Genomic DNA, 144,179 nt, shown 5'->3' with positions numbered 1-144,179 from the left:
AACAACCAACAAATCATCCAAATATCCCATTCACTTCATTTTCCACCACAAAAACATTCAACAAAGCAAATACTCTTCCAAGAACACATAGCTCACGGATTTTTCATTTTTTCAAGGAGACAAATTCCAAAAATCAAGTTTCTAGCTTTGTTAATTTGTAAGGTAATTACCCAAGGTCCCTTATGATTAAATAAGCATATCCTAGGAGTTTAAGCTTCTATTTCTTCATGAATCTCTTCCAATAAATCAAGGAAGAAGATGATGAATAGTGTTTTCAAGATTACTAACTTTATTTTCTTTGATTTCCTTTAAGATCCAAGCATTCCTAAGCTATCTCAAGGCTTCTTAAGGCTTCTTAGCTACTCTAATCACTCCAAGGAAGGTATAACACCTTCAAACCCTAACTTTACTTTGAGTATTAAGATGGTTTTGATGGTTATAGTAAATGAGAAGCATGATGCTTGTGTGTTTAGATTTTGGATTGGATTTGTAGTGATTTGGATGTTGAAATCTTGTTTATAGTTAATGAAACTTAAGTATAGCTAGTAGTTCATGTGTGGGGTTGTATAAATTGGAAAATCTTGAGGTTTTGGGACTGATGTAATAAGGTTTGGATGAGGGTTGGTTGTATTGTTGGTTGTGACTTGAATGGTGGTTGTTTGGGGTGGTTTAAAACTTGGTAATCGCGTAAACATAGTTGTCGTAATGCCCGATTTACCTTAGACTGTTTTTGTTCTTAACATTAGTACCCGAGAACTCACTATTAGGTTTTGACCATTGCCATGATTAGATATTTCATGTTACAAGCTTCATTTTGATATGTGGTTCGCTTGAATCCGATGTACGGTTTAGGAGAAACGACCGTTTTAAGTAACGGTGTTTCGCGACCGAACCATTACCCCTCGCCTTACTTTGAAACCTTAGTTAAGGACTTTAAATGACTAATTAGGGTATGAAACAATTATTTTAAGTGTATTAGGCAGTTGGTAAGGTACTCGCGAAATAATCGCTTTAAAATTCTTAATGGTTAATTTATTAAAAATGGTGGAGCCGAGGGTACTCGAGCGACGTAAGTGAATCGTTAAGCGCAAAAGCAAGCGTTAGAGTCTAATTGGTTAAATCTAGATTCTTAAGCGACTTGGGTTTAATTCCAACTTATATGTTGCTTATAGGTTACGAGACTTGTCCCAGGCCTTTTACCACCCCCAGTCGCTCAAGCAAGTTTTCTACCCGTTATACTATTGTTGTGATGTATATATGTATATGCATTATCTTATGATAGATGCATGATGGTTAATTAGCAAATCTTGCGATATATTGGAGCATGCTGATATGGGATATATGCATGTCTGTTTCGTAATCTTGATATCTAATTGTTGATTCAAATGCTTATAGTTGCATAATACCTATGCTAGAGATAAGCAGTAGTTGCGTATACCCTTAGTATAGGGTACCCAAAGGTGAAAATTTTCTAAAACCGAGAGTCGATATTCCCGAGTATATTATATATATATATATATTTATATATATATATATATATATTGATATAGTTTTCAAAACTATTAATCGAATAAGTTTTATTCGATAACTTTATTTTATTTAATGAATATTAGTTGAATATTCATTCGAGGACTTATGACTCTGTTTTTTTACTAATTAATATTCTTTATTTTATTAAAGAATAATGTTTCGATACTCAAACTTATTTTTGATTATTCAAATAAAGATCATACTTTCGTATAAGTATATCTTTGGTTATTTAATATCCATTTCAAGTATGAGTTTTAAAACTTTTACTTCAATTATTTTTATAAGGATTATCCTTATGGGAATATTATTTACAAAATAATATTCAGATATTTTCTAATATATCGGGACTGATTTATTTCATTAAATCAGCATTACTCCAAACATTCTTAAAAATGTTTTCGAGTCTTCAAAATGATTTTAAAAGTTAGAGCGGATCCCAAAAACTCATTTTCAGATTTAAGATCTTCCTTTCGAAGGAGACTTGAATATTAGCTCAAAAATTTTAGGGATCCGGCTCTGTGGTGTATTTTATATTCGCAACGAGGTTTCTATTTTGAGAAAACAATTTGATTACTTGCCCAATGTTCGGGAAGTAAGTCCATCTAATTGAGTCGGCATAAGCGACAGGCCGGGGTACGGTCTATGAAGGTGTAAGAGGCTGGGTGACAGTCCATCCACGCGTGAGTGGCCGGGTAACGGTCTAGCGCGAGGTCCTAATGCGGCCAGGGTGATGACCGGCGAGGAATTAATTCATCTACAGTATATTGGAGTATCTTGTAACTTCATCTTTTCAACTTATACCTGGTTAATGATTATCTTATGCATGACAAAGATTTTCACAAAAACGCTGAGACAAGGTTAGATATATGAGATCACCTTGCAACAATATTTTCATACAGTTATAAACTGGAACTCTGTGTATATTATGCATGGAAGAGGGCTTCCAAGATTTTGAAAAGTATATATATACATATATACTGAATATTTTGCGACTTGGTCGCGTTAAGATATCAAACTTGGTTCATTTCTTCTTGACCAAGACTTTCATGAGTACTATGAGAATGCTCATATATTGTTAATTATTATACATATTATTTCAGTGGGCTTGTTGCTCACCCTTGCTTTCTTCTTTCATCACACAACAACAGATAGACAAGATGAACAGGATCAAGCTCCCAATTCGCGAGCAGATAGGAAACAATCTGCAGTTTCCTGTAGGCGTTGATGCCGTGTAGCTGAGGTAGGATCTACCAATAGGCTAGGCTTTCAACTTTTGATGTACCAGACTTATGTATATTTATGAATTATAATAATGGCAAAGAATATGTAAATTATTCATAAACCCTTTTTAAGGTGTAATGGCTTATAATTTTGGAATAAAATGACTTGTGTTATTTTTGGATGTTCATCTCTGAGACTATAACTTGTGGTGTGTGTGTGTATTGTGGGGTCACAGTACGCAGTAGTTGGTTGTTTATTAAGATTGGGTGTTATTAAGGGAAATGGAACTCGTGACAACCCGGATCCCCGACCCCGGATTTGGGGGTGTTACAAGAAGGCTGGCAAGGAAGGGAACTCTGGCATAAGTGACAATCTCCGGAAGCCTGCGTTTCGAGGAATTCGTGATAGAAGCAGGCTCAAGTGCTTCAATTGTGGTGCCTATGGGCATTTTACCATCGAATGTCGTAAACCGAAATGAGGAAAGGGAAAAGAACAAGAGTCTGAGGCAAACCCGAATCAGGAAGATGACGAGGAGCCTTCATTATTGATAGCCGAGTGCAGAGATGAGGAACGGAACATGGTGCTACTGAATGAGGAGAAAGTGGTGCCATCGAGATCAAGTGAACAAGGAGATGTGAGTATTTGGTATTTGGATAATGGAGCCAGCAATCATATGACTGGCATCTGATCTAAGTTCAAGAGTTTGGACGAAACCGTGAAATGACAAGTTAGATTTTGGGATAGTTCTACTGTTTGTATTGAAGGAAAGGGCACGATAGTTTTGAGATGCAAAACTGGTGAAGAACGGATATTAAGGGAGGTATACTTTATCCCTATCTTACGTAATAACATAATCAGCCTAGGACAATTGTCAGAAGTAGGAAACAAAGTGATTCTCGAAGGAGAGTTCTTGTGGGTTTTTGAAAAAAGTGGGAAGTTGCTAATTAAAGTGAAAAGATCCACAAATTGATTGTATAAACTGGTTGTAGCAGATTGGCATGCAGCATGCCTGTTGACAAGGGGTGTTGAAGCCACATGGCTATGGCATTCAAGATTGGGTCATGTAAATTTCCAAGCCATGAAGATGATGGAGAACAATGACATGGCCTATGGATTGCCAACTTTGAGTGTGCGAAAGGAAGCATGCAAAGGGTGTTTACTGTCAAAGCAAGCACGAAAACCATTCCCTTCAAAATCAAATTTTGTGGCTGTAACACCCCCAGATCCGGGGTCGGGGATTCGGGTTGTCACGAGTTTCATTTCCATTATCAATACTTAATCTTAACAGTTAACCAACTACTGCGTACTGTAACCCCACAATATACACACACACACCACAAGTTATAGTCTCAGAGATGAATTTCCAAAAATAACACAAGTCATTTTATTCCACAATTATAAGCCATTACACCTAAAAAGGGTTTCTGAATAAATTTTACATATTCTTTGCCATTATTACAATTCATAAATATACAAAAGTCTGGTACATCAGAAGTTGAAAGCCTAGCCTATTGGTAATTCCTACCTCAGCTACAGCGGCATCAACGCCTACAGGAAACTGCGGAACGTTTCCTATCCGCTCGCAAATTGGGAGCTTGGTCCTGTTCATCTTGTCTATCTGTTGTTGTGTGATGAAAGAAGAAAGCAAGGGTGAGCAACAAGCCCACCGAAATAATATGTATAATAATTTACAATATATGAGCATTCTCATAGTACTCATGAAAGTCTTGGTCAAGAAGAAATGAACCAAGTTTGATATCTTAACGCGACCAAGTCGCACAATAATTAGTATATATGTATAATACTTTTCAAAATCTTGGAAATCCTCTCCCATGCATAATATACATAGGGTTCCAATTTATAACTGTATAAAAATATCGTTGCAAGGTGATCTCATATATCTAGCCTTGTCTCAATGTTTTTCTGAAAATCTTTGTCATGCATAAGATAATCATTAACTAGATATAAGTTGAAAAGATGAAGTTACAAGATACTCCAATATACTTATATCTTTTCCGAATACTACTTGAACTACCACCGTTGAAGGTATAAATAGTTCATCATATAGATGAAGCTACAAGACATAACTTGTATAAAATTAATCTTTGAAATATCATCAAAATGAAATGAAGTTACGAGATACTTCATTTGATGGAAACATCATTTTGAAAACTCGACCCTACCAATACTCAACAATCGCCCAGCCGTATCCTTTCTATCAAAGTGCTTTGGGTAGTGTGGCAGAAATATCCAACTGGATGATGAACTCATTACGGGAGTTTGCCGCGCCAGGAAGACCACTTACGATGATCAGTCGCAGTAGTGCAACCTCACCATTTTCTACATGTAGAGGAGAACAGTCGGATTTACTTGTCAACCGAACCCTGGACTCCTAAGAAATGGACCGTCTTAGCGGAACTTCCAGGCCATTTGGGCCAATATAATAAGGCTGGGCCGGCGCCACTCAACCACTTACGCCACTCCTAGTTCAGATGAAATCCATGACTCTGAAACGTAAAGCTCGTCCCCCCTTTCCCCAAGTAGAAACTTGTTGATACGGCTCCACCAAGAAGTCGTATCTAGTTGGAAAGGAAAACTCACCGATATTTCCCAGGCGATGCCTGTTAATGGATTAACTTGTTCCAAGAATTTTACTTCCCGAGTGTTGGGTAAGTAATCAAAAACTCTTTTATCAAAACAGCAACCTTGTCGCGAATATAAAATACACCACAGAGTCGGATCCCTCAGGTTTTGAGCGAGTATTTAAATCCTCTTCAAAAGGAAGATCTTAAATATAAAAATGAGTTTTGGGATCCGCCCTAACTTTTAAAAATCATTTTGAAGACTCGAAAACATTTTTAAGAATATTTGGAGTAATGCTGATTTAATGAAATAAATCAGTCCCAATATATTAGAAAATACTGAATATTATTATTTAAATAATATTCCTATGAAGGGTAATTCTTATTAAAATAATTGAAGTAGAAGTTTTAAAACTTATACTTGAAATGAATAATAAATAACCAAAGATATACTTATACGAAAGTACGATCTTTATTTGAATAATCGAAAATAAGTTTGATTTTCAAAACATTATTCTTTAATAAAATAAAGAATATTATTTAGTAAATAAGCGGAGTCATAAGTCCTCAAATGAATATTCAAAATAATATTCATTAAAAATAAACAAAGTCATAAATCCTCGAATGAATATTCAAAATAATATTCATTAAATAAAATAAAGTTATCGAATAAAACTTATTCGGTTAATAGTTTTGAAAACTATAACTATATATATAATATACTCGGGAACATCGACTCCCGGTTTAGAAAATATCCACCTTTGGGTCCCCTATACTAAGGTTATACGCAACTACTGCATATCTCTAGCATAGGTATTATGCAGTTTATAAGCAATTGAATCAACAATTAGATATCAAGATTACAAAACAAGCATGCATATATACCATATCAACATGCTCCAATATATCGCTAGATTTGTTAATAACAATCATGCATTTATCACAAGACAATGCATATACATATATACATCACAACAACAGTATAGCGGGTAGAAAACTTGCCTGAGTGTTCCCGGATAGACTTAAGCTTAGAGTCGGTCCGATAACCTATGAACAACAACATAAGTCGGAATTAAACCCCGGGGTCGCTTAAGAAACTAGACTTTAACCAATTGAACCCTAACGTTTGCTTATTGTCCCTTCTACGCTTAACGAATCACGTAAGTCGTTCGAGTACCCTAGGCTCCACCATTTTTAATAAATTAATCATTAAGAATTTTAAGGCGATTCTTTTGCGAGTACCCTACCAACTTCCTAATCCACTTTAAATAATTGTTTCATACTCCAATTAGTCATTTAAGGACCTTAACCAAGGTTTCAAAGTAAGGCGAGGGGTAATGGTTCGTTCGCGAAACGCCGTTACTTAAAACGGTCGTTTCTCCTAAACCATACATCGGATTCAAGCGTACCACATATCAAAACGAAGCTCGTAACATGAACTATCTAATCATGGCAATGGTCAAAACCTAACAGTGAGTTCACGGGTCCTGATGTTAAGAACAAAAGCAGTCTAAGGTAAATCGGGCATTACGACGGCTATGTTTATGCGATTACCAATATTTATACCACTCCAATTCCTTACCAATTCACTACAAACCACCCAACCATCAACAATACATCAAACAAAACTTAGATAAAGGCAAAGTCAGTCCATAATCTCAAGGTTTTCCAACTCATTCAACCACAAACATGATCTACTAACCATAACTTAAGATTCATTAACCATTAACCAAGATTCATATCCAAAATCACCACAAATCCAACCAAACTATCTAACATACATGGATCTTGCTATACATACATGGATATTTCTATATATACATTAATCCATCCATAAACTCATCAAAACTCAAAGTTCAAACTATAAGTTAAAGGTGAAAGTTGTTTATACATCCTTGAAGCTTCCTAACACAACCCAAGAGCTTTGAATGCCTAAAAGAACCTTGATCCTTGCTTGTATAACCTTAACATTTCATAAAAATGAAGAAAACTAACATTAGTTCTTGAAAGTTACTATTCATCATCACTTTTGATGATTTTTTTGCCTAGGTTAAGAATGGAATTTGGCTTCCAAACTTCTACCATGCATTCACTAGTAGGTAAGGAAGCTATGGTAATTACCCTGTGATTTTAGAGCAAGAGAAGCTAAGATTTAGTTTTTGAAGAAAACCAACTGAGAGTTTAGGTGGGGAGAAGAAGAAAGCTTGCTTGATTCTTGAATTCTAAAGTTTGTGAAATGATTTGCTTGGCTAGGATTAATCCTTGGTAAATATCTTCCTTTAACTTTAATAAAGTGATGACATCACCTCCATTACATCATCACAAGGACACTTGTCCAAACCTTATGGTTGGATGTTGTCACAACCCACTAATCCCATCTGATTAGTGTTTAATTACTTGGCTAATGGTCGTTATCTGTTTTACGGTTCGCTTAGCTTTCGTTCTCGTTTATCGTTTGAGAGATCATACCCGGGATCTTATTACTTGGGTTCCCCTAAAACTTTCTCAATATTTTATATTCCTTTTATGATCCTCTCTTATAATCCTTGAATTTAAATCCTTTTAATCATGTTACCTTATACTCAATTCTTTCGGTACCTGGTGGATTTTCGGGAAAAAAATCAAAGTGTTCGAATTTGGATTCTGACAATCTTTACACACACTTATTTACTTTATGGAATACTAATACGATCTTAGAATTTCCATAACAGTACTCCTATATAGTGTGGTCTGATAATTTTCCTTAATCAACATCATCAGCAAAAGTTACTATTCATCAGGGTTTCAAAAATTCCAAAAATTGGGGTTATTACAGTCTCCCCTCTTAAAAGGATTCCATCCCGGAATCAGATAGAAAATGAATAGGGATACTCTCTTACCATTGCACTTTCTAACTCTCAAATAAATTTTCCCATATTGTGGTTCTACCACCAAACTCTGCCTAGTTTGATAACCCTTCTTCTAAGCACTTGTTCCTTTTTGATCTATAACCCTTCCTGGTTGCTCCATATAGGTTACGTCTGGTTGCATGTCTATGCGCTCATATGCCCTATTTGTCTGGCATCCGAATTACACTTCCTTAACATTGATATGTGGAACACGTTATGAACTTGCTACATGTTCGGGGGTAGGGCTAGCTCATATGCTAACTTCCCAATACGTCTTAAGATATCCAAGGGTCCAACAATTCGTGGGCTTAGCTTCCCTTTCTTTCCGAACCTCATCCATCCTTTCCAAGGGAATACCTATAACAGCACTAGGTCCCCTACTTCCTATTCTTTGTCTTTTCGTGTAAAATCAACATACTTCTTATGTCCATCTTGGGCTACTACCAGCCATCCTCTGATTAGATCTATTATATCCTTGGTATTTGGACCACTGCTGGTCCGAGCATCTTGCGCTCTGCAATATCATCCTATCATAAGGAAGATCGAAATTGTCTTCCCTCAAGGATCTCGTAAGGCGACATCTCGATACTGACATACGATCTATTGTCATAAGAAAACTCAATCCGCATTAAGTGATCATTCCAAATTCTTTCAAGTCTATTGCACGGACTCTCATTATAGCTTCTAGCATTATAGCTTTTGCTTCTCAATACCCATTCTTTTCCAGTTCGTAATCGCTACTATCTTCCGTTCCTAATATTATACTGGTTATACTTTTGCTCGTTAGCGTTCTATAACCTTTCAATAATTGCGTCAACCTTGGTATCACGAACGCGTTAGAATCGGAATACCACCATACTTGGCACCACTTCATCTCTAGTTGCCTCCATCTTCGAAAGCTTGGTCTTTCATATAGAAGTAAAAGAATTCATTGAGAGATCACTATGATCATGAACACTTGTTATATTGTATAGTTAGTACAGAAGGTGGCCAGCCTTTAGTACTTGACAAGCAATTAAACAACATGTGGTATCGTACTAGGCTTCTATCACAAAGATAGATAGTCATTCGGCAATACCTCCCCTTCTGGAAGGGTTGTTCTTCTCAGCTTACATTCAGTGAAAAGAAGAGAAAAGAACGAATTGAAGAGAATTATATATATGAAAAAAAAAATACTGCCACAAAATATCTGGCTTGGAATCTACCTCTGAACTATAGAGGTTTGTCATAGGAGAACAAAACATATACGTATATATATCAACATCAAGTATTATAGCATCACATTTCACATGCCTAAATATTTTTGCTATTCCATCCATCATTCTATGGACCCATGCTCTTACTCGAGCTTATACACAATCACCTTTGAAACTCCCTCGACATCAAAAATCGAATCTGGGATTTCATTCTAGACATCATCATTATTAGAATTCTATGCTTGCATCGCAACCTTCCTCGTATTGTAATACGACCCTCTATTGATAAGAAGGAATAAATATTTAATAGGTAGATAATTGACTTAAATAGTCTACCAATAATAACTTATACATCACCACAACCCGATTAGTGGTACCCAATCTCAACATCTATTACAATACAACTCTCACGGTTGTTATTGGCTCATTATTCAAAGAATCGTTGATGCATTACTATAGTCCACCACGGACCTACTATAGTCATTCATTTTCCTTGGATCTTAATAGCTAACCATACGAAGTCCATAAATATCGTATCGAATTCTTCTAAGGAGGCAACATGATCACCGTTCATGATTCATGAAGAACACTCCTGAACTTGACATACATATGACATGAAGCAGATAAAATTGCAGAAGAGTTTCAATAAAAGCAACGATAGCAGGTTAATACCATTCTTAATCATATATTTATATTAGGAGACATGCATCTCAAAGGTTCATTTAGTCATTTCGTAACATGGTCCTGGATTATCTCAAGATAGTACCTTCTAAGATAGATAGCCCGCTCATGGCGATTACACGAATTAAACCTTTACCAAACTACTATTACGGTTGGGTATTGCACAGTCATCAGAAGGAATGTCAATCTTCCAAACCATAATACAACCTTCACGGCTTCAACCATCATCACTGTATTCCTCTGGCACGAGCGCCTATAATTATCCTCTTACATTTAAAGTGTCGACCACCTCTTTGGCCTTTCCTGATAGTAATATATCCTTACAATCAATGTCATTTTAACCACCTCCAAATAAATTTTCTACCTCATTTCCAATCACTACTTGTGTGAAAATGCTCTTCCTTATGCTTTGATAAAAAAATATATCACCATTTTTCCATAATTTATTGCCTCGGTCTTTTAGAGGTTAACATTGTCACGACTAACTCTCGATCATACTTCAGACATCTCTTATCTTGGGTCCTACTTGTTTTCACCAATCTCGACCTTCATTGGGTCAATCTATACTTTCTTATGGTTCAACATGTGCCCACCTGGCATTATTATAATTCACATTTCCTTTATCAAAATTTCTATTCTTGAGAACTTTGAATATTTCCTTTTTCCTTGTAAAACCTCTAAGGTTATCCTTGAATCGTTCCTCATGTATTCCCTAGATACAGGGCATGTCAAAATACCATTTACTTATACTAGAACCATTGTCTATGTACTTCTGAAAAATTTCTCTACTGATCTTTAAATGTTATTGTTACCTTAGTCCTTCGTTCCATACTACCCAAACTCATAATGTCCCTATTAAGGGTGAAATGCCATCCTTTATGCATCCCCCATGGTTCATCTCATGCTATTGAGGTTATGTCCTTAATTCCACCTTTTAAAGGTATTTGCATCCTTACATGGATAAATCAAGTCATATATCCCTGATAGGGGTATCTTATTCAATCATTCCCATCTCGATAGTATATGCCTAATTTCACAATAACATCCGTATTCAAAATAAGGTCAATCAATATGGCCCCCAAAAGATAACAACGGTTATCTACTTTTCTTTCCTGATTTGGTAATGATAACAGGGATGTTCTGGAAGATATTGGTCGTGTTCAACGTGAACTTCTTCTTAATACCTCCTTATTTACTTTTGTTGTTTATCTCAACAGTCATCTCAATGTTAGGATATCTTTCATACCTGGCGTGTCCTTTTCTAGGTATCATGCCTCCGGTCTTACACTTCACGTTCTTGAAGGTCACTTCCTTCATCCAATTTTCCTAATTACTTACTTTTTTGTCTCCTCAATCTATCCGCGTCTCATTGTTTATCCTTCGAACTATCTCAAGGTTTCCTCGAATCCTCCCAACTTAAAGGGGGTACAATATATATATCTCTTATGCCTTCAACCATCAACTTTAACTCATGGTGAATCACCCTCATCCTGATGATTACATACTTTTCTATTTCTATTGCTACGAGTCTTTAGGGTTTCCTCATACCCAACTCCCTTATCATTCCTCAAACTCTATTGCCTTTATATTCCTTTCCACTTCAGTTTCTTTTTATTTACCTCTCTCTTACAATCATTTCACGAACCCACTAATCATTGACTTCAAACATCACGTCGTTCTGGGATTCTTGTCCTTCAGACGAATCTTGACAACTTTTACGATCTTAGATTCATAATTTATCATACTCGTTCACCTTTGTTCTGGCTCTAAAGCTTTTACACTATTTCCATAACCTTGGGAATTACTTTCTCGAAAACAATTGACTGAACTTTAATCAGTTTATCATAACCTCTGGCTCCGTGCCTTTCTTGGTCTTTCACCAGCGGGTGGCCTCTCTCTTAGGAAGGTAAGTGGAAAAATAGTCTTTTGCACTTCGTCAATCATTTAGAATCTCAATTGATTCCTCTATTTCCTTTAGCCAGGCTCTTGCCTTGACTGGGTCAACTTGTTCCTTGGAACTCTGAGAGCTTAGCGACTTAAAGGTCCGAAAGATTTTCTCACCACATTGTTTCCTCAGGGTGGTGGTTGGGGATAATAGTATAAGTTTTGTTTTGGCAGATCCATGGATTGCCCAATAGGAGTATCGTCCTGGTTCTCTCTGTCTTGCTCGACTTTTGTTTCCTCAGTATGAAATGTTTCATCCTTCTCCCAAAATCAAGGTTATCTTATACGTTAAAATCCTTGTTTTTCATTTCATTATATTATGGGTTCTTTTTTCTTGATGGCGACCTCCCTGACAATCACATTCAGGGTCTGCCCTAAATCTTATTCCTCGAACTATGACTTTCATCTAAGATCCCGTGCTTAAGCTCTTGAACGTTTGGAACCAAAATTCTATAAGAACACCTCATTATTCCCTTATCATCTTTCTCGGTATTAATCTCTTCTCTATTTGTTGGCTCTCTGCCTTCATTCATCACTTTTTCTTGGCACAATATGATCTTTTCCAATAATTCGGGCTGTATTGCAATCTCAAACAGCTTTTCGGTACCGGCTCCGGTTACCTTCACTTCTATTTCCATTTTCTCAAAATCTCTTATTAACTCTCCCAAAGACATTTTCATCTTGAGTCTCTCTTTTATACTAAGGGCGTTAGCCACCATTTTGGCTTTCCCTGTATGATAAAGAATCTCATAATCGTAATCTTTGATTAGCTCTAACCACCTCCTCTGGCGCATGTTGAGCTCTTTCTGCGTGAAAATGTACTAGACACTCACGGCTTATGTAAATCTCGCACTTCTCTCCATACAAGTAGTGCCTCAAATCTTTAGGGCAAAACTATTACCACGAGCCCAAGCTCATGGGTGGGGATATCGAATTTTATATTCCCTTAGTTGTCTTGACGCGTACGCGATTACCTTGCTGTGCTGTATAAGAAGCACCCTAATTCCTTATGCGAAGCGTCACTACAAATCAAAAAAAAAATCTCCTTTTCCATCCGGCAACGCCAACATAGGGGCCGTCACCAACCTTTGCTTCAGTCCTTAAGAGTTGTTCTCGCATTTCTCTGTCCATTCGAACTTCTCAGTCTTACGAGTAAGCCGTGTTAAAGTGGCTACTATCTTTGCAAACTTGAACGAACCTCCGGTAGTAACCAGCCAATCCTACCTCTGGTAGTCGCCCTGACCATGGTCATTTATTCCTTAGCGATCATCTCTTCATTCTTGTTAGGATCCTTCACGAGATCCTCCTCAGCAACAATCCCTTCTGGGATAACATCCTTAATTGTTACATCCTTAATATGAACATCATCTAGTCCCTCGTTAGGGTGCTCCATTGGATCCAAAATCTGATCCCCAATATGTAGTAAAACATCATCATATTATTACTCTTGAACTTCAGGGTTCGGAGTCCCACTACCATATACGATAACGAACTACGCTTCTATCACGATATTTATAAGGGTTCCCTTAAGGGTTTTAACTGTCAGTACTACGTTAGGTAGTCTGACTATGAACTTGGCAAGAGTTCTAATTATCTTAGTGAACTTATTATTTTAACGTCACTTCATCTCTGAGGTTTATAACGCTTAGCTCTGATACCATTTCTGTAACACCCCCAGATCCGGGGTCGGGGATTCGGGTTGTCACGAGTTCCATTTCCCTTATCAATACTTAATCTTAACAGTTAACCAACTACTGCGTAGTGTGACCCCATAATATACACACACACACACCATAAGTTATAGTCTCAGAGATGAATTTCCAAAAATAACACAAGTCATTTTATTCCACAATTATAAGCCATTACACCTAAAAAGGGTTTCTGAATAAATTTTACATATTCTTTGCCATTATTACAATTCATAAATATACAAAAGTCTGGTACATCAGAAGTTGAAAGCCTAGCCTATTGGTAATTCCTACCTCAGCTACAGCGGCATCAACGCCTACAGGAAACTGCAGAACGTTTCCTATCCGCTCGTAAATTGGGAGCTTGGTCCTGTTCATCTTGTCTATCTGTTGTTGTATGATGAAAGAAGAAAGCAAGGGTGAGCAACAAGCCCACCGAAATAATATGTATAATAATTTACAATATATGAGCATTCTCATAGTACTCATGAAAGTCTTGGTCAAGAAGAAATGAACCAAGTTTGATATCTTAACGCGACCAAGTCGTACAATAATTAGTATATATGTATAATACTTTTCAAAATCTTGGAAATCCTCTTCCATGCATAATATACATAGGGTTCCAATTTATAACTGTATAAAAATATCGTTGCAAGGTGATCTCATATATCTAGCCTTGTCTCAACGTTTTTCTGAAAATCTTTGTCATGCATAAGATAATCATTAACTAGATATAAGTTGAAAAGATGAAGTTACAAGATACTCCAATATACTTATATCTTTTCCGAATACTACTTGAACTACCACCGTTCAAGGTATAAATAGTTCATCACATAGATGAAGCTACAAGACATAACTTGTATAAAATTAATCTTTGAAATATCATCAAAATGAAATGAAGTTATGAGATACTTCATTTGATGGAAACATCATTTTGAAAACTCAACCCTACCAACACTCAACAATCGCCCAACCATATCCTTTCTATCGAAGTGCTTTGGGTAGTGTGGCAGAAATATCCAACTGGATGATGAACTCATTACGGGAGTTTGCCGCGCCAGGAAGACCACTTACGATGATCAGTCACAGTAGTGCAACCCCACCATTTTCTACATGTAGAGGAGAACAGTCGGATTTACTTGTCAACCGAACCCTGGACTCCTAAGGAATGGACCGTCTTAGCGGAACTTCCAGGCCATTTGGGCCAATATAATAAGGCTGGGCCGGCGCCACTCAACCACTTACGCCACTCCTAGTTCAGATGAAATCCATGACTCTGAAACGTAAAGCTCGTCCCCCCTTTCCCCAAGTAGAAACTTGTTGATATGGCTCCACCAAGAAGTCGTATCTAGTTGGAAAGGAAAACTCACCAATATTTCCCAGGCGATGCCTGTTAATGGATTAAGTTGTTCCAAGAATTTTACTTCCCGAGTGTTGGGTAAGTAATCAAAAACTCTTTTATCAAAACAGCAACCTTGTCGCGAATATAAAATACACCACAGAGCCGGATCCCTCAGGTTTTGAGCGAGTATTTAAATCCCCTTAGAAAGGAAGATCTTAAATATAAAAATGAGTTTTGGGATCCGCCCCAACTTTTAAAAATCATTTTGAAGACTCGAAAACATTTTTAAGAATGTTTGGAGTAATGCTGATTTAATAAAATAAATCAGTCCCGATATATTAGAAAATACTGAATATTATTATTTAAATAATATTCCTATGAAGGGTAATCCTTATTAAAATAATTGAAGTAGAAGTTTTAAAACTTATACTTGAAATGAATAATAAATAACCAAAGATATACTTATACGAAAGTACGATCTTTATTTGAATAATCGAAAATAAGTTTGATTATTAAAACATTATTCTTTAATAAAATAAAGAATATTATTTAGTAAATAAGCGGAGTCATAAATCCTCAAATGAATATTCAAAATAATATTCATTAAAAATAAACGGAGTCATAAATCCTCGAATGAATATTCAAAATAATATTCATTAAATAAAATAAAGTTATCGAATAAAACTTATTCGATTAATAGTTTTGAAAACTATAACTATATATATATAATATACTCGGGAACATCGACTCCCGGTTTAGAAAATATCCACCTTTGGGTCCCCTATACTAAGAGTATACGCAACTACTGCTTATCTCTAGCATAGGTATTATGCAGTTTATAAGCAATTGAATCAAAAATTAGATATCAAGATTACAAAACAAGCATGCATATATACCATATCAACATGCTTCAATATATCGCAAGATTTGCTAATAACAATCATGCATTTATCACAAGACAATGCATATACATATATACATCATAACAACAGTATAGCGGGTAGAAAACTTGCCTGAGTGTTCCCGGATAGACTTAAGCTTAGAGTCGGTCCGATAACCTATGAACAACAACATAAGTCGGAATTAAACCCCGGTCGCTTAAGAAACTAGACTTTAACCAATTGAACCCTAACGTTTGCTTATGGTCCATTCTACGCTTAACGAATCACGTAAGTCGTTCGAGTACCCTAGGCTCCACCATTTTTAATAAATTAATCATTAAGAATTTTAAGGCGATTCTTTTGCGAGTTCCCTACCAACTTCCTAATCCACTTTAAATAATTGTTTCATACTTCAATTAGTCATTTAAGGACCTTAACCAAGGTTCCAAAGTAAGGCGAGGGGTATTGGTTCGTTCGCGAAACGCCATTACTTAAAATGGTCGTTTCTCCTAAACCATACATCGGATTCAAGCGTACCACATATCAAAACGAAGCTCGTAACATGAACTATCTAATAATGGCAATGGTCAAAACCTAACAGTGAGTTCACGGGTCCTGATGTTAAGAACAAAAGCAGTCTAAGGTAAATCGGGCATTACGACGACTATGTTTACGCGATTACCAATATTTATACCACTCCAATTCCTTACCAATTCACTACAAACCACCCAACCATCAACAATACATCAAACAAAACTTAGATCAAGGCAAAGTCAGTCTATAATCTCAAGGTTTTCCAACTCATTCAACCACAAACATGATCTACTAACCATAACTTAAGATTCATTAACCATTAACCAAGATTCATATCCAAAATCACCACAAATCCAACCAAAGTATCTAACATACATGGATCTTGCTATACATACATGGATATTTCTATATATACATTAATCCATCTATAAACTCATCAAAACTCAAAGTTCAAACTATAAGTTAAAGGTGAAAGTTGTTTATACATCCTTGAAGCTTCCTAACACAATCCAAGAGCTTTGAATGCCTAAAAGAACCTTGATCCTTGCTTGTATAACCTTAAAATTTCATAAAAATGAAGAAAACTAACATTAGTTCTTGAAAGTTACTATTCGTCATCACTTTTGATGATTTTTTTTGCCTAGGTTAAGAATGGAATTTGGCTTCCAAACTTCTACCATGCATTCACTAGTAGGTAAGGAAGCTATGGTAATTACCTTGTGATTTTAGAGCAAGAGAAGCTAAGATTTGGTTTTTGAAGAAAACCAACCGAGAGTTTAGGTGGGGAGAAGAAGAAAGCTTTCTTGATTCTTGAATTCTAAAGTTTGTGAAATGATTTGCTTGGCTAGGATTAATCCTCGGTAAATATCTTCCTTTAACTTTAATAAAGTGATGACATCACCTCCATTACATCATCACAAGGACACTTGTCCAAACCTTATGGTTGGATGTTGTCACAACCCACTAATCCCATCTGATTAGTGCTTAATTACTTGGCTAATGGTCGTTATCTGTTTTACGGTTCGCTTAGCTTTCATTCTCGTTTATCGTTTGAGAGATCATACCCGGGATCTTATTACTTGGGTTTCCCTAAAACTTTCTCAATATTTTATATTCGTTTTACGATCCTCTCTTATAATCCTTGAATTTAAATCCTTTTAATCATGTTACCTTATACTCAATTCTTTCGGTACCTGGTGGATTTTCGGGAAAAATATCAAAGTGTTCGAATTTGGATTCTGACAATCTTTACACACACTTATTTACTTTATGGAATACTAATACGATCTTAGGATTTCCATAACAGTACTCCTATATAGTGTGGCCTGATAATTTTCCTTAATCAACATCATCAGCAAAAGTTACTATTCATCAGGGTTTCAAAAATTCCAAAAATTGGGGTTATTACAGTGGCCAAGGAAAAACTGGAATTACTGCATGGAGATTTATGTGGGCCTATCACACATGTGACACCAGCAGACAATAAGTATTTTATGCTCCTTGTAGATGATTTCAGCCGTATGATGTGGGTGTTTATGATCAAGACAAAGGATGAGGCGCTGAATGTGTTCAAGAAATTCAAGGTTTTGGCTGAAAAAGAGTCGAGACAAGAGATCAAGACGTTCAAAACTGATCAGAGGGGCGAGTTTTGCTCGAAAGAGTGCGTGAATTTTTGTGAAATTGCAGGCATTGAAAGACACTATAGTACAATATTCACCTCAGCAGAATGGAATTGTGGAGAGGCGAAATAGAATCGTGGTAGCTTTGGCACGAAGCATGTTGAAAGAAAGGAATATACCACCTGCGTTTTGGGAGAGTCAATTCGACATGTTGTGCATGTTTTAAATAAACTCCCTACACGTGCACTGTCCAAGATGACGCCATATGAAACCTGGTATGACAAAAAACCTCATCTTGAATATTTAAAAGTTTTTGGTTGTATGGGTTATATGAAGATTCATGCGGTACATGTCAGCAAGCTTGATGACATGAGCAAGCCCATAATTTATCTTGGTAAAGAACCAGGTACCAAAGGATTTCGTGTTTATAATCCAGTAGAATGTAAGGTTCAAGTGAGTCGTGAAGTGTATTTTGATGAAAATAACAGTTGGGCATGGAGTGAAAACAAAGCTGAGAGTGTGCAAATTACATCCACATTAACCATTATTGGAAGTCAGTTAAATGTTCAAGGGGAGATCGAAGATGAAAGCACAAGAGGTGAAGAAGAGAATGACACTGGTAGTGCACATATTGGTTCGAACAACAGTTTCAGTCTTTCTGGTGATAGTAGCAGCGGAAGTAATTCAGAAGAAACAAGTGACTTGAGTGATACTAGCAGCGAACCCAAGCGTTTCAGACTGGTGAGTATCTACGATGAAACAGAAGAAGTAGAAGCTGACAGTGAACTTATGTTGTCAGAAATCATTGAACCTGTGAATTATGAGCAAGCAGCAAAAGAACAGGCGTGAAAGAAGGCGATGCAGAGTGAAATTGTGTCAATTGAAAGCAATAACACATGGCAGTTAACAGAGCTGCCAGTAGGCCATAAAGCAATAGATCTAAAATGGGTATACAAGCTGAAAAAGGACACAGAAGGGAAGGTGGTCAAGCACAAGGCCAGGCTTGTGGCGAAGCGATACGTTCAGAAATATGGGGTGGATTACGAAGAAGTATTCGCACATGTCACAAGAATGGAAATAGTGCGTTTGCTTTTGGCCATGGCAGCAAAGAACAAGCGGGAGGTTCATCATCTAGATGTAAAGTCTGCGTTTTTGAATGGCGAGCTATTAGAAGAGGTGTATGTGACTCAACCGAAGGGATTTGAAAAGGAGGGAGAAGAACACAAGGTCTACAGGTTATTCAAGGCTCTCTATGGCCTTCGCCAAGCTCCTCGTGCCTGGTACACTCATTTAAGTAAGTGTTTAAATGAACTTGGTTTTGTTAAATGTCCATTTAAACATGCAGTATATGTTAGAAAAGATGGAAATGAAGCACTGGTAATTAGTGTCTATGTAGATGACCTGCTCGTTACTGGCACTTCAACTGCAAATATTGAGAAATTCAAACAGCAAATGGGCATACAAATTGAGATGAGCAACCTAGGGTGTCTAACATACTACATCGGTATAGAAGTTGACCAGAGAAGTGATTGTACCGAGCTCAAACAAACAGCGTATGTGAGAAAATTGCTTGAAAGGGCTGGCATGACAGATTGTAATTCAGTAAAATATTCAATGGAGCTAAAAAGTGCAATTGCACAAGGATGAGGATGGAAAATTGGTGAACCCCACAACATTCAAGAGCATGATCAGTGGGTTGAGGTATTTAGTTCACACTCGCCCAGATATTTCTTACTCGGTTGGGGTGGTTAGCCGTTTCATGGAGAAGTCCACTACATTACATGTGAATGCAGCAAAGAGAATACTATGGTATGTAAAGGGCACGTTAAATTATGGACTGATTTACAAGAAGGGACGAGGAGATTATTTGTTGGCTAGATATTCGGATAGTGACCTTGCAGGTAACATAGATGACAGGAGGTCCACAGGAGGCATGGCATTCTATTTGGATGAAAGTTTAATCACTTGGGTGTCACAAAAACAACTCTGTGTTGCTTTGTCCTCATGTGAGGCAGAATTCATGGCTGCTACGGCAGCGGCATGTCAAGGTATATGGCTGCAGAAAGTTTTAAGCTACATCTCAGAAGTGAAGGCAGTGACTTTATACATCGATAATAATTCAGCTATTGATCTCACCAAGAACCCTGTTTTTCATGGTCCTAGTAAGCACATAGACGTCCGTTATCACTTCATATATGAGTGTATTGAGCAGGGAATTATCATTGTCAAGCATGTGAAAAGCATTGAGCAAAAGGCATACATTCTAACGAAGGCGTTGCATACAACAAAGTTTGAGAATATGCGAAAGTTGCTGGGAGTCAGAAACCTGCAAAATGTTTAGATTAAAGGGGAGTATGTTGGGAATTAATCCAAACATATAGTCAGTTTATTTGTTTTATTTAAATAAGTCAACTAGTGTGACAAGAATTTGTAGGAAGTTGATTTAGTCCTCAATGATGGAGAATTAGTAGGAGTTTAGTTATGATAGAGTCGTTTGTGTTGCTGGTTTTTAGGAGAGTAATTAGTCGTGCCATATACACTTATATATGTAATCTTTTCTTTCTGTTACAGAATCCGTAAGTTGAACCTTCACATTATTAGTTTTCCAGCAATAAACATCGAGTTAATCTCATTCATTTGTTCTGTTTTCAACAATGACACTGGTCACATGGAAACTAAAACATACTTAAATATCAATATTTAAACTTAAAAGTTTACAGCAAGACTACTTTGAAACTAGTTCCATGTTATCTTCATACTGGCATATCCCTTCTTTATATTAAAGTTATCATTTTCCTAATTAGCTTCTTACCTGTTTTTGGTAGTCTCCTTCGTAATAAGATCTATTACTTCAATCATTTTGGAAGATTTTATAACATAGAGGCCCTATGGCTATAGGACTATCCGAACCTTTATGTATTATTGGCTCCTTATCCTTGATAACATATAAAAAATTAGATGGAGGGCAAGGACATAGCGTAAAACATTATCGATTCAACCCCAAGGCTAACTTATAAATAAGAGATAAGTTTAATAATTTGAAAGGGCAACATCGATTTTTTATTTCTTGCCCCTCTTCACATGTTTCATCTAGTACGGCATTATATTTGAGTCAGTCTATGAATTTGGTTCTACCTCTAATAACAATGCTGAAGAAAAAGCTGAACCTAGAGTCCCTACTAAGAAGAAAGAAGATCCTAAAATGCAAGACAAGTAAGGTAAAAACATAGGAATTCTCTCTAAGAGTCAGTTAGACAAGAAGATATGTGAGGTAACGTCTAAGGCTCCCAAACCTAGGTCTAAGAGAGGTAGAAATGGGAAACAAGGTATAAACAAGGTAAACAACTATAAGTACATTCCTAATGCACTTATTTTAATTGTGGTAATACTAATCATATTGCGATTGATTGCAGGAAGCCTAAAAAGAAAGTTTCTAAAATTCCTGAATCTGACATTAGTGGTAGATCAGTATTATACATACCACAAAATCCTTGTTCTCACTGTGGAAGTAGTTGGCATTCTATTTATACTTGTAAAGATTATCATAGTTTATATCACAACAATTATGATCCTTTGCCAAAATTTAATAAAATTATTGTTTTAAATAGAACTGCTAAATTGAATGTGCATACATCTTATAGAGTCAAAAATGCCAAGACAAATCCTGATGGACCAAATCCTGACAAGAGGTCTGCTAATGTAAAAATACATAAGATGTTAAAAAGAACCCAACAAATGTGGGTTCTCAAAAATTCTGACTAATTTCCATATTTCTGATTACAAGGAAACAAGAAGAATGTGCTTGTCTTGGATAGTGGCTGTTCAGCACATATGAATGGAACTAAATCCCTATTGTCAAAATATGAGAAGGCTGGCCCAATGGTTTCCTATGGAGATGGCAATGTAGGAAAAATACGGGGATATAGCAATATTATTATTGGAAATATCATCATCTCAAACGTAGCTCTGGTAGATGGACTGAAGCACAATTTGTTGAGCATTAGTCAAATCACTGACAGAGGTTTCTATGTCGTGTTCTCTGATATGCACTGTGAAGTAGTTTATAAGATCACAAGGAAAACTGTATTCAAAGATTACAAACATGGAAACATTTACGAAGCCAAACTTTATGCAAATATTGATGGTCTAGAAACTTGTTTGGTAACCAAGGCATTAGTAGATAAAAGTTGGAATTGGCACAAGAAGCTTTCTCATCTCAACTTCAATAATCTCAATGAACTGGTGAAAAAAGATTTGGTAAAAGGTCTACTCGTGGAAAAAAGTCTCAAATCAGGAAAGAAGGCAAATCCTGATGACAATGCACATGTTGAGGGGGAGAAACGTAAAACTATTAGGAACTGACAACACAGTTACAGGGGGAGTTTTGCATGGAACTAATTCTGTAATTTTTATTGCTGATGATTTGTCAATTTTTGACAGAGTGATCAGTGGAGAAGAGATTCTTGATTTTGCTAATAAATTCAACAATGAAAATGCTGAGGGGGAGAAATCATGATTAAATTTCTGATTTTGGATTACAAAGTTTATCTCAACAAGTGATGGACAAGACATGCCTTTTCTTGAAAAGGACGGTAACATTATTTCTTTCGTGATTTTTAAGTGTTACAAATTTGTTTTATTCTATTTTGAATAATCATGTTATACTTGTTATCATTATTTGTTTTATTTTGGGAATAGGTGCATGAAAAGAGATCTATGTTTTATTTACCTAGATACGTGTAATATTATGCATGCAGTATTCATTATTACACGGTTAATCAAAGTGTCTTTTTAGATTCCTAGTAGGTTTTGGTTATAAAATCACGTATCCTACTTCTCATAAACCTCAATCACTACTCAATCGTCTCTCTTTCATAACATCAAAGCTCTAAATCTTCATTTAAACTTTCAAATTTCTCTTCTTTCAATGGCAACCATTTTTTCTCTCGAACATGGAGTGTATCGACCTGTAGCAAATCCTGAACAAGGAAGGCTATACTTTGACCCCTTCCGCCTAAGGGTCATTTTTGATGGACAAACTTACCAACCGACTGGATTTCCCTGGTCAATTTTCGATCGTCTCTGCTGGGATGATCAGCTCTCATTGCATCTTTTCGGAATGGATGTTCACTTTGAAGAGCCGCGGCGAGCTGAGGAGGCTGAACAACGTCACCTCACACAATTGGAGCTTCAAGAGAATATTATTTCTCTTGTGTCATCCATCTCTTGCATATACCGTAGGCGGAGATGAAGAACAAGGAGGACAACAAGAAGACTAAGGAAGAGTAGTTCTAGTTCTTAGGAATTAGGATTAAAATCTTTTATGGTCTATCTTGTAATGATATTAATATTATTAATGAAAGTTCTCTTCTTGTTTACTCCATGATAACTGTTCATTATCTTGATATTTGTATGTGTGAATATGTGTGATTTTGAATTCATATATTTCGAATTTCATATTTTACATTCGCATAACTAATCGTTCTCGAGATATCTTCATATTAATGATATTGGAACAGATCAAGAAAACAGGTCGTTCGGCAAGAATCAGACAATTTTATAAAGTGTATTCTGATAAAGAAAAATGGTATTGCATACACAATGTTTAATTTTCAGTTGATCACAAATTGTGTTTTCTCAAGAATTGTGGGTATTTTTTCTAATAAAATGCCTAACAAATATAACTTTCCAAATTCTGACGTTGTGGGACAGGGCACAACCAACCCTATTCCTGACCAAAGTGTCCATTTTTCTTCACTTAAATTGAAACACAATATCACCTCTGATTATTCTCAAAAAGAATCAGTTGCAAAATCAAAGACAGTAGCTAAGTCTGATTTGTCTCAGAGAAAATCAGGTCTAAAGGATGTTTCACTCTCACCTATATCTTTGGAGCAACAAAGTGGAGTAAGGAAGAAAAGTGTTTCATCAATAACACACATCAAGGGAATTGAAGAAAGAAAGAAAAGGAAAATTTGAGCTGATATGAAGTTGGTTGATGAATCATCAAACACTGGAAGTGACAGTGATGGTCAAATTATATTCAAGAAGCCTGCTAGACCAGTGGAGGTTACTGGTGCTAGTGCAGGAGAAGACCAAAATTTGGTTGTAGCTGCTAAACCTAAGAAAAGAAAACTAATGAAGTTAGAAGAAAAGGTTCACAAGAAAGCAGATGGTCTTAAAGTGTTGGCTGATATTGCTCTGGATCAGGAATCTACAAATCCTGACAAATCATTGTCAAATCCTGACAGGTCTCAAGCAATTCTTGACAAGATTGTGACAATTCCTGATCAGACAATTTCTACATCTCACACAACCAAGATAGTTGAAATTGTGCTAAGGAAGTTGATCTGCAGATGTCTATCAAGAGGAAAGCAAAGACTTCATCTATTTCTCAAAGTAAGAAGATCAAACTTCAATCACCACAGAAATGGTACAGTACACAAGAACCATCTTCTCAAAGTGAAAATGCACCTGTTCAAGCCCCAGTTACACAATAACCACCTGCTCAAAGTGGAGGTGCAAGCTTATTATCACATCTGACTATTCCTGACATGGCTCAAGGAAGTCAAATTTTTGTGGTTAATAACATTTTGAAGATAGTACAAGACAGGGAAGCTCATCAAAAGAACATTTCTGAATTGGATGTTGTTATCAATGATCCTATCTTTGAGGAAAGCACACAAGAACCTTCAGTTCAAAGGGTTGAAGAAGATTCTACACCTCAAGTCACACAAGAACCAACAGTTCAAAGTACTGTTGCAAAATTAATATCAAATTCTACTATGGGGTCGACTCTTGACAAGAAGCTCATTCCTGATACAAGGATAAATCCCTGATGAAGCTATTCCTGATTCTATTGTTGTACTGATTACTTCTCAAGATAATCTTGGTACAACCACGCAAGGCTATACCAATGGTTGACATTCCTCAAGGTACAAATCCTCTAAACTCTATTTTATCTGCTGATATGACTATGATTAGACCTTTACAAAGGAATACCTCTAGTCATATGATCACAGACAACTCTTCTCAGCCACCTCTTATTTCTGTAGGACAAACTTATCTGAACTTTTCATGTGAGACCAAGAGAAAAGATTTAGTGAAAAATAGAATTCAAAAGAGGCAGGATCCTTACCTGGAAAAAAGAGAGTTAGATGAGAGACATGATTTAGTTAATCCTTGTGAGGAAGCTCTGACTATTAAAAGTCATGAGATGAGTGGAGTGAGAATTGATGACATCACTTTAAAAGAACAGAGAAATTTAGGTACTCATGATTCTTTTCTTACAGGATCTACACAGGTAATTAAGCCTTCTAAGTCAAATCTTGATTTAAAGCTCAAAGGCATAGTTCCTGATTCTGATATTGATTTTGATATTCCTAAGAGATATTCTGGTAATCAAGATGATTCTGATGACTCTGATGATGATAATCATGATGATGCTGTTTTGAAAGCTGGTATTGAAGCATCTAAATTCTCTAATTTTGGTTCATCATCTGGTCATGTTGCTATTCTACAACCTCATAGGGCTTATAAATGGAATCATTCTTGGAAATTACCTAGTGAAAAGATATCTATGGAATCTTCTCAAACTTTAGATGATCATGTTGTTCAATTGGTTTCAAATATTGATATGAAAGCATATATCAAATCCACTACTGTTTTAGTCAAAGGACTGCATTCTTCTGTCTCTGCATTCTGTTAAAATCAAAGAAGAGCTTGTTGATCTTTCTGTGACTATTAAAGGTACAAATAAACAAAATGGTTTGCTAAAGAGAATGTTTAGCTTGGAAGCAAGACAAGATCGAATGTCTGAAAAACTAACAGCTTTGGAGGATGGTGAGATTGCTACAAATTCCAAGTTGGATGTTATTTTCTCTTTTCTACAAAGTCTAGATTCCAAAAAGGGGGAGATAGTATCAAAGACAAAATGTCAACCTGAATCGGTTTTGAGGAGAAATACCAATTTTGATGATGATGGTGATGAAGAAGAAAAGGAGACATCTTATGCTGTGAAAGTTGATACTGTGAAAGTTCAATCTGGAACTGGAATTCAAAGTTAAAAGAAGACACAGTCAAATCAAGTCTCTAAGGATAGATTACATAGATCTAACATGGAAGCTGCTCTTGTTACTCCTAGTTCAATTCCTGATGACAAAGTTACAAGTTCTGATGATTTTCTAGACACTGAAAGAGTGATAGTGATTCCTGATTCTGTGAAGACTAAAGAAGAAGAAATTTTATTTCGAATGGACTTGCAGATTCTCTCTGCTTATGTTGAAACTGTTAATGCTAAAAACTTTAAGGAAGAAGAAATGGTTTTTGACAGAGAATAAAGGGCTTAGGAAGGAAAAATCAGAATAGCTATTGATAAAGCAGATCAAGAATACAATAATATGCTTAAAAGATCTGAGAGGAATAGATGGAGGAGTACAAATAAGAAGATGTTGCAGGAAAAAGCAGAAAGGAGAGCTCAAGTATTTCCAAAGATCAAGAACAAATACAAATGGAGAAAGGTTGTCGATCTTAATTATAATGATAAACTGAGTTTTACTCCTGAAGGAATAAGGATGGATGGTTTACTTAGTTCTAATATCATGTGAGATGAGAAATCTTGGTTAGAACAAGCTAAGAAGCTTATGTTGATTAAACCATTCACAAGAGCTGGAATAGGACATCATGAAGCTAAACTTATCAACTTAAAGTTGTTGAACTTCATACTTGCTGATAGTCCTGATCAGGAAATAACTGTTGATCATCTGGATAGACTTGACAAACATGATGGTTCTGAATCTAAACAGAAAATCTTACTCTTATTACAAAATGATCAAGTTCAAGTTCTTTCACTTGATGAACTGATGATCATGTCTACAAAAGAATTGAAGTACATTCACTATTTGCTAAGAGTTGAAAATGAAACTTCTAGGTTATGGTCAAACATGATTCTTGCCAATATCAAAAGAAGGATACTGGATGATGGTCGATATTATTTCGGAGTATATGTTCCTAAATACATAACTTTTAGAGGGCAAGAAGTCAACATGAAGAAAGGTGAAGCTATCATTGAAAATGTTCTTACTCAGGGATATATAACTATGAATCCCGAAGGAAGAAAAACTTGCTATATTTCACTGGAAGACATGATGACAGAAAGAGCACAAATCAGAAGTCTGAGGGTTGCAATCTATCAATTATCTGACAAAACAGAGTATGAGAAGAATTTGTAGATCAAGTTAGAAGATATTCTGTTGAAAAAGATTGATGACAGAGTTAAAAATTTTGTTCAGAGATACTGTAGAGTTTATCAAGAAATATGAAGATCTACACCTGAAACAAAGTAAGCTTTACACTACTTATTTTGTTTATCTGGTTTTTGGCACTAGAAAATTCTATTGGAATCCATGCTTATTCTGCAAAGCATAAATTGGGGGAGATTGTTGAGAATTGGCTAAGTCGAAGATCAGGATCTATGTCACAATCAGGATATGATCAACTGCTATAATATGATTATCCGTTGAAAGCTTCGATATTATCTGTTGATGATCGTTAGTCATCCGTTGATATATATAAATGATTATCCGTTGAAGCTAAAGCATTTATCCGTTGATCAAAGCTATCTGTTGAGAATGACTTGGATGATAAGTCATGACTGCGAGATAAATTAGAAGGTGCTGATTTATAGGATCGTAGTTGATTTAGATATGTAAAGTGTTAGAGTTATATATTGTACAATATCTTGTAATTGATAGAGGACTGATTTGTAGTTGTGTAGTATATAAACAAAGAATAGGTTATCACAATGTGTGGTGCACAACTCGAGTATTCGTATAACCTAGAAACTCTTAAGAATATTGTTCTTGAGAGAGTTTTGTAACAGTTTATTAAAGATGAATATAAACTATTATTTGATTCATCTGTTCTTACTTTACTTTCATAAACATCAATTTGTTTAGTAATTATATCCAACCCCCCTTAAAAAATTACTTTACTGGGCAATAAGTGGTATTAGAGCTGGTCACGGGTTCGATTTCCCACTGTCGCGCATATTTATGAGATTTATGCCAAAGGCATGCTGCGCAACCATGGTCTCAGACGGGACAACCATTTCTCAGACGGGGACTTGGTAGTGCTGGCAGATGCTGGGGGGATTGTTGGGGTGTCCAGCATCTCCTTATATCGAAATGTGGCGCTGGATGTTACACTATAAAGGTTATAGTTGCGCCTTCTCCACAAGTAGCTGCTTTTAGCGTAGTGGTAAGCGCTAGGATCCTAAAAACAAAATTGATCTACCATGGGATTCTTTTCAGTTTTAGGAGTTGGAGTTGTCTCTGTGCATTTCTTCTCATTGTCCTCATCTGCAAGCTCTTGCTTGATAACCAACTCAACTTCACTGAAATTGACTTCACATGCTTTGAACAAAGGTGCATCAACTTTTCTCAGCATAACTGGGACATCTTGATTTGCAATTGCTTTACCTTTGTCACCTTCACTTTTCTTATTGTTGTTCAAAGCATCATAGTCTAAACAAATAGCTATGTTAGCACATGGTTTGTTCTTCTCATGGTACTGACCAACTAGCTGAGATGCATTCCTGAAAGATTTCAGTTTCACCTCATTCTTCTCTATCTTTTCCCTCAACACAGCTTTTCTTTCACTAGCACACTTCAACTTGTTCTTTAAATATTCATTTTCTTTCGTGACAGTTTCAAGCTCAACAAGCTGCAGTTCCAAATCTTGCTTCTCAATCTCAAGATTCTCATTTAACTTTGACATCCTACTCACTTCCTCAGTAGCTGCCACCATGATTGTATGGATATGAAACATCTCTATACTCATCTTTTCAACAATTCCTTTATATTGGCTTGTATTTAAATTTATGATGGTTAGAGTTGGTACCTCATATTTTGATGAGGATGATTCTCCTTGCTCAAGAGCCATTAGTGTATAGTTTCCAAACTCTTCATTCTCATCTTCATCATCAGTATCATCCCAACTTTTTCCTTCTGCAATGTAAGCCATTCCTTGTTGTTTCTTCAAGGGAGCTTCATACTTTACCTCCAATTCCAAATAGGCATTATCCTTATTCACCTTTTTAGGCTTCCTGCACTCAGTAGAAAAGTGACCCAACTCATCAGAGTTGAAGCACCTTATCTTTGATCTGTCAACAGATCCAGTCTTGTAACAACTTTTTCTAGCTGAGTTATACTGAGTCTTTGGTTTCCAATTGTTGTTGTTGGAAGACTATCCATTATTCTTGAAAAACCCAGTCTTCTTAACTCTAATGTTAGAGAATTTCCTAGCCAAGTAAGCCATAGATTGGTCCATTTCATCTAGCTCATCCAAGGTATAAAACTCATCTTCCTCTAGCTCCAAAATAACTTGCTTCTGAGGTTATTTTTTCTTTTGCTCCACAGCATGAATAACTGCAACTTGAGTATCTTGTTCATCTTCACTTGTTTCACTATCATTCACAACTAAGACACTGGAACCATCAACCACATGTCCTTAGTAAGCCTTTAATAACTTTATTTGTAACATTTCAAGCTCATAAGTTTTCAAGATCCCATATTAAACTTCCAGGGTTATCCTGCTCAAGCCTCTTCCTTCTCTAATAGCTGATATTTTATGTTCAAGATGGTCAAGAAGAGCTAGCACGAACTTTAGGTTAACCTCCTCAGCTTCATAATACTTATCATGAAGCTGCAAGTAATTTATCAACTTGTTAAACCTTTCAAAGACTTTAGTAATTCCTTCTTTAGGCTTTTCCATGAATACCTCATACTGAGACACCAATATCCTCCTTTGATTCGATCTAGCTTCCGTTGTACCCTCACACAGAATTTCAATCTTCTCCCAAATCTGTTTGGCTGTGTCACAGTTGACAATATTGTTGTACATAACATTGTCAAGTGACTCTATCATAATTAGTTACAGGATACTATCCAGGGAAACTTTTACCTTTTCAGTTTCAGTGTATTTTGAAGGGTCTTTAGGGGCATAATGAACTGGGATGACCATATCTCCATCAGTAGATTTATCAACCCATTCCATGGGGGTGAAAGGGAAATTCTTTATAATATGGATATATAATAGGTTAGCCATCTTTATGAACAACATCATCTTGTTTTTCCAAAGTGTGTAGTTGATTTTATTAAAGGCTGGTATCTTGATACTGCTAATCTTTTGTGCACTCATACTTCCAAGATCTTTATCTGTTTTCTTTCAAATTTTGCTCTGATACAACTTGTTAGATATTAAGTGCAACATAGGGGGGTGAATGTGTTTACTTGATTTTTATCCTTTTTCAAACTTGTTTGGATATGGTGACCAAAACAATTTACAGTTTATAAAGATATTATGTTAGCAGAATGAAAACAACAAGCATAACAAACATAATATTTCAAAACTCACTTAATTTGTATTGAATTAAGTTTTATCTTGCTACAAATCATGTGTTCTTTGTGAATAAATAACTCAGCTTCTATCTTGAGAGAGTACAAGAAAATTTAGATCTGTTTGTTACTATTAAAAACAAAGGACCGGTGTTTACTTTATAGATTAGTAAACACGGGTTTACACAATATGCAATAAGATGTACTAAACCCTCTTCTAAGTTATCTCTAATTCTTTCTATTTTTGGCTCAGTAAATCCTTGCAAATCTTGTAAGTCTGTGACCTTCCTTTGTCAGTTTGTTTACTTTATAGATTAGTAAACGCGGGTTTACACAACATGCAATAAGATGTACTAAACCCTCTTCTAAGTTATCTCTAATTCTTTCTATTTTTGGCTCAGTAAATCCTTGCAAATCTTGTAAGTCTGTGACCTTCCTTTGTCAGTTAATCTTGGCCCTTGATCTTTCACTCTTCAAGCTGCTTTTGTAGAGTTTTCAATCTAAGTGATTAGATTGTTTGTTGGTTGATAATCTTGAATCTTTAACTTGTCTGTATTATGTACTTGAGGTTCATATTGAGATCTCCAGTTTGTCTATAGAAAAGTGACATCTCGATAAGTATAATGGCTTATCAAGATCTCTGAGTTCTCTATAAGTGTCTTTGACTTTTCGAGGTCTCTGAGTTCTCTATAAGTGAACTTGGCTTGTCGAGGTCTCCAAATCTCTGCATGTAGAAATGACTTGTCGATATCTCTGAGATCTCTATATATATTTTGACTTGTCGATATCTCTGAGATCTCTAATGAGAAATTGACTTGTCGATATCTCCAATCTTCATATTTTCATTTTGACTTATCGATATCTCTGAGTTCTCTATATGCAGAAATGACTTGTCGATATCTCTGAGATCTCTAATGAGAAATTGACTTGTCGATATCTCCAATCTTCATATTTTCATTTTGACTTGTCGATATCTCTGAGTTCTCTATATGCAGAAATGACTTGTCGATATCTCTAAGATCTCTATATACATTTTGACTTGTCGATAGCTCTGAGATCTCTTATGACAAATTGACCTGTCGGTATCTCCAATATTCACATCTTCATTTGACTTGTCGATATCTCTGAGACTTCTCTATAAGCCATTTTGGACTTCTCGATAAGTCATTATGGAGTTCTCGAATGACTTCTGTATATGACTTGATTCGTGACTTGTAGATATCTTGACTTGGAACATTTTTCATAAAACAGATTTATTCAACTCCAAGCTTCTTCATCTTTTCTCTGAGGCATGATCTTTGCTTGATCTTCTTCCAGAGCTTATTCTTAGGCTTGAGAATGTTTATAGAAAAATACTTCAGTATAATATTTAACCTTTTTACATACTCAATTAATACAATACATAATACATATTTAGACTATCATACAACTAAATCTTAGGGATGTCAATTTGACTTAGTCTTGTTATTGTATAGGCATGTCTTTGCACAACAGAAAGGAATGAGAGGCATGCAAGATTGAAGGCTGAAAAAGAGGAAAGGGACATAAAATATGTAAAGGAGATAGAAATATTTGAGCAGAGATCTAATGAACTCAAGGTAAAGGGGTTAAGCAGAATATCAAAGGATGGACACTTTCTGAACATACAAATTGGAAGATTCTCAAGATTTAGAGTTGGTTACTTAAATGGTTACTATGTTAGGAATATGTTGTGAACTTGATGATAAGTTAAACAAAACACCTTAGTAGATTTAACTTAGTGTATTTTATAGCACCCGAAGGATGATCAAACATAGTCCCAACGGATGATTCAATATAGTCCTGACGGATGACGATTTGACATCCACCGGGTGAGTAGCTTATGTAACATATAAGTATTGTAGCACGTTTCTGCAAAAAAAATTATATAGATTCTGTAGGAGCATATGAGTCATGTTGACTGCTAATGGATATGCAGAATAGGTTGATTAACTGTAAATATAAGATGTCTTGTAATTCTGTATAAGTGAAATGGAGTCAAGTGACAAATAGCTACCCGACGGATGATCAACAAAGCTACCTGACGGATGATCAACAAAGCTACCCGATGGATGATCAACAAAGTTACCCGAAGGATGACAAGCATGTACCCGATGGATGATCAAATTTAAATATCTGTTGACAGTGACAACACAGTCACATGCGTTGGGTGTTTGTAAAAGGAATGTGGCAGCCTGTTAAGTAGGAATTTGAGAACAAAGAAGCATTACCATTTCCATGCTATTATGAAGATATTCAAAGATGCTGGAATAGAGTAGTAAAGTAGCATGGAGTTAGACTAGATATGTTTTGTTTTATTATCTTGTCATATTATCATGTAAACTTGGTGTTATATATGTTGGGAACCACGGACTTAGGGTGTTACTACGTTTTACGATAAAGATTACGAAAAGAGGATTACCTTGTTAATGGTTGATTCCACGCTCTTCTATTGTATTCCCAAATTCCCTTGAGCGAAGTGTGGCCTCCGTCTTCTCAGGTTATCCTCTCTTCTTGCTCCTTGGTGGCTACAATATGTTTTCACACAATTCCAAGCAAGAAGAGAATAAGAATATATATAGGCTACAATAGGGACCATGGATAATTAGGTTGGGCCTTCTAATTACATCTTGAGCCTAGCCCAATGTAATTAAATATTAATTCAATCCACTAAAGAATTAATATTTGCACTACCTTTCCTAATATCGTAATTTAATTAATTCGGTTCCAATATTATTTGCTTATTAAATTCCCCATGTTTAAAATATCATATGTCCATTAATTAAATAAATTACTGACAATTTATTTAATTAATATCTTTTATCCTTAATCATCCACTCAACCTTTATTTAATTATGCCAGAATAAATTCCACCTGCAGGGTTTCACATAATTAAATCTTTTTGAGCTTTCAAGGGGACATCATTAACCTGAATATTATCAGGACATGGATTCCTTCAATAAATAATATCCACCATGTATATAATTCCATCACCCAAAATATAATGATATAATTCAAAAGAATTATTTCATATATAAATCAAAGCATGTAAATAATATACACGTGTCAATTACTATTTCTGGATTAAGAACCTAAGCATTAATAATAACATAGAATCTTAGTTCTCCTTCTTAATCAGTATTAAGGGAACAATTCTAAATTTGATCATGTTCAATATACACAAAGTATACTAGCATTATTTATTAGTCAATATAAACTAATCTAAATAATACTACAGCCATACCAGTGGATTGTCCAACACCACCTGTGCTGTGAACCTTATTATATTATATAACCGTATTTAACAATCTAATATTCTGTATCCCATTTGATACTAGATTGTTCACAATATATAATATTAGACAACATGTAAACATTCAAATGATTCTCAAATAAACTGGCCAGAAATAAATGTACATACTTCAAATAAATATTTTTAGTATACACTAACAATCTCCCACTTATACTCAAAATATTCTATGTGTACATCAGTGTTTATTTAATCCACTATTACATAAAAATCTATGTGTCCATCCATCTGACTCCTATCGCTTCCACATGTTTGTCAAAAACCTTGGTTGGCAAGCTCTTTGTGAAAGGATCTGCTCGGTTGTCTTCTGATGATATGTGAGCCACAACTATATCCCCTCGCTTTACGATTACTCGTATGAGATGATACTTACGTTCAATATGTTTAGCTGCTTTGTGGTCTCACGGTTCCTTTGAATTTGCCACAGCACCAGTGTTATCATAATACACCGTCAAGCTCCTAGGCAAATTAGGTACCACATCCCAAATCCGGGGTCGGGGATCCGGGTTGTCACGAGTTCCATTTCCCTTAATAACACCCAATCTTAATAAATAATCAACTACTCTGTACTGTGACCCCACAATAAACACACACACCACAAGTTATAGTCTCAGAGATGATTATCCAAAAATAATCACAAGTCGTTTTATTCCACAATTATATGTCAATACACCTTAAAAGGGTTTCTGAATAAATTTACATTTCTTTGCCATTATTACAATTCATAAATATACATAAATCTGGTACATCAAAAGTTGAAAGTCTAGCCTATTGGTAGCTTCTACCTCAGCTACAGCGACATCAACGCCTATAGGAAACTGCGGAACGTTTCCTATCCGCTCGCGAATTGGGAGCTTGGTCATGTTCATCTTGTCTATCTGATGTTGTGTGATAAAAGAAGAAAGCAAGGGTGAGCAACAAGCCCACCAAAATAATATGTATACTGATTAATAATATATGAGCATACTCATAGTACTCATGAAAGTCTTGGTCAAAAGAAATGAACCAAGCTGATATCTTAACGCGACCAAGTCACAAAATATTCAGTATATATATACATATATACTTTTCACAATCTTCGAAATCCTCTGACATGTATAATATACACAGAGTTCCAGTTTATAACTGTATAAAAAATATCGTTGCAAGGTGATCTCATATATCTAACCTTGTCTCAACGTTTTTCCGAAAATCTTTGACATGCACAAGATAATCATTTACTAGATATAAGTTTAAAAGATGAAGTTACAAGATACTCCAATATACTTTTATCTTTTCCAAATACTGCTTGAACTACCACCGTTCAAGTTATGATGAGCTTTCAACAGTTCATCACATAGATGAGACTACAGGACAAGATTTGAATAGATTAAATCTTTAGAATATCATCAAAATAAAATGAAGTTATGAGATACTTCATTTGATGCAAATATCATTTTGAAAACTTGACCCTGCCAACACTCAACAATCACCCAACCGTAGCCTTTCTATCGAAGTGCTCTGGGTAGTGTTGCAGAAATATCCAATTGGATGATGAACTCATTACGGGAGTTTGCCGCGCTAGGAAGACCACTTACGATGATCAGTCGTAGTAGTGCAACCCCGCCATTTTCTACATGTAGAGGAGAACCTGTCGGATTTACTTGTCAACCGAACACTGGACTCCTAAGGAATGGACCGTCTTAGCGGAACTTCCGGGCCATTTGGGCCAATATAATAAGGCTGGGCCGGCGCTACTCGACCACTTACGCCACTCCTAGTTCAGATGAAGTCCATGACTCTGAAACGTAAAGCTCGTCTCCACTTTCCCCAAGTAGAAACTTGTTGATACGGCTCCACCAAGAAGTCGTATCTAGTTGGAAAGGAAAACTCACCGATATTTCCCAGGCGATGCCTGTTAATGGATTAACTTGTTCCAAGAATTTTACTTCCCGAATATTGGGTAAGTAATCCAAAAACTCTTTTATCAAAATAGCAACCTCGTTGCGAATATAAAACACACCACAGAGCCGGATCCCTCAGGTTTTGAGCGAATATTTAAATCCCCTTTGAAAGGAAGATCTTAAATATAAAATGAGGTTTGGGATCCGCTCTAACTTTTAAAATCATTTTGAAGACTCGCAAAACATTTTTAGGAATATTTGGAGTGATGCTGATTTACTAAAATAAATCAGTCCCGATATATTAGGAAATATCTGAATATTATTATTTAAATAATATCCTCATAAAGAATAATCTTTATAAAAATAATTGAAGTAGAAGTTCTAAAACTTATACTTGCAATGAATATTAAATAACCAAAGATATACTTATACGAAAGTACTATCTTTATTTGAATAATCAAAAGTGAGTTTGATTATCGACGCATTATTCCTTAATAAAATAAAGAATAATAATTAGTAGTTAATCGGAGTCATAAGTCCTCGAATGAATATTCAAATAATAATATTCATTAATAAAATAAACGGAGTCATAAGCCCTCGAATGAATATTCAAAATAATATTCATTAATAAAATAAACGGAGTCACAAGCCCTCGAATGAATATTCAAAATAATATTCATTAATAAAATAAAGTTATCGAATAAACCTTATTCGATTCATAGTTTTGAAAACTATATCTATATATATATATATATACATAAATATATATAATATACTCGGGAGCATCGACTCCCGGTTTTAGAAAAATATTCACCTTTGGGTCCCCTATACTAAGGGTATATGCAAATACCGCTTATCTCTAGTATAGGTATTATCAACTGAATCAACAGATATATGTATCAAGAATACGAAACAGGCATGCATATATACCATATCACATGCTACAATATATCGCAAGAATTTGCTAAATAACCATTATGCATCTATCACAAGATAATGCATGTACAAATGTATACATCACAACAACAGTATAACGGATAGAAAACTTGCCTGAGTGCTCCCAGATAGACTTAAGCTTAGAGTGGGTCCGATAACCTATGAACAATAACATAAGTCGGAATTAGACCCCGGTCGCTTAAGAAACTAGACTTTAACCATTTAGAGTCCTAATGTTCGCTTTCGCGCTTAACGATTCACTTAAGTCGCTCGAGTACCCTCGGCTCCACCATTTTTAATAATTTAACCATTACGAGTTTTAAGGCGATTCTTTCGCGAGAGTCTTACCAACTGCCTAACACACTCTACATAAATGTTTCATACTCCAATTATCCCTTTTAGGTCATTAACATATGTTTCAAAGTAAGGCGAGGGGTAATGGTTCGTTCGCGAAATATCGTTACTTAAAACGGCCGTTTCTCCTAAACCGCACATCGGAATCAAACGAACCACATATCAAAACGAAGCTCGTAACATGAACTATCTAAAAATGGCAATGGTCAAAACCTAGCAGGGAGTTCTCGGGTCCTAATGTTATGAACAAAAGCAGTCTAAAGTAAATCGGACATTACGACGGCTATGTTTACGCGATTTCCCAATTTTATACCATTCCAATTCAACCACCAAGCAATCCCAATACATCCATTCAACCAAAATCCATCCTCACTACATCATAACAGCCCCAATCAACTCAACATTAACAATTTATACTTATTCTTAAATTTGAATTTAAACTATACTTAAGTCCTTTAACCAAACCATAAGATTTCAACCTTCAATTCACTTCCATTCCAACCCAAACTCTAAACCAACAAGCATCAAGCTACTCTTTACCATAACTATCAAAATCATCCTAATATACAAAGTAAAGCTAGGGTTTGGAGATGTTATACCTTCCTTGAAGCTTTTAATCAATGAAAGATCCTTGGAATGCCCATGGAAGCCTTGATCTATGCTTAAGCTACCTTGAACTTTCACAAAAAAATCAAGAAAACCAAAGTTATTTCTTGAAGGTTACTATTCACCATCTTCTTCCATGATTTATTGGAAAAGATTGTGAAGGAATTAGAAGCTTAAACTTATAGGATATCCATATCTATGTACAAGGAACCTTAGATAATTACCTTGTGATTTAACAATGCTTGGAACTTGATTTTTGATTTTTCTTCCTTTGAAAAGAAGAAAAAGCCGAGAGCAATATTGAAGGAATGAAATAATTTTGTGTTTGCTTTGATTTGTTTTGGTTAGCTTGGTTGTTTTTGTTTTGTTTTTGGGTAATTACCTTTCTAACCTTGACTTTGTGTGGTTTTAAATCAACCACATCTCCTTCCCCTTAGGTCATGCTTATGTCATGCTTATGATGTCATCATCCCTTACTTGCCCTCTTCTTATTGGTTGGATGACCTCATCATCCCTAACCTCCTTGATTAACTTCCTAATTGTTTGCCTAATGACCGCTGATCTGTTATACGGTTCGCTTAACTTTCGCTTTCGTTTATCGTTTGAGGGATCATACCCGGGATCTTATTACTTGGGTTTCCTTAACCTTTCTCAATACATTATAATCCTTTTATGATCCTCTCTTATAATCCTTTAATTTAAATCCTCTTTATCCTGTTACCTTATACTCAATTCTTTCTGTATCTAGTGGATTTCCGGGAAAAATCAAAGTGTTCGGAATTGGATTCTGACGATCTTTACATACACTTATATACCATATAGAGTACTAATAAAATCTCAGAATATCCATAACAGAACCCCTACATAGTGTGGCATGAAAAGTTTTCTTATTCAACATAATCTGCAAAATCACTATTCATAAGGGTTTCAAAATTTCCAAAAATTGGGGTTATTACAGTCTCCTCTCCTTAAAAGGATTCCGTCCCGGAATCAGATAAAAATGAATAGTGATACTCTCTTAGCATTGCACTTTCTAACTCTCGAGTAAATTTTCCCACATTGTGGTCCTACCACCAAACTCTGCCTAGTTTGATAACCCTTCTCCTAAGCACTTGTTCCTTTTTACTCTATAACCCTTCCTGGTTGCTCCATATAGGTTACGTCGGGTTGCATGTCTATGCGCTCATATGCCCTTATTTATCTGGCATCCGAATTACACTTCCTTAACATTGATACGTGGAACACGTTATGAACTTGCTACAGGTTCGGGGTGTTAGTGTATACTGGAAATATTTATTTGAAGTATATACATTTATTTCTGGCCAGTTTAATTGAGAATCATTTGAATGTTTACATGTTGTCTAATATTATATATTGTGAACAATCTAGTATCAAATGGGATACAGAATATTAGATTGTTAAATATGGTTATATAAATAAGGTTCACAGCACAGGTGGTGTTGGACAATCCACTTGTATGGCTGTAGTATTATTTAGATTAGTTTATATTGACTAATAAATAATGCTAGTATACTTTGTGTATATTGAACAGGATCAAATTTAGAATTGTTCCCTTAATACTGATTTAATCCGGAAATAGTAATTGACACGTGTATATTATTTACATGCTTTGATTTATATATGAAATAATTCTTTTGAATTATATCATTATATTTTGGGTGATGGAATTATATACATGGTGGATATTATTTATTGAAGGAATCCATGTCCTGATAATATTCGGGTTAATGATGTCCCCTTGAAAGCTCAAAAAGATTTAATTATGTGAAACCCTGCAGGTGGAATTTATTCTGGCATAATTAAATAAAGGTTGAGTGGATGATCAAGAATAAAAGATATTAATTAAATAAATTATCAGTAATTTATTTAATTAATGGACATATGATATTTCAAACATGGGGAATTTAATAAGCAAATAATATTGGAACCGAATTAATTAAATTACGGTATTAGGAAAGGTAGTGCAAATATTAATTTTTTAGTGGATTGAATTAATATTTAATTACATTGGGCTAGGCTCAAGATGTAATTAGAAGGCCCAACCTAATTATCCATGGTCCCTATTGTAGCCTATATATATTCTTATTCTCTTCTTGCTTGGAATTGTGTGAAAAAATATTGTAGCCACCAAGGAGCAAGAAGAGAGGATAACTTGAGAAGACGGAGGCCACACTTCGCTCAAGGGAATTTGGGAATACAATAGAAGAGCGTGGAATCAACCATTAACAAGGTAATCCTCTTTTCGTAATCTTTATCGTAAAACGTAGTAACACCCTAAGTCCGTGGTTCCCAACAATTGGTATCAAGAGCCTGGTTCCACGAGCTCCCAGACCTGATTAGAATACATTGATTCTATCTCAGATTCCATCGCCTTTTGCCAAAGATCTGCATCTTTGTCTTGTGCTGCCTCTTCGTATGTACGGGGATCATCATCATGTTCACCAGAGACCAAGTCTGAAGACTCTCCCAAAAACATGAATCTATCAGGCTGTTGAACAACCCTCCCACTACGACGAGGCACTGGTGTGGTATTAGTGACAGGTTGTACATTATGTTGTGGTTGTTCTACTTGTACTACAACTTCATGGGTATTATTTGTCTCTCCCACTAGTTCCTCTAAAATGACACTACTCATGGGTTTGTGATTCATTATATATTCCTCCTCTAAGAATCTTGCATTGGTGCTAACAATGACATCTCGATTCTTCGGACTATAAAATAAATATCCTTTCGTTCCCATGGGGTAGCCTACAAACAACTTTACTTCTGTACGAGATTCTAACTTAGTCGCGTTCTTGTTCAGCACATGTGCTGGACAACCCCATATTCGAATATGTCTTAGACTTGGTTTATCCCCGGTCCACAATTCTAAGGGGGTTTTAGGAACCGACTTAGAAGGTACTAAGTTCAGAAGATAAGTTGTTGTCTCTAAGGCATGTGCCCAAAACGACTTGGGTAAATCCGAATAACTCATCATCGATCTAACACTCTCTAAAAGAGTCTGGTTCCTTCTCTCTGCTACACCGTTCTGCAGGGGTGTGTCTAGTGCAGTTAACTAGGATTCTATCCCATTTTCTGATAAATATTTCCTAAATTCTCCAAGCAAGTATTCGCCACCACGATCTGATCGTAGTGACTTGATACTTTTATTAAGTCGCTTCTCCGTTTTAGCTTTGTACTCTTTGAACTTATCAAAGCACTCAGACTTACGGTGCAATAAATAAACGTACCCATATCTAGAATAATCATCAATGAAAGTGACGAAATATTTATAACCACCTCTTGCTTGGATATCCATGGGTCCACATAAATCAGAGTGAACCAATTCTAACAATTGTTTGGCTCTATTCCCTTTTGCCTTGAAAGGCCTATTAGTCATTTTACCTTCCAAGCAGGATTCACAAACTGGAAATGGCTTCTCTGCCAATGAGCTTAAAGGCCCGTCTACTACCAGTCTTTGAATCCTCCTCAAGTTAATATTACCTAATCTCAAGTGCCAAAGATATGTTTGGTTCAAACTAGAAGGTTCCTTTCTTTTAGTAGAGTTAGAAGATGTGTTGTTCAATTCCCTAAATTGCAGTTGCGGTGCAGGTTGACTAGGATTAATTATATACAAATTGTCTTGCAATGTACCAGAACATATAATTCGTTTATTCATCATAATAGAAACATTACGATCCAAACAAACATTATAACCATCCAAAGCAAGTTTAGAAACCGAAATTAAATTCCTTCTAAAAGAAGGTACATAAAGACAATTGTTCAAAACCAAAATCCTATCAGAACCAAAAGATAAATGAATAACTCCTACTGCAACTACTGCTACTTTCGTAGCATCTCCCATGAACACGTATATCTCACCATCTCTAAGCATTCTGGATAGTTGGAACCCCTGCATAGAATTACAAACATGATCAGTGGCTCCTGTATCTACACACCAAGTGCTCGTAGATATAGCCGCTATAAATGTTTCTGTAACTAGAGAAAGAGACATACCAGTATTGTTTGTCTTCTTAGGAAGAGGACAATCATGTTTCCAGTGACCTGACTGTTTGCATCTGAAGCACTTTCCCTTAGGCTTTTACACACCACCCTGAACTCCCACTGCCTTCACAGCTTTCTGTGTCTGAGCCTTTTTCTTCTTCTTAATACCTTTCGGCTTAGAGGAAGAACCTTTCTCAGCCACATTCACTTGAACACTCCGCCGAAATAATCCTTCAGCTGCCTGAAGTTCTGTCAGCAGTTCCGCGAGACTATACTGCCTCTTGTTCATGTTGTAATTCAAGCGGAACTGCTCAAAACTCTTGGACAAGCTCATAAGGATAATGTCAATCTGGGTTTCCCCGTCAAGTTCAGCACCAAGGATCTCTATCTCATTCAGATGCGATATAATCTTGAGAACATGATCCCTTACAGGTGTGCCTTCAGCCATCTGAGTGTTCATTAAAGCCTTTATGGCTACTTGCCTAGAAGCCCTATTCTGATCTCCAAAAAGTTCCTTGAGATTAAAGAGCATATCCGAAGCAGTGGCCATAGACTGATGCTGATGCTGCAAAACACCCGACATTGCTGCCAGAATATAACATCGTGACATCTCATCAGCCTTAATCCACCATTTATAATACTCTTTCTCATCTTCAGGAGCATCAGCAGCAGGCTGTTCAGGCTTGGGTTCATAATTGCAAAACTTGTAATCCTCAGTTGTCAACATAATGTCCAAATTTCGTTTCCATTCAATATAGTTAGGTCCGGTAAGTTTGTTATCCTTAAGTATGGTGAATAGTGGATTAAAGCCCATTTTATCCTGAGAATCATGCATAAAAACATCACATAAATAAGGGTGCATTAATTATTAAGAGCTATTGATTCCTCTAAAAATTATTTAAAATTAAATGCACTAACATCTAAACACCATAAGTTTCTGTTACGCCACGATGTGTAACATGTATACCACCTAATTTTGTTAAATGTTACTTCGGTCCTATTACTAAACAATATGCCACGTTGGGGTGGACTATATTATTTTTCACAGCTAAGTGTATACCATCATCAAATCTTAAATTATTCGAAATCTATGGAACTTGGTACGCCATGATGGGTGGCGTGTATACCTTCCAATATTCGTAATTTTGCCTTGAATAGAATACTTCAATTCAATATTCATCAATGGTTTGATTTCCAGGTAGTGGAGGAGTCACATTGGTCTTGCTTAAAACCCACAGCCTTACAAGTTCGATGAACCCGTTTTTGACAAAATCGTCCCAAATCAGAAATAAAGAAAATCCGTATTTATTCCTTTTAAAATTTATTAATTTAAGAAGTTTGTTCTTGTAATTTCTATAACATTCTAGACACCATAAATTACATGCCACGATGGGTGACGTATATATAATTTATATTCGTCTTTATGTTAAATTAACTACAACCAATAATGGAGACCATGGGATTTAATTTCATATTAATTCCCTCTCCCACTTAGAATTTTTTTTATTAAAATTGAGGAATTTTAAAATTAAATGGGGTCCTATGTCATTATAATTATGTCTAATCATGCATTCAAAATACACACATGATTTTAGCAACATATAACATTTAATTAAAGGTGAAAGCCTGGAAAGCAAGACTTGTTGCGAAAGGGTATACTCAGAAAGAAGGTATCGATTATGAGGAAACCTTTTCACCGGTAGTCATGCTTAAGTCAATCCGTATTCTTTTATCTATAGCAGCTCATCTCGATTATGAGATTTGGAAAATGGATGTCAAGACAGCTTTTCTTAATGGAAGTCTTGAAGAAACCATCTATATGCAGCAACCAAAAGGATTCATTAAGGAAGGCCAAGAACATCTGGTATGTAAGCTTAAGAGGTCTATTTATGGACTTAAACAAGCTTCTAGAGACTGGACTATTCATTTTGATCAGGCAGTCCAGTCATATGGATTTGATCAAAGTCCAAGCGAATCGTGCGTGTATAAGAGAAGTGAAGGTAATGCAGTGGTTTTTCTAGTACTATATGTAGATGATATTTTACTCATTGGAAACAATGTTGAGATGTTGTCATCAGTAAAGGCATGGTTGTTCAAACAATTTGATATGAAGGACTTAGGTGAAACGGCATACATCATTGGCATCAAAGTTATAAGGGATCGCAAGAAAAGGATGTTGGCTTTATCTCAAGAGCCCTACATTGATGAAGTATTAGCTCGTTTTAACATGCAGAACTCCAAGAAAGGTTTTCTACCTTTTAAGCATGGAGTTTGTAATATCCGGGATATATCGTGTAATTATTTTTGCTAATAAATAATTAGTATGTATGTTCAGTATCTATTTTGTGAATTATTTGTTAAGTGTTAAAATTGTTTGGATGTTTAAAAATATTATTAATTGAGTATTTCAATTTTTTTATGTCCAAAATAAAATATAGATAATTGTCATATCTTCCTAATTATTTTTATGTTAATTTATGAATTTATAGGAATCATATGGATTTTTTTTAAACTCTTGTTCCGGGTATTTAAAACCTATTTTATGAAAACGGGAACCAACCACCGTTAACCGTTTTTACATTTTTAGAACCCGAAACTCTTCCGAGAACTCCTTCCTAACCTAATTGCAATATTCCGAGCATTTTCCGTGTTTCGACTTTTTCGATCTGGCGTACGGTTTGTCCTGCGCGGGTCCCGGCGCAACATTTTCGATACAATATTCGTTTCGGTAAATCAATAAAACCCGTATTTTCGATAAACGGGAGCTTTTTATTAAACTATCCCAATTATCACCTCGTAGTACGTGTAACCAGGCGCTGAGACCAAGACCGCAGTACAAATTGTACTGATTTGGATAATTATCCTGAAAACCGATACCGTTTGGATCAGTTTTTATAAATAAACGTACCGTTTTATATCCGAAATGATCCAACGGGATACTAATTCTCCGTAATTATAAATAGCCTTTTACCGTATTTTATTTCGTATCAAAATCATTTGCAGACAGATAATTATATAATTTTTACAGAGAAAAATCATATATTCATAAACCTTTCTGAGAATCAAACCACAAATTCAAGGTGTTAGTGAAATCCGTTTGGAAAGTTGGAGTAACCAATTTGAAGATCTCAAGGAGTACTATCAGATTCCAGGACCTGTTTTACTGCAGAATCAAAGGTTGATTTTTTATAAATTTAATTATTTTCGAATTATTTTCATGAAAAATATGAATTTTTGTTCGGATGATTGTTTGTATGATTTGATGATTGCATGTTGTAGAGCTTGTTTTCCTGATGATTTTGGTATATTATACGTCTGATTTGGAGTCCAATAACATGTTCAAATTTGAGTTTGATTTTCGAATTTCAAAATTAGGGTTTATAACCCGTATGAATGTTCTTAATTGAAATTTGGGGGTTTCTTATTCTGGAATAGATTGATGTTGTGATATAGTGGATTGTGTTCCCTGTAAAATTTGCAATCCAGTCGTATAAGTTTCATGAATCAACGAGGTCTGTAGAGAAGGGAGTTGTGTTTTGAATATTTCCGAAGTTCGCCGGAAACTGGCAAACTTCACGGCCAAATTCCGGCCAACTCAGGGATTGTTAGATCGATTTGATTGCATGGTTATGTTCCTGGTAATCCGTAGATGTGATCTGGAGCTTGTGGCAAGGTGAGGAGGCCGGAATCGTGTTCTCCGGCCACCCCTGTGTTTTCCGGCGACTGGACTGCAAAATTGCAATTTAGTCCCTGTAGTTTTGTAGATGATGAAGTTTAGTCCCTGAAGTTTCCAGACTTTGCAAAAATTGGATTCCTGTTTTAAAAATGTTTAAAAATCATATTTTCTATTTATTTTTATTATAAAAATCCGTTTTTAATTTCTGAAAATTCTAAAAATTATTATTTTAATTCCGAAAATTATTTTTTATTCACAAATAAATCTGAATTAATTAGTTAATTAATTTCAGTTAATTTTTAATTGATTAATTAGTCAATTAATTCGAAAATTAATTGATTAATTGATTTAATTAATTATTAATTGATTTTTATTTAATTATTTAATTAGATTTAATTATTTAAAAATGATTTAAAAATTTCGACAAATAGTTTCGAGCTTTAAAATATTATTCTAAATTATTTTCAAGGCTCGATAATTATTCTAAAATTGTTTCGGAGCCAGAATTGGCCAACTGAACCCTGTTTATTATTCCGAAATTGATCCAACGACCCGTTTTAATTCCGAAAAATGTTTTAAAAATCATTTTAAATACCAGAAAGCCTATTTATGACCCGAAATGTCTTTATAAATGATATGTCATTGATTACGTGATGTATTATGTGTCACTTGTTGATTGATTGTCGGTTTATATATTCGATGATTACTGTTTTGGCGTAACTTTCAATCCGTTAATCGGATTTGGGTGAAACGAAGGGTAGATAGAAGTATGTGTTGAACAGAATCGTATGAGTGGAATATTGATAGATACTTATGATGCCTAGCAGAGTAAGCAAGGCGTAAGAAAGAGAAGCAGGTGATCAGAAAATAGAATTGACGTGTAGAAAATACAGCAAGTAAGCAGAGATTAGAAGCGAGGCATAGGAGAAACAGATGAATGGTGGTTGAATAGAGTCGTAGACAAGTACAAATGAGGTTGGAATCAATTATGATAAGGCAAGTACTTCTAAACCTTTCTCGAGACTTATTGCAAATATTTCTAAATTCTCTTGTGTCATATTGTTAATATTCAAAATAGCTCTGTTTTATATTGGAAATACTTTGAATCCTCCATCCTTGAACCTGAGCCACATCATTTGATCTTTGAGCCGTAAGCCTTATTCTTTGTGAACCATTTCTTGTGGATTTACCAAATATTAAGCCACACAAATACGATACTACTCCACAAATATATATCCATCATATACCAAACACTGGAACAAAATTGTTTATATATACAAAAACTTTTATACTTAACCATACCTTGTGATATCAAAGCACTAAAACTTTGGAAAAAACACTATTCATCTAATACCCGATTATCCTACCGGCTGGAGGCCACTTCTTTTATGTATTTTGACATACCCTTTTTGGTAACTATGAACTTTTACCATGCTCTTTTACAAATGTTTTATGGTTATTGATTATGATCTGGTTTTATTGAACTCTATTGTTTATCATATTGAAATGCTTTAGAATTGGATAGTTTTCTTTGTATGGACCAGATTCGTGGTCAGACCATATCGATGGTCAAGTTAGGCCAATATGTGCCTTGGATCCAGTAGTTAGAGCAGTGCTGTGTGCTTTGCTCGGGGTTAGTGCGTGACTGATCAGCAGCCTAACCTTGGTTTTAAAAACTTAAAATGAATATCCAATTCTATTGGTTGTTTAACAAGAAACTTGATTCCTTTGAATCATCTCATTTATTATTGTCTAACCTCAGTTATTGATAATATGACTTGCTGAGCTAGTTAGCTCACTCTTGCGAATCTTTATATATTCTACAGTTAAGAAGGATACGGTTGATAGCAAGGTTTCCCAGTTCAATGTTCGAGCTAGGATTCCAGATTATGATTGATCGAGCTAGCAGGAGCTTATGGCAGTAGTGAGATAGTAAGGTTGTAAGAATGATTTTATTATCAGTTGTAAGTTAAATTAGTTGGGATTTGGTATGATGTAATAATTAAGGTTGTGGCTTGTTTTCATACTTTAACCTGTTGCGATCCGTGGTTTTGTGAAGCAGGATCATTATAAATAATATTTCTTATACAGGTTGATATATTGTGTTTATGTTGTGGACCCCAAACTTCTGACCCGGGTTTGGAGGGCGCCACAGAGTTGCTCTATCTAAGAAGCAGTGTCCTTCGACACCTAAGGATATAGAGAGCATGAAAGCAGTTCCTTATGCTTCAGCATGTGGAAGCTTAATGTATGCTATGTTATGTACGAGGCCTGACATCTGCTTTGCTGTAGGCATGGTTAGTAGATATCAGTCGAACCCAGGTGAGGAACATTGGAGTGCAGTAAAAACTATACTCAAGTACCTGAGAAGGACTAAGGAGTATATGTTAATTTACAAGGCCTCAGATCTATTTCCTTTGGGATATACTGATTCAGATTTCCAATCAAATAGGGATAAGAGGAAATCAACCTCGGGATATGTTTTTACTTTGGGAGGTGGAGCCGTTATATGTCCATGTCGTCCTAATTAAGTTAAACATGCAATTTTAAAGGAATTACACACATAATTAACGACACACATAATCAATAAACTAAAGCAATAATTAAAAATTTAATGGAAAAAATTAAAATAAATTTTCCACTATTATGGCCCTTGAAAAAAAAATCCAGCTCTCAAAGAAAATCTGCCCCAAGCGCGCCCCGATGCCCCCAGCAGCCCCAGCAGCCCCAGCAGCCCCAGCTGCCGCAGCAGCCCCAGCAGCCCTAGCACCCCCAGCACCCCAGCAGCCCCAGCAGCCCCAGCAGCCCCAGCATCCCAGCAGCACCAGCACCCCAGCAGCCCCAGCAGCCCCATGTAATCGCACAGCAGAACAAAAAAAACTACCAGAATTGATTTCCGATCGCACATAACTTGTTAATGGTTGATTCCACGCTCTTCTATTGTATTCCCAAATTCCCTTGAGCGAAGTGTGGCCTCCGTCTTCTCAAGTTATCCTCTCTTCTTGCTCCTTGGTGGCTACAATATGTTTTCACATAATTGCCAAGCAAGAAGAGAATAAGAATACATATAGGCTACAATAGGGACCATGGATAATTAGGTTGGGCCTTCTAATTACATCTTGAGCCTAGCCCAATGTAATTAAATATTAATTCAATCCACTAAAGAATTAATATTTACACTACCTTTCCTAATACCGTAATTTAATTAATTCGGTTCCAATATTATTTGCTTATTAAATTCCCCATGTTTAAAATATCATATGTCCATTAATTAAATAAATTACTGATAATTTATTTAATTAATATCTTTTATCCTTGATCATCCACTCAACCTTTATTTAATTATGCCAGAATAAATTTCACCTGCAGGGTTTCACATAATTAAATCTTTTTGAGCTTTCAAGGGGACATCATTACCCCGAATATTATCATGACATGGATTCCTCAATAAATATTATCAACCATGTATATAATTACATCACCCAAAATATAATAATATAATTCAAAAGAATTATTTCATATATAAATCAAAGCATGTAAATAATATACACGTGTCAATATACATAACATAGAATCTTAGTTCTTCTTCTTAATCAGTATTAAGGGAACAATTTTAAATTTGATCATATTCAATATACATAAAGTATACTAGCATTATTTATTAGTCAATATAAACTAATCTAAATAATACTACAGCCATACCAGTGGATTGTCCAACACCACCAGTGCTGTGAACCTTATTATATTATATAACAGTATTTAACAATCTAATATTATGTATCCCATTTGATACTAGATTGTTCATAATATATAATATTAGACAACATGTAAACATTCAAATGATTCTCAATTAAACTGGCCAGAAATAAATGTATATACTTCTAATAAATATTTTTAGTATACACTAACAATCTCCCACTTATACTCAAAATATTCTATGTGTATATCAGTGTTTATTTAATCCACTATTACATAAAAATCTATGTGTCCAACCATACAGCCTCCTTGGCAGCCTAAGAGGCCGCCACGTACTCGGCCTCCGTGGTGGAGTCTGCAATGCATTTCTGCTTTACACTCCTCCGTATAACGGCTCCACCTCCCAAAGTGAAAACATATCCTGAGGTTGATTTCCTCTTATCCCTATCTGATTGGAAATCTGAATCAGTATATCCCAAAGAAAATAGATCTGAGGCCTTGTAAATTAACATATACTCCTTAGTCCTTCTCAGGTACTTGAGTATAGTTTTTACTGCACTCCAATGTTCCTGACCTGGGTTCGACTGATATCTACTAACCATGCCTATAGCAAAGCAGATGTCAGGCCTCGTACATAACATAGCATACATTAAGCTTCCACATGCTGAAGCATAAGGAACTGCTTTCATGCTCTCTATATCCTTAGGTGTCGAAGGACACTGCTTCTTAGATAGAGCAACTCCATGCTTAAAAGGTAGAAAACCTTTCTTGGAGTTCTGCATGTTAAAACGAGCTAATACTTCATCAATGTAGGGTTCTTGAGATAAATCCAACATCCTTTTCTTGCGATCCCTTATAACTTTGATCCCAAGGATGTATGCCGCTTCACCTAAGTCCTTCATGTCAAATTGTTTGAACAACCATGCCTTTAATGATGACAACATATCAACATTGTTTCCAATGAGTAAAATATCATCTACCTATAGTACTAGAAAAACCACTGCATTACCTTCACTTCTCTTATACACGAACGATTCGCTTAGACTTTGATCAAATCCATATGACTGGACTGCCTGATCAAAACGAATATTCCAGTCTCTAAAAGCTTGTTTAAGTCCATAAATAAACCTCTTAAGCTTACATACCAGATGCTCTTGGCCTTCCTTAATGAATCCTTTTGGTTGCTGCATATAGATGGTTATTTCAAGACTTTCATTAAGAAAAGCTGTCTTGACATCTATTTGCCAAATCTCATAATCGAGATGAGCTGCTATAGATAAAAGAATACGGATTGACTTAAGCATGACTACCGGTAAAAAGGTTTCCTCATAATCTATACCTTCTTTCTGAGTATACCCTTTCGCAACAAGTCTTGCTTTCCAGGCTTTCACCTTTAATTAAATGTTATATGTTGCTAAAATTATGTGTGTATTTTGAATGCATGTTTAGACATAATTATAACAACATAGGGCCCCATTTAATTTTAAAATTCCTCAATTTTAATAAAAAAATTCTAAGAGGGAGAGGAAATTAATATGAAATTAAATCATATGGTCTCCATTATTGGTTGTAGGTAATTTAACATAAAGACGAATATAAATTATATATACGTCACCCATCGTGGCATGTAATTTATGGTGTCTAGAATGTTATAGAAATTACTAGAATAAACTTCTTAAATTAATAAATTTTAAAAGGAATAAATACGGATTTTCTTTATTTCTGATTTGGGGCGATTTTGTCAAAAATGGGTCATCGAACTTGTAAGGCTGTGGGTTTTAAGCGAGACCGATGTGACTCCTCCACTACTTGGAAATCAAACCATTGATGAATATTGAATTGAAGTATTCTATTCAAGGCAAAATTACGAATATTGGAAGGTATACACGCCACCCATCGTGGCGTACCAAGTTCCATAGATTTCGAATAATTTAAGATTTGATGATGGTATACACTTAGCTATGAAAAATAATATAGTCCACCCCAACGTGGCATATTATTTAGTAATAGGACCGAAGTAACATTTAAACAAAATTAGGTGGTATACATGTCACACATCGTGGCGTACCAGAAACTTATGGTGTTTAGATGTTAGTGCATTTAATTTTAAATAATTGTTAGAGGAATCAATAGCTCTTAATAATTAATGCACCCTTATTTATGTGATGTTTTTATGCATGATTCTCAGGATAAATTGGGCTTTAATCCACTATTCACCATACTTAAGGATAACAAACTTAGCGGACCTAACTATATTGAATGAAAACGAAATTTGGACATTGTGTTGACTGCTGAGGAGTACAAGTTTTGCACTTATGAACCCAAGCCTAAACAGCCTGCTGCTGATGCTCCGGAAGATGAGAAAGAGTATTATAAATGGTGGATTAAGGCTGATGAGATGTCGCGATGTTACATTTTGCCAGCAATGTCGGGTGTTTTGCAGCATCAGCATCAGTCTATGGCCACTACTTCGGATATGCTCTTTAATCTCAAGGAACTTTTTGGAGATCAGATTAGGGCTGCTAGGAAAGTAGCCATGAAGGCTTTAATGAACACTCAGATGGCTGAAGGCACACCTGTAAGGGATCATGTTCTCAAGATTATATCGCATCTGAATGAGATAGAGATCCTTGGTGTTGAACTTGACGGGGAAACCCAGATTGACATTATCCTTATGAGCTTGTCCAAGAGTTTTGAGCAGTTCCACTTGAATTACAACATGAACAAGTGGTATCAGAGCTTCAGGTTGAAACGGTCCATAACAATCTCAGATGGGCTCCAGAAGTGACCTAGGAAGAGGCAGATGGGCTTGCCCCATAATGGGCTCAAGAAAAAGGCAGGTGGACCTTCCAGTATGGGCCTAGGGGGAGCAGATAGCCAGATGGACTTCCAGTATGGGTCAAGGGGGAGTCAGATCGCACAATCAGGAGCCAGAATCGACAGGTGTCGGGCCCGATGTGTGAAAGGGGAGATTGTTAGGAGTTGTCCCACATCGCTTGTGGAGGGGTAGTTTGCTAGAATATAAGCAGCCAGACAACTCCAATTAGTATGAGGCCTTTTGGGAGGTGCCCAAAAACAAATCCGTGCGGGCTTGGCCCAGAGCGGACAATATCATACTAATGTGGAGTTAGGCCTGCTTAGCAAGCCCAACAAGTGAACAAGAGGCGGTATAGTCTCGCGGAACTGCTGACAGAACTTCAGGCAGCTGAAGGATTATTTCGGCAAAGTGTTCAAGTGAATGTGGCTGAGAAAGGTTCTTCCTCTAAGCCGAAAGGTATTAAGAAGAAGAAAAAGGCTCAGACACAGAAAGCTGTGAAGGCAGTGGGAGTTCAGGATGGTGTGAAAAAGCCTAAGGGAAAGTGCTTCAGATGCAAACAGTCAGGTCACTGTAAACATGATTGTCCTCTTCCTAAGAAGACAAACAATACTGGTATGTCTCTTTCTCTAGTTACAGAAACATTTATAGCGGCTATATCTACGAGCACTTGGTGTGTAGATACAGGAGCCACTGATCATGTTTGTAATTCTATGCAGGGGTTCCAACTATCCAGAATGCTTAGAGATGGTGAGATATACATGTTCATGGGAGATGCTACGAAAGTAGGCAGTAGGAGTTATTCATTTATCTTTTGGTTCTGATAGGATTTTGGTTTTGAACAATTGTCTTTATGTACCTTCTTTTAGAAGGAATTTAATTTCGGTTTCTAAACTTGCTTTGGATGGTTATAATGTTTGTTTGGATCGTAATGTTTCTATTATGATGAATAAACGAATTATATGTTCTGGTACATTGCAAGACAATTTGTATATAATTAATCCTAGTCAACCTGCACTGCAACTGCAATGTAGGGAATTGAACAACACATCTTCTAACTCTACTAAAAGAAAGGAACCTTCTAGTTTGAACCAAACATATCTTTGGCACTTGAGATTAGGTCATATTAACTTGAGGAGGATTCAAAGACTGATAGTTGACGGGCCTTTAAGCTCATTGGCAGTGGAGCCATTTCCAGTTTGTGAATCCTGCTTGGAAGGTAAAATGACTAATAGGCCTTTCAAGGCAAAAGGGAATAGAGTCAAACAACTGTTAGAATTGGTTCACTCTGATTTATGTGGACCCATGAATATCCAAGCAAGAGGTGGTTATAAATATTTCGTCACTTTCATTGATGATTATTCTAGATATGGGTAAGTTTATTTGTTGCACCGTAAGTCTGAGTGCTTTGATAAGTTCAAAGAGTACAAAGCTAAAACGGAGAAGAGACTTAATAAAAGTATCAAGTCACTACGATCAGATCGTGGTGGCGAATACTTGCTTGGAGAATTTAGGGAATATTTATCAGAAAATGGGATAGAATCCCAGTTAACTGCACCAGGCACACCCCAGCAGAACGGTGTAGCAGAGAGAAGGAACCGGACTCTTTTAGAGAGTGTTAGATCGATGATGAGTTATTCGGATTTACCCAAGTCATTTTGGGGACATGCCTTAGAGACAGCAGCTTATCTTCTGAACTTAGTACCTTCTAAGTCGGTTCCTAAAACCCCCTTAGAATTGTGGACCGGGGATAAACCGAGTCTAAGACATATTCGAATATGGGGTTGTCCAACACATGTGCTGAACAAGAACGCGACTAAGTTAGAATCTCGTACAGAAGTAAGGTTGTTTGTAGGCTACCCCATGGGAACGAAATGATATTTATTTCATAGTCCGAAGAATCGGGATGTCATTGTTAGCACCAATGCAAGATTCTTAGAGGAGGAATATATAATGAATCACAAACCCATGAGTAGTGTCGTTTTAGAGGAACTAGTGGGAGGGACAAATAATACCCATGAAGCTGTAGTACAAGTAGAACAACCACAACATAATGTACAACATGTCACTAATACCGCACCAGTGCCTCATCGTAGTGGGAGGGTTGTTCAACAGCCTGATAGATTCATGTTTTTGGGAGAGTCTTCAGACTTGGTCTCTGGTGAACATGATGATGATCCCCGTACATACGAAGAGGCAGCACAAGACAAAGATGCAGATCTTTGGCAAAAGGTGATGGAATCTGAGATAGAATCAATGTATTCTAATCAGGTCTGGGAGCTCGTGGAACCACCCAAAGGTATAAAACCTATTGGATGTAAGTGGATCTACAAGAAAAAGAGGGGATTAGATAAAAAGGTGAAAGCCTGGAAAGCAAGACTTGTTGCGAAAGGGTATACTCAGAAAGAAGGTATCGATTATGAGGAAACCTTTTCACTGGTAGTCATGCTTAAGTCAATCCGTATTCTTTTATCTATAGCAGCTCATCTCGATTATGAGATTTGGCAAATGGATGTCAAGACAGCTTTTCTTAATGGAATTCTTGAAGAAACCATCTATATGCAGCAACCAAAATGATTCATTAAGGAAGGCCAAGAGCATCTGGTATGTAAGCTTAAGAGGTCTATTTATGGACTTAAACAAGCTTCTAGAGACTGGAATATTCGTTTTGATCAGGCAGTCCAGTCATATGGATTTGATCAAAGTCCAAGCGAATCGTGCCTGTATAAGAGAAGTGAAGGTAATGCAGTGGTTTTTCTAGTAATATATGTAGATGATATTTTACTTATTGGAAACAATGTTGAGATGTTGTCATCAGTAAAGGCATGGTTGTTCAAACAATTTGACATGAAGGACTTAGGTGAAGCGGCATACATCCTTGGGATCAAAGTTATAAGGGATCGCAAGAAAAGGATGTTGGCTTTATCTCAAGAGCCATACATTGATGAAGTATTAGCTCGTTTTAACATGCAAAACTCCAAGAAAGGTTTTTTACCTTTTAAGCATGGAGTTGCTCTATCTAAGAACGAGTGTCCTTCGACACCTAAGGATATAGAGAGCATGAAAGAAGTTCCTTATGCTTCAGCATGTGGAAGCTTAATATATGATATGTTATGTACGAGGCCTGACATCAGCTTTGCTGTAGGCATGGTTAGTAGATATCAGTCGAACCCAGGGCAGGAACATTGGAGTGCAGTAAAAACTATACTCAAGTACCTGAGAAGGACTAAGGAGTATATGTTAATTTACAAGGCCTCAGATCTATTTCCTTTGGGATATACTGATTCAGATTTCCAATCAGATAGGGATAAGAGGAAATCAACCTCGGGATATATTTTTACTTTGGGAGGTGGAGCCGTTATATGGAGGAGTGTAAAGCAGAAATGCATTGCAGACTCCACCATGGAGGCCGAGTACGTGGCGGCCTCTTAGGCTGCCAAGGAGGCTGTATGGTTGGACACATAGATTTTTATGTAATAGTGGATTAAATAAATACTGATATACACATAGAATATTTTGAGTATAAGTGGGAGATTGTTAGTGTATACTGAAAATATTTATTTGAAGTATATACATTTATTTCTGGCCAGTTTAATTGAGAATCATTTGAATGTTTACATGTTGTCTAATATTATATATTGTGAACAATCTAGTATCAAATGGGATACAGAATATTAGATTGTTAAATACGGTTATATAATATAATAAGGTTCACAGCACAGGTGGTGTTGGACAATCCACTGGTATGGGTGTAGTATTATTTAGATTAGTTTATATTGACTAATAAATAATGCTAGTATACTTTGTGTATATTGAACAGGATCAAATTTAGAATCGTTCCCTTAATACTGATTAAGAAGGAGAACTAAGATTCTATGTTATTATTAATGCTTAGATTCTTAATCCGGAAATAGTAATTGACACGTGTATATTATTTACATGCTTTAATTTATATATGAAATAATTCTTTTGAATTATATCATTATATTTTGGGTGATGGAATTATATACATGGTGGATATTATTTATTGAAGGAATCCATGTCCTGATAATATTCGGGTTAATGATGTCCCCTTGAAAGCTCAAAAAGATTTAATTATGTAAAACCCTGCAGGTGGAATTTATTCTGGCATAATTAAATAAAGGTTGAGTGGATGATCAAGGATAAAAGATATTAATTAAATAAATTATCAGGAATTTATTTAATTAATGGACATATGATATTTTAAACATGGGGAATTTAATAAGCAAATAATATTGGAACCGAATTAATTAAATTACGGTGTTAGGAAAGGTGGTGCAAATATTAATTCTTTAGTGGATTGAATTAATATTTAATTACATTGGGCTAGGCTCAAGATGTAATTAGAAGGCCCAACCTAATTATCCATGGTCCCTATTGTAGCCTATATATATTCTTATTCTCTTCTTGCTTGGCAACGGTGTGAAAACATATTGTAGCCACCAAGGAGCAAGAAGAGAGGATAACTTGAGAAGACGGAGGCCACACTTCGCTCAAGGGAATTTGGGAATACAATAGAAGAGCGTGAAATCAACCATTAACAAGGTAAATCCTCTTTTCGTAATCTTTATCGTAAAACGTAGTAACACCCTAAGTCTGTGGTTCCCAATAATTGGTATCAAGAGCCTGGTAATGGGTTCTACGTTTTATGATAATATGTCCATTTCGTAATTATATATGCGTGTATATAGTGTTTTGCTTGTATTGGTTTTGATGCAGGTTGTTAATCCACTATTATGGCCATGTATATTTTAATTATGTGTTTGGATCCCACGTGGTTTAATCGTGGTTAATTTTTGTTTTGGTTTCCACGTGGTTTAATCGTGGTTGTAATTTACACGAGGGTTGATCGTGTTAGAATAGATTTTACAAAATTAGTTTTGTATTAGATCTATTTTTTTTGTAATTGTTCCGGGTATTTTGTACAAGTTATGTGCGATCGAAAATCAATTCCGGTAGTTTTTTTGTTCCGCTGTGCGATTACATGGGGCTGCTGCGGCAGCTGGGGCTGCTGGTGCTGCTGGGCTTGCTGGGGCTGCTGGGGCTGTTGGGGCAGCTGGGGCTGAGCAGCTGGGGCTGCTGGGGCTGCTGAGGCTGCTAGGGGCGTCGGAGCGCGCTTGGGACGGATTTTTTTTTGAGAGCTGGATTTTTTTTCAAAGGCCATAATAGTGGAAAATTTATTTTAATTTTTTCCATTAAATTTTAATTATTGCTTTAATTTATTGATTATGGGTGTCGTTAATTATGTGTGTAATTCTTTTAAAATTGCATGTTTAACTTAATTTGGACGACATGGACATAAATTTTATTTATTGCTTTAATTAAATATTATATGTTGCTAAAATTATGTGTGTATTTTGAATGCATGTTTAGACATAATTATAACAACATAGGGCCCCATTTAATTTTAAAATTCCTCAATTTTAATAAAAAAATTCTAAGTGGGAGAGGAAATTAATATGAAATTAAATCCCATGGTCTCCATTATTGGTTGTAGGTAATTTAACATAAAGACGAATATAAATTATATATACGTCATCCATCGTGGCATGTAATTTATGGTGTCTAGAATGTTATAGAAATTACTAAAACAAACTTCTTAAATTAATAAATTTTAAAAGGAATAAATACGGATTTTCTTTATTTCTGATTTGGGGCGATTTTGTCAAAAACGGGTTCATCGAACTTGTAAGGCTGTGGGTTTTAAGCGAGACCGATATGACTCCTCCACTACCTGGAAATCAAACCATTGATGAATATTGAATTGAAGTATTCTATTCAAGGCAAAATTATGAATATTGGAAGGTATACACGCCACCCATCATGGCGTACGTAGTTCCATAGATTTTGAATAATTTAAGATTTGATGATGGTATACACTTAGCTATGAAAAATAATATAGTCCACCCCAACGTGGCATATTGTTTATTAATAGGACCGAAGTAACATTTAAACAAAATTAGGTGGTATACATGTCACACATCGTGGCGTACCAGAAACTTATGGTGTTTAGATGTTTATGCATGATTCTCAGGATAAAATGGGCTTTAATCCACTATTCACCATACTTAAGGATAACAAACTAACCGGACCTAACTATATTGAATGGAAACGAAATTTGGACATTGTGTTGACTGCTAAGGAGTACAAGTTTTGCACTTATGAACCCAACCTGAACAGCCTGCTGCTGATGCTCCTGAAGATGAGAAAGAGTATTATAAACGGTGGATTAAGGCTGATGAGATGTCGCGATGTTACATTCTGGCAGCAATGTCGGGTGTTTTGCAGCATCAGCATCAGTCTATGGCCACTGCTTCGGATATTCTCTTTAATCTCAAGGAACTTTTTGGAGATCAGAATAGGGCTGCTAGGCAAGTAGCCATGAAGGCTTTAATGAACACTCAGATGGCTGAAGGCACACCTATAAGGGATCATGTTCTCAAGATGATGTCGCATCTGAATGAGATAGAGATCCTTGGTGCTGAACTTGACGGGGAAACCCAGATTGACATTATCCTTATAAGCTTGTCCAAGAGTTTTGAGCAGTTCCGCTTGCATTACAACATGAACAAGAGGCAGTATAGTTTCGCGGAACTGCTGACAGAACTTCAGGCAGCTGAAGGATTATTTCGGCAGAGTGTTCAAGTGAATGTGGCTGAGAAAGGTTCTTCCTCTAAGCCGAAAGGTATTAAGAAGAAGAAAAAGGCTCAGACACAGAAAGCTGTGAAGGCAGTGGGAGTTCAGGGTGGTGTGAAAAAGCCTAAGGGAAAGTGCTTCAGATGCAAACAGTCAGGTCACTGGAAACAGGATTGTCCTCTTCATAAGGAGATAAACAATACTGGTATGTCTCTTTCTCTAGTTACAGAAACATTTATAGCGGCTATATCTACGAGCACTTGGTGTGTAGATACGGGAGCCACTGATCATGTTTGTAATTCTATGCAGGGGTTCCAACTATCCAGAATGCTTAGAGATGGTGAGATATACGTGTTCATGGGAGATGCTACGAAAGTAGCAGTAGTTGCAGTAGGATTTATTCATTTATTTTTTGGTTCTGATAGGATTTTGGTTTTGAACAATTGTCTTTATGTACCTTCTTTTAGAAGGAATTTAATTTCGGTTTCTAAACTTGCTTTGGATGGTTATAATGTTTGTTTGGATCGTAATGTTTCTATTATGATGAATAAACGAATTATATGTTCTGGTACATTGCAAGACAATTTGTATATAATTAATCCTAGTCAACCTGCACTGCAACTGCAATTTAGGGAATTGAACAACACATCTTCTAACTCTACTAAATGAAAGGAACCTTCTAGTTTGAACCAAACATATCTTTGGCACTTGAGATTAGGTCATATTAACTTGAGGAGGATTCAAAGACTGGTAGTAGACGGGCCTTTAAGCTCATTGACAGTGGAGCCATTTCCAGTTTGTGAATCCTGCTTGGAAGGTAAAATGACTAATAGGCCTTTCAAGGCAAAAGGGAATAGAGTCAAACAACTGTTAGAATTGGTTCACTCTGATTTATGTGGACCCATGAATATCCAAGCAAGAGGTGGTTATAAATATTTATATGGACCCTCGGGATATGTTTTTACTTTGGGAGGTGGAGCCGTTATATGGAGGAGTGTAAAGCAGAAATGCATTGCAGACTCCACCATGGAGGCCGAGTACGTGGCGGCCTCTTAGGCTGCCAAGGAGGCTGTATGGTTGGACACATAGATTTTTATGTAATAGTGGATTAAATAAACACTGATATACACATAGAATATTTTGAGTATAAGTGGGTGATTGTTAGTGTATACTGAAAATATTTATTTGAAGTATATACATTTATTTCTGGCCAGTTTAATTGAGAATCATTTGAATGTTTACATGTTGTCTAATATTATATATTGTGAACAATCTAGTATCAAATGGGATACAGAATATTAGATTGTTAAATACGGTTATATAATATAATAAGGTTCACAGCACAGGTGGTATTGGACAATCCACTGGTATGGCTGTAGTATTATTTAGATTAGTTTATATTGACTAATAAATAATGCTAGTATACTTTGTGTATATTGAACATGATCAAATTTAGAATTGTTCCCTTAATACTGATTAAGAAGGAGAACTAAGATTCTATGTTATTATTAATGCTTAGGTTCTTAATCCGGAAATAGTAATTGACACGTGTATATTATTTACATACTTTGATTGATATATGAAATAATTCTTTTGAATTATATCATTATATTTTGGGTGATGGAATTATATACATGGTGGATATTATTTATTGAAGGAATCCATGTCCTGATAATATTCGGGGTAATAATGTCCCCTTGAAAGCTCAAAAAGATTTAATTATGTGAAACCCTACAGGTGGAATTTATTCTGGCATAATTAAATAAAGGTTGAGTGGATGATCAAGGATAAAAGATATTAATTAAATAAATTATCAGTAATTTATTTAATTAATGGACATATGATATTTTAAACATGGGGAATTTAATAAGCAAATAATATTGGAACCGAATTAATTAAATTACGGTATTAGGAAAGGTAGTGCAAATATTAATTCTTTAGTGGATTGAATTAATATTTAATTACATTGGGCTAGGCTCAAGATGTAATTAGAAGGCCCAACCTAATTATCCATGGTCCCTATTGTAGCCTATATATATTCTTATTCTCTTCTTGCTTGGCAACGGTGTGAAAACATATTGTAGCCACCAAGGAGCAAGAAGAGAGGATAACTTGAGAAGACGGAGGCCACACTTCGCTCAAGGGAATTTGGGAATACAATAGAAGAGCGTGGAATCAACCATTAACAAGGTAATCCTCTTTTCATAATCTTTATCGTAAAACGTAGTAACACCCTAAGTCCGTGGTTCCCAACAATTGTTGGGCTTGCTGAGCAGACCTAACTCCACATTAGTATGATATTGTCCACTCTGGGCCGAGCCCTCACGGTTTTGGTTTTGGGCACCTCCCAAAATGCCTCATTCTAATTGGAGTTGTCTGGCTGCTTATATTCTAGCAAACTGCCCCTCCCACAAATGATGTGGGACAACTCATAACAATCTCCCCCTTCACACATCGGGCCTGACACCTGTCGATTCTACCTCCTTCAGTGTGACCAGGCTCCCCCTCGACCCATACTGAAAGTCCATCTGGCTATCTGCTTCCCCTAGGCCCATACTGGAAGGCTTGTCTGCCTTTTTCCTTGAGCCCATTTTGGGGCAAGCCCATCTGCCTCTTCCTAGGTCACTTCTGGAGCCCATATGAGATTGTTATGGACTGTTTCAACCATAGCTCTGATACCAATTGTTGGGAACCACGGACATAGGGTGTTACTACGTTTTACGATAAAGATTACGAAAAGAGGATTACCTTGTTAATGGTTGATTCCACGCTCTTCTATTATATTCCCAAATTCCCTTGAATGAAGTGTGGCCTCCGTCTTCTCAAGTTATCATCTCTTCTTGCTCCTTGGTGGCTACAATATGTTTTCACACAATTCCAAGCAAGAAGAGAATAAGAATATATATAGGCTACAATAGGGACCATGGATAATTAGGTTGGGCCTTCTAATTACATCTAGAGCCTAGCCCAATGTAATTAAATATTAATTCAATCCACTAAAGAATTAATATTTGCACTACCTTTCCTAATACCGTAATTTAATTAATTCGGTTCCAATATTATTTGCTTATTAAATTCCCCAAGTTTAAAATATCATATGTCCATTAATTAAATAAATTACTGATAATTTATTTAATTAATATCTTTTATCCTTGATCATCCACTCAACCTTTATTTAATTATGCCAGAATAAATTCCACCTGCAGGGTTTCACATAATTAAATCTTTTTGAGCTTTCAAGGGGACATCATTAACCCGAATATTATCAGGACATGGATTCCTTCAATAAATAATATCCACCATGTATATAATTCCATCACCCAAAATATAATGATATAATTCAAAAGAATTATTTCATATAAATCAAAGCATGTAAATAATATACACGTGTCAATTACTATTTCCGGATTAAGAACCTAAGCATTAATAATAACATAGAATCTTAGTTCTCCTTCTTAATCAGTATTAAGGGAACAATTCTAAATTTGATCGTGTTCAATATACACAAAGTATACTATATTATTTATTAGTCAATATAAACTAATCTAAATAATACTACAGCCATACCAGTGGATTGTCCAACACCACCTGTGCTGTGAACCTTATTATATTATATAACCGTATTTAACAATCTAATATTCTGTATCCCATTTGATACTAGATTGTTCATAATATATAATATTAGACAACATGTAAACATTCAAATGATTCTCAAATAAACTGGCCAGAAATAAATGTACATACTTCAAATAAATATTTTCAGTATACACTAACAATCTCCCACTTATACTCAAAATGTTCTATGTGTACATCAGTGTTTATTTAATCCACTATTACATAAAAATCTATGTGTCCATCCATATGACTCCTATCGCTTCCACATGCTTGTCAAAAACCTTGGTTGGCAAGCTCTTTGTGAAAGGATCTGCTCAGTTGTCTTCAATATGTTTAGCTGCTTTGTGGTCTCGCGGTTCCTTTGAATTTGCCACAGCACCAGTGTTATCACAATACACCGTCAAGCTCCTAGGCAAATTAGGTACCACATCTAAGTCCAAAAGGAAGTTCCTGAACCATACAGCCTCCTTGGCAGCCTCAGAGGCCGCCACGTACTCGACCTCCATGGTGGAGTCTGCAATGCATTTCTGCTTTACACTCCTCCATATAACGGCTCCACCTCCCAAAGTAAAAACATATCCCGAGGTTGATTTCCTCTTATCCCTATCTGATTGGAAATCTGAATCAGTATATCCCAAAGGAAATAGATCTGAGGCCTTGTAAATTAACATATACTCCTTAGTCCTTCTCAGGTACTTGAGTATAGTTTTTACTGCACTCCAATGTTCCTGACCTGGGTTCGACTGATATCTACTAACCATGCCTACAGCAAAGCAGATGTCAGGCCTCGTACATAACATAGCATACATTAAGCTTACACATGCTGAAGTATAAGGAACTGCTTTCATGCTCTCTATATCCTTAGGTGTCGAAGGACACTCCTTCTTAGATAGAGCAACTCCATGCTTAAAAGGTAGAAAACCTTTCTTGGAGTTCTGCATGTTAAAACGAGCTAATACTTCATCAATATAGGGCTCTTGAGATAAAGCCAACATCTTTTTCTTGCGATCCCTTATAACTTTGATCCCAAGGATGTATGCCGCTTCAACTAAGTCCTTCATGTCAAATTGTTTGAACAACCATGCCTTTACTGATGACAACATCTCAACATTGTTTCCAATGAGTAAAATATCATCTACATATAGTACTAGAAAAACCACTGCATTACCTTCACTTCTCTTATACACGCACGATTCGCTTGGACTTTGATCAAATCCATATGACTGGACTGCCTGATCAAAACGAATATTCCAGTCTCTAGAAGCTTGTTTAAGTCCATAAATAGACCTCTTAAGCTTACATACCAGATGCTCTTGGCCTTCCTTAATGAATCATTTTGGTTGCTGCATATAGATGGTTTCTCCAAGACTTCCATTAAGAAAAGCTGTCTTGACATCCATTTGCCAAATCTCATAATCGAGATGAGCTGCTATAGATAAAAGAATACGGATTGACTTAAGCATAACTACCGGTGAAAAGGTTTCCTCATAATCGATACCTTCTTTCTGAGTATACCCTTTCGCAACAAGTCTTGCTTTCCAGGCTTTCACCTTTTTATCTAATCCCCTCTTTTTCCTGTAGATCCACTTACATCCAATAGGTTTTATACCTTTGGGTGGTTCCACGAGCTCCCAGACCTGATTAGAATACATTAATTCTATCTCAGATTCCATCGCCTTTTGCCAAAGATCTGCATCTTTGTCTTGTGCTGCCTCTTCGTATGTACGGGGATCATCATCATGTTCACCAGAGACCAAGTCTGAAGACTCACCCAAAAACAAGAATCTATCAGGCTGTTGGACAACCCTCCCACTACGACGAGGCACTAGTGCAGTATTAGTGACAGGTTGTACATTATGTTGTGGTTGTCTACTTGTACTACAGCTTCATGGGTATTATTTGTCCTTCCCACTAGTTCCTCTAAAACGACACTACTCATGGGTTTGTGATTCATTATATATTCCTCCTCTAAGAATCTTGCATTGGTGCTAACAATGACATCCCGATTCTTCGGACTATAAAATAAATATCCTTTCGTTCCCATGGGGTAGCCTACAAACAACCTTACTTCTGTACGAGATTCTAACTTAGTCGCGTTCTTGTTCAGCACGTGTGCTGGACAACCCCATATTTGAATATGTCTTAGACTTGGTTTATCCCCGATCCACAATTCTAAGGGGGTTTTAGGAACCGACTTAGAAGGTACTAAGTTCAGAAGATAAGCTGTTGTCTCTAAGGCATGTCCCCAAAACGACTTGGGTAAATCCGAATAACTCATCATCGATCTAACACTCTCTAAAAGAGTCTGGTTCCTTCTCTCTGCTACACCGTTCTGCTGGGGTGTGCCTGGTGCAGTTAACTGGGATTCTATCCCATTTTCTGATAAATATTCCCTAAATTCTCCAAGCAAGTATTTGCCACCACGATCTGATCGTAGTGACTTGATATTTTTATTAAGTCGCTTCTCCGTTTTAGCTTTGTACTCTTTGAACTTATCAAAGCACTCAGACTTACGGTGCAACAAATAAACGTACCCATATCTAGAATAATCATCAATGAAAGTGATGAAATATTCATAACCACCTCTTGCTTGGATATTCATGGGTCCACATAAATCAGAGTGAACCAATTCTAACAGTTGTTTGGCTCTATTCCCTTTTGCCTTGAAAGGCCTATTAGTCATTTTACCTTCCAAGCAGGATTCACAAACTGGAAATGGCTCCACTGCCAATGAGCTTAAAGGCCCGTCAACTACCAGTCTTTGAATCCTCCTCAAGTTAATATGACCTAATCTCAAGTGCCAAAGATATGTTTGGTTCAAACTAGAAGGTTCCTTTCTTTTAGTAGAGTTAGAAGATGTGTTGTTCAATTCCCTAAATTGCAGTTGCAGTGCAGGTTGACTAGGATTAATTATATACAAATTGTCTTGCAATGTACCAGAACATATAATTCGTTTATTCATCATAATAAAAACATTACGATCCAAACAAACATTATAACCATCCAAAGCAAGTTTAGAAACCGAAATTAAATTCCTTCTAAAAGAAGGTACATAAAGACAATTGTTCAAAACCAAAATCCTATCAGAACCAAAAGATAAATGAATAACTCCTACTGCTACTTTCGTAGCATCTCCCATGAACACGTATATCTCACCATCTCTAAGCATTCTGGATAGTTGGAACCCCTGCATAGAATTACAAACATGATCAGTGGCTCCTGTATCTACACACCAAGTGCTCGTAGATATAGCCGCTATAAATGTTTCTGTAACTAGAGAAAGAGACATACCGGTATTATTTGTCTTCTTAGGAAGAGGACAATCCTGTTTCCAGTGACCTGACTGTTTGCATCTGAAGTACTTTCCCTTAGGCTTTTTCACACCACCCTGAACTCCCACTGCCTTCACAGCTTTCTGTGTTTGAGCCTTTTTCTTCTTTTTAATACCTTTCAGTTTAGAGGAAGAACCTTTCTCAGCCACATTCACTTGAACACTCTGCCGAAATAATCCTTCAGCTGCCTGAAGTTCTGTCAGCAGTTCCGTGAGACTATATTGCCTCTTGTTTATGTTGTAATTCAAGCGGAACTGCTCAAAACTCTTGGACAAGCTCATAAGGATAATGTCAATCTGGGTTTCCCCGTCAAGTTCAGCACCAAGGATCTCTATCTCATTCAGATGCGACATCATCTTGAGAACATGATCCCTTACAGGTATGCCTTCAGCCATCTGAGTGTTCATTAAAGCCTTCATGGCTACTTGCCCAGCAGCCCTATTCTGATCTCCAAAAAGTTCCTTGAGATTAAAGAGCATTTCCGAAGCAGTGGCCATAGACTGATGCTGATGCTGCAAAACACCCGACATTGCTGCCAGAATGTAACATCGCGACATCTCATCAGCCTTAATTTACCCTTTATAATACTCTTTTTCATCTTCAGGAGCATCAGCAGCAGGCTGTTCAGGCTTGGGTTTATAAGTGCAAAACTTGTACTCCTCAGCAGTCAACACAATGTCCAAATTTCGTTTCCATTCAATATAGTTAGGTCCGGTAAGTTTGTTATCCTTAAGTATGGTGAATAGTGGATTAAAGCCCATTTTATCCTGAGAATCATGCATAAAAACATCACATAAATAAGGGTGCATTAATTATTAAGATCTATTGATTCCTCTAACAATTATTAAAATTTAATGCATTAACATATAAACACCATAAGCTTCTGGTACGCCATGATGTGTGACATGTATACCACCTAATTTTGTTTAAATGTTACTTCGGTCCTATTACTAAACAATATGCCACGTTGGGGTGGACTATATTATTTTTCATAGCAAAGTGTATACCATCATCAAATCTTAAATTATTCGAAATCTATGGAACTTGGTACGCCATGATGGGTGGCGTGTATACCTTCCAATATTCATAATTTTGCCTTGAATAGAATATTTCAATTCAATATTCATCAATGGTTTGATTTCCAGGTAGTGGAGGAGTCACATCGGTCTCGCTTAAAACCCACAGCCTTACAAGTTCGATGAACCCGTTTTTGACAAAATCGCCCCAAATCAGAAATAAAGAAAATCCGTATTTATTCCTTTCAAAATTTATTAATTTAAGAAGTTTGTTCTAGTAATTTCTATAACATTCTAGACATCATAAATTACATGCCACGATGGGTGACGTATATATAATTTATATTCGTCTTTATGTTAAATTACCTACAACCAATAATGGAGACCATGGGATTTAATTTCATATTAATTCCCTCTCCCACTTAGAATTTTTTTTTTATTAAAATTGAGGAATTTTAAAATTAAATGGGGTCCTATGTTGTTATAATTATGTCTAATCATGCATTCAAAATACACACATAATTTTAGCAATATATAACATTTAATTAAAGCAATAAATAAAATTTATGTCCATGTCGTCCTAATTAAGTTAAACATGCAATTTTAAAAGAATTACACACATAATTAACGACACACATAATCAATAAATTAAAGCAATAATTAAAATTTAATGGAAAAAATTAAAATAAATTTTCCACTATTATGGCCCTTGAAAAAAAAATCCAGCTCTCAAAAAAAATCTGCCCCAAGCGCGCCCCGACGCCCCCAGCAGCCCCAGCAGCCCCAGCTGTCCCAGCTGCCGCAGCGGCCCCAGCTGTCGCAGCGGCCCCAACAGCCCCTTGTAATCGCACAGCGGAACAAAAAACTACCGGAATTGATTTCCGATCGCACATAACTATTACAAAATACCCGGAAAAATTACAAAAAAAATATATCTAATACAAAACTAATTTTGTAAAATCTATTCTAACACGATCAACCCTCGTGTAAATTACAACCACGAATAAACCACGTGGAAACCAAAACAAAAATTAACCACGATTAAACCACGTGGGATCCAAACACATAATTAAAATATACATGGCCATAATAGTGGATTAACAACCTGCATCAAAACTAATACAAGTAAAACACTATATACACGCATATATAATTACGACATGGACATTATATCATAAAACGTAGAACCTATTACCAGGCTCTTGATACCAATTGTTGGGAACCACTGACTTAGGGTATTACTACGTTTTACGATAAAAATTACGAAAACAGGATTACCTTGTTAATGGTTGATTCCACGCTCTTCTATTGTATTCCCAAATTCCCTTGAGTGAAGTGTGGCCTCCGTCTTCTCAAGTTATCCTCTCTTCTTGCTCCTTGGTGGCTACAATATGTTTTCACACAATTCCAAGCAAGAAGAGAATAAGAATATATATAGGCTACAATAGGGACCATGGATAATTAGGTTGGGCCTTCTAATTACATCTTGAGCCTAGCCCAATGTAATTAAATATTAATTCAATTCACTAAAGAATTGATATTTGCACTACCTTTCCTAATACCGTAATTTAATTAATTCGGTTCTAATATTATTTGCTTATTAAATTCCCCATGTTTAAAATATCATATGTCCATTAATTAAATAAATTACTGATAATTTATTTAATTAATATCTTTTATCCTTGATCATCCACTCAACCTTTATTTAATTATGCCATAATAAATTCCACCTGCAGGGTTTCACATAATTAAATCTTTTTGAGCTTTCAAGGGGACATCATTAACCCGAATATTATCAGGACATGGATTCCTTCAATAAATAATATCCACCATGTATATAATTCCATCACCCAAAATATAATGATATAATTCAAAAGAATTATTTCATATATAAATCAAAGCATGTAAATAATATACACGTGTCAATTACTATTTCCGGATTAAGAATCTAAGCATTAATAATAACATAGAATCTTAGTTCTCCTTCTTAATCAGTATTAAGGGAACAATTCTAAATTTGATCCTGTTCAATATACACAAAGTATACTAGCATTATTTATTAGTCAATATAAACTAATCTAAATAATACTACATCCATACCGGTGGATTGTCCAACACCACCTGTGCTGTGAACCTTATTATATTATATAACCGTATTTACCAATCTAATATTCTATATCCCATTTGATACTAGATTGTTCACAATATATAATATTAGACAACATGTAAACATTCAACTGATTCTCAAATAAACTGGCCAGAAATAAATGTACATACTTCTAATAAATATTTTCAGTATATACTAACAATATAAACCAAGTGTAGCTAGTAGAACATTCAACTAAGCAAACACATTTCAAAGGGAGATAGAAAAAGCTATACTTGTCAAGATTTTCTCTGTAGTTTGTTTGTTCTACTTGTAAGCAGCTGTGAGCTATTCAAGCTTCACAGGGTTCTCATTCGATATATGTATATATATCTCTGGTGGATACTTTCAAATCCACCAGAAATTTTTAAAAGCCTGTGTTTTTATTACTTTGTGTTTTGATTTATATAACTACTTCATTTCGCAATCTGTAAATCAAACACTTATATATTTGTCGAGTTAGAACTGTTTTTAAAATCTTGAAAAAGTAGCAAGAATTACATTCAACCCCCCTTCTGTAATTCTTCTTTTATTGTTAGGGAATAACAATTGGTATCAGAGCAAGCTCTTGAAGTACAAAGAGTGTAAAGATCACAACAAACAGCAAGATGAACAAGAATGATGTTGGAGTCAAAATTCCATTTCTGGACAAAGACAATTATCACCACTGGAAGGTGAAGATGCACCTCCATCTTCTTTCTCAAGATGAGGCCTATGTGGATTGCATAGAAAGAGGTCCTCATGTACCAATGAGAGCTGCAACTGGCAATGAACCGTCTAGGCATGAGTGGTCAGATCCTAATATTGAGCAAGTTATGAAAGATAAAAAGGCCATGAACATATTGTTCAATGGATTTGATGGTGATATGTTTGATAACATCATTAACTGTACAACAGCCAAAGAGGTTTGGGACACAATCCAGATTATTTGTGATGGTACTGAGCAAGTAAGAGAGAATAAGATGCAGCTGTTAATTCAGCAATATGAGCATTTTCATTGTGAAGAAAGTGAGTCTCTCACTGATATTTTTAGTAGATTTCAGAAACTACGAAATGCTCTAAAGTTGTATGGAAGAGTCTATCAAACAAAAGACTCTAACCTCAAGTTCCTTATATCTCTTCCAAAAGAGTGGAAGCCAATGACAGTCTCATTGAGAAATTCACAGGATTACAAGGAGTTTACCTTGGAGAGACTGTATGGCATCCTGAAAACATATGAGCTTGAAATAGAGCAAGATGAGAGGATGGAGAAAGGAAGGAAGAAAGGAGGGTCCATAGCACTGGTTGCTGAGTTAGAGAAAGAGAAAGAGATGAAGGTAGAAGTTGTTGAGTCTACATCAACGGTCTGTGAAAGCAAGGGTAAAGGGTTGGTAGCTAAAAATGAAGATCACTTGAGCCAGGATGACATGGATGATATTGATGAACATTTAGCATTCCTATCCAGAATATTTGCCAAGCTCAAATTCAAAAAGAATTTTGGAGCAGCCAAGCCAAATAGAAACATCGTGGATAAATCCAAATTCAAATGTTTCAAATATGGCTTGGCAGGGCATTTTGCCAATGAGTGTAGAAAGTCAGATTCTAGCAAGAAGAAGTTTGAGCCTGTTGATTATAAACAGAAATACTTTGAATTGCTCAAACAAAAGGAAAGGGCTTTCATTACACAGGAAAATGACTGGGCAGCTGATGGATTGGATGAAGATGAAGAAACAAACTATGTCAACCTAGCCCTGATGGCCAAGTCTGATGAAACAAAAATAAGTTCTTCAAGTAATCAGGTAATCACCACTAACCTAGCACATTTATATAAAGTTGAGTGTAATGATGCCATAAATGACATGTCCACAGAATTATATCACTTGTGTGTTACACTTAAGTCCCTCACTAAGGAAAATGCTAAAATTAAAGAAAACAACTTATTTTTAAGTGAGAGGAATAATGTGCTAGAGTCTCAGTTTATTGAATTTGAAAAATTGAGAATTGAGTGTAAAATTGCTAGGATGAATTAACTGAGTCCTTGAAGAAAGAAGAGATTTTAAAGAAGCAGCTTGAACGAGAACAGGAAGTGATTAAAGCATGGAAATCATCCAGAGATGTCCATGCTCAAATCACTAAAGTTCAAGGTATTGAGTCCTTTTGTGATGCAGCCGGGAAGAAGAGTAAAGAGAAGCTTGAGTCCAATTTGGTTGAAGGATTGTTGACAGATGTGGACTCGACGGATGATCTTCATCATCCGTCGACTAATCAGAAGGATTATCCGTCGGGTGACAAAGAGCCACATCCGTCGGCTGTGAGTAAACCTATTAGCAGAGCTAAACTAGATAAGTTAAATGAGAAATATGGATCAGTTTCTAAGAACTTTATTCCAGGAGAATCTAGTCAAGTTAAGAAAGACAGGAAAGTTAATGTTGGTCATCTGTCCATCAAGCAATTGAATGACAGATTAGAAAAGATTGAGGTTAAAACAAAAACTAAAAAGAAAAACAATAGAAATGGGAAAGTAGGAATTAAAAAATATAACAACTACACACCTGATAAATATGCACCAAGAAAAATCTGTATTAAGTGTGGTAGTGTTAATCACTTGTCTGTTAATTGCAAACTTGCCATGCCTACTCCTATGTCTGTACCTCCATCTTTTCCCAACATGATTGCCATGCCTACCATGTCTATGAATGCTATGTCTACTCAGAATATGAATGCACAATTTGCTAATATGTCATTTGCACCTAATCCTTATTATACTGCATTTAGTATGCCTCAAATACCATTTAGCATGTCTTACTGGAATAACATGTTTGCAAATAACATGCCTTTTCCTGTTAATCAAAATGTGCATGACAATTCTATTTTAATGACTGGTTTCAAAGGTCCAACTCAGATGACTAAGGATGAATCAGTAATCCCCAAGTCAAATAAGATCAAAACTAAGAAACCAAAGAACAAAGCTAACAAGGCAGGACCCAAGGAAACTTGGGTACCAAAATCAACTTGATTTGATTTTGATGTGTGCAGGGAAACAGAAAGAATCTTTGGTATCTGGATAGTGGTTGCTCAAGGCACATGACTGAAGATTCTACCCTGCTCACTGAGTTCAAGGAAAGAGCTGGCCCAAGTATTACTTTTGGAGATGACAACAAAGGATATACTATGGGATATGGCTTGATTTCAAAAGACAATGTCATCATTGAAGAGGTTGCCCTAGTGGATGGTCTCAAGCATAATTTGTTGAGTATCAGCCAGCTTTGTCATAAGGGCAATTCAGTAACCTTCAATTCAGAAGCCTGTGTTGTGACAAACAAAAGGAGCAACAAAGTAGTTCTCACTGGAGTGAGAAAAGGAAATGTGTACCTAGATGACTTCAACTCATCTAATGCAGAATATGTCACTTGTCTTCTTAGTAAAGCAAGTCAAGATGAAAGTTGGCTATGGCACAAGAAGCTGTCCCATCTAAACTTCAAGACCATGACTAAGCTTGTCAGGAAAGAACTAGTTAAAGGTATTCCTCAAGTGGAGTTTACTAAGGATGGATTGTGTGATGCCTGCCAGAAAGGAAAGAAGATTAAAACATCATTCAGAAAGAAGCTTGATTCAACAATTGAAGAACCTTTGCAATTATTACACATGGATTTATTTGGATCAGTCAATGTGTTGTCTATCTCAAGGAAAAGATTTTGCCTAGTAATTGTGGATGATTTCTCAAAGTTCTCTTGGACATATTTCCTAAAGTCTAAAGATGAAGCTAGTGAAATCATCATCAATCACATAAGGCAAATCAACAATAATCCTGATTTTAAAGTAAGAAGAATCAGGAGTGACAATGGAACTGAGTTCAAGAATTCTGTGATGAGATCATTTTGTAAAGAAAATGGGATTATGCATAAGTTTTTTGCAACAAGTACTCCACAACAAAATGGAGTAGTGGAAAGAAAGAACAGATCTCTTATTGAAGCTGCAAGAATAATGCTTGAAGAATCAAAGTTACCAACATATTTTTGGGCTGAAGCTTTGAATACTGCCTGCTACAATCAGAATATTTCTTTGGTTAAGCAAGCAACGTGTATGACACCCTACAAATTGTTCAAGAATAGGAAGCCAACTCTAAATTTTCTTCATGTCTTTGGCTGCATATGTTATATCTTGAGGAATCAAACTAATCAACATGTAAAGTTTGATGCTAAAGTAGATGAAGGAATTTTTGTTGGATATGCTGTGGGAAAGGCATATAGGGTCTACAATCTAAGAACCAACATTTTTATGGAATCAATACATGTTGTGTTTGATGACAAAAAGATTGAAGGACTGCAAGATGGAGATTTCCATGAAAGCCTCAAGTTTGATAATGTGGAGATGGTTAGTGATGACAGTGATGATGAAAGTGATCAAGAAATAGTAAATAAGGATAATGCAGAAAATTCTACAATTAATGAAGCACATAATTCAACATCTGTCGAGTTACAAAATGCTTCATCCGTCGGGAGACAATCTGCCTTATCCGTCGGGAGACAATCAGCTTCATACTAGGAGAAGCTGAAAGTCAGAATAAATCACCTACAGAAAGTTCCCTTTTCTCAAATCAAAGATTCACAAACTCAGGGGGAGTTTCTTACAATCAAAACTCAGTCACACATAAAGACAACAATGAGGCCTCTTCATCTAGAGCTAATCTACCTCAAAAAAGAAAATGGACTAAAGATCACCCATTTGAGCTCATCATTGGTGATGCATCTTCTAGAGTTCAAACAAGAAGAGCAACTCAAGAAGAATGTCTATATAGCAGCTTCCTATCTAAGGAAGAACCAAAGAAAGTAGAGAAAGCTTTGTTGGATCCTGATTGGATTTTAGCTATGCGGGAAGAGCTAAACCAATTTGAAAACAACAAGGTATGGAAGTTGGTACCTAAACCTAAAGGAAAGAATCCAATTGACACCAAGTGGGTATTCAGAAACAAGACGGATGAAAATGGCATAGTGGTCAGGAACAACGCTAGATTGGTTGCTAAGGGCTACTGTCAACAAGAAGGAATAGATTTTGATGAAACCTTTGCTCCTGTTACAAGACTTAAAGTCATCAGAATCTTCTTAGCCTATGCAGCCCATGCCAACTTCAAGGTCTATCAAATGGATGTCAAAAGTGCTTTTCTGAATGGAGATTTGGAGGAGGAAGTCTATGTTAGTCAACCTCCTGGTTTTAAAGATCCAAATTTTTCAGAATATGTCTACTATCTTTTGAAGGCACTTTATGGACTGAAACAAGCACCTAAAGCCTGGTCTGACACTTTATCAAAGTTTCTTTTGGAAAATCACTTCACAAGAGGTACTGTTGATAAAACCTTATTCTTTAGAAATATTAATGGTTTTAGTATACTTGTTCAAATTTATGTAGATGATTTATATTTGGCTCTACAGATGAAAAACTTTGCAAAAAGTTTGCCAAATTGATGCAAAGTAAGTATGAAATGAGCATGATGGGAGAACTAACTTACTTTCTTGGTTTACAAGTTAAGAAAGTTAGTGATGGAATATTCATTAGTCAAACTAAATATATTCATGATCTTTTAAAGAAGTTTGATCTAATGGATTGCACATCTGCAAAAACTCTCATGGCCACTGCAACTAAGCTTGAATTAAACACTATTGAAAAGTCTGTGGATATTTCAAGCTACAGGGGCATGGTTGGCTCACTTCTGTACTTGACAGCTAGTAGGCCAGATATAATGTTTGCTACTTGTCTTTGTGCTAGATTTCAGGCTGATCCTAGAGAATCTCACTTAGTAGCTATTAAGAGAATTTTCAGATATCTCAAGAGAACATCAAATCTTGGCATTTGGTACCCTAGAGATTCTGGTTTTGATCTAACTGGTTATTCAGATGTAGATTATGCAGGTTGTAAAATAGACAGAAAAAGCACAACAAGAACCTGTCAATTTTTAGGGAACAAGCTTGTATCCTGGTTCAGTAAAAAGCAAAATTCAGTTTCTACCTCTACAACTGAAGCTGAATATATTGCTGCTGGCAGTTGCTGTGCACAGATTTTATGGATGAAAAACCAATTGTTGGACTATGGTCTACAAGTGGATAGGATTCCCAATTTCTGTGATAACACAAGTGCAATTGCCATCACTGAAAATCCAGTTAGCATTCAAGAACAAAGCACATAGACATCAAGTACCACTTCATAAAGGAACATGTGATGTATGATACTGTGGAACTTCATTTTATTCCAAGTGAAAAGCAGCTTGCAGGTATCTTTACCAAGCCACTTGATGAATCCACCTTCTCAAGGTTGGTAAGTGAGTTAGGTATGCTTAATTATTCTTAAATCATTTTAGATATTTTTGCAAGATATAATGCAGCCAGAAAATTAATTGATTTTTCAGCTTTTGATGAAATTTTGGCTAAGTCAAAATTTACATCCCAACGGATGCTCATTATCCATCGAGTTTGGTCATCCGTCGGTATATTGTTTGTTAATAAAATCAATTATTTTTCTGGAGTATTTTATAACTCGATGGCTAATTGATTTATCCTCATTCGTCGAATTATCTCAATCTTAGCCGTTAAAACTCTAAACGTTATCCATCGAGCATACTTACAGTTTGTAAGCACAACACGACAGATGAGTGACAGAATTTTTACAGTTTATTTATTTTTAAACGGCTATTTTGGGCTATTTTGATTGGTTACTTTATTTCACTTTATTATTTTTGATAGTTTATTTCTGAGATAGTATAAAAGCATAATTCAATTTTATTCTACTCTTTTATCATTCTCAATTCGATTGCTCTAACTTCTTTCTTCCTCAAAAGCAAATTCTCTCTCTGCATATTTCAAATTTTTAGCAATGGCACCTGTAGTCAAAATTATGTCTCAAACTGGATATATCTATGAAAAGAACAACTTCACAGCTCTAGTGAACAAGGAGATTCAACAGTCTGGAGATTTTCACAAAATGATGGATTTTGTAAAAGGCTGTAAACTCAACTATGCGATGCTGGAATCTTCCACAATCTTCTGTGAGGTTGTAGAGGAGATATGGACAACTGCCGTGTACAACTCAACTGATAAGACCATAACTTTCACTCACAAAGGTAAACAGTTTTGCATTAATAGTGACATTGTCAAAGCATGCTTTAGAATTCCAGATAATATTGCCACTGTTCCACACACAGACACTGATATAGTTAACATGTTAAATTCCATGGGCTATGCACTTTCTACTTCTAAGTTAAGTGAAATTAGGAGGTTAGGTCTTAGAATGGAATGGAGCTTTTTGTGTGATGTGGTAACTAAGGTATTTTCTGGTATTAGTAACTTTGATTCTGTTAATATTTCCATGCTTAACATGCTTTATATGCTAGTTACTGATAAGTACTTTAACTTCAGTGACTTAATCATATTTGAGATAGGTTTTAAGTTAGGAGAACTCAATAAGAGAGGTAAAAGTGTCTATTATGCTAGATTCTTTATGATGCTTGTTAACCATCTTATTGAGGACATTGAAATTGAGAACCCAACCAACAAGCTGAATTGTTGGGTTCAAGAAAGAAGAATTATTGTAGATCTTAATAGAGCAAATCACCAAAAAGAGGTACCCCTATTCTATTTTCCAGTCATGGAGGGACCTCAGGTAAGTTAGGTAAGCTCTACTGTCTCCACTCTTCCAACCTCATACATTTCTTTGCCTTCTAGTGTAACCATGGCATCTGTGTCAATGACCCAACAGATGCCTACCCAAGCTACCAAACCAACAATTTCAAAATCCAAATGTAAGAAAGTTCCCTCTGGTTTTTTCAAAAGAAAACAGTTGCAAAATCCACTAAACACAAAGAGGGGAGTGTGAAGGTGAGTGAGCAAGGTGAGGGACAGGGTGAAAATCAAAGAAACCCTAAGGATAAGGCTGGTGAGATGAGTGTACCCAAGCCTAGCCACACCATAGTTTCCCAACAAATTATGGTTGTTAATAAGGAAATAAGCTCAATTCTAGTTTCATCCTCCCAAAAGGATGTTACTATTGAAACAAGCTCCCAACCAGGAGCACATATCAAGAGGGCTAGGGACACAAGTTCACCACAAATTTATGCTAGAAAGAAAAGATCAACAACCCTTTGGGATGCACAGGGAATACACACAGTACAAACTGGAGCTAAAGACCCAGTCAATGCACCATCTCAAAGTCATATTGATGTGACTCCAATAAATGTGGAGTCACAACCAAAATCCTTAACAATTAAAGCACCTGAAACACCAAATTCACCCACACACTCATTGGATGTTGACATGATCAATACATCACTTCCAAATTCTCCATCTTTAACTCTTTTGGAGAAGCCAAAATTCCAAGCAAGTGAGCATCATCTTTTAGATGATTTGTTGGCTCACTTGTCATTTCTTTTTGAGTCTGTTGAGACATCTGTGCCTAACCTTTCATTAATCTGCACAGAGTCTACCATAGTCTCCACTCTAAACTCATTCATTTCTTCTATCACGATGGATATTCATCATCCGTCGAGTAGTGATTGTATCCCGACGGATAAGCCTAACAACAGTCATCCGTCGGATAGCCATACTACTGTCCCGATGGATATTTATCATTCATTGGGAGTCTCTATACAACTTCAAATTTCTTCAATTATCACAAGTGCAGAAGACTTAGTGGTAGTGCAATCACTCTTAGGACTGAGGGAAGGGAGTGAACTGAGTGAGAGGCTGGGTTGCTCCCAGGAAAAAGGAGAGAATATGAGTGAACAAATGCAGTCCATTTCTTCAGGACTGGAAAAAGTGAGTGAGAAGAGTCCCACTTTAGATGGTGAAGGTGAGGGTGTGAGGGTAGGAAGCCAATGGGAGCCCTTGATGCAAAAAGAGAGAGATCATGAGAGAAATACAGGTACTGGAGAGATAAGGATGTACACCATTGTTAGTGAGTCAATGAATGTCAATGATGCAGAAAGGAAAAGACTATTTCAGCAAGAATATCAAGCTGTCATAGATTCTATTTTCCTAGATGCTGAGACATTTACTCATCCTGTTACAGCTTATCAAACATTAGCTGTATAGGGCAATGAGGAGGCTGAAAGAATTCTTAATTTGGTGCATACTAATCAATCTCTACAAAGAGCAAAGGATGCAATCACTGATATGCCTTTAACTACTGGCAGTGATTTTGAACTTGCTGAAGACTCATTTGGGGATGCTGGTGGGGATGATGAGGAAGACAGCATGAGCATAGGGGGAGATGCAGATATTCCTTCCTTGATGCTAACAAAAGAATGTTCCTATTCACATCTTCAATTAACACTATTCAAGTTGATTCATGACACCCAAACAGCCATTCAGACATCTACAAATGCCAGCACAAAGAGGCTACTAACAGCACATCTTGAAGCACTCCAGCTGCATAAGATTCAAGCTCTTTAGCACAGTCAAAGTGTGGATGAAATCAAGCAGGAAGTCTCTGAAGTAAAACAGGATTTCATAGCAAGGTTGGATGCTAGACTTCCCGGAACCACCATGACTGAGATAGCTCAGAAGCTAAGAAAGGAGGCTGATCTCAATAAAAAGGTTGAGGCCATGGACTCTAGATTATCTGATGTGGAGATGTCAATGGCCAAGATACTTGCTAATCAAGAAACTCAGACTGCTTTGCTCCAACAGTTGGTGGCTGCTCAACTCCCTTCCACTCTCCAACTTGATGCTAACAAAAAGGGGGAGAAAGGCTCATCTAGTGAGGGGGAGAAATAGCTCAACATTCAAGTTAGCAAAGTAATTGTGCCTACATTTGCTTTCACAAAGCCACCGGCCATAGATAGCATTGACATCATAAATCTGGCAGCAGCAAAACTGGAAATAAATGACAAACTGCTAAAGATTGATGTAGCAGCAGTTGAGAAGGAATTAAAAGAAAAATGGAGGAAAATAGATGCAGAAATTCAACAGAAATTTGGACCAATTCAGAAACCAGACAAAGTCTTTAATCATCACTCTCAAGTCAAGCACATCTCTGTGAATGAAATAAGTTTGAATTATCAGGAAAATGGTCAAACATCTTGCATCAAATCTCCAAAAGCAAAGCTGATCATGAAGCCTAAAAGAAACTACTCAAAGTTTTCAGACAAAAATCCTATGGATATTGTGTATGAAACACCTAGGCCAGATGAGAAGAAGTTGTTGGTTAGGTCAATTGCATTTTTCAAGGATCCAGCTGATTCAGTACTTAAAAGAAGAATTGCCAAGATTTACAAAAATGGTAAAGAAATCTGTGTGGTGGCTGGACATCCTATGTTTATGGAAGCTAAGAAGGAAGAGAAAGAAAGAATCAGGCAAGAAAAGAAGCAAGCTGCCTTAGATGCTAAGAAGCTCAAACAAAAGAAGGAGCAAACTGCTATCTTAGCCAAACTTCAAGCTGTAAAGACTACAACTGAGATTTCTGAACAACCACATGTAATTGCTGAACCTCAAGATCAAAAAGTGCAAGATGAACCATAATAGAAAAGAAGATTCAGATACAAGCTCCCCTCCAAAAGAAAATTGGACTTCAGTGATGAGGAAATGGAAGACTACATTCCCAAAAAGCCTATAACTTCAACTCAGACATCAAAATCCTCAGTGGTATTTGAAGAATTCAAGGTGGTGGATCCAACTAGGAACATTCATGGTGAACCCATAATTCCTAAGGATGAGCCAGTAGACTGGGATAGTTTGCCAATTCTTGAACTAAACTTTTCAATCTTCAATAAGTAAAAGAAAACAAAGACTAGAGTAATAAAGAAAGTGAAGTCTGTGTCTCTTAGATCCAAGACCCTAACCAAATCTCAACCCACAGTCAACAAGGGAGATCTCATGTATATCTGTGATGTCAAGGAGTTTTCAGACTTGAATCTCTACTTGGATGAACAGGAAGAAGTAAGAGGAATTGATGCTTACAGACATCTTCCTGAAAGACTGGTATTTAAATACTAGGGAGGGAAAGAGATGACATGGCCACTTCACAGGATTCTTCTAGAAAGCCAATATATTCTGATAAAGATCTACTTATATTTCAAAAAGAACTTTGGATACAATGTGACTTCAAGGAGACTAGTTCTAAAGAAGATTGAGGAGCTGAGGAGTAACAAAGCCAAAGATGCACTTCCAAAAACTCTATCAATTCCCTTCACAGAAGAGAGAGTGCATTTGAGGCCTTATTGGCTGATGGAATTCATAAATGATAAGGGAGTTAGAAGATTCTTCAGACTGGATGACCAACTGAGTATCTCTAGCAATGAGGCTCTTTTGGAAATGCAAAAAATGTTAGATTTATCTGAAGCTGATGAACTTGAATTCCACAGACAACTCCAAAGTCAGATAGAAGAAAACAACAGGAGGCTTAGGAAGAAATCCAGACAATCAAGGAAATAAATTTATCTGCTCAGGCTAGAGGAACACCTTGATAATGATTGTGAGAAACTTCTTTGTATACTTTACTTTGTTCAATTTTCAGTAAATTTTGTAGCACTTATTAGTTTTATCTACTACTTTCCATTTTGTATTTTTTAGGGTGTTTTGTTATCATCAAGTTTCTCTTAATTTATGGCTACAATTCCAGTAGACATAAATTGGGGGAGATTGTTAGGAATATGTTGTGAACTTGATGATAAGTTAAACAAAACACCTTAGTAGATTTAACTTAGTGTATTTTGTAGCACCCGACGGATGATCAAATATAGTCCCGACGGATGATTCAATATAGTCCTGACGGATGACGATTTGACATCCACCGGGTGAGTAGCTTATGTAACAAATAAGTATTGTAGCACATTTCTGCAAACAAATTTGTATAGATTCTGTAGGAGCATATGAGTCATGGTGACTGCTAATGGATATACAGAATAGGTTTATTAACTATAAATATAAGATGTCTTGTAATTCTGTATAAGTGAAATGGATTAAGTGACAAAAAGCTACCCGACGGATGATCAACAAAGCTACCCGACGGATGATCAACAAAGCTACCTGATGGATGATCAATAAATCTACCCGACAGATGACAAGCATGTACCCGACGGATGATCAAATTTAAATATCTGTTGATAGTGACAACACAGTCACATGCGTTGGGTGTTTGTAAAAGGAATGTGACAGTCTGTTAAGCAGGAATTTGAGAACAAAGAAGCATTACCATTTCCATGCTATTATGAAGATATTCAAAGATGCTGGAATAGAGTAGTGAAGTAGCATGGAGTTAGACTAGAAATGTTTTGTTTTATTATCTTGTCTTATTATCATGTAAACTTGGAGATATATAAACCAAGTGTATCTAGTAGAACATTCAACTAAGCAAACACATTTCAAAGAGAGATAGAAAAAGCTATACTTATCAAGAATTTCTCTGTAGTTTGTTTGTTCTACTTGTAAGCAGTTGTGAGCTATTCAAGCTTCACAGGGTTTTTATTCGATATATATATATATATATATATATATATATATATATATATATATATATATATGGTGGATACTTTTAAATCCACCATAAAGTTTTAAAAGCTTGTGTTTTTATTACTTTGTGTTTTGATTTATATAACTACTTCATTCCGCAATCTGTAAATCAAACACTTATATATTTGTCGAGTTAGAACTGTTTTTAAAATCTTGAAAATGTAGCCATAATTACATTCAACCCCCCTTTTGTAAATCTTGTTGTATTGCTAGGGAATAACATACTTCTTGGATGAATGGCTCAAACTTGTGGAAGCTCTAAGAGGGACTAAAATTATAGAGGAACTTTAAGTGCTTGTAGATCTAAAGGACCTCATTAGAAAACAATCAGGCTATGAGAAATTCATGTGATGGCTATAATTACTGAATTTATGTAATCACTCATTGTATAAAAGTTGTATTTGATTATCTGTCAGTTTTAAATAATTATTTGTAGCTTAGGGTTAGTCTTGTTATCAGACATGAATTTGTGATAAGCAATCTTCTCACAAATTGGGGGAGATTGTTGTGCAAGACATGTCTGTATCATAACAAGACTAAGTCAAATTGACAGCCCTAAGAATTAGTTGTATGATAATCTAAATTTGTCTTTTGTATTGTATTACTTGAGTCTGTAAAAATGTGAAAGATCAGACTGGAGTATTTTTCTGTGAACAGTCTCAAGCCTAAGAATAAACTCTGGAAGAAGATCAAGAAGATCATGCCTAAGATAAATTTATCTACAATTAAATTGCATTGTTCACACTCCATTATCCAAACTTCAAAAAGGCTAAAAATCAAGAAAACACATCCACCCCCCTTGTGTTGTACTCAACTATTAATAGAAAATGTCTGATAAAAGCACTACAAGACGTGAGTTCGTATAACATTTTTTCTTTTTTTGCCAAGATGCTACATTTTCTTACGTTTGTCAACTTTTTTTAAAAAATTCTTAAACACTGAAATATTACCTTAAAACATGTTTGAGACTCTAAAATGACGTTTACGGGAAAAGGCTACAATTTGTTGTATTTTATTAGACGGCAATTTCGTAAATGACACAAAAATAACAGGTTTGGGTTGATATTTTGGTACACGAACACGAAAGTACACGAACACGAAAGTACACGGATGAATTTAGTGTCGGTTTTGGGTTTACCCTTAGGTACACGACATGAAACGAAAGTAAATAAATAAATATATAAATATATTTATCATAATTATATGAATATATATATATATCTTACTTTTATATATAATTTTTACAAAAAATAGATACAAAATAGTTTTAAATCTAAATTTTACAAGACTTGAATGCACTTAAGTTTGAATGATTTATTGACTTAAGACTCAACCAGTAAAAATAAAATGTTTAAATATAAATAATATTTATCTTTATTTTTTTATTAATTTTAAATTACACGAAACGTACACGAAATGAATGTACACGAACACGAAATGAAACAAATTCTTAACGGTTCGGGTTTGGGTTAAGTCTTCATGACACAAAACACGAAAGTACAAGACACAAAAGTACACGAAACGAATGCCAAATCTATATTTTATATATTTTAAAAAAAAAATTATAACTTTTTAAATGGAGAATTTTTATCACTTATAGTGTTAAATTAGGTCTAAATTTTAAATTTTTATCATTTATAGGGATTGGTGAACTCTAAAATGTTAAAAATTGTTAAATTAATTATGTCTTTTATTCAATTTTTTTAATATTTTTATAATCCAAAAGGGATTATTAAACCGTAAAAAATCAAGAATTGTCAAATTATGGTACACCTTTAAATTTAAACATAATTGTAAAAAAACGTAACATAAAGTGATGTTTCTGGTACCAAAACAACACACAATATGAAGCTCAAAATAAAACAATAAAATAAAAATTAAACACAAAACGCTACAATGGGTACATTAAAAAATAAAAAAAATGCAAAATATTATATCGTGTAGCGTTTTGACCGGTTTTGACTTGTTTTCAAAGTGCTACTTGATGCAGCGTTTCTTAATGCTATTTTGCATCATTTATTCAGATTATGTCATTTTGAAATTTTATCTTCAAGTTATGTCATTTTAGACCATTTCTAGATTTAACGCTTTAGCTATGAGTCAACACTTACGACAAGACTGCAACTAAAAAAGACAAGACTGCAACTAAAAAAAACTAGAGTTAATTTTAGTTATGAGTCAACACTTAACTACAAAAAAACTAACTTTAATTTGGTTGAGAAGTGTGATATTGTCACACACTCAAAGTCCGCAATTAATGCCACCCTGACCACGTTATAGTAAGAGCAAGTTCATTGGATCTCTTTATCCATTATTTGAGTTTAGTGATACTAGCCACAGATGAGAGTACGTTGCACCTCCGGAATCCCACAGTTTAACCGCATTAAATCAAAATATGAAAAGTATGTTAAAAAAAATGGATTAAATCAAAATATGAAAAGTATTTTAAAAAATTAAATTTCAATAAGTTTCTAGTGGCTCTTATATTTTAAGAGTCTATTCTCTCCTTTATTTTAAGAGCAAGTCTGCCAACTCTTAACCCATTTTTTTATAAATATTATAAATAATTACCTCTTAGCAAGATAGGGTATGTACATCTCCAATATTAAATTTTGAATCAACCATTTCTTTATTATTTTATGATTAAAGTATATTAAAGTTCTAAAAGAATAAAAAAAATGGGAGAGAAAAATGAAGTGAACAAATTATTTTATTATAAAATATAAGTTAAGAGTGAATTTGGACTTTAAAAAGTAAATAGCAAAGAGAAGCTTTTAGCGATTTGAGAAATCGCTAAAATTCCGTTGAAGTTGTATTTTCACTATTTTTCTTTATATTTGAACTTAAGAACTAAGTATGAGAATTAATTGAACATCATCTAGGAGTCGCTGAAGAGCTATTAACTCCTTTTTCTGGATAAAATATTAATTTTCGTTCACACCCAAATATTAGAATATTAGCAATCCTAAGATAAAGAAAATATCTAGTTTCAAGATACTAGACAAATGTGCTAGTCTAACTACCGTTGCTTTAGCAATGCACTTGCAAGTGTGAAAAATATATTTTTTTTTGGTTGAGTACTCCCGAAAACAAAACAAAATATCTTATTTCTAAGTTACGATTGCCAAAATACATTTAGTTGAAATTATTTGCTAAATATCCGTATAAACATATTAAACATGCAAATTCAGTTTTTTAAACTTGTGTAAGAAATATATATATTATTTAAAGTAACCCGAATACATATGTTAAAGTATAAATATTTGAAAAATAAATAAAAAAATATGAAATTATATACTAAGAGGGACATGTGTCCCCTCATACCTTTAGTGGGTAGGATTTCTGAAGAGTTCTCATATTCATTTGAGTTAATAGACAAATCATATATAAGAATTAGAACATAAATAGACAAATTAAAGATAAGAACCCTTATGATCACTACAAGAGAAACGGTTAAATACGACCGGTACAAAATCGGTCGTATTTAGCTAAATTCGACTGAAGGCGGTTGAATTTAATTAAATGCGATCGATTTTGTACTGGTCGTACGTATATATAGGAGTGAGATTTAGTAGGTTGATTGTATTTATACTAAATTTGACCGGTAAAATATGACCGCTAAATTCGACCAGTTAAATTCAATCGAAAGCGGTCGAATTGCCTTTAAAATAGATTTTAACATTGGTTGTTTAAGCAACTTATATGTATTGATAAAAAAGAATTCGTGGCTAAAAAATCAAATAGTTCTCAAAAAAAATTTCAAACATTACATATCCCATTACATATTTCATTATAATTGTTAATAGAAAAAAATAATTAATATTCCAATCAAATGCATTATTCTATCACATTAATTATCATGTCCTTATGGAAATTTTTTGTGAACCATTTTTGGTCTCTCTAACATTATCCGCAACAAAAATGCATGCGCTATACAGGAATCTATACAGTACTGGTTTCTCTTCTCTGCCAATTGAGTTATTTAAAAATTGTTATTCTTGAAGGAGGAGAATTGTTGGGGTACAGGTTGGTTGAATAATTTACCATTAGTTTTCACTTATTGATCTGAAAGAATAGATAAACACGAGGTCTGTGTACTCTGGCTTCATACGATGTCGAGAATCTACTGGTGTATATAAGTAAGTGTTAAAAATTCTTGTCCATCTAATGATCAACGCACACAAGTACAACGCACACAAGTACTAAAACAATCTGATAGAGACTAATGATAACGGAAAGCATATAGTATGGATTCTATCTCAAACATACTATTAATTAATTCAGCAAAATTATTTGTTTTTCGGAATTGTTATTAGCACATGTAATGTTCAGTAAGCTTTAGTCGGAAGCCAGCAATTATTGCAACATATATATTATATCACGAAAAGTGCGAAAAAATTCTTCGATACAATATAATACTGCTGACAATTGGTTGATTATGACCGTTCTCATTTTTTTTATTAGTCAAAGTATCTAGGAACTAGGGATTCTTTGATCCCATATCCCCATACACTCCCTATCACATACTCGGATTCTTGAGAATACATAATTACTCATAATATCCCACCTGAATTTTTTCTTTTATACAATTTGTACAACAAAATTAAATGATTTGACATAAATTATTGTGATTTTGATGCTTATATCATATATTTGTATCAATTTGTACAAAATTATCAGTATTGCTACTAGATTGTATCATTCTTACCATCAAATATATATTTATAATATTATTATATATGCCATATCCCGCCACACCCAAATCTCCATAATTTTGAATTTACCGAATTCCCGTATCGCCGTATTACGTACCACCGAACCCGCACCCGTACTCATGCTTCTTAGCATAGTATCCAAGACTCTAAGTAAGAAAAGCAAGTCAATTCTTGACCAAATATTGATTTTACGGTCAATCAAATATATATACTAGTCATAAATCACGACCAAGAAAAAATCAAAACATAGATACTTTACATTACAACACGGAGTAAAAGTTGAAAAACATAGATAGATTTATATTACAACAGCGGGGTAATAATTAGAAAACAGGACATAAAGAGTTGCAGACTAACGTGGAAATCCATAGCACACATAGTTCACACTAGGTACACAGTAATTTAAATTCAGACGAATTTCGAGTGGACTTAGAATAGTCTTGACTCAAAGACTGACATCAACGAAAGAGCTCCATCAAAACTCTTCTAGGCAGAAGTTTTGTGGAGTTTCTGTAAATCGAATACGATAACACTTATGTTATCTTGGCTGCCTCGCTTCATTGCTATCCTTTTAAGATTTTGTGCAGCTACAGCAGCACGACTCTTATGCTCATTCTCATCGGTGGTTACACTAGACTTCTTCTTTGATCCTTCCTGTGATTGCTGCTGCAAACAAAATCTAACAACTTTGCATGCATCTTCATTTGACATTACGTCCCATAAACCATCACTAGCTAGTATTATGAACTCATCAAGGTCGCTTCTCGCTTTCACTGTAACTTCTGCTTGAGCTACTACATATGGTTTCAAGTGCTCGTCCCCTAAATCAGGATTCAATATGATTCAAACATATATTTGTCAATAACAAGAATGTAATGCAATTTCATAAATATGCTTATTAGTAATGCTGTATTCCTCAACTAATTAATTAAGTCGGGATATTAAGGTAACCATCACAAATTTTAATTACCTTTGATAATTTGTTGATTCAATAAAAATGACTAATCGGTTAAATTTTAACTTATTCTATCCTATGTTCTTATGAAAGATTACTCTTTCATATCATTGTATTTGAAATCATAGGATTATCACTTAAGTACCAATAGATCTTGAAGTTGCAAGAACTCCTTGAACTCTTTTCCCATTCCAATTGACAACCACTCCACCAGAGACTTCGATCCTTTTCAACTCATCCGGTCGATCAGGCTAATCATAATTTAAAAGATTGAATTAGGAAATTCAACAAAAAGAAATTTTAAAACAAATGTAACTTAAAATGTAAATTCAACTAATAGGTTGCTGAGTTGATGATGGCTAAAATTCTTACGAACTAGTCAGACAAAAATGTCTATGTGCATATGATCACATTGGGATAAATCGTGCACTCCAAGGATGCAATGCAACAATGTTTATGGGAGGTGTTCAAAACACAAATTTAACAAACATGAACCTTATTCTCTACAAATATATGTAACTGTTTACATTCATATATGTTTATGAAGTATAAAATCTTGTTAAAGAAAATTATTTTTTTTAGAAAAAAATTATTAATACACCATGTTATGTTTACATAGTATTTATGGTACTCAGTACTCTCTGGTATGAAGATAATTATGTACTAGTTTTGAACTCTAAATCTACTAACATACCTTATGATCAAAAGACAATGGCACAACAGTGGATGAACATGACAAAACACCTCTGGAATCTCCGCAGTTAGCAACCACCAGAACTTCCTCCCCAACCACAGCAACAATCGCAGTTGATCCTGTTGAACCATCAACTCCTTGAGCAAGCACATGTTCATCCATCCAAAGAAAACTTGTGACCATCACCTTCTCCCAGTCTATAATTTTCCCTGCTTGTTTTTCAACCTCATTTTTAACCAACAGGTGTAAGTGGTCACGACAAGCCCGAGCTACTTCTGAGCCACCATGACCATCATACACACCAAAATAGTCATACTTATTTGATTCCAACATTAAAAACTCCAAGTCTACGGTCAAAGCATCCTCCATATGTTTCCTTCTTCCCTTCAGCGAGATACTACCATGTGAATCATAGTTCAGAACTTTACCATTATCGTTTATTTGTTTATTTGTATTTGGTACATTATTTGTATTCTGGGACTTATTTTGGGGCAGAGAAGGTGTGTTTGTGTATTCATCTTCTGAATTAACTATATCTTGATTTTTCATCATTTCTAGATATAATTAGACTTATTTCAATGAAATTATGAGAAATAACTCAATCAATAGTACTATTAATGCATCAGAATAGTACTACTGACTAGCTGCAACCAACTCTGATAAGGGCTAAAATGAAGAGGAAGGGACTAGAGCTGGTCTTAAATACGAGGAAGGGGCTAAAATGAAGAGGAAGGGACTAGGGGTGGTAGAGACTCTTAAATATGTGGACATCTAAGATATAGGCACGTTTAAGGTGATGATTACTAGTTTTAGAGTTTTTAATAATTGAAATTAAATGTGATGTAATGTGATTAAATTTAGTTTTAATTAAAAAGAATTGTGTAAGTTTTATTCAATACTACTTTGTATTAACTTATAATCACATGTGAAAAGCTAAGGTTAACTTTAAATAAATTACTAAAAAAGATAAAGTGGTATTTTTATCTTTATTATTTGAATGTAATTAGAAAGAACATGTAAAAAATCCAAATTTTTACTTTCTTGGTGACTAAAATCATATAAAGGTGTGTTGTTATAAGTTTAATTAACACATATAATTATTTACATTTATAATCACAAACATGATAAGATAATAAAGACAATAATCTCAGATGATAAAAATGTATTAACTATTCTCTATACTTCTAAGTTATCATATATTTAAAATATGTATAATTTGAAATTGATATACAAAATATTAAAACAATTGGACATAAAAATTAGCCATCAATTTTAAAACAACTATTTGGACTTCTTTGTCTACTTTCTATCAATTATGGTACATTGTTATTATTTAACTTACAAAGACATTACAAATTATTAAAAAAAGTAGAACATAATAAATTGAATAATAGAGCTATATAACCATTAAAATAATTAATATTTTTTAAATTTAAACAATAATTGTAGAACCACTTTTTGAGAGCAATTACACCAATACTTAGATAATTATGATGTTAAAATGAACTGCAAAAATAATATATATATATATATATATTGATATTTTTAAAAATATTGCTCATCAAAATCCCTTTAATTAGTTATCTAATCTAGTACAAAGATTATCTTACAAAAATATAACATTCACATGTTAAAAAATAGGTTTTTCAAAAAGAATAAACTGTATAAGAAAAATACCACTCCCTCCCTCCTAATTTTACTCACCAATTACCATTTATTGTCCAAGTTCTATAACTAGTTCTATAACTATGTTAAATAATGATATATAAAAGGATAGAAATAAGGTAAATATTGTTATTCCAGTTCAATTTTATGACAATTATTAATTTATTTAACAATAAAAAATGAATTTTGATTAATGGACAATAAAAACTGGAAGGAGTATGACAAAGATAAATAAAATATTCATCTAAGTTAAGTTGATGTTTTCGTGATTTAGCAACATTCATATTTTAAAAAAAATAATTTATTAATATATGCATATAAAATTTACTTTTACCTTCTTTTATATAGTTCACTGAAAATAGGCATTAATTTTGAACTTCAGTTTATGTCCGGTCCATAGGATAATAAATATTATTAGTTATTTTTATTTCTATAGCCCATTGAGATGACTTAAAACTGGTTTTAGGTTTCACTTTTTTTCTATTAATGTTCCCAGTGAACTGGTAAACTAATTGTATTTCCTTGTTACAGTTTATTGTATCATTTTTCAAAACCCAACAAAGAATTTTGTTGGCCATCGTTCGCCCTTACCGTTATATTTGGGCTGAGACGACACGAGCACCCTTACCCTTGACATTTGGCTTCTGGCCTTATTCACCATCTTTTAACAGCAGCAGAACCTGCCGTAGCTGGTGGTGGAACTGAGGACTCGAGGAGACCTACCTCTTGATTCTTGAAGCTCCTCTTGTCTTGAAAAATTAGTGATATTTTTCCTCTTTTATAAGATTACCAGTGAGATGTTGCATTATTGTTTTTAATATATCCCTACTTCTATTCACCTACTAGGCTGCTTACAAGACATTCAAGTACCGTTCCTTGTTCAAATCCACGATATCTTCTCGTAAAAAGGAGTGAAAGCACTACCTCAGAAGGAGCTCTTTGGTCAAAACAGACTCTATTCTTATAACAGCCAAACTAAATAGGAACTCAAAAAAAACAATGCGGTGCTACTTCAGGCTTCTTGCGAAAAATGACTTCAAATGGTAAACATCAACATGAAAATACAAAACATAGCTGCCAAGTCGGAAAGTATCTGTGTGCGCGAGTGCACAAGTCATGTTTTGATTAAGACGCCCCTGGCCTCGTTTTTGTAAGTCCAATTGAACAGTAGACATTTGATTTGAAAAGTGGACCATCATGAGCAAGCAGTATTCAACCCTACTGCCAAAATAAATATTTGAGTTTGTAGAGTTGCTTACCAGGAGTGGTGTTATATTCTTGGTTCCAAGATAAAATTTGGAGATTTAAAATTGATCTGGATCAAAAGAGTTAGGTCGAACTCTCTTACCTTGTTTAGTTACCATGCCACCGACTTTAAGGAATTGGGTGCGGTGATCGATCAGAGGTATGTCCTCTTCAGCACTTCGATAAATTTCAGGTAGAGCTGGCTGATAATGGGTGGACAAGAACCAACACAGAAGACAATGACTTTGATTTTTTAAGGCGAAGAGAAGCTATGACCACCGCATACGGAAGAGACCGTCTCGGGATCCGAGCCAGGCTTCCCCCAAGTGAGAGTGGTTGTCATCTATATACCCATCCCTTGCACAGATATCTGCCAGGCAGTGTCATATAAAATACCCCTGAAATTAACTTATTGACGTGCAAGTGTGTGCATGCGCATGTCATCGTTTTCTTTTTTGATTGTATCAGTGAGGCATCAATGATATCAAAACCATTTAAAAGTTGTAGGCTTAGAGCATCTGTACTATACCTTCTTTCTGCCAGCAAACAACTGAGGGGGTAGAACTCATTAACTTCTCCTCCAATAATAGTTCTCCCGACCTAATACTCCAAAGCCGCAATTTGTTGTCTTCCCCGCCTATTTTGATTTATATTTTGAATAAGCTTGGACTCGTTTTTGTTAACTAAAGATGTATGAGAAGAAAATGGTAATATGCTTAAATGCTTAAAACTGTAACCTGACATGACAAATTTCTCTGATGGGTCAACTCCGAGCTGAATGTGAGTATGAGAATTCACATTTCCCTCGTAACACTGTACAGCCCCTCTCTGAACCATTCTATGATCATAAAGTTTGATCTGGGAATAATAGGTAAACATGTTATGACAGCCCCAGCCAGGTAAAAACAAACATTTTCAAGCATGGAGATTAAACATGAGAGCAATCCTGGACTCAAGGAGTTACTCTCAAGGAAAATTCAATTAGAATATCATCAGCCTATTGATCGTTAAAGCTTTAGTTCAAATGGTTATAGGTGCTGGAATATAGCATAGTCAGCAATTTCCCAACAGTTTGCCTCCTCAGTCAACCATTACTAAATTTACTCTTCTTCCTTTTCTTTCTTTTCCTTTTTTTGGATGGGGGGAGGCATTAGGCAATCAGTCTTTAGCTTGTTTACATGGCACTTTCATTGGAACGGTCATTTTATAAGGAAGCATGATGCTTCCACAAGCGAGTTTCCTCAAATGAATCAGAAAATGGGTCCGAACTCCCACTCCCACATTTATGTGATCTACTAAAGCCAGCATTTTTTCTTTCGAAAAGCTCAGACTTGCACGTGTTTAAAATGGAAAATTATGTTATGAAGATCTTATTAATTCTGAAGACTGTTGTAAGTCTGAGCCAACCAATCGTAAAATTTTATCCAACTTGTTGGAGGCTTGGAGCTGATTAAAAATAAGAATAATTACTAGCACAGCTATCTACTCCTATTCTTATCATCTTCAGTGAACAAACTTTCTTTTTGCTTATTGATCTGCAAGTTCAAATGTTAAGCCCTAGATTTCCTCAAAAGCTTCAGGAAGATCTACTGAACTGGGCCTTAGGATGCTTTTGAAGACTTTATGTTTAAATGAAAAGTTAGGGTTCAATTCGATGAATGCACTAAATTAGAGGTGGGCTAAGAAAAAGATAGCACATATACATAAAGAATATCTTTATAAATTAAGGAAATATTAGAACTTACAGATCCATCCATGGAGCTCGCCAAGAAATACTGCTCATACAACTTAAGAGATGCCAAACTACATTTAAAAAAACAATGATCATTAGAATGTTGTGTGTGGTTTTTTTTGTAATGGGGCTGCAACTGGAATAGGGGCTGCAACTGGAATAGGGTGTGAATCAATGAACATACCAGGAAATAGATGAAGGCATTGATATTGTACCGGATTGACATATCTGCCCCTTAAGCTGCATAACATTAGATTAAAAAAGGATTGAACAAGAGTAACAACATGTATTGCTACAAGCCGCAAGTTTAAGATCTAATTTAATCTTAAAATAATTGTTATAAACTTTATAATAAACAATCAATAGTACAATCTGCTTATTAATTACAAAAGTGAGTAGTCTACATAACACCAAAATTGTTAAAAATTAAGATCACAAGTTAAATACAAGGCTAGATTAAACACAGAATTTCTTTTAATTACAATGCATTCACGTAATAAAAGTGAAGCTAACACTTTAACTTCTAAGAGAAAAATAAGAAAGGGTAAACAATATTACAGGTAGAAATAATGACATTATAATATTATGCACATATAGGTATAGGAATAACCTCAAACCAGTCTTTCGACGTATTTTGATTACATCCGCTTAAAGACTCCCTAGTTTTGTGAGAATGCAAAAGAATCCGTTGTCTAGTAAGCCTAGCAAAGTTGTCTGGTCTCTGACGAACATCAATGGTCACAATTGCTCCATTTCGCAGTCCACATAATGCAATTTTCTCCTGAAAAAAAGAACACAAGTTCATTAGGCTGAAGATCCAATCTAGAAGCAAGCACAAAATAAATCAGTACTTGGATCATAACCTTGTAAAATATAATTTTAACAGTGAATTATGAGTATTACAATCCTAACACAAAGAGAAGCCACGTTCCTTGGATACTGTATTCAAACTTTATCTGCATCCCATAAGCATTAAGTACAACTAATGGCACTGGTCACATGGGAACTAAAACATGCTTAAATATCAATATTTAAACTTAAAAGTTTACAGCAAGACTACTTTGAAACTAGTTCCATGCTATCTTCATACTGGCATATCCCTTCTTTATATTAAAGTTGTCGTTTTCCTAATTAGCTTCTTACCTGTTTTTGGTAGTCTCCTTCATAATAATCTCTATTACTTCAATCTTTTTGGAATATTTTATAACATAGAGGCCCTATGGCTACAGGACCATCCAAACCTTTATGTATTATTGCCGCCTTATCCTTGATAACATATAGAAAATTAGATGGAGGGCAAGGACATAGCATAAAACATTATCGATTCAACCCCGAGGCTAAATTATCAATAAGAGATAAGTTTAATAATTTGAAAGGGCAACACAGCTTTTTTATTTCTTGCCCCTCTTCACATGTTTCATCTAGTGCGGGATTATATTTAAGTAATGTATCATACCTATTTTCCTGACACTTAAAAGTGAACTGAAACAAAAAAGGTCCAGGGTACGTCTATATCATGTCAAATGTCAGCATACACTGTTCATAAAACTAGCACAAAGCTCCTTATCACTTGATCGAGAAACACATACTGCAGCAAAGGTGTGTGTTTTGGGTTGTTCCCATTTGGGATATTTTTTGGTCAGGTAGAGGTTGCTCCAACTTGGATGCTCTGACTCAAAGTAATCCCTTTTCCACAGGGTTATGACTGCTTGCTTATAAAGGCTTCACGACTCAAAGTTGGCATCTTATAAGAGATCAAGATTTATTACTTGTTAGTCAAAACATGTATTGCTCAAAAAAGTGCAAGTTAAATATGTTCATTTCTTATATTAATTTGTTTATCTTATTTAGATATAGGCACGTGGAACATAGACAACTCGGACAGAGCTATTTGGAACTTACAGATTGATCCAGTTGTACTGAGAAAATATCGCTTTTGCAACGACAAACCCACGACTGTGTTCCAGTTTCGATATTCACTAATGTAACTCCAAGGTCGGTTCCTATACAACCGAAAAGGTAAGGATTGATAACAATATCCACAAATAAAACAAATACTTTCGCCATTGAGAAAAATAAGTATAAAAAGTTATTTCCACCTTCGATATCAAATGAGAGCATACCAATGGATTTAATTATGATATTCAGAAGAAATATGACTAGAATTAATTTATATAAAAACTAAAATTAGCATTCATTTACTATGAATAAATAAAGAAATAAATAGAATAGCATCAATTTTGAGTTTTAACATTCGTTGGTTCGACTGGAGAAAGTTAAGATTGTAGTATTCGTGCGGGACAGGGAGAGTATTCTGGATAATTACTAGTTGCATGACTTGCAAAAGCAACTCAAAGTTATTTCAAAAAACAGTTGGGCAATTAATAGAAACAGAACCCTATATTCATATTGGTACCACAAAATCAGTGGCACTAAACATGTAGATCTTGACAGACAGAAATCTAAAAAGAGAGAATATAGCAGAACTAAATATCTGTAGTTACTACATATATTAATCAGCTATAGAGAAGTTCTGAACTTGCCGATAAAAGCTTGACTGCCATCGGAGTTGCAATCCGCAGTCCAAACGGTGCGATTAAATAATGTGATTTCATTAAAATTTCCACCTATCATAGGATAACCTGAAGGGAGTACTAGTGGATCACTAAGGTTCAGCACAGAAACAGATCCACCGGATGTTGCAGATCCCAGAGTAGTTATCCTGTTTCCTTCTGTCAAGGTTTTACAAATTCATTTGTCACTTAAATGAGATAAAGGGTTTAATGATTATCTGATTGCTGCAAACTATAAAAAATAGAACTTGGCGAAGCACCGAGCCAATGTCAACACCTCTCATTTAAACAGCCAATTCCAATGCAGGAAATAAAGATAACTTTATTGCATACCTGAAGAAGATCGTTCATCACATTCGGTAATTACATAAATCCTAGTAAAAATTGCAAAAAAGAATGATAAACACTTCACATATGATTAGTTATGTGAGGGTCCCAATCCCGGTTGATCTCCACCTTCATGCACATGCATGCAGGTAAGAGATTCAATTCGTAGAAATATTAAAGTTTCAAGAGGCAGTAGTTACTTAAAAAATAATACTTTTTCATCAAGCAACCTAAAAAAACCTATAGCAAAGGTACACATCCTCGCAAACATTTAAAGGATACAAAATCTTCCGCTGACCAGGCTTCCCAAATTTCTTTATACAAGTTATAGAAGAGAACATATCAAGTGAAGCTCCATCAAGTCTCCACAGATGTCCAGGTGATCGAACAAATGCTTCTTTCGATTTAATATCAAGAGGCCATGCACAATCAGGTGTGCTTCTTACTCCATAATCAAATTCTAGAGCATCTTTATCAACTACATAAAAACTGCTAAAGGCAAATTATAAAATGGTAACTATTTGCAAAGAATTATATTTAAATAGTCTTGAGCAATTGATATTAAAAGGTAAAAATGATATTAAACAAAAAATCCACAAGCTTAATAGTGAAAAATAAATTTTTGGAGAGATCTTCTTCATATTAATGCACATTCCATAGTCATTTAAGAAATTGATATTGCAAAATAAATCCCACCAATGGGTTACTTTTTGTGATTTATTGTGATTTTATATTCTAGAATCTTACCATGCACATGTTGTTTTCGAAAATCTAGATAATGGGATTGGAATTTGATGTCCTCAAGTGGTACGACATGTCATCTCTTTGTTTATTGATTGTCAAATTTTATAAAACTCGTGGACGGGTTTTTTCTCAAAGGGAAGGAAAATGATGCGGAATGAAAAATTAGAATGTTACCTTGTACATATTTTATATTTTTTATTAGGAATAGATTTAATTTTAATTAGCATATAGTTATAATATATAATAAAAAGTTTTTTATGTGACATACTGACATGTATGGTTCTCGAGCCAATAGATAAAACAAGAAAATAAATCCTTACCAAATTTTAATAAAGTATACATTTATTTATTTTTGTCAGGAATAAAGTATAAATTTAACACATTTAAGTAACTGCAAACTCTTACACACCGATGCAAACTCTTACACACCGATAAGAAAAACAAGTATTTTGTTTTAATCTAGAAATAGTCTCAATCTATGATGCTCAAAATCTTTTAGAAGGATCCTACACGGACATAATCATAATCAGAGTGTCTGATTCTTCAATCTCTAAAATCATAGACTTGGGGCCACGTTTTAGGTTTTACAAGGATCCGACAATTATATTTGGACACGACAATTATTATTTTTAATATAATATGATTTTTTTTATAAACAAATACCTATCATTTTATATAAAATAATATATAAACTTTTGAAAAACATGGGTAAAATATATTTATTATATTTAAATTTATAATAGGTACACTGTCAAAAGTTAAAAGGTATACTGTAAAACAAACAATTACTCATAGGTTATCATATGTTGTGTGAGATAAAGTGTCCATTTTCCAGGTCGTGTACTGTCGACATGGGTACCGCCGGGTTTTCCGAAGAGCCCAAGCATGAATGGTCTCAATCTCATACATTGACTTCATTTGTTGTTTGTCAAATAATATTACTATTTAACGCCTATGTCTAAATCAATCACCTAAACAAATGAAATATTAAAAAAAATTGCATTATTGTTGATTTCTGAACATTCCAATCATGCATGTCTGTAAAAGACGAGTAAGAGTACACAGAGTTATGCATATATAGATAATATTATAATTGTACAAATGTCAATTTCCTTTAATAAGACCAATTTACACCCAATCCAGCTCTTGTACTGCAAGTCTGAAATTAAAATGTATTCAAATATACCATAAAAGTAAAATTAAAGGCATACCTGAGAGAACCATTCATACCACCTCCTAGTAGAAGGTCAGTTTTAACTTCGCCATCTTGCATGGAAGTAATAACATCTACTTGCTCCAGGGCACGATAAGAAGTACCATCTGTCCAACTATACCTCCAAATCTGAAGTATAATATACAAACTAAATCGAAGTACTAGTAATAATAATAATAATAATAATAATAATAATAATAATAATAATAATAATAATAATAATAATAATAATAATAATAATAATAATAATAATAATAATAATAATAATATACCAATCGTGAATGTCTCACAAAAGGATGAAATTAATCTACAGTTAGTACTTTGACTATTTGAGATAAAGTTCAGCATTTGTCTAATAATAAAACATATAGGAAAGTAACAATGTACAAATATCAAGCAATAGTTGCTGATTTCCAGTGCGCATTGTACCAAAAATTTGACTTGAGTATAACACCTTTGATTGCAACATAACAATTGTTAATATCATCAATTCTACTGCTCATAGTTTATTTAGAACAATATATTTGCAAGACATCACATACAGACTATGCAGAACCTCATGAGAGGGTTAGAAAGAAGTATTGAATTACAGCACGGTACACTTAACAGACTCAAAGATTCTTTATAGGTATTAATTCATATGATGTTGGAATTTTACTAGAAATTTACCATTCCAGAATCGCACCCAGGTTCATGCCATGGGGATACAAGCACAGTTAGATGTATAACACAACTTGGAAACTAATACAATAAGAGGTATAAAATTATGTGCTTATCATCATATGGGCATACCGTAGGTTCTGATACTAGTCTTTTTGTGTATTCCTCTCTGAAGTTGTATTTTCCTTTCGCAGAAATGATGACACGACCATACAACTCCCTACTTAGAAGCATTTTTGTAGTTGCCCTTTTTAGTTCTTTGCGTACTTTAGCCTGTGATGCACAAAATAGTATATTAGCTCTGTGGAGACTGAACAAGAGAAAGGCATTACTAAACAACTAAAATAAATATTAATTATCATTAAAATTAAGGCATGTATGAATAGAAATGTGATCTGCAAATAAATAGCATTTCTCAATAATTACGAAGTTAATACTTTGCAAACAAAAACATTTAGCTACTATTTTCTAATTTATAGTATAGGAATATTACATCCACAAAGACGAACACTTTTACCTTCTATCACCAGGACGCTCTGCTATTGTCCTAGTACCCATGTCCTTTTAGGTTTGGACTTTTTTGAAAGGATTCGACATGGACACAGATTGGAGTGTCAAAACCTTTAAACTCCAAAATCAAAGACTCAAGGACATATTCTTAAAGGTTCGACACTCCAATTTGGACACGGCAATACATCTGTATAATAAATACATGGCACTTCAAAAAGTAAAACAAAGGGGCACTATCCTAATACATTGCACTTCCAAAAAGTGAAACAGAAAGGACACGTCTTCTCCTTCACACACCTGCACAGAACACATAAGCGTTCGTTTTTCGGATGGTGGATTTAATCCGAATCCGGCGTCTGTGCCGGGAAAGTGCTGAAACATGGGTATGGTTTGATTTTCCGGCGGGTCAACATGGACATGACATGGGCGGGTATGGGATTTGAGTCAAATCACACTAATTGCATTATGTCAAGAAGCAATTATGTGAATTCCTCTTTTCTGACTTGAACTAAATTAAGCAGGACTAGCAACATGTACCGGATCACTAATAAATCATAAACAGCATTCCCTATTCAAACATGAGAACAAATACAGGAGAAGCACATTCGCTAGTAAATAAACAAAACACAAAACAGTAAATCCATTTACCAAACTATAAGCGCATTGTAGTGGAACAAATTTCAGCTTTGTTAGTTCCACATAAAATGTATTCCTAATTTCTAACATCTGTTTGGCTTCAAAAATCAAACTAATGCAGTATTTTCCGCTTTTTCTTTATTAAATCATGTTCTCATAATTATTCATACTATTTTTCATAATATTTCCCGCAATTCATTATCCGGACAAACACTTCCCCCGAAATATATATTCTCCAAAATCAAGTTATTTTCCGGTAAACAAACGAAATGAATAAAAAAAATGCACCTGTTTAGGTTCAATTGAAGCTTTACGAGCAGTATTCGAGGAAGAAGAAGAAGAAGCACTGCTATTAATTCGAGAAGAGCCAGGAATAGGGCCTTTAACAGGGAAGTATCTATTCTTCTCAGCATCATAATAGAAACCTGGAAGCTCTGTAATTCAACATATACAAATTTAAGTAGACAATCTATCAATATAATTATGAATAAATAAATAATAATTTCAAGAACAAGAAGAGAGAGTAGAGAGAAAAGAACCTTGAGGCATGTCTTGAAGCAGATACACAACACTGAATTTTAAAACGAGAGAGAGAGAGAGAGAGAGAGAGAGATTGAAATATTGGCGCCGGTACTGTGTTTTCTGAAAGGGCACGTGTGAATGTTGCTGATTCAGACAGGCCTGTTTATGAACGATTTCGGAAAGACTTTAACTGGAAAGGGTTTGGGTAGGAGGCGGTGTCGCTGCCTTCAAGTTTTGCTATAGATTTTCGATGTTTTTTTTACCCATTGTTCCAAAAATCCCCGATAAATCTCCGATTCAATCGATTAATTCCCCATTAATCCTCTCCAAAGTATTCGACCGATTCAATATTTGAAATACAATTAATTTTTACGAATTTTTCTTTATTGGACTATATATAGTTATTTTCTTCAAATTAAAATACTATATTAATTTAAACATGATTAAGTATAGAAATTATGATATAATAAATATATATTTGTTAATAAATAACTAATATAATGATAATAATATATTAAATATAATTTAATATTATAAGACATCCGATTTTTACTCCGATTAATCCCCGATTTTCAATTAATCCTAAATCAGTAGCTCGACCGATCTTTCCCGATTCCCGATTTTTACAACACTATCTACAATGTATCATAATGTGGTGTATATAAATTTTAAATTTTAAATTTTTATGGTTAAAAATAAAGGATATAATTTTTAATATTTTAATTAAATTATATAAAAAATAGCTCGGTAAATAGTTCATGCTCAATGATTTTTTAGACGCTTAAATGATGATTTATTATATTATATTTATTCTCCTTCTTTTTTCAGGTTTTGACAATTCTGGTGATAATAAATATTTTAACTTTACATGATCTTTGAGTTATTGTTTATTTTTTATTATAATTTGCGTATTTGCAATATATACGTGTAGTGTAAAATGAAGAAAACTTGTTGCAAGTGAAGTAAAAGCATATCTTTCTTATTGAAGTGTGAGTATAATGTTGTAAAAAAAAATCAACATTATTTAGTTATAAGCATATCTATTATTTATGCAGGAGATATATATTTTAGGATATATCAGTGTGTGATATTATTGGTGTTAGATCACATATTTTTTCTAGTATAAAAACTATTATTGCGTTAATTTAATTGTTGTCCATTTTGTTCGTGAATGATTTCATATACAAATTTAGTAATTATATATATTAGGTTTACGTGCCAAATTTTTCTAAATTTTATAGTACTATAATTTTTAATATTTTAATGTTATTATGAAAGAAAAAAGCATGATAGTTTATGTGATTAATATAATTATTTTTTAATTTTAAATCAAAATGGATAGAATAAAATCATATATTTATTGTGCTTATAACTTTTATTCATATATTATAATTTCAAATATGAAAATATATCCCAAACTAATTGAAAGCAGAAGAGTAAAAATAAAAAGGGATTTGTATAATATATCCCAAACTAATATGTTACTTTACAGATGTATCCCTTTTTGTTTTCTAAGGTACATGCTTTCGTTTTTTTGTTCGATTGAGTGTTTATACTTGCATGTTGGTTTTTGTTCGAGTTTGGATTTGTTCTTTGTTTTTATACTTACATGTTGCTTTCGATTTTTTGTACTTTGTTTTTATACTTGCATATTATTTTTTGTTGGAGTTTGGATTTGTTATGCACAACTGTTATTTTAAAATATTTATACTTGCAATTTAAAGTTGAAATTTGAATGCTTGCAATTTGATTACTCACTGAAAGTCAAATTTTTGTTCGATTAAGAATGCGCATTGTTTGGATTTTGTATAATGCTTGCAATTTGTTATACTTGAATGTTTTGAACGATTCATTACAATGTATTATTACCTCATTATAGTGTAATCAACCATTTATGGTAGCATATTTTTACATTTTTAGGCAGTTAAATTAATGTACGTTATCATAACATGAGCTTATATATATATAACTCGTATTACTTATATTTTCATAATGACAATTAGGTAGGTCCTGTATAGATGGAACAACATATGGATAAAACATGGATCGGGAAAGACAAGGACACATTAGAGTACGAAATTGGAGTTGAAAATATTTTGATTTATGCCGAAGATAATAGTAAAGATCCCAAGAGCATACATTGTCCATGTTCACGCTGCGGTAATTTCAAAAAGTTCTCTGTAAAAGTTATCAGGGGTTATCTGTATGAGAATGGGTTTAGTTTGGATTACATTAAATGGATTTGGCATGGGGAATCTAAGACTACTTCTTGGTCAACTGTTGCTTCTAACACCAATCAGGCTCTTGATCCTAATATTGACCCTACGAAAGCCTTTGGTGTTTGCGAAGCAGCATATAATAATTCGGGGGCTGATGATTACGATAAAGATTCGTATGAATTCAAGCGGTCTGTAGTTGATGCTCAACAACCTTTATATAAGAGTAGTGAATGCAGTAAACTAGATTCAATGTTAAAATTGCATAACTGGAGGGTGCGATTTGGTATTAACGACAATGCATTTACTGGCCTACTAACTTCTGTGGGTTCCTTACTTCCTGAGGATCATGTTTTGCCCGTTAATGCGTATGAAGCAAAGAAAACCTTATCTAATTTAGGCCTCAAATATATCAAATTCCACGCATGTCCGAATGAGTGTGTTCTGTACAGGGGTGTAAACGAGAATGCTTCTGAGTGTCCCAAGTGTCGTTTATCTCGTTGGAAGTTGGAGAAGGATGGGAAAGGTAGGGTTAATATTCCAGCGAAAGTAATGTGGTACTTTCCAATTATTCCCAAATTTAAACGGATGTTTAAATCTGCTTCAATCGCTAAACTTTTGACTTGGCATTCCGACAAAAGAATTCAAAATGGCCAAATGCGTCATCCAGCTGATTCACCTTCTTGGCGGAATGTTGATTATAGGTGGCCAACCTTCGGTAATGAGCCAAGAAACCTCTGTTTAGCTTTAGCGGCAGATGGTATCAACCCACATAATAACGGTCTAACTAATAGGTACAGTTGTTGACCAGTAGTTTTGGTAACTTATAATCTTCCTCCATGGTTATGCATGAAGAGGAAGTTTATGATATTAACCATACTAGTCTCTGGTCCATATGAGCCTGGTAATAATATTGATGTATTTCTACAACCGTTGTTTGATGATTTGTTGAAGCTATGGGAAGAAGGTGAGCCAAATGTATACGATGCTAGTACCAATTCTTTTTTCACTTTAAGAGCAATGTTGTTCTGGACAGAGACAGAGATAATGCAAGGGTTGTACAAAACAGTGGTGTCTCCTTAGTAGCTAAGACGGTCCAGGTTTCCAGTGCTAAAGATTTAAATCCCGTGGAGAGCGATATGACCTTTTATGGAAGGATTGAAGAAATATGGGAGTTGGATTATCGTGCATTTAAAGCCCCGTTATTTTTGTGTAGATGGGAAGACAGCGATAAGGGAGTGAAGATAGATGATCTTGGCTTCACACTCGTGGGCCTTAATCGACAAGGACACAAAAATGATAAATATGTGTCGGTTGACCAAGTGAAGCAAATTTTCTACGTTGAAGATCCAGTTGATTCTACATGGTCAGTCGTATTAACCTCAACGAGTCGCGACTATCATGAAGTGTATAATGACGATGAAATAGGAGACACGATCTTGGAAAATCCACCTTTTTGCTCTAAAATCCCTGCATTTGATATTGATGTTAATGTCGTTGATGCAGAGCCTACTTCTGGAAATCGAAGAGAGAATAGAGAGGGAATTTGGATCAAGAAGTGATCCATATTAGTATTTCATTTTAATTTGAACATCAAAAGCAATTTAATATGTAATATTAAATGCTTCCTTGTTTTAATCTAAATAGAAGCAGAAGACTTGTAGTAAGGAGATTTAATTAGAAATTAATATTAACTGCTAATTCTAGTAAGGAGAATTAATTTCATGTTTTAATCTTGCCTTGTGATTTAATATTGCCTTGTGATTTAATTTCTGCATCCAATAATATGTATATTTTTAGCCAATTAAGAAGTTATTACCGAAAACTAAGAAACTAAATTTAATTCTAGTAAGGAGATTTTCCATTAAGTGATAAAAAAATTAAAATTTTAATATTAAATGATAATTCTAGTAAGGAGATTTAATTTCATGTTTTAATCTTGCCTTGTGATTTAATATTGCCTTGTGATTTAATATTGTCTTGTGATTTAATATATGCATAAAATATTGCCTTATGCTAAGCTAATTATATTTTACAGATATATTGAAAAATGGCAAAGAAGAGCATTGCACGTAAAGTCAAATTCGTGCAAGATCGGGATAATCCAGAAGAGGTAAAAGAATCAGAAATACAAGAACATGAATCTAATGCTCCACAACATGAAGCATCGCAAGAAGCACAAACAACAGAACCCCCCCCCCCTGGAGGAAACTTCTAAAGCTGAAGAACCGACACCGACAATAACTAGTACACACTCCACAAAGAATTCATCTTGTGGATCAAAAAGAAGTGTTTGTGATATGCACAAAGTAGTCATGAAAAGAGCTCAAGGAAAGAAGTTCAAAGTGCAATGCAATGGCATTGGAATTCCAGTTGGAGATACCTGACACACATTACAGTCCTACATTGGCATGCTAGCGAGGACAATGGTTCCAATTGATATTCCTAGTTGGCTCACAATAGCAACGGAATTGAAACAAAAGACTTGGAATGATATTGAGGTATGGTCATCTTTATAGTTTTGAAATTGCATTCCAATTTATTGTAAATGCATATAAACACACAATCAGATGGTTGAATCATGTCATATAGCCATTAATTAATTAAGATAATAATTATTGTAACTTATTTGTTTGTCATTTAATTATATATGATGCCTTCAAGGTGCCTCTAGAACTTGAGAAGACATGTCTACAGTCGGCCGGTGTGAAATGGAGGCAATTCAAGACCAAATTAACCACCTGTAATATCCCGTAATTTTTTAGAATTCGATTAATAAAAGAATAATAGAATAAAAAGGATTAAAATTTGATAAAGACTATGATTTAAAATTTAATTAGACTAATGGGCCTAAAATTTGGATCAGATTCTAATATGGATAACTTGTAGGTTAAGATATAGGTTTTTGTATCGTTATAAATACACCATATTCGTCTTCCTCGTGTTTTATATCAAAACTCGTAGGGCTCTTCTCACCATAAATCAGCAGTCTTGTAAAATTCGTAAAAAATTCATTGTAAGTCAGAATTCAGTGATCCTGAACTTTTCGGAAAGGTCTTTTCGTTCTCTACAACTTTCGTGTTTCGTGTCTTCCAAGAAAATATCGTTTAGAGGGTCAAAAGGGGTAAATTCAGATCTGGCAGGTTTTGGAGGTAAGTTTTCGATCAATCTTGCTAGATTTTCTAAATTATGTGATACGTGTATATTTGATTATCAAAACATTGGTTAAGTGATGATATATTTGAAAGTATTATGTGTTATAGTATAAATTTATTGTATATGTGTGGGGTCTCGACGATAATTTTGGATCTTTGATTTGTACCATGGTTTGTGAAAATATCGAATAAAAAATTAGGACCGTAGTCACCGGATTGTAGTGACAGTTTTCTGAAAAATTTAGGACCGTTATCACCGGGTTGTAGTGGTCGTAGCATGAGTTATGGGTTTCGAATTATTGTTGTTTATGTGTTATGTGTATTGTGTGTATCGAATAAGTATAAGAATAAGAATATGTATCGAAAGTGTTTGTTTCTTATATCGTATCATTTTGATTACCGTATTTTTTTATATGTGTATGTGTTACTTGGCCTACTAGTTGGATCGATTATTTTCTTGCTGGGCTGTATAGCTCATTCTTACAATTTCAGGTTTCGTCTAAGATTCGAGTTGGTTAGCATTGGAGTTCGAGGACTTAGTGCTGGAATAGATTGACTTTTGGACTCCGTTTTTAGCTACACGTTTGTAATAGTGACCTTTGTAATAGATTTTCGTATTAGTAAATTGTATTTTATTTTAGTTTTGGTTTAGAATTAATGGTCCGGAAGTGCGGGTTGTTTCAGTTGGTATCAAGAGCGGACTGTTCTTCGGAGTGTGTTAGTTATGGGACTTGTACATTCCCTAGGATTCGATCTTGTGGACCATAGTTTAAGTTTGTCCTATAGGAGATTAGCGAGAGTAGATGTATAGGTTTGTTGTAAATTTGGGGACCAAATTCTTTTTAAGGAAGGTAGTATGTAATATCCCATAATTTTTTAGAATTCGATTAATAAAAGAATAATAGAATAAAAAGGATTAAAATTTGATAAAGACTAGGATTTAAAATTTAATTAGACTAATGGGCCTAAAATTCGGATCAGATTCTAATATAGATAACTTGTAGGTTAAGATATAGGGTTTTGTATCGTTATAAATACACCATATTCGTCTTCCTAATATTTATATCAAAACTCGTAGGGCTTTTCTCACCATAAATCAGCAGTCTTGTAAAATTCGTAGAAAATTCATCGTAAGTCAGAATTCAGTGATCCTGGACTTTTCAGAAAGGTCTTTTTGTTATCTACAACTTTCGTGTTTCGTGTTTTCCAAGATAATATTGTTTAGAGGGTCAAGAAAGGTAAATTCAGATCTGGTCAAGTTTTGGAGGTAAGTTTTCGATCGATCTTGCTAGATTTTCTAAATTATGTGATACGTGTATAGTTGATTATCAAAACATGGGTTAAGTGATGATATATTTGAAAGTATTATGTGTTATAGTATATGTTTGTTGTATATTTGTGGGGTCTCGACGATAATTTTGGATCTTTGATTTGTGCTATGGTTTGTGAAAATATCGAATAAGAAATTAGGACCGTAGTCACCGGATTGTAGTGACAGTTTTCTGAAAAATTTAGGACCATTATCACCGGCTTGTAGTGGTCGTGGCATGAGTTATGGGTTTCGATTTATTGTTGTTTATGTGTTATGTGTATTGTGTGTATCGAATAAGAATAAGAATATGTATCGAAAGTGTTTGTTTCTTATATCGTATCATATTGATTATCGTATTTTTTTTATATGTGTCAGTGTATGTGTTATTTGGCCTACTAGTTGGATCGATTGTTTTCTTACTGGACTGTGTAGCTCATTCTTACAATTTCAGGTTTCGTCTAAGATTCGAGTTGGTTAGCATTGAAGTTCGAGGACTTAGTGCTGGAGTAGATTGACTTTTGGACTCCGCCTTTAGCTGCGTGTTTGTAATAGTGACCTTTGTAATAGATTTTCGTATTAGTAAATTGTATTTTATTTTAGTTTTGGTTTAGAATTAATGGTCCGGAAGTGCGGGCTGTTTGACCACCGAGTATGTGATTCCGTATATTGGAAAAAAGGAAGAAGCTGTATAAGTCTCCTAAGAAGTATGCATTCGTCGGTAAAGAGTCCTGGAGACGGTTTGTCTCAGAAAGGACCACAAAAAAATGGCAGGCATGTGCTAGCTTTTTTTATTTTGCAAATCTTTAGTCTTAACCTATTTTTTAAAAATCTAATGCATTTCTACGATTTATTTGGATGCAGAAAATTAATAAAAAACAAAGTGAAAGAGTTCGTAAGCAAAAATATTCCCATAAAATGTCAAGAAAATGATAAATTGGTCTAGAAGAAGAAGAAGTAAGATTTTATTAGCATAGTGTAATTTCGGCACTGCATCATCTTCATTTTCTACCCACAACTAGTCAATTAGTTTCTATATTTGACATCGTGAATGGGAGATACTTTTTAATATTAATTTACATTTACATTTTTAATATTTAATTTTTAATCAGATGAAAGCAGGGCTTCAACGGGAAAAAAACCTAAACGGGCAATTTTCTAGAAAAAGGCTCGTATGCCAAAGGACCCGGCGGTTGTGATTGATGAGGACCTTGCGAAGAAATTTGATAAAATTGTAAGGCCATCTGCAAAACTTCTTGTACTCTGTAGACATTGCCAAACCTACTCTTCACAACCTGATAAATTGTTAGCGTGTTAACATGATTCTTTAGTCGAGATGCAAGAAAAAGGTGAATTCAAACCATCTGGGAGCAATGATGTTCTCTCTGCCGTACTAGAAACCCCTGAGCATTCAGGTAGGGTTCGTGGAGTTGAAAGTTTTGTAAAGTTGACAACTTATTTCAATTTGCCGATGGGGAAATAACCGAATTAGTAAAGATGAATTGATCGCCCGTGATAAAAAAAGGGAGGAGGAATTTGAGAAAAGAATGGAGGAATTTGACAGAAAAACAGAAACTTTGATGTCAGAGATTGCAGAATTAAGGGCACTGATTGGGGCATCAAATCTTCACTTATCACCAAAGTTTTCTGAGGGAGATAGTTGTCAAGGTGCAAAAAAAATGGTAGATGATTTGACTGCGGAGCCGGTAGTTGCAGAAGAGTTGATGGAAAATGAAGGTGCCAATGATTGTATTGCTGTTGATACAATTGACCCTCCACCTCCAGCACATGAAAAGGTAAAAAAATAGATGCAAGTTTTATGTCCAATGCAAAGTTGCCTTTTTTAGTTGTTGTTTCTGATCAAGGAGACTCATATTTGGATCCATATAATTATAAATTCAGGGGCCGCGTAAATGTGAGTTGTCACTGGATATAATTGACAACAAGGTAGCTTTTGGTGTTATTTTTTATGATGGAGATATGGCTTCAACTACTATTCATGGAGTGCCTCTCAAACCGGAGCATGCTCGTGTCTTAGTGGACGGAATTATTCAGGGTGATGCCCAGGTTCCAGAACCGATAGCTGGTGAGATAGAGACGGTCGAACAAGCGGTTGGCTCTCTTCTAGCCTGGCCTCGAGATTTGATAATCTACGCCCCCAATGGTCCTACTCCTTTTCAAGTATATATTTTCTTAATGCCTCTTTATAATATTGATTTATGGAACCTTGAAATTAAAGGAACATTTAATCATAATTTTATATTTTTAATAGAGAAAGAGAAAAGTAAAGGAACCTGCAAAGAAGGGTGAGCTGCAAATTGCGCAAGACTTTTGTGGTAGGGTGGTGCTGAGTGATAACGTGCCTGAATGATACAAGATGTTGTATAAACATGCAAGATGTTTTATGAAAGCAAATGGAGCCTCGATTTAAATTCCTTGTGATTTTGATGTGTTTGGAGTAGAAAGAACCATATTCTTATTGCATGAAAATATAATTGCACTCTCAATTATTTAAAATGTTAGGACAACAGTTATACATATATATATATGGTGTAAGTTTCTTTTGTTTTTTTATTGTCAATCTTGTCTCATTTTACATTTTTAAGGATAATTATATAAATTATAAATGTATAAAACTTTTTTGGCAGGTTCTTGTGTACCATGGTTCATGACAGGAAGAGTTTGGACATGTACGCAGTTGCTGATCCATCGAGATATAAGTTTAATGTTGAGTTTGAAACTTATATCGTTAACAGACTGAATGATGGTGTTCTTCACTTCATGCCTTTTAATCAGAAGTATGTCAAGTGTTTCAATATATTTGGTTATTTTGTTTATTAATTTTTAATCCTCACTTTGACCTTGATCTAATGACAACAATATGCACGGGATGTTGGTCATAATTTGGGAATCAGAATTTTTTTTCCTCAATCCATTGTCACATGCGACCCGTTTTCCAGAGCTAGAAAATACATTAACGGGGTAATTAATATTTTTTTAGCATAGGTATTTGATAGTATTATATCTCTACATCTGTTTAGTTTTTAATTTGACAATATTCTTAATTTTTGTCTACAGAGCAGTTAGGTCTTACAATGCTCAAAAGGGAAGGGTGATAAAAAATCCCAAAATTGTAAATCTCGCTGTAAGTAATTTTGAACTTTAATTTAATAGGTTCTTTGTACTTTAATTTTTTTTTACTTTGTTGATTGATTATATATTTGGTATTATCGGAATAGGGTTGCCCTAAACAGCCTGGTGGCACTGAATGTGGATATTGTGTTATGCGATATATGAAAGATATCATTGAAGACAAAGAAATAAATTTTTTTAAATTGGTAAGATTTATTTATTTGATTTTTGGTACTTAACAGAGAAATGAATTGTTAAGTACCTATTTCTTTTACTAGAACAATTTGTTTACTATTATTTTTTCTTTTTGTTAAATGTGCATAGTTGGCTAGCAAGAATCGGAAATCCTACAGCAGGAAGGATCTTGATGTTGTTCGTATGAAGACTCTTGGCTACATCGAAGAATTCATGTAGCTAGCTGCTTTGCTTCTCTAAATTTCATGAAATGAAACTGATGCTTATTAATTATGTCGAAACATTTGTAAACTTACCATGACTGTTGTTGATATTATGGTCGTATAATTATGGTACTTTAAGGTTGTACGCGCGTAGCGCAGGCTGTTGATATTGTTATTATGATGATGGCTTTTGGTAATGAAACAATTTGGTACTTTAAGGTTGCTATATGGATTTGGTGTTAGATTTAGATAGTATTATTTTGGTTTGATCTTGTGTTGGCTTACTGGTGATTTGGTTAACTTAGGTAGACAGTTTTGTATGTATTAGTTTAGAAGCCATTTGGTATTTTTGCCATTTCGAATATTATGGCGGTGCATATAAAACAATTAGTACCTGCCCAATTTTTAGGCATATAGATATCAGTTTCTGCACACATTCTTATAAACTGTTGTTAAACTGCTACATGGACATCAGTTCTTAAATAAATCTGCAAAGCACCTAATGTAAATTTCAAACAAATACATCGAAACATTTTTAAAAACTGATGTTAAAGAAGGCGAAAGTTTAGTACCTTTTACATCGGCTACAAAATGATGAAGCAGGCATAGACAGACTACGGTTACCATAAGGAAACCGATGTTAAAAAGCCATAACACATCGGGACAGAACCTAAAACCGATGTCAAAAAGAGGCATTTACATCGGTTTAAGTTCAAAAGTGATGTTAAAACCAAAATTGACATCGGTTCTATTTTTATAACTGACGTAGATGCCGATTTATACTTTGTAAATTAATAGTTAAGCTGCATAATTAGATCATATTAAAGCTATTTAGAAAAGATTGTAATGTAGTTTCTGTTAAAAACTAGAGAATATACATCAGTTTTTAAGCTTAAACCGATGTTAAAGATGTTCCCAGATATCAGTTTATAACCGATGTCATATGGGGGTACCTTTCTCTACACCTACATAGACATCGGTCAGGAAAACTTTTAACATCGGTTTTTGGCCGATGTCTATTGAAGGTTTTCTAGTAGTGTCGGTGGAAGACTTTATCTCAGAAGCAATAGTATAGGTTTTCTTGTTGTTAATAGAATAAGATTCCATATACATTGGTAGTTGTGCTCTATATAAAGCACAGATTAGGTTCATGTTATAAGCATTGCGACATTGTTATATCTTTCGCATAACCTAGCAGCTCTCAAGGATATCTTGTTCATCCTTGCGAGAGAGTACTTGTGTAATAAATTTTTATAAGATTGATATAAAAACTGTTGATTATGTTGAAGCTTTGTCGAGTTGATTATATTAACTGTATTCACCCCCCTCTATAGTTGATTATGGGCCTAACAATATTTTAGTATAATTGTGATTTAGCATTTAAAATTAGTACTTTTTTTCATTCATACAAATTAAGACATATTTACTATTAATATTACTTTAGTTAAAATTGTTTATTAAAAAATGACCAGTAATACATTTTTAGCTAGAGTTACTAATACTTACTCCCTCCGTCCCGCTAGATAGTTTACGTACACTGTTTGCACGTATTTCGAGACTTCAAAAAAGTATAGTTTCATAATCTTTTTTCTTAATTTTTTTTTGAATAAAAGTTTAAATATGAAACTTTTTTTCAGATTTTTTTTAAAAAAATATTATGGAAGTATATTTTAAATGAGTATTGAAAAGGGTGCCGAAAAGTAACGTAAACAATCCAGTCGGACGGAGGGAGTATAACTTTAATTTTATGTGTGCTTTAACTTTTCTTTTTTCTTGTTTCTGTGAAGATAAATCTTTTGAGACTGTAACAATATATTTTGATGCACCTATTAAAGCTTTTATTAATGGTTGTAGAAATGTGGTTGGTCTTGATGGATGTCACCTTAAGGGGAAGTAAAGTGGTTGCTTATTATCAGCCACTTTTCTTGAAGGACAAAATAATTTGGTGCATTTAGGAATCATGATTTGTAAAAACGAGTGTGCTAACAACTGGTTCTTATTTTTAAAACATCTAAAGCCTAGGTTGAATGAGCATCCTATAGAGGCAATCGATTTCACATCTGACAGGCAAAAAGGATTGAGGGAAACTATTCATAAATTATTTACCACTTCACCACACAGATTTTGTTTCAGGTTTGTAACTACAATTTGATATTTCTTGTTACCTAACCCCTGTAATATATGGTTACATACATATGTTTAAGAACTTCAAATCACATTTCAAAGGTTCTAAACTTTACACTATGTTCTGGAATGCTGCTAGAGCTTATAAAGCAAAACACTTTGAGGTGATATTCTTTATTACCATTTTTTTGTGGATTCTAATAATTTTTATTAATTAAAGCTTGTTAGGTAAATGTGTCTTTTAATTATAGGCACACATGGATAGTATGATGGTGGAAAATGTTAATATTTTTGAGTACTTGATGGGAGAGGATCCTAAAAGCTTGTGTACGGCCTTCTTTGATCATAACAACTCTTGTAAATACTCGATCAATAATTTCTCCGAAAGTTTTAATAATATGATTACGAAAATTAGGGAGAAACATGTTTGTATATTAGTATTAATGTACGGTCAATTGGTCATGGGGTTATTTTTTAAGAGAAGAACTGCATGTATTGGTTGGGATTCTGGAGATTTGATTAGCGCCAAGAAATTACTAAAAAAAAAAGGTTCAGGTATTGTGATAAATATAATTCTGTGGATAATTATAAGATAACATATGCATCAGAAATGGTATCTTTGGAAGGTCCTGATGATTGGGATTTGTTTGTGTAGCTTGGAGCAATTATTATCCCACCTTTGCTGATTAGAATATAAGGCATACATAAAAGAAAGGCTTATGATAGAGACATTCCAGGAGAAATGAGTATGGTGTTGCAGCAAGTCTAAGCAACCCATGCATAATAGGGCGTTGGACAAATATGACCGATTTCTGAACAATATTTACCAATATAACCGATTTTAAAATATTGGCCATATATGGACGAAAGAATACGCATTTTAAAGCGGAGTAATTTCTAATACGCATGCTATATTGGAGTAATTAAAATTTTAATATAAAATACGCAATTGAGACGGCAGTATTATGAGTTTAATAAGCATATGTTAAATGCGTATTCCTAATAAGTTAATGTCAAATGCGTAATACTCTTATTATCATTTTGGCTATGTTGATGGTTAAGCACGTGCTTTTGCCGGATAAACCCATATGACAGCTATGCCCCATCACCTTTTTCCATATTTTAGTATTATTTTACAAGTAGCATTAAATATCCCAACCACAATAACTGATTACTACAGATACAGTAAGCATAATACACATTCAACAATTGTGTGTTGAATCGGCCATTACTGGCCAATTATTTAAAATCAGTTACTTTTGATAAAAAATGGTAAAAAGAAGTCATTTTTGTCAATTTTGTGCATAACAAAACTACGTGTCCTATATGCTCTAACTTAAAAGGAAAAAGGGTTGGAGTGGAAGTAGATAGTTGAATTAATTTATTTAGATTGTTGATTTTGTTCCATAGTTATGTTATTTATTTTTGAAACTTTTAATTTTTTTAAAATTATTTTGACTGGATTTTTCACGCGGTAATACATCTAAATATTTACTTTAATGAGGAGGATGATATTAATTATTTTTTATGTCAAACAATCAGACACAATTAAAACAAATAGTGTCAGATATTAAAAAGTTTCATGGCAAAAATATGTTATAACTTGAACTAAATAATTAAGTATTCAACATTTGGATAATTTCAAAAAGAAGTGTATTAACATTTAAAAATATAATATTTAAGAAGTTAAGTCTAAAGGTTATATATGTCATACAAAAATGTTAAATAGGATAGTTAACCGTGGCTCTTAAAATTGTTAAAAAATTTGAAAACCAGATATATTTATAAATAAAATTATAAATGAGATATATTTATAAATGAATATTTATAGTGAGATATATTAATAAAAAACCCAAAATAAAATGCCAAAATTTTGAGTTTTTAGTTTTCACCCTCTTGACTTCTTTTTTACAAGTTTCACTAAAGCACTGAATAAAACTTCTTCGTAGCTTCAGTATTCGTCTCCATTCGTCGATTCATCATGGCATAACGTTAGTCTCTCTCTCTCTCTCTCTCCCTCCCTCCCTCTCCCTCTCCCCGTCTCTCTCTCTCTCTCCCTCTATACGCATTTGTACAATGAGAATTGGAATTGAATTGGTTTTGTTAACTATTTACATATACAGCAGCTCGTTCGTTCCTACAGGTGGCGGTCACTGAAGAAGTGGCTTCTCCGCTCAGAGTCGTTCAGATCGAAGGATTGGTATTAATTTATATCCTACATTATTTATTTATCTATTTAATTATATATATATATGTGTGTTTATTTTACAAGCTATATATCCTGTTGTTCAAAACCGCTGTACAAAAAGCTGAGTAATTTAAAAGGATCCAATAATTTAGGCCTAGCTAGCTTCTAAAAGGTGAACATGTTGCTAGACTCTGCTAGTAGTGATTATAATTTTAAGGCAAATGTACTCAAACTTGTACATTGGTTTTGCTCAGAAAAGCTTGTGTAATGTCTTTTCAGTCAGTCATTGGCCAATGTAATTCTTGTTGAGTTTGGACAAGGATCCCATTTACTGTTTTACTGTTACTGCTTCAGAATATTTAGTACTAAATGTTAGGAAAGTATATACTCCCTCCCTCCGTCCTTTTGATTTGGGATTGGACAGAGATAAGAAATATGTATAAAGTAGTGAAAAAGAGAAAGAAAAGTGGGTGAAGTGGCGGGTCCCATTGATTTTTAATGTATAAAAGAGAGATAGTGGGGTAAAAGTAGTGTGAAAAGGAAAAAGAAATGGGGAAATAAGGGGAACCATTGACTATTTTTGGTAAGTTTTGAAATGTAAAGAAATGAATGGGACATCCAAAAAAGGAAAGCGTAAAGAAATGAAAAAGACAGAGGGAGTATTAATTTATGATAGTAAAATGTTACTCCCTCGGTCCTAAATATATGTTTGATTTGGGTACGGAGGTTAAGAAAAAGTGGAATGTTACGAGAAAAAGTAAGAAAAGTGGTTTTGAACAACAGGATATAATTAAGTTTATGCCTTTAGTAAAATTTTTAGTATTTGAGAATTTTCGAGCCAACCTAATTAAGTTCATCCTGTTAGTAGTTATTTTTCCAAGATTTGATGTATCTTTTGATCCAAGCAGCTAAACAAGTTCATGACTTTTGTCATTATTTTTTCAAGGATTTGATATGTTATCTCAAGTTCATGACTCGCGCCTATACTAATTATAGCTCATTTTGTTCTCTTTTGGCAGAAGATTTACAGGATGCCTTCCATGATTGCGCAAATCCGACTAGTGAGTTCACATCCTGAAGTTTATGAGCCATGTGAAGATTCATTTGCATTGGTTGATGCGTTGTTAGCTGACCGAAGTAAGTTGTTGGAGCACCAACCAGCGTTATGCTTGGAAATTGGCTGCGGTAGTGGTTATGTCATCACTTCGCTAGCTCTTATTCTTGGACATGTGGAGGGTGGGGCGTATTATATGGCCACGGATATTAACCCTTATGCAATTCAAGTGACTAGTGAGACACTGGAAGCACATAGGGTTTATGCGGAGTTAATAAGGACTGATATTGCATCTGGATTGGAGGGGCGGTTGGGAGGGTCAGTGGATGTTATTGTTTGCAACCCGCCCTATGTGCCAACTCCAGAAGATGAGGTGGGTCGTGATGGGATTGCATCTTCTTGGGCGGGAGGGGAGAATGGTCGGAGAGTAATTGATAAGATATTGCCTATTGCTGACAATCTTTTATCCGAAAAAGGTTGGTTATACATGGTTCTTTTAACAGAAAACAATCCTTCAGAAGTCTGTCTTCAAATGAGAGAGAAGGGATATGCTTCTAGAATTGTTGTCCAAAGATCAACAGAAGAAGAGACTCTTCACATAGTCAAGTTCTGGCGTGATTCTGACATTCAGCTAGAGAATAATGAAACTAAATCAAAAATTAGAAATGGTAATACAAGGGACAGTGAATCATTTTTCACACAGATGTCTCGCTTGTCCTTCTGGAAACGTGACAATGAACAGTAGTTGAATCGTTAAAAGGTATTGAAGCCTTTATTCTTTAGGTATATACATTAATGCTCTGGTTTGTATATGTATTCATTTTTTTTTTTACTTTTTGATTCGTTACAAATGTGTATAAGAGTCCATCAGTGGGGTACTTCCAATTTTTCTGGTTTATTTTAGGTAAACAACTAATGTCAACAATTAACGTCGTGGATTATGAAAACAAATCACGGAAGACATAGCACGAAGCTTGGGTGTAAATGTGACTTAAAGAACATGTTGATAAGCATAATTATAACAAATATTGTCCGTATCTCACATTGCACTTTGGCAAATTCACACACACACACACGCACACAGATAAATATAATGGTGGTCTCACCTTAGGCGAATTACTTTATTAGGCTTGCATACTTTAGCAACAGTTTTATTGTTGGCCTTTTTGGTGAATGGGCTGTAGCCTGTAGGTAACTCAAATATAGAACAATTAGTATCCATAAAAACCATCATCCGTAAATGTGTAGATGTGCCAATCTTAGTGATAAGGGAGATCGCTCTTCTCAAGGAGATGGATCACCAAAACATTTTCAAGTAGTACTCTCCCTCTCGTGACTTGCTTGTAAGAAACATAAGAAGGTATAACTATACTACTTTTCTGAACCACCATGACGTGTGCAACAACTTTACACTTCAACGTTCAACCTTGCAAATGTTCAGTATGTTGGTTTTAATTTTACCTCTGGTTGGATATTGATACAACCTACATGAGAAATTATATTTAATATATATTCCAGATACTAAACATTAAGTGATTGAAGATTGCATACAATTTTTGTCTGTATAACTTAATTCTTGTATTTTTTTTCATTTTTTACATATCCGTCTATAATGTGTTTTATTTATTAAGAGGCTCATTGGTGTAGTTTTCGTAGTTGATATCATTGTTTTGTTTATTTTTATGGAATATGACTCATACTTGGCTTAGATACAAAAGTTCAAATAAGTATGTAAATCCTCATTGGCATTATATAAGTTAAAATAGATAAAGAGTTATTTCCACCCATGATCATCCTTTTATCATGGCCCTAATCATTAATTTTAAAACTTGTAATTATTCTTTACTTGATTGATATGAGTTTTGGTCCACTACACAATGTTGTTTATGTATAATGTAGTACTAATATATATCTTGGGAAAGCCATAAACAAAAGAAGTAATCATTTATGCATGAAGAGGTGACTTTTCACATAAATTAAAAGATGCACACAAGTGTTAGATTCAATTGTGATCGACTCGTTATTATCTGTAATTGCCTTTGCCAGTCCAAAATCTCCCAAATGTGCTTCCATGTTATAATCTAACAGCAGATTGCTTGATTTTATATCCCTGTGAATGATCTTGGGGACACAATCGTGATGCAGATACTCGACTCCGTGGGCTAATCCAACTGCAATCCTCAATCTTGTTTCCCACTCGAGGCACTTCTTTTTCTTGGCATTCAGTGGTTGTCTGTGCAGCCAATCCCACACACTTCCATTTTCCATGAACTCGTAAATTAACAAGTTTGGCCCTTCTCCTTTATTGCTGCAGTATCCTAGCAACTTTACTAAGCGCCTGTGCCTTATCCTCCCAAGTGTCTTGATTTCCCTTGCAAAGCTTTTGTCCATCAAAGGATCATCCTTTCTTGGTATCTTCTTGACGCTGCTATGGTTTCTCCAGTTAACAATTCAGCTTTGTAGACTGTTCCTGATCCACCTGACCCAATTATGAACTCATCGCTCAGATTGTCTGTCGCTTCCATGATTGCTTCCCATCTGAAATGATCCTTGTCAGAATCGTACTGAAAAAAAGGTCTCCGTGATGCCTTGGAAGATCTGGAAGAGTAAGTATAACTAATTTCATTTGCTTTTCTGATAGAATCTCGCTTGTGTTTCAGGAAAAGGGCAGCTCCTATTAACATGAGGACACTGGCTTCAATTGCTGATATGGCTGCAATTACAACTAATGATGATTGCTTCAAGCCCGATTGCTGGTTGGAATTGTCATTGTTGCAGCTTTCTAGAGGACTCCCACATAGGCGTGTATTTCCAGCAAACGAATCTACTGGCCAGTGAGAGTAGCGCTTGTCAAGTTTCCCTTGTAGATTGTTGTGGGAAAGATTCAGGCGGTTCAAGCTGCTCATTTCACTAAGCTGGGGTGGGACTTCTCCGACAAGGTCATTCTCTGATAATTCTAGTGATTCAAGCTTCATCAGTTTTCCGAAGGAATATGGGATTTGTCCTGTGAGGTTGTTGTGGCTAAGGTCTAGAATGCTCTGAAGGTCTTGGAGTTGTCCAAGCTCAATTGGTATTGCACCACTGAAGCTGTTTCTTGAAAGCCGAAGCTCATAAAACTTTCTCAGTGCACCAATGGCTGGAGAGGAATTGGTCCAGAAAAATTGTTTCTGTCAAGATTGAGGACATTAATGGACCCAAGTTTACTAACTTCAACAGGGATTGTTCCATTAAGAGCATTTCCATCAAGAGAAAGCACCAAAAGATTAGAACAATTGAATATTTCTGGTGGAAGAGGGCCATAGGACTGATTGGAAGAGAGCTTCAACTCTCCCAAATTAGACAAGTTTCCTAGCCACTGGGATTTGACCGGAAATATGATTGTCATTAAGATTAATATGGGTCAGTGACTTGCACATTGAAAGCTGGGGTGGTATTGAACCAGTGAGTGAATTGGCAGAGAGGTCTCGGAGTGTGAGTTCTTGTATATCTCCTAATGTCCAAGGGATTTCCCCGACAAAACGATTTTTTCCTAGCCTCAGCCTCTCAAGTGAGAGTGATTTACCAAGTAACAGCGGAATCTCACTATCAAATGCATTGTTTGTGACATCAAAGGAAAGAAAAGAATGGGAGCTACACAATGGAGCAATGCTACCATTTAGCCAATTATTCGAAAGATTTATTCTAGTCAAGTTTGCAAGATAAGTTAGGCTAATGGGAAGGTTACCTTCAAGAGAATTGTTGTAAAGCATGAACTGTTGCAGGGATCGAAGATATCCGAAAGTCTCAGGTATTCCTCCAGAGAGTCTGTTGTCTGCTAAATCAAGAACAGTTAACTGATGACAGTTACCCAAAGTGGCGGGAATTTCACCTGAAAGATCATTCTCTCTAAGGTGAAGAAAGTTCAGTTGCTCAAGCCTTCCAAGTGTCACAGGAATTTGCCCCAAGAAATGGTTACCACATAAATCAAACCATTGTAAGCTAGAGCAGTTACCAATCTCCATCGGAATTTCCCCTGATAATTGATTGTCATAAAGATACAAAATCTCGAGATTTCCAAGCATTCCAATCTCTCTTGGCAGATTACCCCTTCAAATTATTCTGATACAATGCCGATGTTTCAAGATTGATGAGGTTTGCTATAAATGGAGAAATGGAACCAACCAGAGTATTATTATTTAGTGTAAGATCAGTCAATTCAGCAAGCTCATAAAGTTTCAATGGTATTGATCCATTCAATGTATTATTCGACAAATCAAGTTGTTTGAGCTTCCTGCAATCTTTCAACTCCACGGGAATTTCTCCAAAAAGACGATTTTCACCAATCATCATATGCTCTAAACTAGTTGTATTAGAGCAAATACTTCTTGGAATTGTCCCAGAAAGATTGTTACTGACCAGAACCAAGAAAAGAAGCTTCCCCATGTTGCCTAACTCACCAGGAATCTCACCTGTAAGCCTGTTTGCAGACAAATCAAGATTTTCGAGATTTCCCATCTTACCAAGAGACTTTGGAATTGGCCCTTCAAGCTGATTACAAGAAGATTCAAATAACAAAGTTGGCCCAGCTCCCGTAGCTCACTTGGAATTTCACCGGACAGAGTATTGTTAGCAAGATTCAAATTATCGAGATTTTTGAGATTACTCAATTCAGCTGGTATTGATCCATTGGGAAAATTTTCAGCTGCAGTGATCAAAACAAGACTATAACAGTTGCCAAGCTCAGCTGGAATAGGCCCATGTAACTCACTTTGCTGCAAAATAAGATTTTGAAGTGACCCAAGTTTTCCAATTTCTTTTGGAATTGTGCCATTGAGGCTACAAGAGGCCAAAGCAAGAACAACCAAGTTCTCAAGATCACCAAATGAGCTAGGAATCTCACCCGTTAACCCATTATCGCCTATTCGGAGTACTTGGAGGCTGGAAAGTGATCCAAGTTGAGTTGGTATGGGCCCTGAGAGTTGGTTAGAAAAGAGAAGTAAAGTTTGTAAAGAAGAAAGGTTAGAGAGATTAGGTGGGATAGGGCCTGAGAGCTGATCTAAAGAAAGATCAAGGTGGAGCAGGTCATTCAAATGGCCAAGAGAAGGGGATATTGATCCAGTAAGTGAAGAATCAGAAAGATTTAAACTCATAACATGCAGTGAGCCATCTTTAGGGTCTCTTCCGCAAGAAATCCCTCTCCATGTACAAAAATTTGGATTTCTTACAGACCAGTCTTGAAGTACATTTTGGGGGTCATCTACAACTGATTGTCTCAGTTCAAGAAGAACATATAAAGTACTAGTGTTTGATGATGAATTCTTGCAGACAACAGAGCTACAAACATTGAAAAGATACAGAACAAGAAACAATGGTTGAAGAAACAAGTGTTTTGACAATAATGTTGCTATGTTTGTTTGACAAAGTTTCAGCAAACTAAAGATGAAAGTGATGAAGCAAAATGAAGAAAACAGAAGGCCAGTGTTTGACTCATTAGACTGGTTATGTTTTGCATGCAGAGGATTATGGAAAATGTGTAGTTGTGTTGTGCAGTGCGCAGTAATTAAGAGACGAAGATTTGATGATGTTGGTTGAGGAGAGACGCGTAGGAATGAAGACTGTGCATGTAACTATGTATTTTTGGGTACTTGATCTCAAGTATTAATGGTTTTTCTTGAAAAGGGTGATAATTTATGAGATGAGGGAGTAGAGAAAAAACCCTTGTCAGCAAATCTCCATTGCTATCTTTAATGAGCACCTAACTACCGTTTTATTGAAAAAATTGGAGAATATTAAAAAACTCAGAATGTAGAGTAAGTGTATGTTTATTTAAGTTTATATGGAGCAGGATAAAGATGTTGCTGTTTGATGACAGACAAAGGTCAACAAGAACAGCAAAGAAAAATAAACAATGTTTCCCAAGTCAGAAGCTATAAACAAAGGTCCGAGTTCCTGAACGATGATTGTTGCAACATATCAAGCTATAAACAAAGTTCGAAGTCCTTGAACGACAATTGTTGCAACATAACTTATCGCGTATTAGGAATTCAACTTACTCTTTTAAATTTCAAGTATGTGTGCTTTGTTTTCAGCTAATGCGCCAAGAGAAGCAAGCTTTTGTAATTGAAGCAGTTATGCAGAAGTCAACTCTGTCCCCAGTTCCCACGTACGCAATATACCAGAAAAGCTATAAACTAACTTGTCTACCCCCCCCCCCTACTGTTTTTTACTTTAGATATCGCCATCAGTGATCATGCACAAGAATTGTTGATCATAGATTAATCTCAAAACATGCAATATGTATTCATTTCTTATCAACTGGATGATTAATATCTTGTAGTAGTACAAGTTTAGCTACCAAATCATCCTGTCCTCTTGCAAATACTATACTTTAAGTAGTTGATTTTTGAAGCATTTTGTATTCCATTAAATTCCCTAATTGGTTTGCTTGCTTTTTGGCTTTGATACTCCAATTATAATCAAGTGTGCAATTAACCTCTTGTACTTGCCCTTGTTTGTACTTTGTTCGCAAAATGGATTTATTCAAACTTATATATATGTAAACTCAACTGAACAGAAATTTATAAATTTATAAATTTATACTAGTTGTCTAGCATAATTACGATGAGTTGATAACATATATGTTAAGCTACAGTGTATGGCGAATTTAAGGAGGCGCTCGGATGTAATGAGAATGAGAATGAGAATCCGGAATGAAAATGATGATTAATGGGAATGAGAATGATATGAAATGTTAAACGTTTTGATGTATTTGATTTATCCAACAGAAGGAAATGAAGTTCTTACTCAACACAATTAAATTGATAATCTAAACACTAAAACATGAGTTTAAGGTTTTGATTTTCATTAACGGTGAAACAAATTTCCACCAAGTTAAACTTCAGGTCCGACTGATTTTCAAATTTTAATAGAAAAAGCTGTAAATTCCTACTTATGACTTATATATTGCTATTAGTAAAAAATTTCTTAGATTCATATGAATAACTAACACATGCCAGGTTAATAAGAAAGAAGTGAATATGTGTGGAGCAAAAATATTATGTTCCTACCTAAACCAAGCAAACAAATGGTTAAGCCATTTGTATAATTATTTCATCCTCCAACTCCATATGCCAGCACAATACAACGTTAGCAGTTTGGAAACTCATTGCTCCCTGTTATCTCCTCAGCTAAGACATAAAAATGTAAAAATAAATTAATAAATGTAAAAATAAATTAATTGGCTATGTTAGAATTGAGTAATTCTTACTTTAGAAGTGAAGTGTCAATGACTTGTTATTTTAGTAACATTCAATTATTAAGCACATCCATATCAGGTATCATTTCATAAGGGAACATGTGGAAACATATACAGTGGGATTGGTCTTTGTTTCAACAGATCAGCAAGTAGTAGATTTATTCACCAAGCCTCTCTGTGAAGCTACTTTCACAAGACTGGTGAATGAATTGGGAATGATATCAGGATAATTCTTAAACTCTGATAATTAAGATTGCTGATATTATTGAAGCATGATATCTTATTATTTGCCAGTATTTGTTAGATATTGATTCTTGTGCTAAATGTTGATGCCATGATAACATGCAAATTGTGCTAAATGATTTTGTGTGAAAACTGCATGTTGAACTACTGATCATGCTTACATGCTCTATTATTAGTTAAACTTGTTTTGATTAATAGGTTCTATCAGTAGTTGATAAATTCTGATATGGGTCAACCCAGTTTTGACTGATAAGTCCTGATAGTCGTAATTAAAATACTGATAATGACCAAAACATGATTAATTATTATACTTCATTGATTATTTTGAATTTATTCAGAATAAATGGTTAAGCAATATTTTTAATTATTCAGTGAGATAGTGGAATATCTTTTAATTGCTTAAATGGGTTAGCTATTGATGCGAGTATCTTGTAATACTTGAGTATTTATATTGGGAATAGGAATCTGTAGAGAGAGATTACTTTTTGTTTACCTAGATACGCGTAACCGTGTATTTGCATTATGGTTAATTATTACATGATTAATCAAAGTGTCTCTTCAGTTTCTAACTTTTCTTCTATAAATAAAACCCTCCACTCTCAAAACTTCTCACTGACCTTTCACTTCAAACACTCATATTTCAAGTCTTTTTGAACACAACTTTTCAACTTCTCAAATGTTCACGGCTCAACATTTGTTTTATACTCGTACTATTGCTGGAACTTACTATACAACTTTCAAGTTCGAAGAGGGTCGTGTCTATTATGACCCCTGGGGACATAGAGTTAAAATTAACAATCAAATCTTTAGTCCTCATGATATTCCATCATCGGTTTACGAGGAGTTGTCTAGTGATCAAAGAGTGGATCTCCAATTGTTTCAATTGGAAATTACTCTTGAGGATGAACACTTAGCCAATGAGGCTGAGCAGCAGAGACTTGAAGCTCTTGAGTTGCAAGAGAAAATTATCTCTCTTGCAAAGACTATCTCGGGGATTTATCACCGACGAGCCATGAAGAAGCAAGAAGCTTTGAAAAATTTGAAGATGGGATAGTTTCTAGGAATAGTTTCTAACTTGTGTTAGGACTATTTAATGATTCTGCTTTGTATTCATCTTCTTCATATTTAATGAAATATTTTTATCTTCTTTGCTATCTATTTGACTAATTGCTTACTATCTTGTGTGTGCTTGAATGCTTTTTAACTGTTGATATCTAAATCAGTACTGCATGCTTAACTTCAGATGTTTTAATAGTGCATGTGAATAAACTAATCTCTGTTTAAGTTCATGTGATCACTTCAGTACAGATTAAGCACACTACAGGAGGTAACTGTTGTTAAAGAAAGAATTTATGAAAGATTTAATTCCGCGTTTACAGGAATTATAATCTTTGGGTGTTGTATTCTATCCAAATTCTTTGAAACTTTTTTTTTCTCATCAAGAAAGTTGTTCACACTCATTTCTTAAGATTACACATCTTAAATCTTAAATTTTTTCTCACAATTGAAACACTTGAATTCTTTTCTCAAATGTTGCCAAAAAACAAGTGACATAATTCTTGAATTGTGCTCACCACTCAGAAACAACATTTAGTTGGTTAGAGACTACTTGCTTAGCTAGATCTTAATGATACTAACGGAGACATAGAGGTTTCATCAGTTTTTACTGAAGACTCTGTGATAGTTTTCAATAAACACATTTAAGTGTTAGTTCTTTGCAAGAAGAACAAGGTTTGAGATCATGGTACATGACAGTAACCTGATAAAATCCTCTCCAATTCAAATGGAGGTTCTCAATATTGATGAACAACAACTGTCATAACCACAATATCAACTGTGAGCTTAATTGTGTATTCTAAATGTATAAATACTGATATTACTTTATCAGCATATATTCTAAATACTGATTCAGTCTTTTCAACATTTATTTTTCATAATATAAATCCTGTTGGTATGATTACTTCTAGACCTCATTTAAGGACTACCTCTAGTTGTATGACCACATATCACCCTTCTTTAGCCACCTCTTAATTCTGTAGGACAATCTTTCTGAGCCTTTTTCTGTGAGATGTGTGAAAAGATTGAGAGAAAAACAGAATTTAAGAGAGGCAAGATCCTTCATGAAAAAAAGGAGAGGTAGATAAGAAATAGGATTTAGTAATCCTTGTGAGGAAGCTCTGACTCTTAAAAGTTATGAGATGTGTGGTGTGAGGAGTAGTGAGACTACTTTAAAAGAATAGAGAGATTAAGTTTTAATTGCTATATGTTTACAGGTGCTCAGAGTACTAAAGAAACAGATGTTGAACAACAATCTGTTGAATCTCAAGAAAACTCTGATGTACCAAGGGCTATTAATCTCCATAAAAGTCTAAGTACTGATACTTTCTTGCAGTCCATACATTCTACTAATCCACCACATGCGACAATCCCCGTTTTTATTGAAAAACAATCCATTTACTCTACTTTACCATCACCTGAGATAATCCCTGTTGTTGCTGAAGATGTATTAGCACAATAGTCCATTCATAAAGTTTCATCCATTTCAGAATCACCACAGCATGTTACAGGAACTGAGGTTCTGGAAGTTAATCTCGAAGCTTTAATTCATTTATCTACAATACTTGAAGATGTGGAGTTAACTGCTGAAGGTGTGGAAGCTTCTGAAACTGCTGGATCACATACCACACCAATTTCTAATTCTATTCTACATGCTGAAGCTGGTGATGAAGTTCAACAATTAGTGCAAAATCCGGTTGCTGTTGAAGAATCTAATGATGGTGAAGAAGCTAATGTTTCTAATGCTATTATAGATCCTGAGGATGATCTTTTCATCTCTGAAGATATGCCTATGCATGTGAGACAACAGAAAATGAAAGAGTTAGATGCTACGAAAGAAAAAGATTATTTTGATAATCTCTGGAATGCTCATTGGAAAGATAATACATATCCTATATCCAGAACAAAAAGTTGTTGCACATCTGGAAACAATAGAACATAAGATTACAAATCCTGATATACTCAATCATTTGAAAGCATCAACTTTAGTTGTTAGATCCTTACACACAGCTCATGAAGCAACTACTACTCAAATCAATCAGATTAAAGAATCATTGATTGCTTCAAAGCACCTCCTCTATTTCTCGGACTGCCAGTCGATATCATATCGACACAACCAACAACAATCAACACAATAATTTATATTTACGCGTATAAACACTCCAGAAATGAATAACACGGTCAAAAGTGACTTCTACAACCACTTCTAAAAATTACGAAATAAATATATAAACACTAACATGCTATAATATACACAAGTACGCAGACGGAATTTCGAAATCGTTACCCAAAATAAATTCTGATCACCCCGAAGAGAATATCTGATGTCCGGAAAATATCTCCAGAAAAATCCGAAATTAATAGCGATAGATATATACACGCTGAGATGCCATGTGGAGTAATCAACACCGTCAAACTCCTTTTCTATGTCCCGAAAATAAATTAAAACGGAAATATAACGGAAATATACCCCGCAAATTATCTCCTCAAAATCTTGCAAAATATATACCTTGGTGTAGCTATCGAAGCGCTGATCGTTTATATATATAATAATTGAAATATGGACGAACAGTTTGTAAAATATGAATTTTTGAAAATTAAAAATATATAAATATACGAGAAAGAGGAGAGACAGAAAGAGGGAGAAGGAAGATGGGGAGAAAGAAAAGGGAAAAGGGGGATGGGAGGATTTGACTGGGTAAAAAAAAATATGGGGGGGGGGGGTGGATGGCGCGGGCGGGCGGGTGGGTGGGGGGGGGGGGCAACAGGAGAGAGAGGCAGAGGAAAGAGTGACATTTGAGGCGATGATCTGGTTTTCTTTTCTTTTTCTTTTCTTTTTTTTTCTTTTCTCATGCATTTCCAGTTGCCACGCATCAATAATTTTTTAAGAATTAAACACATGTCCAATGACTTGACACATAAACCTGTATGCCTCGATTCCGTCCCGCATCCGTAATTTAACAATATACTTTACGAATAAAAACAAATAAAAATAATTCAAAATTAATTTTAAAATTCCCAAAATAATCAAAAACTAATAAAATAAAAATTTCATAATTTTTAAAGTATTTTGGAATTGTGCAACATACCCGCATTTTATAATTAACGAACCGAGCTGCACTTGAAACAAATTCAGAAAATCACGAAAATAGCCTTAAAATGTTACAAATATTCTGAATTTTATAAAAACATAAATTTCGTAATTTTAAAATAAATTTTGAAACGCAATTTATACCCGCTTTTAAAAATTAAACGATTTATCGCGCGGGTAACATTAATCCCAAAAATTCCCAAAATAATTTTAAAATTCTCAGAATATTTCAAACTTCAATAAATATGAGTTTCATAATTTTTGAAGAATTTTGGAATTAAATAAGGATTTTACAAATAAATGAAATCAGAAAATCATACGGGGCTAAAAAATTGATGAAATATTTATTTCTAAATTTTATAAAATCCCAAAAATAATTATTGTAATTATAAAGTCATAAAAATAATTTTAAAGATAATTTAAATATTTATGAAATTAAATTTTCTATAAAATCACTTTTAACAAAACGATACGACCCAGTAATTAATAATACAAATAATCCTCAATCACAACTGAGTCCCACACAATTAATATTACATACAACACATAGCAGACAGAATATCCATCTAATCCCTAATATTATTAAACGAACTCAATTTACCGATATCAATAAAATGATCGGTTTTCAAATAAACTTTTGAAAATAATACATCTAAGTAAATATTTTTAGAAATTAACAAGGATCGATATAACACTTAACAATTAGCACATTACCATTTAATACACGAATTCGTCAAACAGGATTAAAATATCCACCATTTTATTCCTTCTAAATCATAAAAGCACACATATATATATGCAAATAATAATTATAATAATTCTAAAAATACGGAATATTACAAGAACCGATAGATGAGTGCAATTGAAGTTAGAAATCAGTTGAGATAAGGCAAGTATTTCTGAACCTTCTGTGAAATGTTTCAAGTACCCTGAATAATTTTTGTTTTATATTGCAAGTGCTTTGAATTGCTTAGCGCTAAACCCTAACCATATCATTTGATACTTGAACTGTAAGCCTTATTTATTGTGAACCATTGATTGTTGAATTCCCAGATACAGAACCATACATTCACACCCTACACCAAACATTGAAACATAATTGCTTGAACATACATAAACTTATATATTCTACAATACCTAGTAACATCAGAGAACTAAACCTTGTATAACCATTAAATTATTGTTCATCTATTACCTGTTTCTTTTAAAGGATTGAAGCCAATCCTCATACATACCTTGATATACCTCTACGATATTCATAAATTGCATTATGCGTTGAGATAAATGTCTTATCAATGTTAATTATGATCTTGTTTTATTGCATTACATTGTTTATCATATTGAATTATTATATAATTGGATGGTTTTCTAAATGTGGATCAGATTCATGGTCAGACCATATTCGTGGTCGTATTAGGCCAATATGTGCCTTGGATCCAGTATATATAGAGCAGAGTTATGTGCCTTGCTCGGGGTTAGTGCGTCACTGATCAATAGCCTAACCTTCATTTTTAAAATTACAAATGAATATCCAATTCTAATAATTGCTTAACAAGAAACTTGATTCTTCTGAATCATATTATTTGATCATTGCTTATCCTCAGTTATTGTTATATAATTTGCTGAGCTAGTTAGCTTACTCTTGTGATCATTTTTATGTTCTTTTTCCAGTTAAGAAGGATATTGTTGGTAGCGAGGATCCCCAGACCAGTGTTCGAGCTAGGATTCCAGATTGAGGGATGGAACGAGCTAGCAGGAGCTTTATGCTTTAGTTTTGAGTTTTACGAGTTTGTAAGAATATTTTATTATCAGTTGTAAGGTAAACTAGTTGGGATTTGGTATGATGTAATATAAGTTAAGGTTGTGGCTTGTTTTATACTTTAACCTGTTGCGATCCGTGATTGAGTAGTGTAGGGTCATTGCATATATTATTTCATATACAGGTTGTATTGTATGTGTGTGTGTGTTATAAACCTCAAATCTCTGACCCAGATTTGGAGGGCGTCACAGGTTTGGTATGAGATCTACAAGTTATAAGTCAATAATAAAAGCCTAGATTGTCGGGTTTGGGTAGAGGGTTATGATTAGAGATAAGCGATACAAAGATAGGACATCGAGAGGTTGAGTGCGACTTTATAGTAGGTTTTGGTATGATTCTAATTGCGATTTGAGATTCTTATCTTACAGTGTTGATTTTCAGATAACAGCTATGGCAGATCCTATTATCCCTGTACCATCTGATCATTCAGAGCTTTTTATTTGTGGATAACCATCCCTACCCAGATCTGATCCATACCCTGTTCTTCCATCAGTGCTAGCCATATTACCCCCTGTAGTGACGGATGCACCTCTTCGAGCTATTCCACCACTCCTTGATATGTGACCACCTATTCGAGAACCCCCACATGCTAATTCTCGTTCTACCAAACATTCAGCTGTGAGTGTAGCTTTTCAGTTTACCCCACACCATGTTCCATACCATCAGTTTGAGGCCAATCTTATGGAGCAACAGACCCTCTTGGGACAGATTCGAGAGCTACAACATATTTTGAGTACCAGAGATATCGAGAAAGGTGGGAGGTAGCTCAGAGAGAGGATTCATGTGTTCTGGAGGGTAGCTTCTGCCAGGTTACATGGGGCTACTTGTGAGTATACCACCCATGATTATCTTGTGGAGTGGGCCAGATGGGTTTTGGAGGAGCTTGAAGGACTAGAGTTTCCTTGGAGTTAGATGTCAGTGTTGTTATGATAAATGTTATATGTATATTATTGGTGTAGTATGATATCAGCAGCCTTTTGCTTTGTATATATAGACTAGACTTGCTGACTAGTGGGTATGTCTGTTGTACTTTAGCTTTTATTGAAGCATTTCACGCTTGTACTACCAACTTTGACATATATATATATATATATATATATATATATATATATATATATATCAGTATCTTTTCTCTTCCAACATTGTCATTTACAATACTGCACCTGTTTTATTTACAACACAAGTTATAATCTCTTGTGATAACATATACCCTTTCCATTGATTGTTTACATTCTATGAAGAAGAATGCAATTTACTTAGTTAAATAATTGAAAATGTTTTCAAAAATATATACTTCTATTTTATAAAAACATTTTGTAAAAAAGATTTGATTTAAAGACTAAATAAGTTGTTTGATTCTTTACAGAAGATGCCTCCTAGAAGAAACACCAGTTCTACCACCCAAAATGAAGAAACCAAAAATAACAACAAAGACAACAATAACTAAAATGCAAATCAAAATCTCATAGACCCTATTGTGGCCCAAATTCTTCAGATCTTGACCCAAAAAATAGTTAACCTGACTCAACAACAACAAAGATAAGCCAATCCCCCGATAAATTTTAAGACTTTCCAGGCGGTGAATCCACCAGAGTTCAAAGGTTCTTTAAATCCAACTGAAGCAAGAGTTTGGTTGAAGGATATGGAGAAGTCATTTGCTTTAGTTAAGGTGAGAGAGGAACATAAAATAGAGTTTGCAAGTTACTACCTGAAGAATGAAGGCACCTACTGGTGGGAGACTGTTAAGACATTGAAAGGTACATATGTTATTACTTGGGATAGATTAAAAGAGTTGTAATAAACAGAATATAGTATGTTAAAGACGTGATCAGAAGGGACACTATTCAAGGAAGTTCTAGAATCAACCATCCAGAGAGAAAATAAATAGGGATCAACCTACCAGGAATCAAGCAGGCAATGTTCCAGCATTTGGGTTTACATGTTTTACGTATGGGAAACCAGGGCATATAGAGAAGGATTGTAAAACACCAGCCCTAGTTAGTAATGCGCTTAGAATCATGGGATCTACTCTGATAGTGAATGAGCCTCCAAGAGCTAGAGTCTATGATATGTCTGTGAAAGATGCTATTCAGGATACAGATGTGGTTGCAGGTACGCTTACTGTGAATCCCTTATGTGCTAAAGTATTAGTAGATTTAGAAGCAACTCGATCATTTATTTCTCAAGATTTTATTGATAAGTTGAATTTCCAAGTTGAATGGTTAAATGTGATTATTATTGTAGAACTAGTGAATCAAGAACGTGTTTCTCCTAACCAAGTTTGTACCAATTGCGAGATTGAGATTTCTGGCAATAAGTTTTGTGCTGATTTGATACCATTTAAGTTAAGAAAATTTGACGTTATTCTAGGAATGGACTGGCTATCTAAGCGTGATTCTCAGATAGACTGTCATAATAAGAAGGTAATTCTGAAGATGCCGGATGAGAAAATGGTGACGTTTAGAGGTCAAAGGCAAGCAAAGAAGTTTTTGACGACGATTCAAGCTAAAAGGTTACTGAGACAAGGATGCGAGCATTATATTGCTTATGTGGTAGATAGAAGTCAGGAGCTAACAAATCTCCAAGATATTCCAGTGGTCAATGAGTTTCCAGACGTGTTTCCAGACGAGTTACCAGGACTTCTTCCAGATAGAGAAATTGAGTTTGTAATCAACTTAGCACCTGGAAAAGAACCCGTACCTAAGGCCCCATACAGAATGGCGCCATTTGAAATGAAGGAACTAGTGAAGCAATTGCAAGAATTATTGGAAAAAGGAGTTATTAGATCTAATGTATCCCCATGGGGTGCACCTGTGTTATTTATTAAGAAGAAGAATGGGAGCATGAGATTATGTATCAACTATCGGGAGCTCAACAAGCTTACTATCAAGAACAAGTATCCGTTACCTCTAATTGACGATTTGTTTGATCAGTTAAAAGGAGAAAAGTACTTTTCTAAGATTGATTTGAGATCCGGGTATCATCAATTGAAGATTAAACCTGAGGATGTACCAGAAATAGCTTTCAAAACTAGGTATGGTCATTATAAATTCCTAGTAATGGCTTTTGGATTGACCAATGCACCAACAACATTTATGGATCTAATGAACAGAATTCTTAAGAAGTATTTAAATAAGTTTGTAATTGTGTTTATAGATGATATCTTGATTTACTCGAAGTCAACTGAAGACCATGTAGAACATTTAAGGATAGCTCTGGGAATTTTGCGAAGGGAGAAGTTGTATGCTAAGTTTTCAAAGTCTGAGTTTTGGTTACTGGAAGTTCAATTCCTAGGACATATAGTCAGTAATGAAGGAATCAAAGTGGACCCAACAAAGATTGAAGCTGTTAAGAACTGGAGAGGAAAAAAACACCAACAGAAGTGAGAAGTTTCTTAGGATTTGCAGGATATTATCAAAGATTTGTTCAAGATTTCTTGAAGATTGTAACACCTCTGACGAAGCTTACCAGGAAGAACGAGAAGTTTATATGGAATGAGAAGTGTGAAGAAAGTTTTCAGGAGTTAAAGAAGAGATTGATCATAGCACCTGTTTTGTCAATTTCAGACGATTAAGGAGAGTTTGTAATTTATAGTAATGCTTCTCATAAGGGATAAAGTTGGGTTATGATGAAGCATGATAAAGTTATTGCATATGCGTCTAAAAAATTGAAACCTCATTAACAGTAGTATCCTACTCATCACTTGGAATTGGCAGCAATAGTATTCGCCTTGAAGATTTGGAGACATTATCTATATGGAGAAAAGTGTGAGATTTTTATGGACCATAAGAGTTTGAAATATATATTCACACAGAAGGAAATTAAAATGACACAACAAAGATGGATAGAGTTGATTAAGGATTATGATTGCACAATTAACTATCCCCAAGAAAAGCAAATATAGTGGCAGACGCGTTGAGCATGAATGAGAGATAAGATTTGTTGACTGTATCAGAGGAGATATATAAGGAATTTCAGAAGCCGGAATTAGAAGTCAGAGTTTATAAACTATCAGAAGTGAAGATGTATATTATGACCTTTTAGTCAGAGTTGTTAGAGAAGATAAGGAAATGCCAAGAGGAGATAATGGATCAGGATGTCAACAATTTGGCAGGAGAATAATTATGCACTCATAAAGATGATCAAGGTATTCTACGATTTTCTTCCAGAATTTGGATTCCACTAGTGACAGAGTTAAAGAATGAAATTCTATAGGATGCTCGCAATTCTAAGTATTCGATTCACACAGGGAGTACCAAAATGTACATAGGTTTAAAGGAGGACTATTGATGGCCAGATATGAAGAGAGAGATTGCAGAATGGGTTAGTAGATGTTATACATGTCATTGCAGAATGGGTTAGTGGATGTTATACATGTCAAAGAATTAAAGTAGAGCATCAAAGACCAAGTGGGTTATTATAACCATTAGAGATTCCATTGCGGAAATGAGAGCATATTGCTATGAATTTTATAGTCGTATTACCAAGAACAAAAGCAAACCACGACGTTTTTTGGGTTATAGTGGAAAGACTAACCAAGTCAGCTCATTTTCTGTCTATTAATGAAAGATTTTCATTGGACAAGTTAGTTCACATGTACTTGAAGAAAATAATAGTTCGTCAGGACTCCCTGTGTCTATTGTATCTGACCGAGATCCAGGATTCAATTCAAGTTTCTGGAGAAGTTTTTAGGAATGTTTGGGAACCAAGTTGAACATGAGTACAACTTATCATCCCAGACTGACGGCCATAGTGAAAGAAAGATTTAGACTATTGAAGATATATTACGTTTTTGTGCCATCGATTTTAAAGGAAATTCGGATGAGCATTTTCTTTTAGTAGAATTTTCTTACAATAACAGTTACTACACCAGTATCAGAAGGCCTCCCTATGAAGCTCTATATGGATGCAAATATTGATCACCAGTATATTGGGATAAAGTTGGAGAATGTAAGATACTTAGACCGGACTTGGTACAACAAACGAAGGAAGTTATCAAAGTTATTCAGAAAAGGTTAATTGCAGCACAAAATTGTCAAAGGAAATACGCGGATCAAGCTAGAAAAACATGAAGTTTGCAGATGAAGAACTAGTATTGCTAAAGGTATCGCCATGGAAGGGATTGTCCAGATTTGGAAAGAAGGGAAAGTTGAGTCCTAGATAAGTTGGACCTTTTGAAATTTTGAAAGGTGTTAGAAAATTAGCATACGAACTGGCGTTACCCCCGCATATGGAGCATATTCATATCGTCTTTCATGTGCCAATGCTTAAGAAGTATAATCCAGATTCTACGCATGTGATAGAGTATGCGCCGATAGAACTTCAGGTAGATTTGTCCTATGTTGAGAGTCCAATAGAGATTCAAGAAAGAAGAGAGAAAGTATTGAGAAATAAAGTTATAAATTTAGTAAGAGTATTGTGGAAAAATCCAAAGATTGAAGAATCAACCTGGGAGTTAGAAAGAGATGTGTGTCAAAAGTACCCTCATTTATTTACTTAGGAGATTCTAAGGATATAATTCTTTTAAGGGGGGAAGGATGTAAAATCCGGGATATATCCTGTAATTAGTTTTTCCAATAAATGAATATTATATGATTATTATATGAATTTTGGTGAATTATGTGTTAATTGGTATCTGTGTTTGGTAGTTTATATGTGATAAAATTTGTGAATTTTATTTTTATATTCCCAGAATGAGGTAGAGATTATATTGATATTTTTCTAGTAATTTACATGTCATTATATGATTCTATAATTTATTTATAGATTATTAACTATTTTAATTATTCAGGAACCATCCAACTTCAACGGTTTTTACATTTTTGCTATCCGGAAGTTACGGGAAAACTCATTTCTAGCCTAATTTGATTATTCCGAGCATTTTCTGTGTTTTGACTTTTTCAATCCGGGGTAAAGATTTATCTGTACGATTTTTGGTATAAATTTTACGATATTATTTTCGTTCTGGTAAACTGGTAAAATAGTTATTTTGATTAAAATACTATATTATCTTCTTGTGGTACGTGTAACCAAAAGCTCAAAACTCCAAAACTTTATTTAAAAGCCCGGTTTTAATGTTTATCCCAAAACCGGTACAAATTTGGATCAGTTTTATTAGTACTTAGCTATTAAGTATTCTATTTTTATATCCGATATGATTCAACGGGGTACCAGTATTCCGTAAATATGAATAGCCCTTACAATACTTTATTTTGTACATATAAACACAAATATACAATAAATTATATAATTATTCAGAGAAAATATTAATATTCATCGTGTTCTTCATAATTAATCAAGGATTCGAAGGCGTTATCGAAGTCCGTTCTTGGTGTACGAGTAACCAAAATGAAACTCTCGACGAGTAGATTCAAGTTTTATCAACCATATTACTGTATAATCATATGGTGATTTTCTATATTTTTAATTAAATTTGAATTTAATTGGATTAAATTAGGAATTTTTGATTTTTGATGTTGGTTATGTGTTTTGATGATTTCATGTTGTAGATATTTGAATTCTGGTCAATTTGATATATTAAATGATCGATTTTGAGCCTCATATCATGGAGAAATATGTGTTTGATTCTCGAATTAAGAAAATCAGGGTTTATGTTATTTGAATGTTCTTAAATGAAAATTGGGGGTTTCTGTTCTAAGGGTTATTAGTAAAATTGATTTGTACTAGTGTGTAGATCGTATAAAAATGAATTGTTGATGTTGGTTTGAAGGCCAATGGGTTCTGTGATCGAGTCGCCGGAAAACCTCGAGTTCGCCGGTTTTTATGGTGATTTTCGCCGGATTTTGTATTGAGATTGTTGTTTGTGTTGATTGGTGCTGGGTTTGAGTTCCTAGGGTCAGGGGGAGTGTAATATCAGGTCAAAAATACAAATAAATGTAGAGGTTTTCAATCGCCGGAGACTGGAAAACCCACCGGATATTGGGCAGTTCAGTGGTTTTTTTTGAGGACCTGGTTCTATTCATGTTGATACCAGTTGGGTTTATTTCCGACCCGAGTTTGATCTACTCAGCTTCTATTACATTTTTATAAAACTGCTTTTGTGTTTTTCTTATTTAAAAGTAATTCAAAAATTCTATTTTTAATTCCTAAAATTTATTTTTAATTTTAAAATTCATTTTAATTAATTATAAAGTCAGAAATAAATCTGAATTATTTAATTAATTAATTTTAATTAATAACTAATTATGTAATTGGTCAATTAATTTAAATATTATTTGATTAAATAATTTAATTATTTAATAATAATTTTTAATTGATTAATAAATTGAATTTAATTAATTTTTTGATTTAAAAATTTCAAAAAATAGTTTCGAGATTTAAACTATTTTTCTAAATTATGTTCAATGCTCGACAATTATTTATAAATGATTTTAAAGCCATTTTCGGGTATTTGAACCTTGTTATTCATTTATAAAATGATTCTTTTACATATTTTAATCCCGAAGAATTTTCAAAAATTCCTATTAAATGTCAGAAAAATCTTTTTTAACCCCGAACCTTCTTTGGAAAATTAATTTTATCAAATACCTTACGTGGTATGTGCTATGTGCTACTTGATTGATGTGTTATATGCCTATATGATCATTGTTTGACTGTTTTAGTCATAACTTTCAATCCGTAAATCAGATTTGGGTGAAACAAAGGGTAGATAGAAGCTTGTGACATTTATATGACGATTAGAATGATATTAGATTGAGTATTGATAGATACTTGTGATGTCTGGAAGAGGAAACCAAGCATAGAAAAGGAAAGCAAGTGGTCAGTGAATGGAACCAATAGACGAGTGCAAGTGAAGTTGGGACTCAGTTGAGATGAGGTAAGTATTCCTGAACCTTCTTGTGATATGTTGCAAGTATCCTAAATAGTTCTTGTTTTATATTACAAGTGCTTTGAATTTTTTAGCCCTAAACCCTAACCATATCATTTGATACTTGAACTGTAAGCCTTATTCATTGTGAACCATTGATTGTTAAATTCCGAAATACTGAACCACATCAATATGATACTACTTCAAAAATACATTCACACCATACACCAGACACTGAAATAAAATTGGTTGAACATACATAAACTTATACATTCTACAGTACCTAATAACTTGAGAGAACCAAACATTGTATAACCATTAAACGATTGTTCATCTATAACCTGATTCTTTTATAGGCTTGAAGCCATTCCTTATACATACCTTGATATACCTTTATGATACTTATAAATTGCATTATGATTTGAGATAAATGTCTTATCATTGTTGATTATGATCTTGTTTTATTGAATTACATTATTTATCATATTGAATTGTTTTAGAATTGGCTGGTTTTGTAAATATGAACCAGATTCATGGTCAGACCAGATTCGGGGTCGTATTAGGCCAATATGTGCCTTGGATCCAGTATATATAGAGCAGAGCTGTGTGTCTTGCTCGTTGTTAGTGCATGACTGATCAGCGGCCTAACCTTGGTTTTTAAAATTAAAAATGAATATCCAATTCTAATAATTGCTTAACAAGAAACTTGATTCTTCTGAATCATTTTATTTGATAATTGCTGATCCTCAGTTATTGTTATATAACTTGACGAGCTAGTTAGCTCACTTTAGGGATCCTTTTTATGTTCTTTTCCAGTTAAGAAGGAAACTGTTGGTAGCGAGGATCCCCAGGCCAGTGTTCGAGCTAGGATTCCAGGTTGAGTGATGGAACGAGCTATGAGGAGCTTTATGCTTTAGTTTTGAATTTTGCAAGTTTGTAAGAATATTTTATTATCAGTTGTAAGGTAAACTAGTTGGGATTTGGTATGATATAATCCGTGGTTGAGTAGTGTAGGGTCATTGCATATATTATTTCATATACATGTTGTATTGTTTGTGTGTGTTGTGAACCCCAAATCTCCGACCCGGATTTGGAGGTTGTCACATGTTCGATTGGGTTTTGTTTATTCTTCATCTTAATATAGTTCTAAAGTATTATTGGGTTTGGTTTTTTAATCTCATTTTTTTTCTTTTTTCAACAGGTTTGGAGGTTCATTAAGCTTTATTGAGCTTCAACATTTTAGCATTCACTTAATCTATCTCAAATTTTCAATTAACATTAAACAAAGCATAGTAATTTCCTTGCTCTTATTGGACAAAGTACCATAACAGTATTAGGACTACAACTCTTTTTTAATTTTTTGAGCAAGTTACGTTTTTGCTCTGTCCATATCCTATAATCAGTTTAATTATGTATGTCATATATTTTTTATGGCTATTCCTCTTTTTTTATTAGTGCTTTTAAATTTTAACTTTCATAAAAAAATCCAGAGCATGATATGGTTTTTGTCCTTTAGTTGACATGCTTCACCAATTGCTGCGTTTAGTGCCTAATGTAATGTATTCTAAAAATGGAAAGAATTTGTCATCCATATGGAAATTGAGACCCTTTTCTTTAAAAATTATCAATTATATATAATGGTCTCAATAAGTTTTATCTTTCAACCTTAAGTCATCGTTTCGACAAATTGAGCAAATATCAGGTCCGTATGCTACATCATCACTTACTCTGCCAAGCTCTGAACATGATCCTTTTGAGAAAATATTTCATCTCGAAGGACAATTATTAAAGGATATTACAGCAGAAATGGTGTCTATTAAGTGTGACTTATGGATTTTATGTTACATATTCTTCTCAACGGTGCATCAAAATATGGTGGGACATACGGGTCAAGATTTGCTGTATCGTCAGGATATGACGGATGTCATGATATGTTGTCTGATCAAGATGTGAAATCCAATCATTATCTACTGATTGATACAATCCCATCTATTGAGGAGAGTTTAATTTATCGGTTCTTGATTTATAGGATCTTAGCTGTTGATTTATATTTGAATGGAAACTAGATAAATATCTTTATAACATATCTTGTAATTGATAGAGAAAATGTGTGATTTAAAAATAAAGAATATGTTATTATATTGGATTATATTTCAAACATGTATCATTGTAACCTAGCAGCTCTCAAATATATCAGAATTTCTTCAGAGAGTTTGTAACCATTTTATATCAGATCATTACAACTGTTTCATATTTATATTCTAATTTCGATTTGCTTATAAAATTGTATTCAACCCTCTCATACTTGTCAGAAAAGATCACACATGTCAGGAAATAGGTATGAATGCATAAAGACCCCATTATTGAAGAAGGTAGACTATCCAACCTGGAAGGTTAAGATGCAAATGTATCTTGAAGCCATTGATACTGATTATCTAAATATAATCAATGATGGACCACCTCTTCCAATAAAGCTAATTTCTATGACTGCTACAACTCCTGAGCACTCACTACTAGAAATAGTGCATGCAACATCGGTACGTAATGCACCCGATGTCAAATGAGTTTTTAACATCGATTTTTCTTTAAGCGACGTTGAAGTATAATATTGACACTGGTTTTGTATAACAACTGTTGTCTATGTTTAATTTAGAAAAATGTCAAATTATCATTTTTCATTTTAACATCAGTTTTTTATACTGACCGGTGTCTAAGACTAATTTAATTTTTTTTTTCAAATAACTTGTCATTTTTCATGTTCAGTTCCCTCGTTTAAGTAGACAAATATATTCCCCCCCATAAAATTTCATTTCCCCTCATTATTATATTTCAAAATTCCCTCTTTTCCCCAATTTCTCCTTTCCCTCACAGATCTAACCCGCGACACCATCTCTCTCCTATGTTCTTTTTACTTTCTCTATTTTCTCCATCTCCTCTTGTTCTTTGTTCTCTCTCCCCTCTCTCACTATCATCATGTCCATCTCCTTTAGTTTTCATAATATCCCTATCCCTTCTCTCTCAGCCTATTTCAAACCCGAGTTTACACCCTTTAATCAACTTACTCTCCATCTTACACCTTTAAACAAGAAAACCTAATCGAGATTTAAAATGCACAAATCGAGCTTGAAATTGCACAAATCGATCCTGAAATCCTTTAAAGCAGCTCATTTGGTTCAATTAGTGTGAAGCAAGTATGTAAATTTTGAATTTATTATTTTAATTTTATATTTAGATTTTTAAATTAGATTTTGTTCGATTTCGTTCCTATGAGCTATATCCGCCTTTAATTTGTACTCCCTCCGTCTCTCCCAATTATTTACATTTGGGTTATGCACGGAGGTTAAAAAAAATAATAAAGTAGTGGAGGAAAGTGAAAAAAGTGAGTAAAGTAGTGGGACCGATTAATATTATATGTATAAGTGGGTATTATAGTAAGCTTCAATTGTAACATGCTTCTTTTTAAAATCGATGTCGCTTTGTACTTCATCTTGAATCTTTCTTAATGCTTTATGGAGTTCTAACGTATTATGTTCATATTACAAGAGGAAATTAAGTAATGTAATTGTTGCTTTAAGGATAACTTTTCTTGAGACTGGCTCCAACTGTGTACTTAGTTAAATAAGGTCCATTTTATTGTTGTGGTAAATAGGAACAAGGCTGGTCTAGAAAAGATAGATCCGTGGCTTGAACCATTTTGAGAACTTCAGGACATTACGTAATCTAATTAAATAAGTGAATCTTTTCAATTTACTTAAATTTATAAATATTTCTTAATGTTATTTTAAGTATTCAATAGATGAAAATTAATTATTATTCTGAGAATTGTATATGTTAAAATTTTAAATAATATATCTCGATAAATTAATAAATTATTAATATATCGATAAATTAATAAATCATTAATTTATCAATATATTAATATTTTGATTAATTAATAATTTTTCATGGTCCAAAGGTCTTAATTTATCGAGGTTTTACTGTAAATTATAAAAACCTTACTATTTTTGGAAAATTTTGAAATGTAAAAAGAAAAGTGTAAACAAATGAGAGGGACAAAGGGAGTATTATTTCTGCTAATTTGATGATTATAATTGATTTCAATCGAACTCTTCATCTGGGTTTGTGTAATATGTTGTGTATATGCGAACACTTGCTCTAGTTTTTGTCAGTTGTGTTTAATTTATATTTGTGTTTTATGGATGTGTTTGTGGTAAGTTTTTGATTTTTAATTGAATTATAATGTACATAGCAGCGTTTGGAAGAAAATTTGAATTCTGGTAGTACAGGTTTGAATGGGAATTCTGTAGTTCAGGATATTTTCGGCTGGGCTTTATAGAGCCAGGTCAAATGTTTGTCGTGCGGGAAGGAATCAAATAAGGTAGATGAGATTATGGATATTAGCCTTGATGTTATGAATTCTGCTTCTCTTAAACAAGCGCTGTATAAGTTTCTTCAAGCTGAGGTTTTGTATGGTAACAATAAATACAAATGCCATAAGTCTCATCCCCCAGTTTAATTAATTTTATGATGATTGTAAGAAATTAGTTTCAGCAAAGAAGCTAATGTCTATTTTACAACCTCTTAATGTCCTTGTGATTAAACTTAAGTTAGCGTGCATCATTACCTACATGTGTTTATATATATTACTATACATGGATGATAATAATTTAATTCTAGGCCTAATCTATCTAGGCCTTACTTTATAAATCTAAATTTCAAAGTATAACTTCCTTCTAATTTTCTTCTCTTTTCACAACTCTGGAAATTATTACCACTTTTGACCTGGTGAGTATACATTTTTGTGACTCAGTTATGTAAGATGATGTTTGTACATGTATTTTTATATCTCGACCAGAAGTCTTTCATGATGTAGTCAATATTTGGTACTGAATTCTAGACAAGTGAAGGTCAAACATTACAAGGGAAGTGTACATTATCAACGCACTAGTTTTTACCTCTTATTTCCATTAATTATCATTAATATATGACAAACGTGAAATAAGTTAAATAAATATTCTATATTTTGAGGATCCTATCTCAGAAATTTCCTTCCACTGCACCTTCTAGAAAAAGGCTTTTGACAAATTTATATAAATCATGAAGTTAAGTACCTCTTCATTTTTTCATTCAAAAAACTAAATCTCTTCTTTTCTTATTACTTATGACTGAGACTGTTTCACATATTTATTGCAACAATATAGTTCAAGATGCAAAATGACTAAAATGTTTTACCCTGGTTGACTGATGTAGAGAAGTACAGCTGGGTTTGTGCCACCAAAGTTCTGAAGCTTTCATTCGAGGTGTCTTTGTTTTAATCAGATGGTCCATAGACCCTATTGTGGCCCAAATTCTTCAGATCTTGACCCAAAAAATAGTTAACCTGACTCAACAACAACAGAGACAAGCCAATCCCCAGGTAAATTTTAAGACTTTCCAGGTGGTGAATCCATCAGAGTTCAAAGGTTCTTTAGATCCAACTGAAGCAAGAGTTTGGTTGAAGGAGTTGGAGAAGTCATTTGCTTTAGTTAAGGTGATAGAGGAACATAAAATGGAGTTTGCAAGTTACTACCTGAAGAATGAAGGCACCTATTGGTGGGAGACTGTTAAGACATTGGAAGGTACATATGTTATTACTTGGGATAGATTCAAGGAGTTGTTCTTGGAGAAATATTTTTCCCAATTTGTTCAGGATCAATGGAATTGAAATTTCTAGAATTGAAGCAAGGAAATATATCAGTAGCAGATTATGAAAGTAAGTTTAAGGAATTATCTAGGTTTGTGCCATCTTATGTAGACACTGACAAGAAGGAAGCTAAGAGATTTCAGTGAGGTCTTAAGCCATGGATCAGAGGGAAAGTAGCTATATTTGAGTTGGACATATATGCGACAGTGGTTCAAAAAGCTATGATTGCAGAAATAGAGAGTGAAATATCACAGAAAGAGAAGGAGAGTAAGAAAAGAAAGTTTGAGGGAAGTGAAGGACATGCAAAAGCAGGGAAGTTTCCAAACTTTGTTAATCAAAAGAAAGGAAAGTTTCATCCAGGGAAGATTTTTAATTTCAGGAAGAAAAATGTAGGCAATGGAGGACAAGGCAATCGTTCAGCCATTGGAAACCAACCGAATCAACAAAGGCCATCTTTAACATAGTGCCATGTATGTGGAAAGAAACACGGAGGAGTTTGTAATAAACTGAATATAGTATGTTAAAGACATGATCAGAAGGGACACTGTTGAAGGAAGTGCCAGAATCAACCATCCAGAGAGAAAATAAATAGGGATCAACCTACCAGGAATCAAGCAGGCAAGGTTCCAGCAATTGGGTTTACATGTTTTACGTATGGGAAACCAGGCATATAGAGAAGGATTGTAAAACACCAGCCCTAGTTAGTAATGCGCTGAGAATCATGTGATCTACTCTGATAGTGAATGAGCCTCCAAGAGCTAGAGTCTATGATATGTCTGTGAAAGATGCTATTCAGGATACAGATGTGGTTGCAGGTACGCTTACTGTGAATCCCTTATGTGCTAAAGTATTAGTAGATTCAGAAGCAACTCGATCATTTATTTCTCAAGATTTTATTGATAAGTTGAATTTCCAAGTTGAATGGTTAAATGTGATTATGACTGTAGAACTAGTGAATCAAGAACGTGTTTCTCCTAACCAAGTTTGTACCAATTGCGAGATTGAGATTTCTGGCAATAAGTTTTGTGCTGATTTGATACCATTTAAGTTAAGAGAATTTGACGTTATTCTAGGAATGGACTGGCTATCTAAGCGTGATTCTCAGATAGACTGTCATAATAAGAAGGTAATTCTGAAGATGCCGGATGAGAAAATGGTGACGTTTAGAGGTCAAAGGCAAGCAAAGAAGTTTTTGACGACGATTCAAGCTAAAAGGTTACTGAGACAAGGATGCGAGCATTATATTGCTTATGTGGTAGATAGAAGTCAGGAGCTAAGAAAACTCCAAGATATTCCAGTGGTCAATGAGTTTCCAGACGTGTTTCCAAACGAGTTACCGGGACTTCTTCCAGATAGAGAAATTGAGTTTGTAATCGACTTAGCACCTGGAAAGGAACCCGTACCTAAGGCCCCATACAGAATAGCGCCATTTGAAATGAAGGAACTAGTGAAGCAATTGCAAGAATTATTGGAAAAAGGAGTTATTAGATCTAATGTATCCCCATGGGGTGCACCTGTGTTATTTATTAAGAAGAAGGATGGGAGCATGAGATTATGTATCAACTATCGGGAGCTCAACAAGCTTACTATCAAGAACAAGTATCCGTTACCTCTAATTGACGATTTGTTTGATCAGTTAAAAGGAGAAAAGTACTTTTCTAAGATTGATTTGAGATCCGGGTATCATCAATTGAAGATTAAACCTGAGGATGTACCAGAAATAGCTTTCAAAACTAGGTATGGTCATTATAAATTCCTAGTAATGGCTTTTGGATTGACCAATGCACCAACAACATTTATGGATCTAATGAACAGAATTCTTAAGAAGTATTTGAATAAGTTTGTAATTGTGTTTATAGATGATATCTTGATTTACTCGAAGTCAACTGAAGACCATGTAGAACATTTAAGGATAGCTCTGGGAATTTTGCGAAGGGAGAAGTTGTATGCTAAGTTTTCAAAGTCTGAGTTTTGGTTACTGGAATTCAATTCCTAGGACATATAGTCAGTAATGAAGGAATCAAAGTGGACCCAACAAAGATTGAAGCTGTTAAGAACTGGAGAGGAAAAAAACACCAACAGAAGTGAGAAGTTTCTTAGGATTTGCAGGATATTATCGAAGATTTGTTCAAGATTTCTTGAAGATTGTAACACCTCTGGCAAAGCTTACCAGGAAGAACGAGAAGTTTATATGGAATGAGAAGTGTGAAGAAAGTTTTCAGGAGTTAAAGAAGAGATTGATCATAGCACCTGTTTTGTGACTTTCAGACGATCAAGGAGAGTTTGTAATTTATAGTAATGCTTCTCATAAGGGATAAAGTTGGGTTATGATGAAGCATGATAAAGTTATTGCATATGCGTCTAAAAAATTGAAACCTCATTAACAGTAGTATCCTACTCATCACTTGGAATTGGCAGC

The 144,179-nt window shown here is 34.7% G+C and overlaps 3 protein-coding genes and 1 pseudogene across 8 annotated transcripts; 1 reads left to right on the top strand and 3 right to left on the bottom strand.

Annotated features, from left to right (window-relative positions):
- Positions 1 to 86,038: 86,038 nt before the first annotated feature.
- Positions 86,039 to 88,316, bottom strand: LOC141686863 (protein phosphatase 2C 51-like). The gene is made up of 3 exons (XM_074491956.1): positions 87,404 to 88,316; positions 86,855 to 86,960; positions 86,039 to 86,575 (listed from the first exon to the last, which is right to left on the bottom strand). The coding sequence occupies exons 1-3, from the start codon at positions 87,953 to 87,955 to the stop codon at positions 86,241 to 86,243; spliced, it is 993 nt and encodes a 330-aa protein (XP_074348057.1). The 5' UTR covers positions 87,956 to 88,316; the 3' UTR covers positions 86,039 to 86,240.
- A 1,763-nt stretch (positions 88,317 to 90,079) lies between these two features.
- LOC141686956 (uncharacterized) lies at positions 90,080 to 99,456 on the bottom strand. Of its 3 annotated transcripts, none has more exons than XM_074492070.1 (14): positions 99,248 to 99,456; positions 98,997 to 99,142; positions 97,695 to 97,835; positions 96,901 to 97,031; positions 95,228 to 95,437; positions 94,589 to 94,767; positions 93,948 to 94,048; positions 92,656 to 92,826; positions 92,230 to 92,285; positions 92,059 to 92,116; positions 91,051 to 91,171; positions 90,843 to 90,950; positions 90,417 to 90,683; positions 90,080 to 90,289 (listed from the first exon to the last, which is right to left on the bottom strand). In XM_074492070.1, the coding sequence occupies exons 1-13, from the start codon at positions 99,255 to 99,257 to the stop codon at positions 90,583 to 90,585; spliced, it is 1,533 nt and encodes a 510-aa protein (XP_074348171.1). In that variant the 5' UTR covers positions 99,258 to 99,456; the 3' UTR covers positions 90,080 to 90,289; positions 90,417 to 90,582. The 3 variants fall into 3 exon arrangements, with proteins under 3 accessions (XP_074348171.1, XP_074348172.1, XP_074348173.1); XM_074492071.1 differs by having other exon boundaries at positions 90,080 to 90,286; XM_074492072.1 differs by having other exon boundaries at positions 95,228 to 95,434; positions 99,248 to 99,455.
- A 14,011-nt stretch (positions 99,457 to 113,467) lies between these two features.
- On the top strand, positions 113,468 to 117,602 carry LOC141684500 (uncharacterized). 4 transcript variants are annotated; one of them, XM_074489513.1, is made up of 4 exons: positions 113,468 to 113,555; positions 113,688 to 113,764; positions 114,772 to 115,566; positions 117,467 to 117,602. In XM_074489513.1, exon 3 carries the CDS (start codon positions 114,784 to 114,786, stop codon positions 115,549 to 115,551), a length of 768 nt encoding a protein of 255 aa, XP_074345614.1. In that variant the 5' UTR covers positions 113,468 to 113,555; positions 113,688 to 113,764; positions 114,772 to 114,783; the 3' UTR covers positions 115,552 to 115,566; positions 117,467 to 117,602. The 4 variants fall into 4 exon arrangements, with proteins under 4 accessions (XP_074345614.1, XP_074345616.1, XP_074345613.1 ...); XM_074489515.1 differs by lacking the exon at positions 117,467 to 117,602 and adding an exon at positions 116,952 to 117,088 and having other exon boundaries at positions 114,775 to 115,566; XM_074489512.1 differs by lacking the exon at positions 117,467 to 117,602 and adding an exon at positions 116,952 to 117,088.
- On the bottom strand, positions 115,548 to 121,027 carry LOC141686393 (uncharacterized; annotated as a pseudogene).
- Between the last annotated feature and the right edge of the window lie 23,152 nt (positions 121,028 to 144,179).

The sequence above is a fragment of the Apium graveolens genome, chromosome 9, assembly GCF_009905375.1.
Source record: "Apium graveolens cultivar Ventura chromosome 9, ASM990537v1, whole genome shotgun sequence".
Taxonomy (NCBI): domain Eukaryota; kingdom Viridiplantae; phylum Streptophyta; class Magnoliopsida; order Apiales; family Apiaceae; genus Apium; species Apium graveolens.
The sequence above is the reverse complement of the archived record's forward strand: the minus strand, read 5'-3'. Positions and strand labels throughout refer to the sequence as shown.

What these genes read in the sequence shown, in the direction of transcription:
- LOC141686863 (XM_074491956.1), bottom strand. Translation starts at nt 87,955, where the DNA reads ATGATGAAAAATCAAGATATAGTTAATTCAGAAGATGAATACACAAAC. An exon ending in CATTGTCTTTTGATCATAAG is followed by an intron (nt 86,961 to 87,403) that starts GTATGTTAGTAG and finishes AATTATGATTAG; the next exon opens with CCTGATCGACCGGATGAGTT. An exon ending in TGCAACTTCAAGATCTATTG is followed by an intron (nt 86,576 to 86,854) that starts GTACTTAAGTGA and finishes ATCCTGATTTAG; the next exon opens with GGGACGAGCACTTGAAACCA.
- LOC141686956 (XM_074492070.1), bottom strand. An exon ending in CTTCAATTGAACCTAAACAG is followed by an intron (nt 97,836 to 98,996) that starts GTGCATTTTTTT and finishes TGTGCATCACAG; the next exon opens with GCTAAAGTACGCAAAGAACT. An exon ending in TGTTTGCTGGCAGAAAGAAG is followed by an intron (nt 90,684 to 90,842) that starts GTATAGTACAGA and finishes ACTGCCTGGCAG; the next exon opens with ATATCTGTGCAAGGGATGGG.
- LOC141684500 (XM_074489513.1), top strand. Translation starts at nt 114,784, where the DNA reads ATGCCTTCCATGATTGCGCAAATCCGACTAGTGAGTTCACATCCTGAA.